At 49.6% G+C, this 141,040-nt stretch overlaps 3 protein-coding genes across 5 annotated transcripts in view; 2 read left to right on the top strand and 1 right to left on the bottom strand.

Moving 5' to 3' along the window:
- Positions 1 to 2,869, top strand: part of SFRP1 (secreted frizzled related protein 1) — a 17,857-nt gene extending 14,988 nt beyond the window's left edge. The window contains exon 3 of the mRNA XM_051640949.1: positions 1 to 2,869. This exon is cut by the window's left edge and continues 1,053 nt beyond it. The gene's annotated coding sequence lies outside the window, so the exon portion shown is untranslated.
- A 33,649-nt stretch (positions 2,870 to 36,518) lies between these two features.
- ZMAT4 (zinc finger matrin-type 4) lies at positions 36,519 to 92,300 on the top strand. Of its 3 annotated transcripts, XM_051640847.1 has the most exons (7): positions 36,519 to 36,596; positions 52,388 to 52,489; positions 65,637 to 65,726; positions 71,059 to 71,215; positions 77,759 to 77,986; positions 85,496 to 85,592; positions 91,713 to 92,300. In XM_051640847.1, exons 2-7 carry the CDS (start codon positions 52,388 to 52,390, stop codon positions 91,726 to 91,728), a joined length of 690 nt encoding a protein of 229 aa, XP_051496807.1. In that variant the 5' UTR covers positions 36,519 to 36,596; the 3' UTR covers positions 91,729 to 92,300. The 3 variants fall into 3 exon arrangements, with proteins under 3 accessions (XP_051496807.1, XP_051496808.1, XP_051496809.1); XM_051640848.1 differs by lacking the exon at positions 77,759 to 77,986; XM_051640849.1 differs by lacking the exons at positions 36,519 to 36,596; positions 52,388 to 52,489 and adding an exon at positions 64,570 to 64,634.
- Positions 92,301 to 140,303: 48,003 nt separating this feature from the next.
- The window catches only part of TCIM (transcriptional and immune response regulator), a 1,222-nt gene continuing 485 nt past the window's right edge, over positions 140,304 to 141,040 (bottom strand). The window contains exon 1 of the mRNA XM_051640852.1: positions 140,304 to 141,040. This exon is cut by the window's right edge and continues 485 nt beyond it. The gene's annotated coding sequence lies outside the window, so the exon portion shown is untranslated.

Below are 141,040 nucleotides of genomic sequence, written 5' to 3'. Positions count from 1 at the left end.
GTCCCTGCCTTCTCTGGCAGTGCAGCGGCCCCACCGCAGGGCTGGGGCAGAGGGGGCTGCCTCCCCCTGGCCCCTAAGCCTCCCCCTGGCCCCTTAGCCTCCCCTGGCCTCCCCCTGGCTCCCCAGCCTCCCCCCATCCCCCTGGCCACCATCCCTGGCTGCTGCTGCATGGGCCCAGATGCACAATTCAGTTTTATCCATGTGCAAATGTGTCCCGTTCCCTGGCCAGTCCTGTGGCCTGGGCCTCCTCCAGACGGCTCCTCCAGCACGTGGCACTCCCTCACTTTACCACTGATGTTTTTATAGTTCCTTCAGGCTGCTGGCAGAATACCAGATCGCAGAAGGCCAGGAGCTGGTCCCTGTGGAGCACCATGGGAAATGCATCGTCTCCGTCTTCCCCTCTGCAGTCGCCGTGGGACCTCTCAGTTTCTAGGTTTTTGTCTGTTTGATGTGTGACAACTTGGCTTTGTATCATTCTGGGTTGTGTTTTTTTTCCTTAATCAAAATGTCATGTTAGTGTGAGGTCAAATAGTTTATGAAAGACAAAGAATATTGCATCCAAATGATTACATTTATCGACCAAGCTGAAATTCATTATTCCATTAATTGCACAAGTTCTCTTCCACACACCCGCATTGCTCCACATTAATTTACTATCCCACTTCCATTCAGCATTCTCATCAGTCACAATTACTCTTGAGAGAATGAGTATCTTGTGATCTGAGATAATCCTGTTGTGTTGCAGTTAAGAGAAATAACAAATCCTCATTTTTGAGGCTTAAACCAACCCCACTGAAAGCTGGTAAATTAATTACTCTTGAGCTCGGGAGTGCTGTTTGTTCCCCACATGGGGACGGAGCTGCAGACCTGATTGTAGAGGAATTCCGTGAAGAGGCTGAGGGCTCTGAGGAATGATGCTTCACAGCTAACAGAGAGATGGGATTTAGGACATGAACTCTGTACTAGGTTGCCTTAGACCACCATTTGTAGTAGTGTTGTTTCTTTGATGCAAAATTAATTATTGTAGATAATGTGCTTTATCATTGAATTAAAGAAATAAATAAACCATAGGCTTTACTATCACAGATTGATGAGGTGAAACAGTGTGGGGGGGGGGGCTGACAAAGCCAGCCCTGTCAGCAGCAGGTGGTGGCCCAGAGCTGGGACATGTTGAGCTGAAAGGCTGGTTGTCTTGGAACAAGGTCAGTGCCCGGCGCAGCCCTGTGGGGGCCAGGCCAGGGCTGGGAGCCTCCAACTGCCCCCAGGTTTCCTTCCACAGCCGGCAGCAGTGGAATTGGTTTTGTGTGGGGGAGAGATGCTTTAACATTTATTTGGGCTGGGGTTTTCATGCTATCACCCACTGGGGCTGAAGAAATCCCACACCTTGGAGCTACCCATGGGAAGAACAAATTAGCACTGTAATGACCTACTTAAAGCATAACATAATTGTGTGTTACTGGTTGCTCTGTCAGTTATTTCAGACACCCCTCTGACCCTGGATGTTTGTCCTTGAAAAGCTGATTAGAGCTGCTGAGCAGATCAGCACATTTTACTTCAGACATGGCATTTTGGGTATTTCCATGTACCTGGGAAGTATTTTTCCATTCTCTCACCAAACTGCTCCATGGTCTGTCAGCTGTTCCTGCGTGAATCCAGTGGATAGGTTCACCAGTCCTCTCTCCACTTCCCTTGTACTCCCTTGGTATGTTGAGGCAACATCATGTTTTAAGCAGTTAAGGTATCTTTACATTTTGTTTTACTGTTGTTTTAGATAGTTAATTCAGAAAGTGTGGCAGATGAGAGGGGACTGTGTTTCTTTCTGGAAGTTTTGAAACAGAGGAAATGTAAAAGACCAGTGAGAATCAACACTGTAGGGAACTGCCTTCTCTGGACAGTGAACAAAAGCATGAGACTTTTCATTACTGTAGCTGGCATGATTTTTTGTTTCTATGAACATTCTTACACTTTTAAAGGCTGACAGTTACAGCAATTAGCAGTATGAAAGCTAATGCAGCCTTTACTGTAGAAAGAAATCTGGCGTGGAAGCACATGCTAAATGTCTGGAAATTGGAGCTTTTTCCCTGTCCTATCACTTCAGGGTGAGCTTGCTTGCAATTAGAAGGTTTGGTGGGTTATACTGGGAAATCACCACCTCATGGAAGGGTGAACATGGAGGTGCTGAAACACCCACATCAGCATCTGAGGAGACTCCGGGCATGCTGATGTGTTTGGGGGAGAGCAGGGTCTGGTGTGGCAAAGAGCATGGCCCAGCCCTGCTGGACCTCTGCAGAGGGATGGACCAGCGTGAGGGAGGAGGTTGGCAGAGGTGGAGGGGCAGGAGGGCAGCAAGGGATCGGGGTCTCGTGGGGAGCAGCCCTGCTTCCCCAACACCTCCAATTCCTGCAAACCCACCAGGGGATCAGGAATGAAAGGGCTGAGGGGCTGTTACATGGTTGGGGAAGCTCTGCTCTGGTTTAAGGGCTTTGCTCACCTCATTTACCATGGAGATGTGAGGAGAACAGCTCAAGCTACTTGCAGACTACTTGAAGGGCAGATAATTGAGATATAATCATGATGGAGCCTGCAGAAGCACACAGGCCTGGCGAGGAGTGCTGGTGGTGGGTAAGTGCCTCAGCACAGGCACAAGCACGTGAGAGGAGCCAGGAGATGCTGCTGTCTGTGGGAACCCCTTGCATGAGCACAACGCCTGCCACTGCTTTTCTCCAAGTGTATTTTGATGAACAAATCTTTACTTGATTGTTTGACTTTGTTTTAAACTTGTGGTTGATATAAACACATTATGGCTTCTGTTTTCTCTCTTCTATGATTGGAACAAGAAACCCCTCAATAAAATGACTTTTTTCTTTGAGAGTTGTTTTTATTATTGCCTTTTCCATATCGATTGCATTACTCATTCCATGTGGTGCTGACATCCCAGGGCCCCAGTGCATTGTCTCCTTGCGAGACAGCATCTCACCACTGCTGCCTAGCAAGGGGTGATGTAAAAGTTTAGAACTTAGATCCACAATGTTGGTGGCAGAAAAGTCTGCTGTCAAATGTCAACTGCTGGAGCACAGTATTTTATCTATATAGTTGTTCCCCACTAAATACCCCTGTTGTACACCAACTTCTGAAGCTCATTGCAGCTCACAGGGATGGGAAGGGGAGCAGTGAAGCCTCTGCAGCTGCAGCAGTCTGCAGGAATTGCCATTCCATTCCCTCCTGCACAGTTTGCCATTGCTGCAGCTGGTCACAAGGCACCTGTCCAGGAAACCTCCCCACTTGACCAGCCAGTCCCAGCCTGGGCTCTCAGGTTATTTTGATCCCAGTAATTAATCTAGGGAGGAAGGGCCCAGGGCTGTGATGCTGCAGCCCAGCTGGGTCCCAAGTGCAGGTGGGAGGCTTTATAGCTGGGGGAAGCAGGGGGCTTAGTCTCTGCAAGGCTTTTGGCCAGGGATGTTGGCTGCAGCAGGTCCACCACCATGAGAGCAGGTAAGAGCAACCCCTTGGATCTGCTGCCTGGGGTTTCTGTCTTTTCCCAGTTTGGAGCTGGTGTCTGGGGTAATTCAGAAATGGGGGTGAAGTTTCTTCGTGGTTTCCTGCTGCTGGTGTTTTACGGTGGAGTCTTCTGTCATTACTCATGAGTATTAGGGAGGTTAGAAGAGATGCAGGGTGCTGGTCAATGTGTTTACTGAGAACTTACAAACTCTGTTCCTCTACTAGCTTCTGGTAACAGTTGTCTAGAAAAGGGAACTAGCAATTTCTAAAGTTTTTTTTGGTCATGTAAAAATTGAGACTCTCAGTCAACTATTGCATGTGGGTGCATTTGCTGTCCTTCTATCTGTTGGTTTGCCCTCTGATGAGAAAAGTGTACTGAAACCTGAAATGTGGTGAGTGTAAGCTATGAGGAAAGCACCTGAAAGATGGGAGTCCTGCTTGTGCAGGACTGTGTGGAAGGGCAAACAGATAGTTCCTGAAATACAGAAGCATGAGAGGTTGCTTAGAGCAGAAATGGGTTGTCTGTGACTTAAGCATTCCCCAGGAGCAGGAAGGCTGGTGTTTGTGCAGTTCATGGGTACATTTCACATTACAAATAGTCCAAATACGATTGTTTTATTGAGTTCTAGTTTAGGTTACAAGCCTTGGTGTAAATGCTCAGTCTAAACCAAGATATGCCTTGTTTTCCTGGGAGACAGCCTCTATTTTGCTTCACTGGGAGCAGGATGTTCTGAGGGATGGAAACCCTCTGTAGGGTGTGAGACTCTGATTGTATCATCTTGGATGTGCCTGCTGCTTTATGCAGCTCTGCTATATAATAAAGGGGCTTATATTTATATTTAGTGCTTATGTTATGTACCCCCTGTCTGTGGGAATGCTTTCAGGGACACTATGGCTGTGCAAAGCATGGTGTGTGCTCAGATCCTGTGGAACTCCTGGGGTGCAAAGGAAAGCCTGAAGTTAGGAAGAGTTTCAGCTCTTTGCTGATCTGCAAGTGAAACCTGAATGAATGTGCCTTGTTTTAGGCTCCTAGGCTCTCTGGGAGCATGATCTGACTTTGAAACAAATTTCACTATTCAAGGAGGCTGAGAATGAGACTTTGTGATTCTTGGGTCTTGCTGGGCCACTTCTCAGGGTGCTGGGGCTTCCAAAAGTGCAGGTATCGTGTCTCTGGGTTGTCCTCCATGGAAAACTGCTTCTAACTTGTGTAAGGGTTGCAGCAACTAATCTGAGAAGACAAAGATGCTGAGGCTTGCTGGCAGCCTGGGCTTGTCTGAAGTACAAATCTTGCATAAAATAAAATTGTCCTTTTGTGACTCAGTTTATCCTTCCAATAGTGTTTATCTTGCTTGCTCCAGCATTCCTTCTGTTGAGTACTGCCTGTTAATTGAGTTTCTGGCCTCCAGTTTGTAGCGAAGTTATAAACAAATATGGTTTTCTTTCATGCTATACAAAAGTAACCTTCCATCCCTCAATTAATTTTTTTTACATTGCTGGCAGTCTGTGTTCTGCTTTGACCCCTGCTGGGAAATGCAAAGCTAGAGAGAGCAGTTCAGCAATTAGGGAGGCTTTCTTCTCTTGGAGCAGAGCAGATACCAGCCTGGTGTGTCTGATGTGGAGCTCCATTAATATTGTACAGGACGAGGAGGTGATGCAGTGCAGCTGCTCCAGGCAGCCCAGTGACAGTGTCTGGAATGGAAAAGGACTCCTGTGTTTACCTGCTCCCTGTGAGCAGCAGGATGGTCCAGGGTGGAGCTGCTGCCCTCTCAGTGGGGCCTAACAGCAGTTCCCACTGGAGCTGTCCTCACTTTTAAAGGTCCTCAGCCTTTGCCAGGGCACGGGCTGGGGCTGCAAAGTGCCAACACTCCCTTCTCATGCTCCTGACTGAGGATCTAATAACCTCCAGGAGTGGCAGAGGCTCTGTAGATTGTTTTCAGAAAGAGGGAAAATGTATATGGTCTAATATAGATAATATGGTGATAAACCCTTGTAAAGCAGTGTCTTTCCATGTGTGGCTGTGCAAAGTGTAGAGCAGGAGAGACATACAGAGCACAAGCAGGGAGCTTGTAATGCCCCAAGATGATGAACAGAGCAGGAAGCAGGAGAGAAATGGCTCCTTCCCTTTCAGACACTTGTGGAAAAAAGATCCATCAAGAAGAGATGGGTGCAAAGGTCCCACCTCGGGCTAAGGGAGCCCCGAGCAGCGGGGGCAGGAGGCCGTGGGAAGTGCTGCTCTGTGCCCACTCACTCCTGGCCGCTCCCTGAGCCCCGCTTGGGGACAGGGGGTGATGAGCGGCCTCTGTCCCGCGCCGCAGAGCTGTCCCCGCCAGTGCTCGGGCCATTGCTCGTCCCTCCGAGAAGCCAGGGCTGGGCAGCCGTGTGGCAGCTGCCTTGCATTGGAATAATGGAGGGTTTGTGAGGGAAACGGCAGGTAAATCCGCCTCGGCCTCTGAGCGTGCTGCCCGCTGGATTAGCTGCTCCCTTTTGATAGTCTATAGACGCCCAAGTGGTGCTTGAATCCCCTCTGGGGAGGGAAGCGGGGCGAGCGGGCTGGCTCCTCTGCTGCTGGGAGGCTCCTCGCCCGCAGACGGACCCGCGCCGGGTCCCGGGGCTCCGCAGTCCCGCAGCGCTGCCGCATCCACGCAGTGCCGAGCAACCTGCCAGGGTGGCCGGCCGCGCTGTAGGAGTCTCCCAGCCTCTGGAAAATGAGGGCTTTGTTTCAAGGCCTTCCCAGCAGAGGCTGGAATCTCCTCTGGACCGGCAGCCTGCCGCAAGAATGCTGCCTGCGTGCGGGAGCGGGCTCCGCTGCCCCTGCCGTCGGGCGCGGGCTGTGCCAGGGACCGCCAGCGCCAGGGGGGAGAGCGGCCCCGTCTCCTCTCGGCACGTCGGAGTGATGGATCTGCCGCACAGCGGGCTCCCTTGCAGCCTGCCAAGATTCCCAGAGCCGCGAGCAGTCGGCAAACAGTCCCACTATTCTGCAGGAACGCGCACAGCCTGGAAATTCACTGCTGTCTGTAACGCTTTTTCTTCAGAGAGAGCCAGGAGGTGTTTGCCAAGTCCTTGCTCTAAAAGGGAGGAGGAGACCCAGGACATAGCTGGAAGGAGCCATACCTGATAGCAGCTGCTCTTTGGGATCCAGCTCTCTGCTTCCATCCTCGAGGTGCAGGGAATTGCTCTGTTTGAGATCCATGCAGCTGCTTTGCCCATGTTAAACCAAATTTACAGGGGAAAGGTCTGTTGGGGTGATAGAAAGGAGCATTTGATGATATGGTGGGTGACATTTCCAGGGTGCTCTGCCTTGGTCCAAGGTGTTGAGTTGCTTTTCCCAGCTGCATTTGTGATATCCTTTAACTGTCTGAGGAAATAATCCCCTACAACACAGGAAAAGCAAATTGGCCATATCACCTGCTTTCTAAATGGGAACCTGTTCTGATATGTGCTGTGGTGGTGACAGGGATGTGTCCTGGTTGCAGGCATTGCCTGCTGAGATCCCTCCTGCAGGTGTGCTTGGTGCCAGGCCTGATGTGTGCCTTGAGGACTGAGCTGCTGACCTTTTATGTGGGCTCTGATCTGTACAAATCCTATTTTATAGGTTTTAATGCCTAGAATGTGCTGCCCTAGCATGCAGCCCATGTTCTGGGTAGGGCCATGTGCCACAGAGCAGATACTGGAAGGGCACTTTGTGCTTCAGTGTGGGGTGTTTCACAGGCAATAACAGGAAAGAGATGATAAAACCAGAAATTGTTTTCTGGGCACTTGTGTGTGTGTGTTTGGACCTGTTGCTGCTGGCAGGAAGCTGATTTTCTGCTGCTCCGAAGTTATAACCAGAAACCCTAAATGAGAAGGTACCTCCTATAGTAACTAAAACTGTTCTGCCTTTTCTTTTGCTTAGTTCAGCTTGGGGCACATTATGCTATCAGCAACTTTTTGCAGTCCCCTGCCTCAATCTGGCTTTCTCCAAACTCTTGAATTACTCATGTGGCTGAGAGATTAATTTACTAGAAGGTGTAGTGTTGTGTGTAAATAAATTATAGCTGTAGAAGGATGATGGAGAGTGAGTATCTCTTCTGTTACTTGAAAAGAAATTGAGATCAGGGCATTTGTCTTTGGCAGGCTAGCGAGCACATGCACAGGCTCATGTAGAGTACTAGGACCTACACTAAACCTCAAGAAAAATGAACTGGAACCCCTTTAGGCAAGAGCAAATGCCATACTTTTAAATCTGTCATCCTCAAGGGTGAGTGACCACACGCAGCCCAGAGAGTTTCCCTGGTTATTGTACAGCAAGGCTAAATAACTGATTTGGAGGAGGCTGAGTTAGTGTGTGGGAGCTCCAAGGTAATTAAATGCGTGGTTGTGTGTTTGCATGTGATGGCAATGGCCGTGCCAAGCTGGTGGGGCTGGCAGGAGATCCTCACTGGTTGTCAGGCTGTGAGCTGAGCACCCCGCTTCTCCATGAAGGAGATCCTTGTGTCCTGCAGGCAGGCCAAGATCACGTGGTTAAATGGTCTTAATAAAATGTTGTCAGGCTAAATGTTTATAAAAGTCCCTCCCCTTGAGTTAATGCTTGTTGGTTATGGATGATCCTACTTGAATTAGAAATCATGGTGCTGCCCAGCTGCATTAGTGTTGCCCCTAACTGCCTGCTCCAGAGTGTTTACTATTTCTTCAGCTTTTTGTATTTTTCCCTCTCAACCTAAAAGTTTATTTAATAATCCTGGAAGACCTTTTAAGCTTCCTGGGTTTACTGTTTGCTAAACACCCTGTCACTTCTAGTCCACTGTAACTCCCGGGCTGCCAAGGAGAGCTGGGCTCTGCCCAGCAGAGGTGCAGCCTCCAGCCCCGTGTCTCCATCCTGGAGCCACCCTAGGAATGCATCTAATGGGAAGTTGGGAGTGGCCAGATCCACCGGGGTGGGCTTGGTGGGGACTGCACCCCATGGTGACCAAGGACTCTAAGGACTCGTTGGGGCCATGCACCCATGGTCTGCAGCTTGGGGCCCGGGAGTGTCCCTGTGGAAGAGCCAAGGAGAGGGCTTGTCAGCTGGATCCTCTCGCCTGCCCTGTGTCTCAGTCTCCTGCTCTCCCTGGGCTCAGGCAGTATTAGTTTCAGCAAATTCATTTTCCTTCACAAAAGCTTTTGGTTACTTTGGGATTAGGGACTGTTTAGAGTTCATTGTTTTCCCAAGCTTCCTTGTTCTGCTGTAATGCTTAGACGCCTGGTCTGCAGGAACCTAATCTCCCTTCTCCTCCAGCAGTCCTGTTCTGTGAAAATCTGTTCTCTACTTTAGTGCAAATTGTTGATGGGAGATAGCAACGGGTCTTTCTGCTTCTATTTAACATGTCAGCAGAGAAAGACATCTGCATGCAATTATGGGCATGGCCTTGCTGGAGGATTGGCGTGGTAGATTTTATAAGATAACAGGAAATCTTTATCAATCCATAATTCCTTATGTCATACAAAGGAATATATTTAATTTAAAATATTCTTTTTTTAATTAAGAAAATTAAAGGATAAGCCATGAGATTGATATCAAGGGAAATGCCTTGTTCTCTGTACAGAGTGAGTCTTGGTTTTCCACACAAAAGCCTCCAACTGGTGAGGGCTGGTCTGGGGAGCAGGAGGGTTCCAATGCTCTTTCTGCCTTCTGCGATGTGCCTGGAGAGGCAAATCCTTTTGGGAGTGATTTGCTGCTGGCTTCACAGCAGTGCTCTAAGAATGTGAAAATAGTCCCCAGCACAGTGTTCAAAGTACCAAAATCTCATAGATGGAACAAGTGGCTGTGGACCAGCACCTCTCCTGAGCTGGTGGGGCAGCCCTTGTGACACTGACATGTCCTTTGCAGATGTGGGACCAAAATGCTCAGTTCTTGCTTTGCCCAGAGTTCTCAGTGCTGGTGGAAGGGATGGACACCCAGCTGGGCCAGCACCCTGTGGTGTCTGCAGGGTGTGTGTGCCTAGGGAGGGAGTTTGGGGGATGTGAGGTGCTGAGGCAGGCTCATGGTAACAGCAGTGGCTGCCCTGTGCCCGGCTCCTTCCATTTGTCCCGAGGGAGCAGGAGGGAGCCTTCTGCTTGGGGTGTGGGGAGGGGGCTGCTCCTCTCTGCTTGAAGGCTGCTCCTGGCAGGCTGTGCTATTGGTGCAGCTATTCTTGGCCTTCCTCAGCCCTTTCATCAGCCCTCAGGGAGTTTCCTGTAATCTCCTCTGTGATTAAGGGTCTCGGAGCATGTTCAACATCATTAAAGAAGCAAGAAAATAATAATAATGATCTGTGCTCAGGAATGCTGCCGAGTGGAGTCAGAATTGCATTCAATGCCTTTTGGCTAAGAAAGCTCTTCATGCTTCAGCAGTAGCAGATTAGGAGGGGCCACATCCCCTGGTTCTGAGAGCTTTCTGTGCTCTCTCCTCCAGGCAGCACCAACTGCTGCTCCCCACTGTACACCCCTCTGGACGTGGATCTTCATCTCTAGGAGAGGTGGCAGAGTGTGTCTGACCGCAGGGACAGTGGGTCCTTCCTGCAAATGTGGGAGAAGCACAGATACCAGTTGTCAGGAGAGGTGATGAGGTCCAGGTTCTGGCAGATGGCTTCCTTGCTGATAAGGAGATGCTCTCCTTGTTGACAATGGGATAACTGACATGGGGCTGAGAACTCCCCTGGGACAGCTGCCTGCTGTGTTGTGTTGAGGGATGCCCTGAGGAAGCTGTTGGGGATGGGGCAGGTTGGGGTTTCAGGGAACTGGGTCTGGCTGAGCTAGTGGGGTTTGAGGTGGTTCTGCCAGAGCATCTGGTCTGCTCTGGGGGTGTGAAACATGTCCTGGACTCTTCAGCTCCTGGCACTGCCCATGGACATGTGTGAGAGCACACACATGCTGCTGCTGCCTCCTGACTGTCATCCAACCCAGGAAAACCAGTGAAGCAGCATGTGGTTCAGACAGACTTGAGAACAAAACAAAGAAATGAGAAGGGTGGAAAATTCTGGGCTAATTTCTGAAATGCTATGAACTTCTGGGTGCTGTTGAAACAGCCAAATCTTCACTAAGGCTGGGAGAAAATGTATGGCAGGGGACACAGGCAGTATCCAGGGCCTTGTCCCACCACAGAGTATGGCTGCTGTTCAGCCCAGGGCCCCTGTCACTGCAGCACCCACCAGACCCAGCTGTGTGATGGGGGCTGCCAGGCTCCCTGGGCTGAGGGTGGGTTTGCTCCTTGCAGAGGAGGAACAGTCTGGTTTCAGTTTAAGCTCCCAGATGTTGGTCATGTTACCAACATTTCTTTTTACTGAAGCAAATTCAAAACATCAATTTTTCTTTAAGTTCTCAGACTTGAGACATAGGAAAGTTCACTCCTGTGCAGCTCCCAACCTGAAGCACAGACAGGCCCTGGCCTGGTGGGATGTGCTGGGGCATTGAGCTCCAGGGTTGACTGCCTCCCTTTGGCTGCTGTGCAGGGTCTGCAAGTCCAGCTGCCTCCAAGGTGGGGTGGGCAGCCTGGGATGCTCCTGAACCTCTACTAGAACAGCAAGCTCTGGAGGCTGGCTGGCTCTTGCCTCTGCATCCTGTCTGTGGAGGACAGCTGTATGCGTCCCCAGCAGTCCCCTCCAGCTGCAACTCTCTAAATCCCCCTGTGACTGTGGGCCAGGTTGAAAGCCTGGCCCTGCAGCTTGGAGCTTGGCTTGGAAGCTGGGGCCTGGCTCTATCTGGGGGTGTTCCCACACTGCAAGGTCTCCCTGTTGTCCTGGTCCTTCAGTAGTTGTCCCCCTCCTCCTGGCAGCAGCAGGTGTGGGGTGAAATGGCCTGTGTGGTAGCACTGCTGGTGTAGTGCACTGTCACCTGCAGTGCTGCCCCTGTGGGAATTCATCTCAGTCTCAGTTTTATAGAGAGGAAAAATGTGAAGAGCTTCAGGCTTTGCATCTTTTCACAGTGTCAGGGATGTTTCTGGTTGTATGGGTGTGGGAGCAGCTCTTGGAGCCCCCCTGCAGCAGGGCCAGTCCTGGGCTGGTTGGCATGGAGGACAAATGTCTTTTATCACTCCAGATTTGGGGATGTGAGAGACAGCTTCTGCATTACAGCATGAGGTGGGGCTTTGCTTAACTAAGTTCCTGAGCTGTTTGATCTTGATACCACCAGCACAGAGCTGCGTCACTGGAGTTTCTGGCTGCTGAGCTGCAAAGTCCCTGCAAAGCCAGGGAGGTTTGGTGTTCAAAGGGACCCTGAGCTCTCTCCTGTGCTGCTTAAGCCCAAGCATGCAGCTGGCAGGACTTCCTTCAAGGTGTAGAGCAGCCAGGTTTGGGCAGATTTTAATTTTTAATCATTTAAAACAGGAAGCCTGGAAGCAGCAGTGGAATTCCTTGCAGACCCCAGCCCTGGTGGCTCAGCCCCTTGCCAGCTCCTGCCCTGGTGCTCACTGGGGCTGTGTCTGGTGCAGGGCTCATTTGGCAGCTCCTGCTGCCAGACTCAATCTGTTCACCCTGGATAGGCAACAAAAAGGGGCTGTGGTCTGGGGTTCACAGCCCCAAGGCCTCCCCTTGTGTTAGAGTGGGGCTGGGGTGTCTGTCTGTCCAGCAGGGACAGACAAGAGGTCTGGATGTACCCGGGGCCCACGCAGGCTGGTGAGCTTGCTCCCTGTCTCCTGCTGATTCAGAGCAGTAGATTATGCAGGATTGAGTTTGATTTCTTCCCTCCTCCTCAGATTTTTAGTAGCTGACAGTTGTTACCAGTGTGAGGTACTAAATTTTTATTTTGAATGCATGAGTTCGGGCTCGTTAATCACTTCCAAATGCCCCTGTCTAAAGGCTATATTGTTTCACCATTCAGCCACTAATTTTTTGAAATCTCTGAAATAAGACTCTGCTCTTGAACATGTGCTGGAGAGTTGTTCCTTTCCGCTGTATTTTAAAAATATACATGTGGTTTAATTCAACAAGAGGGCTGGAGGGGACATTTTTCCACCAGATTTCCCCCCTCTTTTTCTTTAGAGCTGTATCTGCCAAACCGCCCGGCTCTGTGCCAGCAGCAGCCCCCTGGATGCTCCCAAATGCCTTTGGGGGTTAGAAAGGGTGTTTCCGGTGAAGCCCAGCATTACTGCCTTGGGATACAGGCTGTGAGGTGCCCAGGGAGCTGGTCACAGGCACCCAATGGCTGAGGACAACTGCTACCAGCTCTAGGTGTGGGTACCAAAGAGAAGGGTCTGTAGGAGGGGATGGTTGGTGTCACCTCACAGGCTGGCTGAGATGGGACCAGCCCTGGAGCCCTGTTGTTTGTCACACCCCTGGGCTGGTCCCTCTGCCACTGCCCTTGTGCGGAGACCAAGCTGAGGCAAGAACAAACTGAACTCAAGGACTTCATGATATGGATGCAGGCTGCTGGTCTTGGAAAGGCAGCGACTTCTGCAAAACTAGGGGAGGAGCAGCAGTGCCTTTCTGTGAGTGCTCACGGCCCTGACAGACACTGGGAATCCACCAATATATCAAAGCAATGGGATATTATGATTAAAAAATGTAAAATGCAGGAAGGAGTCCTGCCAGGCCCAAAACCCTCAAGGAACTTGGTTGTGTCTGGGCTCAGGGAGTCCAAGGAAACATTTGCTTCTGTGACTAAACTCACTTTTATGTGCCCTAGATTTGGTAGGACTCTTGGAAAGACCTGGGTGCTCCACAGGGTCTGGAAGATACAGGAGTTGCTTTAAACCCAGCTGTTAGCCAGAGACCTCTGGCTCCAAACAGAAAGAGACATTTTTAAATCATTACTCCAGGATTTGTAAAGAAGAGAAGTGGGGATGGAGGCAAGGAGAAGCTGTTGGTGCAGGATCCAGTGGAAACGGAGCTGGGGAGGTAGGTGGATGTGATGCTGATGCCTGGGTGAGGATGGAGCTGGGGCTGTTATCCCAGCCTGGCTCCCTCTGGTGTGGCCACTGCCCATGGACACCTGAGCCATGTCCCCATGATGGGGCTGTGGTCTCTGCAGCCCTCGTGGCACAGCTGGGGCTGCCACAGCCTCTGGGTCTCCTGTGTCCCCATCCACAGCCTGAACCACAAAACACTCTTGCCTGGGAATTGCTGCTGGTGGAAACTCTCTTCTGTCTGAAGCTTTTGGAATCTCTTGTGTGTCTGAGTCTGTTATGTCCTGTGGTTTTGTAATTATAAATAGATCTTGTAAGTGCACAAAGAATTTGTGCTGACCAAGGGTTGTTCGTATTAGAGGCAATGAATGAGGAGGGGCTAATTCCTGCCTGGCCCTTTCATCACATTGTCCTCTGCTGGCCCTTATACCCTGCAGCATCCCAAGCTCCCTGCAGATGCTGGGTTGTTCCCAGCAGATTGTCCACAGCTGTCATGGTTGGACCCTCTCCTTGCCCACCCCTGAGCTTTCCCTGGACACTGCTGGTGCTGCCTGCAGATGTGGGCTAGGGTGCAGGGGGTGGCACTGGCTGATGAAAGAGATGCCAGCATGGTCTCTGGCTGCCTGGCAGCTCTAGAAGTGCTGGTTCTTGGGAATACACACAGGAAAAATCCTGTTCCTCCTCAGCTACAGGGGCTTTCAGTTGCATAGGGCAGAATCCACTGAAGAGGACGGTGTCCTTCTTCTGCCTTCCAGCAGCAGAGTAGGAACATTAGGAGGAATGAGGAGGCATTAAATGGGCATTCGGGTTCCTACCTGCTGATATGAGTGTTGTGAGTAGCTGAAGCCCTGGCTTGGAGCTGGGCACAGGGCTCAGCACAGCCTTGTGCAGCACAGCAACCTGGAGACCCGTTACATGCCAGTGCTGAGGGAGCTGTTTGCACAGATGACTAAACTGTCCAAGGGCTGGGACCTAGATAGCATGTTATCTTCCTGCTGGAAATGCTTGATATCGTTCCAAAAGGCCTGCTTTATTTCCCTGTAAATTGCCTTCTGGGCTTAAGCATCTCAGTCGCTCTGCACAGGCAAGTTTCTTGCAGGGTCCTGCCAGCTCTCTGCCATTGGCATCATCAGGAAGGCTTCCCTGCAGGTACCACATGTCAGGTGTGTCCTCACCAGCAGCCCTTGCCCAGTCCCCCAGGGACAAGCACAGGTTTGTACAGGATGAAAGGAAACTCAGGAGGGATTCAACCCTAACCCAAAGTACAGCCCAGCCCTTCCCATTTTTGTTTTCTTGCTTTCCCAGCAGACTCTCTGGCTTGGCTTGTAGTGGATGCAAATATCATTGTCACTCTTGACTGGAGGTTAAGCACAAAGGAACTGGTTTAATGTATTTCAGTGGCTGTCTGGGCTGGTGTGTGGAGCAGACATCACCTGGTTCCCCAGGCAGGATACTGGCCTGCCCAGCACACCTTGTAAGCCTACAAGTTCACTTCAGCTGGCCAAAGGAAGAAGCTTTTCAAGCCCAAGGTTTTCCTTGGTAGATGTCTGAGTGGTTCTTGGTTTTTCTAATGCACTGGAGATGTTGAACTGATTTGCTTGCTGCTGGTGCCAGGGCAACTGGCTGAGATGCCCGAGTGCTCTCTGCTGAAGTGTCCCCCCCGGGAGGCTCCGTGTCCAGCGGCTGCGCTGGGGGCAGGATGTGCTGCAGGGGACGATGAAGGGGAGATGCCAGATGGCTGGATATGCCCTCGACTGGGTAGCTGGTGGCACTCTGGCAGCCTTTAACTGAGCACCTATGTGGCTGTCCTGTTGTCTCTCTCTCCAGTTTGGTCAGGAAACTCCCAGCTGCTGCAGGCAGCTGTAGATGAAACTTCATTTAGTCTGTTTCCTAGAGGAGGAAACTTCTCCAGTGGGGGAGTTAGGAAAGCTGAATGGAGTCATTTAAAGGTTAAGAGGCAAAATATGAATTAAAAATACAGAGGTCTCAGGGTTTAAAATCTGTTTTTTTGAGTCTGGAAGTCCTGGTCTGTGTTCTCCAAGCACCTGGATTCAACATGTGGCTAGGCAGGAGCAGCGATGCTCCCACTTTCCCAAAGGTGTTTCTTGGTTCCCAGAAATGCACTTTAATGGCTTGGGTGCCTGCTGCCAGTGGACTGTCTGAGATTGAAAGCATGTGGTGTTGGTTTTTTTTTTTTTCGTTTGAGTTACAGGAGATTCACAGGAGCCCCTTCAAAGGTAACTCGAGCAGAGCAGAGAGGAGCTTTAGAGCAGTTTTGTGCGGTTGCTCTCATCGTGTCCAGGAGCTGGGAGACACAAATTCCCACCAGCTTTAACCAGAGGAACAATAAACAAGGGGATTAAGTGGTCCTGTGTGGGGACAAAGTGTCAGGCGCTCTGCCTTTCCTGGGGTGCTGTGTAGCGGGAGGAAAGCGGATTGTGCTCTGCGGGGGGAGCGGGGCCGGCGATGCGCGGGTGCCTCCCGCCCCCCCGGCTGCCCCAGCGCGGGAGGCTGGTGCCATCTCACGGTGGCGGAGGGAAACGGGCCAGGGAGCGGGCAGGGGGGCCCCGAGCCCCCTTCTGGAGCATCACCTCTCCCGGCCCCGCAGGGAGGATGGGAGATGCACCCGGTGGTGCGTTGGGTGGTGACTGCAGGTGCCAACCCCAGTGGGTCTTGCAGTGAGGAGAGGGCTTGGCTGGACAGTGTGTTCAGCAGCTGAACAGCTCAGCAGCAGTTTTCTGATTTTTACCATGTCATTTCAAGTCAACTGAAGGGTTAATGTGAAAATCTCCATATCCATTCCTGGAAATGACCTCTGCAGGGCCCTCCCAGAGATGCAGATATCTTGTCTCCATACTGAAGGAGACACCACTTATCCTGAGTCTGACAGTTTACTGCTGTCTCGAGACACTTCCTTGGCAGCTGGTTTTCATTATCATCACTATGTGGTACCTCACCTGCTCTTGCAAACTTAGCACCATAAGCTACTGCGAGATGGGAGGAGCAAGATGTGGTGTCCCCACCAGGTTGGACAGGAGTTACTGTGCTGGGTGTCATCATGGGAGCCTCTTTCTAACACAGCTCTTCTAGACCTGGCATAAGCCAGAGCAGTGCACAGATTTGGCCCAGTGAATGGGAAACATCTGCAGGAAATGCTCTTCTTTCCCTCCTGCAGCACTAGGAGTGCACAGGGTTGTGCAGTCCATGGCTGTGGATTGTAGAGCTGGTTTCTGCACCTCAGCTGGCAGGACTCAGCTTGGTCTGAAGCAAGGAGACTGATGGATGCACAGAGCTCCTTCCCTCTGCCCTGCTCTGCTGTGTGGATTTTTGGGAGCAGGGACTCAAAATAAGCTCCAACCTGAGGAGAGTGCCAGGTGTCACAGGTCCCTGCTTGTGACTGTCCCATGGGACCTGTGGATCAGCCTTTCCTGTGATGTTGCAGCCACAGCTTGGGTTGGACTTGGCTGGGGGTTGGGGACCACAGGGCTGGGGTCAGAAGGCAAAGTTTCCTGTGGCCCATTCTTCAGGTCACTGGCTTCCCAGGTGAGCAGAGTGAGAAGTGCAGTGTAGAGCCCTGCTCCTTCCTCCTCTCCTGGATGCTGGAGCCACGAGCTGCTGCCCCGGAATGCTTTGAACCCTCCCTGTGATCTGTGCTGCCTGTGCAGAGAGGCAGTGCTGCCTGCCAGAGCCTCTCAAAATGTGTTTACACCAACCTGTCAGTTAATAACAGCCTTGAAAGAAAGCAAAAGCATCCCATGGAGAGCAAGGGAAGGACCAATTCAGTGAAGTTCACATAAGTTCCACTCCCTGGAAAAGAAACAAAGCCCCAAGCCACAGCCAGCACACCTCGAGCCTCTTGGTGACAGAATCCAGATTGCATTTGTTTGGGAGCAGAAAACACGCTGACAGGTTAAAACAGATATTACAAGAAGGAAACTACTCTTCACAGACTGACTGCTGAAGGTTTCTTCCCACTGGTGAGAGCATCTTTCTTTCCTGGAGTCCCAGGCTGGACCAAGCAGCTCTTTCCTGGAGACCTTGCCTGTGCATGCAGGGTCAGCATGGGCTGAGGGTTTCCAGGCTGTGTGGGATCTGCCCTGCTGCAAGAATGTGGCCTGAGCAGCCCCAAGTGCATCCTCTGAGCTCTGTCCCAGGGCTGCTTCTCCAGTCTTCCTCACTAGCCAGTGCTGCAAGTCTCACCACTTACCTGCAAAAGAAAGGTAACTGGTGTGTGTTGCAAGTCACAGTTGGTTTTTTAGCTGCAGAGAGCAGCAAGTGGCTTTCCCACCCCCATGCCCAGGGGCTGTGGCTGAAAAGGGCTTTGCTGTCCAAGTGAAAGCTGGATGCAAGCTGAGGGAAAACAGATGGTTTCAAGATCAAGCCCATCATATGAATGAGAAGCCAAACTGCTGATGGATGGGGCAGTGTTTAGCTCAGGCGTGGAGCCAAACGTAATGTTGTCCTTCCCAAGCTGTAGGGCTGCTGATGACTGAGAACACAAACCTTTGTTGAGGTCCAGAAGAGTCTGGCTATAAACAGAGCATGACACAGCTGAGTGTGTGCTAAAACTTTGCTGTGAAATGATGCTGCAGCAGAGCTGAAATGCATAGACCCTCGATGGATGTTTCCACTGCAGGCCATTGGCAGCAGCTGGTGCTGGCCCATCTGAGGGTGCTTTCAGCTGCCCAGTTATGGCACTGGGGCTCAGTGTAGGCTGCTATACTCTCTAGGACCCTCCAAAAATTTGGGGGTTTTGGTCCATGGTGGGCTCTCAGTAGCAGCACTGGGCAGTCTGATGGCAGCAGAGATAGCCCCTTGATTTGCCTTCCTTTAGCCAAAGTCCCAACACAGCCCTGGCCATTGGCAAAGCATCCTCCTTGGCAGCAGAGTCCAGGAGTGGATGACTGATGGTGCTGTGGTGTCCCTAAGACTCCAGCACTAGAGGCTCTGACATGGCTCCTGTGGTCAGGACCAATGCATCTCTAGAAGAAGAGCTGTCACCTCCTGGGATGGGATGTCTTCCTGCTGTTCAGCTTTGAAAGGCTAGCCAAAGCTAGCTTGAGCTCAAAGCTCCTGTTGACAATGCAAACTGACAGAAGCAGAAGGGGCAGTGTGGTTTCAGCTGTCTGCCAAGGGCCATTGCAGGCTTCTGTGGGTGAAGGAAAAGGCCAGAGATGTTGTGTCTGTTTAAAATGGCTGAGACAGGTGCTCAAAGACACAAATGCAAATAGACATTGTGACCAGCCAGACCCTTTCAGGCTGCTAAGCAGCAGCTGTACTGGTGCACCAGAGCCCTGGCTTATACTGTGGTCTGTAGGAACAGGGAAACTGGCTTTGTTTTGATCAACACAAACACTGCATTTGGGATATGCCACGAGGTGATGCATCCTTCATGCTTTACTGTGGAGAAGTTATTGTGAGGGCACAGGGAGAGGAGAGTTGCTTCGAAGGAGAGTGATGGTTTAATTCAAGGCAGGGCCTGGCTGCTCTCCCACTGCCCACACGCCAAAGCAATTAGTGGGCACAAGGCTATTTTCAGCATGTCCCTGATGGTGGCAAAGCATGTGAGAGACACATGGTGGTAACTGGGAGGGAGGTGCCTGAATGCCCTGTAACTCATTTGCAAGAGCAAAGGGAATGGCAGCAGCTTGACGTGGGTGGGGCATTCAGGTGGTGGAAGCCTTGGGCTGAAATGGAGCTGCAGGGGAGCAGAGGACAGCACACCCTGTCTGCCATGCTGCTGCCCTGGGCTCTGTTTGCCAGACCCTGCTGCATGGCCAGGAGCAGCGTGGCTGCAGAGGGACAGGGCTCCTGCCTCTGCAGTGGCCAGGGTGTGGGAGAACAGCACCTTTGCAGGGCCCTGGGTTGGTGGCAGGGCTGGGATCTGCAACAGGGGCACAAATGCCACCACTGCCTGTGGCTGTCCTGTGTGGTGACAGCCACTGGGATTATGCGGCAGGGCTGTGGCAGGGAGCCAGAAGCTGTGCTTGCTCAGCAGTGTGCTTCACCCCCTGTCTCAAAATCTTTAAGAGGAAATTGGATTTAAAATTGTTCTGCCTGACGCCTGGGAGAAGGCCCAGGAGTGAAGGAGGGCTGAGGGAGGGGTCACTCATCACCAGCTCATTATGGGCAGAAACCCAAAACCCCAGGGAGCACTGTGCTCCCAGATGGCCCTTTGCAACGGGTCATCTGCACAAACTCCTCCACAGATTTGGCAGTTGTGAATGCACACTGTGCTGTGCCCTGAAGCTGTGTCCAAATCGGGATGTTTTTATTATTTTTACCATTACTGACAAAGTATCCCCTATTTTCATCCTGCAGGAATAAATCTGAGGTGGTATTTACTTTTGGAGATGGAAACACTTTGTTTCTGCAAGGTCTCTTGATAGAGTTGTGTTGTGTTTTCATTTGCATTTCTCATGTATAACTTGGTATGAGTCATATAGAACAAATAAGTTTTGTGCTTGAGAGTGTGCATGGCCTGGGGGGAGGAATGTCCCTCACTGATATTCGTGTGGCCTGGATGGGATCAGAGTGAGACAGGAACCCTGTGGAGAAGTGACCTGGCAGAGGGGACTGGCAGGATAACTGGATGCAGCCCATGATGTCTGGTTCCCTGCTCAGGAAGAGGCAGAGGACACACCGAGCAGTGTTCCCCAGGCATCCCCTCCCCACAGTGCCAGCATCCTGCACCTGCAGGGACCCTGCCCTGGGAGTCCTTCAGCTGAGGAGTTGCCTCTGGTCAAGGGTTTTGCCTTTTCCCCAGGGAGCATCATCCCCGTGCTCTGCCCCTGGGGTGCAGCTGCTTATTCCCAAAAGAGAAGAGGGAAGGAGTCACTTGCAGCCTTGGATCCTCTGTCGTCCCTTCTCCCCGCTGTCCTGATTTGCACATCAATGTCCTCTCCCTTCTGGGGTGAATTCAGAAAATCCACATTTGCACTTGAATATCCAAATAACATATGGGCAAGCAGTTGATGTCTCAATCCATTCCCAAGGCTCACTCTTATAAGCACTTAACTTTACCCTTGCCCAGATGTGCCTGCATTTTATGTGCTGTGCGTAAAAAGGCAGGAATTGCATGGGGTGGAATGTGTTGGAATTGGCACTTTGGAAAATGCACACTCTGCTGGAATGTGCTAACATCCAGCTTGCACAGAAGGGCAATTAACTCTATTTATGTTCATGAGACTGAAGCTAAAACTGGCTTCAGAAAGCAGCTCACTTACATTAAAGGGCGTTATAATCATTATGCTAAAGTATTTCTTTTGAAAACATTTTCAGTTTCTTAAACATTTAGGATATTTATAAAATATGGCATCAATTACTACATATTTCTTTATTCACACTGATTATACAACCTATAATTATACTTAAGCCTCTTATTTGTATATCATGGCAGCATTAAGAAAAGCTCTGTGATTTGTCTGCGTGTTATTCTTTGCAAAAAGCAGAAGGCTGCAGCCTGTCCCCTCCTTTAGAGGGTTCACGTGGCTGTGTTGCCCCAGCAGCAGCAGAGGGGGTGTCTGCTCCTCCGGTCCCTCCTGGCAGAACACACAGGCTGAGGCTGACAACTGTGGCAGGTAACCTTCAGCTTTGTGCTGTTTGGACTCCAAGAACTGTGTTTGCAGCCAGCTTCTCACAGGAAAACATTTTTCTGGATCCCTTTTGCTTCTTATAAAACAGCCTCAGTTTTGGAATAAACGAACTCTCTTGGGTCCATCACCAACCAAGGTGGGTTGGGTTCCTGCTGCTGTTGTCTGTGCTGCTGTGGGGCAGGGGCTCTGGCAGGTGTAGCCTGGGGTCCAGCTGTGAGACAGGAATGGTACAAGTGTCCTAGCTGTACTAGTGTTGCTGGTGAGGGCTTTGTACCTCCTTGTTTTAAGTGGCTGAATGTCAAGGTCCTGCTTGAATCAAGAAGAGTGACCATGCCCTTGGGACTGCAGTGTTGCTTGGCATAGAGGGGCTCTGTTAACTTCTGTTAGGGTTTCACTCGCTGTTGGAGTCTTACTGCTTCTTCATAATTCCCTCCCTGAAAACTGCTTACTATAGATGAGGCAGAGCCCCCTGGGTCTACCAGAGTAGCTGATTGCACAAGTTCATCTCCAGCATTGCACTGACAACCAGGGGCTTGAGGACGTGGTGAAACCCCAGGCTGAGCCTGGGGCTGGGTCAAGGGGATGCTCTGCAGTGGAAAACCACTCTGCAGGTCTTACCCTGGTATTTCTGTGCATGGCACTCTAGGGGTTAAGAGAGCAGAGCACTGACATTTCAATGCATAAAGACACTCCCTTGCAGTGGATGAAGCTGCATACAGCTCTCCTTGTTGCGCTTGACAGATGTGCAACAATAGACAATGGGTCAATGTGGAGAGCCAGAAAAGAGCTCAGGAAAAAGCTGCTGAGAATTACTGGTGTGGCTGGGAGAGCAAAGCCCTTCTATAACAAAGTATTGTTCTCCTGGATATAAAGCTCAACTGCAATATGGACACCATGCTTCCAAGGACTTCCCAAAGCTGCGATGTGCATCACCAGTAACCAAACCCAACGTGCCCTGCACATGATCCTATTTATGACCTTTCTGCTGAGGTGTGAAAGCCCCACCTGCAAGGCTGGGATGACAGACAGACTTCCAATTTGTAGTAAAATCAGGATCAAGCCACAGGAAGGGCTGAAGAAGGAGCTAGAGTGTTTTTCCTGGTAGAAGCAATGGCTGAGGAGTGTGCCTGCATCCTACACAAAGCTGGTACAGCCATGCTGTGAGTCAGGGCTCCAGGAAGTTCACCAGATACTGAGGGGTTTGGGACAGGATTGTCTGGTGTCTGAAAGCAATGCAGCATCACCTCTAAGCCTTCAGTGGTGGCTCTGCACTTTATCTTGGATGGAAGCAAAAGGTGGGCTTCCATCCTGTCCAGCATGGAGTCAGTACCTAATCTTGCTGTGGATGCATCTTTGACATGTCTACTAGGATGCAGAGTCCCCAGGATAGGGATATTTCTGTACTTAGGACAGTGAAACCATGCCTTGTTTACTTGGATAGCAGTGTCTGCAGAGGTAGGGACAGAGGAGTACACAAGGTGCCACCCCAACACAAGGCACAGCCTCCTCATTTAGCTGAGGAGGAATTCCCATTTTGTCCCAGTACAGCTCCTGCAACCCAGAGCATATGACTGGAGATGACCAAATAACAAACCTAAGAGTGGCCATTGTCTTTGCCCCTTCCCTTCCACAGCAGGAAGCTGTGCCGTGTTCTTGTTCTCCCAGGCAGCTGGTGGAAGTTTTGGGTGGATAAACCTCACTCTGTAGCTGTTCACAGTTGGCACAGTGACTGTTCCCAGGTGGCAGTCTGGAATTTGTACTGTGCTGGCAAGTTACAAGCTATTGTTTCTCTGCTTGATGGAATGGCTGTGCAAGTCCCAGCTCAGCATGGGCTGTGGATTTTTGTTCTGTTCATGACTGTAAAGTTTTGCATTGTTTCTTCTGACCTCTGTTCTCAAAATACTTTTCCACTCTTGTGAAACTGGTGCTTGCCTTCTCAGAAAATGTGCAAGATTGTGAAGGCTGTAAATGGGAGAACTGAAACCCAGTTTCATGTTTCCACACTTTTGCTTCAGTGGTCATAGAATCATAGAGTGGGTTGCTCTGGAAGGAACCTTGAAGATCATGTAGATCCAACCCCCTGCATGGGCAGGGACACCACCCACTAGACCGGGTTGCTCAGAGCCCCATCCAGCCTGCCCTTGAACACTTCCAGGGATGAGGCTTCCACAACTTCTCTGGGCAATGTGTTCCAGTGTCTCACCACCCTCATAATGACGAATTTCCTCCTCATGTCTAAGATAAAGGAAGGGGGAAGGAGGGCTAAGGAAATGAAAAAGAGGAAAGGAAGGTCAAAGAAGGTAAATAGGGGGAAAGGAGGGGAAAGGAGAGCAAGGAAGGGTAAGGAATGATGTCTCCAGGGTGGGATTTTAAGGGAAGTAGGGACTTATTCTGTGTTTAAATACCTTAACAGGTATTTGAGCCAAAGCACCTGTACTGTGCCTGGTCCAGTAAACCTGCAGCCAAGCAGTGCAGAGGGTTTGGTGTTAACTCAGCTCTCAGTGCTCTGGGTTAGAGAGTGGCCTTGCAAGCTCTTCCATGCTGCTATGGCTGAAGTGGGGATGAAGCAGAAGGAATTGTGTTGTGACTGCATGGTTAGTGTGGCTGAGAGCTACCTGTTCTAGTGGGAGCCATTTCAGCTCAGGGATGAAATAGTAAGTCTGATAACAGATATACAGCAGGAGCAGACAGATTGGTCCAACTGAGAACTTGAGTCACTTCCAAAATCCCTATAGCACATTTCTGGAGCCACATAGGACCCTTGAAGCTCCTCATTCTCTGTGATTAATCCTTCTCTGTCTACAGTAATTCTGTCTTGCTGTGGCTTCTCCTAAGGGCCCTTGTACCACTTGTGTGGCTCCTGTTGTTCATGTTCGGTAGAGGCTGAGAGACTTCTAGAAAGCAGAAGGACATCCTCTGCTTACCCAGGCAGGCACACAAATGCCCTTCCCCATCTGAACAAGGTCCCTGCTCCTTCTGGCAGAATAGCTCAGCTCTAGCTGGGAACCCAGAGGTCCTGCTCTTTGATATACATCTCATAATACCTGAACTGCTTCCTCAAAGTAAAAGGGACTTAATGGCAGATGCTTCTATCAGTTTTGCACAAAATATCAGATTACATTCTAAAAACCAAATGGTCTGCAATTACATGACCGAATTAAAGGGAAAAGAGACAGCAGTGCGTAAAATATGAACGAGGTTCATTGTTTGCCTGCAGATATTACAATTTATTCAGTTTGGTCTCAGAAAAGCACTGTTGTGTCTTTCAGAGGGGTACAAAATTTGATCTGCTCCTGCTTTCAGCTTTGGGATGGAGTCCAAAATAAATTCCCTGCAGATCACCTTACTTTATGAAAAAGAGGAGCTCCTCCTGCAGTGCCCATGATGAGAAAAAGCAGGGGGGATGCTGGGGCTGCACACTGTGACAGAGTGATCCTGGAGCCACTTGTCCCAGCCTGGCGGGGTGCTGCTGACTGGGAGCAGATGCTGGGTTGTGAGTGAGCTGCACGCAGCTGCTGAACTGCAGCAGAATGCCCCAAACGCTCTGGTTTATGCTTGACCCTCCAAAATGCAGTTTTCCCTGTTTAAGTCACGTAGGAGGAGGAATTCTTTAACAGAAGGAAAGTATATGAGCAGTCAAATGTGGTTTGCCCTTAATTATGCTGCAGCTTTTGACGCGGGTCCGTTGTGCAGCTGCGACTTTGATGCTCACACCTCTCTGCCCGGCACCCCCGGCTCTCACAAATCCCGCCGGAGGGATCTGTTTAAGGACTTTAGCAAAGAGACTGGAAACTTGATTTGTAACTTTTATGAGTTTGCCGTATCACCTTGCAAGGCTGCCCTGGGGCACCAGGAGGGACCCGGGGCAGGTGCCGGGGGGGCTGCGGGGCCGCACGCGAAGGACGGGCCCGCTCCCCTGGGGTCGGGTCTGCATCCCCCGGGAAGCAGCACCTCCCGGTGGGAGCGGAGATTTTCCATCCATGCCGCTTCCTTTAGGTTGTGGTGCCTCCTGCTGACAGGGCTGCCCGGATTGTGGGGGCGGGGGGGGCTTCAGCCGCCCTGGGGACCCCCGCAGGGTCCGGGAAGCTCCTTCCCCCCGGGATTCAGCAGGATACATTGCTCCCAGGGGGTACCGGGTCCGGGGGCGGCTCTGCCCTCACCCACCCCCCAGCAGTGCCCGGGGGGTCCCAGCCCCGCAGCTGCTGCAAAATACTTTGCTCCGTGGAGCCGCCGCGGGAGGGCGTGTTTGGCTCGGGAACGGGCGGGATCGGGGGAGCGGAGCCGTCCTGTCCCCTCCCGTCCCCTCCTGTCCCGTCCCCTCCTGTCCCCTCCTGTCCCCTCCTGTCCGGTCCCGTCCGCCGCCGTTTCGGGTGCCCGGAGCGGCTCTGCCAGGAGCTGCAACGGGACCGGCGAGTGTCCCCGTCCTGCTCCAACAGAGCCCAGAGTCCTTCCCTCAGCTTAGGCCTCTTTCAATTGCAGTTCTTGGGAGATTCTTGGCAAGAGTCGTTTGTCTTAAATACTGCATTTTAAAAAGAGTAAGTCAAAGTGCTGGAAGCAGCTCTTTGCGTGTTCTCTGCCCAGATAATAACGTGTACAATGATCTATGTTGAGAGCATTGTGATGCTGGTGAGGAATTGCTTTTGAATTTTGCACATCTCCTTTTTGCAGTATCAGGTGCAGCAGGCAAAATCTTCCATTCCGGTCCAATTAGGAGGATGGTGCCTCTTCATGGCATAACCAATCTGGACATACAAGCTGTTTCTTTATTCATTTCACTAATTGCTTGTGGCTGTTAAAGCTTTTCATAGTTAAAAAAAAGAAAGAAAGAAAAAAAAAGATAAAAGTCAGTCCAGAAACTTATAGCAGTCTCTGCTGGAAGGAATGGAGATGAGAAGACTTTTCATTTGTAATTTGTGGTCTAATAAACTAATTAGAGAGGAACAAAAAAATAATTGAAGCTTTGCTGGTTGAATTCAACATCTAACAGAAAACCTGAGTTGGTGAGTTGAGCACCCTGCTCCCCTGGAGTCTCTTGCCTTTTCCTGGAACATGAGGGCCAGCTTCTTTGGAGTGATCTACAGCACCTCCTCAAAGCCAGTCAGGATCAGGTCATCCATCCCTGCAAAGCTTGAAGTGTAGCTGGGATACGGTGCTGGAGCATCCGTGCTCTTCCCATGTCTCTTGGGACAGCCACAAGCTCAGACAAGAATAAAAGCTTGTCATGTGGTTATAGTACATTGAATTAAAATCCTGTGAAAAAGACAGTCCAGCTCCTGAGGCGTGCTGTGATTTTGATCCTTATTTAGCTCCATGTGTTCTTTCTCCTCACTCTGTCTCCATCAGGAACATGCTCTTCATCCTCTTAGTGGAGAACAGGCTATCACACCGAAAGTCATTAAGTTATGGGGCCTGCAGCAAGGCTTAATGACAATTTAAATTAGGAACTTGGGTTGAAGCATGGTAACACTAGAGGAAATGCTGTTATTAGGAAGGCAGTGATTTCCCTGTGACCTTTTATTCCTAAAGTGTTTTAAATGGCCCCGTCTCCTCTGCAAAGCTCCTTCCCTCTGTTAGAAGTTTCTCTCTAATTTGGGTCGTGTCTCTGCTGTTTGCAGGTGGCACAGCACAGAATCTGCATTTTGGTGTGCGGTTTTTTGTTTTTTTTTTCAAAGTTAAAGTGTCTTTGAAATGTGATTTTGCATCTAACACAGAATGTAATAAAAAGACTTTAAAGAGCTGCTGACGCCTTGTGGAAAACTGAAAAACATTCTGTTGAGAAACAATTCTGCCAGGGCTATGTTATCTGCTGTTCCCTTTGCTCATTTTTGAAAGCAAGGGGCACTATAAATACACATAGTTATACATAAAAATGAGAAACCTTGGCAACCGAAGAGAAGGTTAGTTGTTTTCTTGTGTTTGTTCACTCTGGGCAGGTGGGTGAGGGGAGATGGGAGTTCATCGGTTGGCATTTCATCTCTGCAGCCTCTGGTCTGGTGCTGTGGGTGTTTGTGGAGTGTTGGACTGAGAGGGAGTCATGTGCCAGTGGATTTTTTTTTTTCCTAGAGGTGTTTGTTAACCCTCTAAAAATAGCGGCAGTGGTTTCTGGGTCACTCTGACAAGGTCGGCAGTGGAACAGGAAAGAAAGGACGCTTTGGAGCCGGAGCACAGGAGGTGCCATAGGGCGGTGGGGGCTGAGCCCCCTCGGCGTAGCATCTTCCCGGGGAAGGTGTGAGGGGGCGGTGGGATGGCCCCTGCGCTCGCCGGCCGAGCAGCCCGAGCAGCGCAGCTCCCCCCAGCTGTGCCGGCCCCCCTGGTGTCACAGCGGCTGCTCTGCCCTGCAGGTGTCACTCGCAGGGTGCTGGCAGGGCCACGCCCGCGGGAGCGTGGACCAGAGCCACCACTTCCCTGTGCCGGCATCCCGAAGCCCTAGCAGTTCCTTTAGCCTGAGCTGTAGGAGCGAGGGTGGTGCCACGTGGAACTGAGAGAATTGCTATTGCATGAGACCCACGAAGGGCAGGATCTCTGCCGCAAGAAGCGGCTCGTGTTGTTTCCAAGTGACTGGGCAAAATAACTTGTCTGGTCCCTTCCCTCCCTGCTGTTCCTGACACCTCTAGCACAGCGGGAAGAGAATCCCAGACAGCGTAGTGAAGCTGGGTTGTCTGCCCCTGCCACATCCCTGGGGACCTGCAGATGGAAACCTTCAGTCCCTGAATGGAGTGCTCTCCTTGGCTGCGAAGTTTTCCAGTAATTTTCCCAGGCAAATTATGCACCTGCCATGTTCTCAGGAGAGAACATTTTTTTGCCATATCCATCAACCATTTAGAAAATGAAGAGCTGAGTTATTTTGGCACAAAAATACTATATTCCCCTCCAAAACTGCATTTTGTTCATGCTGTCATAATTGGGAAAACTTGAAATGCAGAAGGTGAGCTGAGACTACCTGGTGTTGCAAGATGTGCTTTCCTATTATTAGCTTTTTTGAAGTACGAGCCCTTCTACAAAAGTTCTTGTGTGCACTGTTTGCAGGTCACGTGGGAAAGGACCGTTTGGACAAAGGACAAGCGGTTTTATAGCTCAGGTCTGCGAGTGCTGCCACGGGCTGGTGAAACATGAGCAGCTGTGTAGGTGCAGGGACCAGTCTTGCTGCAGCCTGGCTGGTGCAGGCATGTGAAAAACGCTCTTTTCCCTTAGGACAAAGCAAGCAGTTGCCTAGTAGATAAGGCAAGCCAATTTAAAATCAAGGCTTAGTTGGGACACTGGTATGAAACAGGTCTTCCCTATACTCAGGAGTGGTACTTGAGGTGGTACAAATCACATACAATGTTTATGTGGAAATGCAGCTGGGTGAGATGCCACCCAAACCTGACAGGATTCCTTCTAGTAACTTGGAGTAGATAAGCTTTCCAGATGTGTCTTATTGAATATTAAGATTCTAATTTTTTTTCTTTATTGCACTCATGACTTGATATTCCTTGGGATTGTGAGATGGGTTGTGGGTCTGTTCTGTATGGAGCAATCCAGCCATGCATTGGGTGAGTGGGCTCAGACGTCTGCACAGTATCGTTCCCTTGTCACCAGCTGATGGTGGTATAATTAGAAAAGTCATTCATCCTTGCTCAACAGTGCTTGAATCTATTTTTAGCAAGGCAGACAAACAGAACCCTGCAAATTGGGCTAGGGTGGGTATGGATATTACCCCTGGTGCCACATGTATCGTAGGGTCCAAAGCAGAGAAAGTACTTTGCTTCTGGGAGGGAAATCTTCTCCCTGGTCATATGCAGACAGGTGCAAACTGTCTGCTCTGACCAAAGTACCACCCTCTGGACCTGCCGTGGGGGATTGCTTTGGACATCCCCTGCAGCCTGTCACCGTCCTAGGCTTTGGGGAGTGCTGTCCTGCTTGTGTCCACTGGGACCTACCAGGAGCCAGTGCATAGCACAGGGCAGGAGCAGGTCTCAGGTAAAAAGAATGGATCGACCCAAGCACTCTTTTTCTCAGTGTCCCTGAGAACAGGCATTGAAACCAATCAAAGTGGCCCTTCTGATAAACTAGTAGTGACAAACAGTACCTGACAGCCTGTTGTTAACTTATGTCTTGGGACTGGGCTGTTTGCTGGTGTGTCCATCCCATGCCCATGGAGCTGGAGAGCCCTGGTCCACTGCTTCAAATAGTGTCAGACAGCAGCAAGCATCTTCAGCCACTGATACATGGGGACAAACTTGGTAAATGCTTGAGTCTGCCCGGGAGGGACAGAGGAGCAGGTGTCTGTGTGGCTGCTTAGGGAGCTGCAGCAGAGCAGGGAGCACAGGGCTCAGAGAACCCAGGGACAAAGGGGCCACGGAGCTGCGGTCGGGTCTGCACAGGAGGACATGAGGGCAGAGCTGTGGGATGTGACCTGCTCCCTTCCTAGCCAGGCTGCCCCACCTCCTTTCCGAGCCAGCACTGCTCAGCCACTGCAGGGGATGCTCCAGCAGCACCACAGCCGGCGTGCTGGGACCAGTGTGGGGGAACTGGGGTCCATGCAGGTGATCAGCACCCAGGCATCCCTGTCCTGCCAGGTCTGGAGCAGCCAGGATGAGCAGGTTCCCTCTGCCTGGGGAGGAGGGCTTGGTGGGTGCCTGCCCAACAGGGCTGCATGTCCCAGCACCCTGGGCTGTCCTGGGAGAGCACCCACAGCCACTGGCCTGGCTGCCCCAGCTACCAGCTGCTCCTTGTGCCACGAAAGGGGAAGCAGAGCAGGGAGTGTGAGCTGGGCACACCTCTGCCTCCGTGCTCGGGGCTGGAGCCTTTGCCCAGCTCCCACCCACTCTCTCCTCATGCCATCCTGGTCTCAGCCATCAGGAAGTTTTCAGGATACTTTGACAGGTATGGGTTTGTTACTCACCTCTCTTCCCTTCAGGGACTTCTTTGACAGCCACATCTGTTCCTCTCTGTGCATTATCACTCTAATTCTAGATTAGTGCTGGAGGTGTGGGCAGAGAGATGGTCTCCATGTCTCTAAGCCAGAGGAAATACTGGGGTGTTAGCAATACTTAATGAGCTGCAGGCCAAGCAAGGCTGTTTATTTACAAGCTTCTGAGATGCAGCTCAGCCTGGGCTGAGGTCCACATTTTCCCTGTGCAGGAGCCAAACTTTCTGCCAGTTTTCTGCTTGAGGGGGTCCATGTCTGTGCCAGAGCTCAGCTGCCCACCCCATGGCTCCTGGCATGAGGGCAGCTTTTGTGCTTGTCTGCTGTAAGAGAGGGTGGGAGAAACTCCAGGCTTTCTGAAGCAGCAAAAAGAGGGAGCAATGAAGGACTGCTGGATGTTACACAGTGCACAAGGAGCTGGCAGAACTGGCAGGGAGGTGACAATTGCTGGAGAGCGCTGCAGGCAGCGGCAGGGGTGGGTGTTGGCAGGGACTGGGGGAGCTGTGACATTGTGCTGGGGTCAGTTGAGGTGGCAGCACTCAGAGAAACGCTCCTTGTTGTCAAGTGAAACACTTCACTAGGCTTTGCCTAGTGAGGCACAAATTGCATGTCTGTGTGCTGGCAGTCGGGCATCAGGATAACCACAGGGGAGATAAGTCTCTGTCTGGGCTTGATGCATCTTCCAGGCTTTGCTGAAGGATTTCTCAGAAGAAAGCATAAAATTATTTTAGCCTCTGAGATTAGTGGTCTGAGGCCTCTCCAGTCCTTAGGGACAGGCCTGAAATGCCTTGCAGAGTCCTGGTGGGCATCTGCCCCCTTCCATCTTGTCCGAGGCTCAGCTGCCAGGACGTGTGGAGGGGAGGTGGGAGAGGACCTGTTGAAAATGTGGGGACCTGCTGATCTGCAGTTGTGGGAAGTCCCCAGCACTGGCTTTGGCTGACAAAGGCTGCTCTACAGGGCGCTTGTGGTTTGCCTGGATGATAAAAGGTGACCTCGGAAATTGCATTTCCAAACATCTTCCCCTGTCTGTGAGCGATGGCATTGTTCCCAGTGTTTCAGGCTGGGACTGCCTGGGGCTCTTTGTTTAAGCTCCCTGGGTGCTGCAGTTCTTATGCACAGAGCTAAAGATGCTGTGCCAGAGTCTGAGATCCTGGAAGGTGGCTACAGTTCAGTCTTTTGTTATCCTGAGGATTAAAAACTGCAGTTGAGGATGAGGTAAGGAAATCAAAGTAACCTCTCTAGGGACATCCCGCAGGCATGTTTAACAGTGCGAGGGAGACAGGGTCAGCCACTAGTTCAGATTGTTTCAAACAGCACGAGCTGGGAGAAGGACCCGGGATGCTCAGCGAAGCAGCACGCAGAGCTTTAAACATGCTCAGGAAACTTTGTTTTGTGAAAAACCTGCTGCTGCCTGCTCTCATTTCCCTGCTGACTGTTGGGAATGGAGAAGTCTAAAGGGCACCAATGCCTCAGAAGAGAATCTGTGTCATTGCCATGTCAAAGGAGCAGGGGCTGCCCAGGTTCAAGGAGGGCTGGGTGCATGCAGCGTGGGCTCCTTGCTGAGCCTGAGGAAACTAGGGGAGACCACAGGCTCCAGCAGAGTAGCTCTGCCAGGGAAAAGCTGGGAGTGGCTGCGGAGCAGCAGGGCAGGAAGAGCCTTTTGTGGGATGAGCATAAAGCACCTGGTCAAGACACAGCTCTTTTCATGGGAACAGCTGGGGCTTGTCTGGAGAGCTGGAGTGTGCTGGTCCTGGAGCCCCAGCCTCTCACTGCCATGACAAAGGGTGCTTTCTCCCAGGGCAGATCCTCTGCTGCTGAACGAGATGGGCAACAGGGGCAGTACAATTAGGATAACGTTTTTCCTTGTGTCTCCTTTTTACAGACACTCTGAGCAGCTGCCACTCCCTGAGCCGGTGCTGCTTTGGGTTCTCCTTCAGTCTGCAATCTCAGCTCTAATCGGAAAAGGGAATTAGATTTGGGAGAGAAGTGTTGGCAGAGCTGACAGCAGCTTCCACCTGCCTGCAGCCTCCTGCACCGGTGGCATACCAGGTGGAAGCTGCTGGCAGCTTTGTTTCTCCCACGTCTCATTGGAAACGAGGTCCCAGTTCAGGCAGAGTTTGCTGCAAAGATGTCTCATAAACAAGGTGCGGGTGACTGTGCCTTTCCTTACAGTTTCTTCTCCTCTTTGCTCCCCCATGGCTGCCAGCTCAGAAAATGGAACGTGGATAACGCAGCATTACCCAAGGGAGGGAAGGGAAATAGCAAATGCCGAGAGGAACACCAGATGTTGCTGCATTGCACAGTAGAGCATCATCTCTCCTCTCTCCAGAATTCACTCTGAACGCATAGGCTGACATCCGATTAGTGGCATTTCAGGGAAAGGTCTGGAACAATGCCCTTTGTCCCCTGGACAGTGTGGCATTCACCAAGTGTCAATTGTTTTACTGGAATGTGATAGAAAGTAGATTTTGAAAGTGCAGCTACTACCAGCACTCCCCCTCTGTCTGACAAGGTGACCTACACCCTGCTAGTCTTGGTTATGATGTGCTTGGGTGGATTTTGCAGTGTCCTTTGACATGCTCTGATGTGCAGGCACTGAGCTGTGAATGTGCACAAGAGCTGGGCCTGCCTGGGCCTTGGGAAATGCTCAAGTACTAATTTTACTTAGCTTATTCCCCTTCCACGCATGTCCTTTGCCTTGCCCTTTGACCTGTGCTGTGATTGCTAATTAAGAAAATGGCTTTGAAGACAGTGGGTTTCTTTTTTAGCTCCCTGGGGAAGAGAGGGGTAAGCTGAGGTTTTACAGCACAGGCAGATCAATAGTCCTGCAGGGCCCAGTTATCATTTATCCTCTGGCCATATTGTGCCACAAGTTGCACTTCCATGCTTGCCCCAGTGCTGATGTGTGGTCTGAGCATGAAGGAGAACCAAAGCAATGGTGCAGCAAAGCAACGTGGAGCTGTGCCTGCAGCTGTGACAAAATTCTTGTTTATTTCTGGAGATTTTTATAATTATTCACTGAGCTCTGCAGTGCCTCAGGAGCTGGATGTCACAGCAAAGCAGTGGATTAGTTGCAGACAGTCAGACCCTGGTTTCATTGGGAAAAATCTGGTTTCCATTTCTGGCAGGTGAAAGCCCAGAGCAGAGCATCCCAGTGCCCAGCCTGTCGGCGACGCCTGTGCACGTGGGTGCCAAGGGGGTCCTGCCTCCTGCTCCCAGGTCTGGGGTCACCCCTCACCCTTCTGCTTGGGGACTGTCCCTCATCCCTGGCTGTGTGAGAGTGATCAGCTCTGGGGAGGCTGGAAGAGCAAGTGGCTTGTCCTCTCTACTGAGAGAAAGGGGAAGGGTGCAGGTTTAATTCCCACACCTTGAGTCTGTACCTCTCCCTTCTCTGGAGCTCTTGCATTTGTGTTCCATCCCTGCAGCCTGTTCAGCACTGCAAAATTGTTGCAGGACTCCAGGTAACTGCACCAGTCTGGAAACATGAAATGCCAAGTGTCTGTTAAATGTGCTTTAGGCTGGACCAGCATAATGTTTGACAGCCCTGAGCAAGTGAGAATATTCAAGAGCTGAGTAATGCCTTCCTGTATCTTGAGTGGACTGATGTGGAGGGGGATCCACCTGAAAGAGGTGAATGAAGGATGCCAGCTCCACACCTCTGGGTGCTAGGGCAGGTGTCTGATCTCCCTCTCCCCAGAGGAACCAACAGGACAGCACAGCCTGGCTAGAGCCTCTCCAGGGGGGAACCAGCCCTGATTGTGCCCTGCCTTCTTCTGTGGCTGTGGTAACCTCTCTTTCATTGGAGAATAAGATGTTAAAGAGCTTTTGAAAATGATCAAACCCTTCAGCTTCACTACTGTGATTAATCAATCACAGCCGCTGCTTTACAGCTCCATGTTTTGGTGCAATTCATGTTGTTCCAGTTAGCCCAGCTCAGGTCCATTGAACACATTCCTGAGCCCTGGCAGGGTGCAGGGATGGAGCAAAAGCTGAATTTTCCAGTGCTGCACTTCGTTCAGAACCAAGGCTGCCCAAGTCTATCAGGGAGAGCCATGGGTCAGCCTGTTTTCTGGCATGAAGGAAGGCAGCAATGAATTACTCATTCTTGCCATTATTTTCTGCAAAAGAGAGTTCTGCTCAGAGACGTTTTTGTCTGTGGAGCCTTGTGTCAGCCCCCTGGAGCTGTGCTGGCACACTGAACCAGTACCGAAGGGACACTGCCAGGCTCTCAGGGACACCTTGAGTCCCTTTCTGGTGTATGGGGAACAGGCAGCGTCCCAAAATGCTCACTGGGTCAGGGAGCCAAACGTGAATGTAAAGAAAGGCAGGGAATGCTCTGTGACAGACAGGGTGAGGGTGCTAGATGGTGAAAGGTAAAAAAAAAATTAAAGGATTTACTAATTTTTTTTAGTTATTTCCAGCATGGCTTGGGCTGATGCTGCCATTAGTGGGGAGAATGGGATGCTCCTGGGAATGATATAACCCATAAAGAAATGAGAGGAAGAGATTTAGGAAATATCTCTTCCCTTGATAGCAGCTGCATCATTGTGAACATTGTCTGATCTGCCCTTTTTAGCACTGAGGTACCCGGGGCTCCAGGTGGGAGCTTGAAGGAGTTTGTGTCAGTTTTGAAGGCTTTTATGCATGGCTTAAATGCTCTTTAGCAGTTGTTTTTACCGCTAAACAGCCAAGCAGGATCATGAAACATCACAGCTCAGATAGTTTGTAAAACTACTGTCAAGCAGACTAAGTTGGAAATTGAAAAGTTTCTGGTGAAATCTTTTCTCTTCTAATGTTTTTGTGATGGAGAGTGTTGTAAAGTCCATCTCTCCTAGGTGAGACTCCAGATACCCAGTAGCACAAGTGCAGCAGTGTAGCTCAGCCAGCCACTTGTCTCTGAGACTGTCTGCAAAGTCTATTCACTAGAAACAAGTCAAACTAAATGGACTCACTTCTTGAAGATCCTCCAGACCACCCCCCTTTAGTGACCTCTGCCCACAGCTACCGTGAGACCCCCCACCCAGGGATCAGGCAGGTTTTTCTATTGCTCAGCCACGTGTACAACACACACTTGCCAGTAAGGCTTATTGCTTAAGAGACAGCGTTTCTATCAGGGTCTGGCAAAGGAGATACCTGGACAGTAGAGTTCTTCTGTGAGAGGCCTGAAATTGCTTTGATTAGCCAAGTGCTCAGAAATGAAGCCTGCTTGGCTTTACCTGACTTAGGAAGTGAAGACACAAAGAAGCCTTTCAACATCCCAGCACGCAGGATGAGTATCCCCTTGTTCCTCCAGGGTGCAGCACCTTATTGCCTTGAGCTGCAAAGAGTTTTGTGAAGTGTCCCCTAACCTGCAGGGACCCAGCACCCCGTCCCTGCTGAGAGACGTTACAGGAACTGCGGGAGGGGGAGCAGGACTGGATGAGCTGCCTCTCTCTTGCTGTTTGCATGTGCATCAGAGGCTGGAGATGTCACCTCTCAAGGCTTGGAGCACAACCTCTGCTCCATCATGTCCCCATTTCCTAGGTCCCCTGCAAGCTATAAGGCTCCTGTGCTGGCAAATGAGGTGTTGGGACAGGAACCCTCTGCGGCACCAGCCACTCTTTGCCCTCCTTATTATTCAGAAAGGAGGGCAGCGAGATGACATTGCCTCTGAAGTTCTTCTGCTTTGGGAGAGGGAAGGTGTTTGGAGTTGGGCTCATCTACACCATGTTTTTAGGGCTTTCAGTCTGAACTCTGAATTGTGCACAAAAATTAAGGGAAATCCCCTCTCTAGATGCAGCTGTGGCTGGGTTTCAGAGCAGGGAGAGCAGTTTGGTTTCAGCCTGGCTGTGTGTTACAGGCTCTGGGGCATGTGTTCGTGGTACTGCATTGGGGATTGTCTCCTCATCATGTATGGTTTGCAGGGGTCCTCTTTGCACTTTCTCCTCCTCCTGTTTATTGCCTTGCCCTCCTCTGCCCCTGCCCTCGTGCACTCATTCAAGTGGCTTCTGCATCCCTTCAGTCCTGCCCAAGGGAGGCCATGTCTGTCCTTTAGCTGAAGATGAACCTGTCCCATTCCCTTTGGTATCTGCTTTCCTCTGGCCACTGCTTTGAGGAAGCTGTTCCTGCCCTTTGTCCCTGCGAGGGGTCCTGCCTCCTGCTGTCCCTCGGTGATGTGCAGGTGGTGTCTGCAATGCAGGGTGTGCTCTCTCATAAATCCAGGGTATTAAAATAAGTGCTTCATTTGCAAAAATATTAATCTGGAAGTCAATACATTCCCCCTGGAGTCTGTGATATCCTTCACAGCCTCTGCCCTGCAAACCAGATTGGCACATCCCTCTGTTTTCCCAGTGAGGAAGAACCCTCCCGGGGGCTCCGACTTGGGCTGCACCGGGTGGCTCTTCCCGTCCCTGCCCCTCCAAGCCTGCCCCAGCCCGGGGCCTGGCTCGGCCGTGGGGATGGGTACCGGGGAGACTCTTGCCGATGGCAGGGGCTGGATGCGGCGGGAGCGGCTGGGGCCGAGCAGCCCATGCAGAGCCCGGCGGAGCCAATCGCTGCTGCCAGGGGTGGAGCTGGAGACAGCGGAGCATCCCCGGCGCCTGCCCGGCACAGTTGGCCGGGGCTGCTGAAAGAGCTACTGGGGAGGGGAGGGGAGAGGAGAGCAGAGCCGTGCGGTGGGGAGGGGGGTCCGTCCTGGCAGCTCCGGTGGGCGCCTTCCCCGGCAGCATCGCTGGAGCAGCTCGGCCGCCCCCGGCGCGTCCCCCCGGCCGGAGGCACCAAGGTACCGCCCGCCCCGCGCCCTGCTTGTTGCTTGGATCTGTTGATTAGAGTTGGAGGAAAGTTTGCGGGGAAACCGGAGCCGCTCGGGAGCAGTGCTGGGGGGAGAGCGGTGGGAGGCGATGCGATGCGTTGCGCTGGCCGGGATCGGCTTGGGGGGGCGGCAGGGCTGCGGGAGCCGTTCTGGTACCAGCGGCACTGCTGGGGCGGGGGGGAGCCCCTGCCCGGGGGTCGGGCCCCGCTCCCGGTGCGAGGAGCTGGTCCCTGCCCCGGCTGGGCCACCCCGGGCCCACTGCGGGGGTCCGAGGTGGCCGGTGTCCGCTGTGCGAGTGGTCCAGCCCCCTGCCAGGCGTTAGGACATTTTCCCGGTGGAGATTTTCCTGAGTGCTGCATCCAGCTGTGAGCTGGATGTCACAGCCCGGCGAGGGCAGCCCCTGTGCCGGGCGGCCTGTGGACACCCGAGGTGCTTTTACTGATTGGACTTGGTGTAGGCGTCCCCGCAGCCCAGGGTGGGAAAGGGAGCTCCCAGGGCTGCGGGATGCAAGCACGGATGTCTGCAGGTGCAGGAAAACAAGGCTATTCTCTCTCTTGTTCGGGAAGTTTGGAGAACTTCCCAAGTCAGCACTGCTTAGAGAGCAAAAGCACGTCTCCAGGGAGGCAGCTGAGCCCAGGGGGCTGGGGTGCTGTCCCTGGGGACAGCCCTGACCCGGACCACTGCAGCACCAGCGGGAAATCGGCTGCCCCCTGCACGGCTGCTCGTCGCCAGTGAGGGGGGGTCGGTCTGTGCATCTCCGTGGGGCTGCCTGACCCCACGTGTTGAGCTGGGTCATCCCTAGGTCTGAGAGCCTAAGCAGAAGCTGTCCCATATGCAGCACGACCGGGTGACTGATGTTCAGGGCTGCGAGAAAGATCTCCAGCAAATGACCCTTGAGCAGCCTGAATGGCTGGTGATCCGTATCCATTGATTAGTGATACCAGACCTGGGCCCCTCGGTTCCTGGTGTTAAACATGCCCCGACTGCTGCCCTTCAGGCAGCCACATGCCCCATTTGCCCTCCTCTGATGTTGGGGTGACCTTAGCTTGCAGTATTGGATGAAGAGCGAGGTTTGCAGAGCCTTGAGGAGACAGTTAAAAATCACCAATTTTGATTTTCAGCATGAGATCGTGCTCCTGGCTCTCATGAGCACATGCAGTCTGTCTGCAAAACACAACCAACCAGCTCTGGGAGGAGAGGTGAGCTCGGGGGAGCAGGGGCATGCTGCTGGAGAGGGGATGCTGAGCAGAGGAGTTTCAGCTTTGGGGCTTTTATCTTTTCACATGAGAGGGACAGTGACCTGGAGCATCTCCTGCTGCTTCTTGCACTGTGGGGTGGGGACTGGCAGAGACTTGATAAACAATATTGTAAGAGGTATTTTGATAAAGGTTGCTAGACAGTGACTCATCTACTGTAGGAAGGGACAGGAGGGAGGGGCAGCACAGGAGCTTTCTAGAGTAAAAATGGGTCTTTCCCCTGATTTTATCAGAAACAGAAAGGCAGGAATCCTTTATTACTCCCAGAGTGGTGTGGACTTGTCGATTATAAACCTCCTAATCCCAGTGCCCTGCGCCTGCTCTGGCACCTCCTTCATCCCTTTCCCTGGGAGGATTCTGCCCTCTGGCCACATGCTGGAGTAGGATTGATTTCCAGCCCCCCCACATGGCCAGTGGATTTTATCTGGTCATTTATAGTCACTTCAGGTCACCCCAAATCATTAATTGTTGTCTGTACATAGCAGTTCACAGGACATTTCTGTGAACTGGCCCACCTGGGTGTGCTTGTCTCAGAAGTCACTTCCCTTGACTCTGGGTTGCACTGTCTTCACTTTTCTCCCACATCCAGCCTTCCTGCCTCAGGCTTTTCTGCCCTGCTCTGCCCTCTCCTGTGCTGAGAAGGCCAAAGGAGGAGGAGTGCTGCTGCCTTTCCCCTTTCCCAGGTGTGCTGTGGAGCATATGCTGCACCCCTGCCAGGCCTCCCCAGCTATTTACAGCACTAACCCTTCTTGAGAAGGTGCTGTCTGGCTTTGGAGATGTTTTGCTGATATTTGCCTTGGTCTGGTTTATTTGCTGCTTCCAGTTTGCAAAGGAATTGGTGCGGCCAGTTGGCTCTTGCTGACTGAGCACCTTACTCCTGGTGAGCATCCCAGCTTTCCTTCTCTGAGGCTTTATGGCTCGAGGTATGGCTCTGCACCACATAACTCCCCCTCTTCATGCCTGGAGGTTTACCTGGGAACACTGATGGGGCTACCAGAAGCCTGTCAGAAACTGCTGCAGGGTTTGGGACAGGCTCCTGGGGCTGGTTCTGGCTCCTTGCAGTGGTAGCCCTGGTGCTGTCAGGTCTGTGTGTCTCACTTTATCTGGGTTAGGCTCCCAAGGAAAGAGGTGTGACTCGAGATCCAGAATTGGTTGGAGAGATCGGAACTGGGCCAATTTCTAGGCCAAAACAGGGGCGCTGGTGTTCCCGAGTGTGGGTTTGGGTACAGAAACAGATGAAGGTCAAGGCTCCCACCTTCCTTCGTTGCACAGGTGCCTTCCCCCCCTGAGCTCCCTGAGGGACTGCTGTGGAGGTAGCAGGACATATGGAAACTTCATTATTCCTTACAAAGTGTGAAAAAAGGCCCCTTACTGAAAAGTGCAGGACATGTGTAGTGCAGGAATAGCAGCAGCTTCAGGAATCTGGGGAGGGGGAGGCTTTCCCCCACTCCAGGCCATATGCTCATCTGCAGGGAGCTTTGACTGGCTTTGCATCCATGGAGGAAAGGTTCTCCAGGGCCAGGCTTTCCTGTGGTGCTGCTGTGACTGTCAGGCAGCTTATGGATGAGGCTGGGGAGACCCTGGGTGAAAGGAGTGATGCACTTTCGTCCCTTTGCTTCAGGTCTCCTGTAATTCCTTGGGTACTTTGCTGGCACTACATTCGATGTCTCCTGCTCTCCAGGAAAGGGCATGCTACACGTTCCTTTTCAGACCTGTTGGGGTGGCAGAGGGGACAGCCTGGGCAGAAGGTCCTGGGGCACCTGTGTCACTGTGAGCTGCCAAAGGCTCCCTCTGCCCTGGCTGGGTTGCAGCCCAGGCCAATGCCCAGTGGCATCCTGCTCCCTTCTGCAGCGTTCCTGAGTGGCTCAGTTAAGTGGGTGCTCATCTATAGGCATGTACATGGCCAAGTTTAAAAAGTTAGGAGGAATTAAATAGGTATTTTTCTTGGCTGTGGCTTTTATGAAAGCTGTGCGTAGGAAAACAAAGGGTTTTCTAGGGTCACTCATGCTCTGCTGTCTGCTGATGGATGCTCAGCCTGGCTTTTGCACAAGAGCATTTGGGTCCTTGCATTTCTGGTCACCTTGCCACAGACACAGACGGTAATTTCTGAGCTCCCTGCCTTTGCACCTCGTTCTGCTGACAGCTGCATTTCTCCTCAGCTTGGAGGTGTGAACGCTTCTACCTGCCGCTACTTTCTGCTCCTGCAGAGCAGGAGATGGCATTTTGCAGGGAATGGGGAGGGGGAGCCATGCCATCCAATTCTTCATTTATTAATTAAAAAGAAATAAAGTTGCAAAGAGATCAGATTTTGAAAAAGACCCAGAGTTCCAAAATGCTCCCAGAGGATAGATCTCTAATTGCTCTTTAATTGCATTAGAGTTTAATTTGTTGTTGTTTTTACTGTAATGTTCCCATTTTTCTCGACAGTTTGCTTTGTTCCATTAACCAGAAACGGCTAGAGATGAATATTCTTAATATTAAAACTTGCCTGTTGTGCCATGCTTGACAGCTTTTAGGGCTTTAATGTGCTGGCAGGGGACACTGGTGGCTTTGCCCACGCTGGCTGCCAGGCCCTCGGTGCAGGGGAACTCGCTCAGTGTCCACCCTGTGACGGGTCCTGCCCCCATGTGTAGGGTTCGATCTGGGGAGGTGTTGTGAGACTTTGCAAATCTGGTGACACCAAATCAGAGGTCTTTCAGGCTGTGAGCATGGCAGGGTGTGTGACCCCAGGTGGTGGTCCTGCAGGTGCTGTGCAGGTGGTCGCTGGCAGCGCAGCACCGCAGCTGCACTGGCAGGTGCAGGGTGCAGAGGAGGGGGATGTGGCAGGAGAGAGATGCTTGTGCTGGTTGCGATGCTTGTGCAGGAGGGGCTTATGCTTGAGCTGGACATCACTTTCAGAGTGAGAGGGTGGTGTAGGTGGGCAGTGAGAGCACCATGTCTCACCTGGGCTGTGCATTGGCTCCAGCCCCGTCACCTCTCAGCACCTGCGGGATGGGAGGACAGTGAAGGCAAGGGGTGGTTGCTGTGGTTGCTCTGGTCTCTGTCCTCCTTCCAGGACACAACAAAAAGCTGAGCAGAGCTCGCCCCAGAGCAGCTCACGGGCAGCAGCACTTCAAAGGGCTCGTTTAATTCCATTTCTCCAGAGCACAGAGGGGGAGCAGGTCTGGAAATGCAGCTGGGAAGCTTCAAAAGGGGCTTTCAGGAGCTTCATTTGGAAAGCCATAGGGAAGAATAAATTGCTCCTCTTAATTCCAAAGCAGAAATATATTTATTTTGCCTTGTTAAAGGGAAAAGGGAGTAGAAAATGTAGTTAAGCTTGGACCTGCTTCTTGCCAGTACCTGTTTGTTGATGAAACAGATCTTCAAGTTGGGAGAGTATAAATAAACCTTTTCAGTATATTAGTCTCTGCACTTGAAGCCCTGGAGGTATCACCTGTCTCCCCCTTTGATCTGCTTGCTTATATATCACTTACATATTACATGTGTGTGTATCACACAGAGTCCCTGAATGAGGCCCTGGCTGCCCACAAGCTGGGTGTGATGGAGCTGCATGCCTGGTGCTCAAAAAGCATCTCTCGGTGCTATGAGATGCAGGAAACTTCACTGTGAGCTTAAAACTGCTCCCAAATTTGATCCAGCTGCTTAAAAACAGTGGGTGGACTTGGTGGCAAAGTGAGACATTGGTATTTAAAGTTGTCTTGAGGGATACAGCCACAGACATGACACCCAGCAGCTAGCTGTGAATCCGAGGCATACACTGGTTTCAAAGCTACATAAAGGAAATGGGAAAAGCTCCAAGTGCTGGATCTGCAGCACCCGGACTGCCTTGTCAGAGACCCCAGGAGCACCATGGAATTGAACACCCACTGCTTATGAAGCCATAAATTAATCATTTAAAACCCTCTTGTATGAGATATTGTGCAAGCTCCTCTATTATTTGAAATATAATAAGTGCATGTGAGCTGGCAGTGTTAGTAAGAGAGGAGGAGACTGGTGTGGCCTCTGTGCCCTGCGGAGGTGGCAGAATGGGTCTGCACAGCCAGCTCAGGCCCTGGCACTCCATCTGGGTTGCAGCTGGTGCTGCTGCCTTAGGACACTCTGGCATGCCCTGCTCCAGGGTGTGTCACCTGCTCTCAGCTCTAGCCATGCACCAGGGCACACCAGAGCTTTCCACATCCACGCTCGCCTGCTCTTTGGGCATTGCAGAATCCTGGCTTCAGGGACTGCACGTGGTGCAGAGCAGCAGAATTTAGCTTGACTTAAAGTGAGAACTAGGTATTCATTTTTGTGTTTTCCACTCTACACTGTCACTGGTAAAAGTGTCAAGATAATAACTGTGGATCCAACTGCTCATTTGAAAATACTGAGTGATGACACAAGTTTAGGACAATATTATTTCCTGTCGCCAGAGATGCTTCATGATACTACTAATTGTGGCAATTATTAATTTTTCTAGTTTTGAAGCACATCACTGTAGTTCACAGGAGTCTGGTGAGGTGAGAGCCATGCAGGGTGTGGAGACCTGTTATATTCTCTCTGTGTCAGATGTTTTTACTGCCTTTTCCCCAGGCTGTGCTGATGTGAAGGCAGAGGGACGTGAGGAGCCACTTTGCAGAGCATGGCTCCAAAACCAGGCAAGAAATAATGTTGCAAGGCAGGAAAGAGCCCAGCTCTCAGTGCCAGTTTTAGTTATCTTCTCTAATTCATATTTATGAAACTCTTCTGGAGTTTCACTGTTGCTTTCTGCAGTGCAGGTTGTGTCAGGCCTGGTTTGTGCTCAAGAGGTCATTGGACTGTTGGTACCATCCTTGCCCACTGAGGCAGGTCATGGTGAGCCCCATTGCATTCAGGCTTCTCAGGAATAAGTCATGATATAATGCAGGCTTCCTTCTCATCTGGCTCTGATTATACCAGGTGATGCTTTACTTGTTGTTACCCGATGGATGCTTTCCTGTGTCTAGAAATCCTGCACCCCCAAAGAAGTCTTGACTTCTTCGCTTTGGGTTTAACTGAGGTGTCTCTTCAGTCTGCTTTTTTGGGGGAAGTCTGCAGCTTTTTAGAGGTTTTGCATCTGTGTGCACTCGATTCAGAGATGTTTTCCTGCCACTACCAAAACACACTTTTTTGTTTTGTTTTGCAGAATATACAAAAAGCATTTTTCAGCCTTTTTTCCTCTCTGACCAGATGGCCATGACTGAGGAGTAACTTAACTGATACTGTATGAAACACATTGACTTGTTTTAATCCTTTTCTCCTGCTCCTTGGTCCTACAGGGGATGTCTAATAAATACTGGAGGAATAAGAGTCCCCAGACTATGCAGAGGGAGGGAGATCTCTCCAAATCCTGGAGTCAGAGGATCTCCAGTTTCTGAAAGGAGCAGCTGCTGCCCAGCCTGGAACATGCCTGACTTCAGCCATTCTGCATCAGCAGTTTAATTTCTCCCTGACAACAACAGAATAGTTTGCATTTCTGGAGGCCCTTTCACACATGGAGCTGGAGCACTACAGTGGGCATTGATGGACCATTTCTCATTGCTCATCAGTCATTAGGGGAGAGAATAGTCCTGTAGTTTTTCTTCCAGAGGGGAAAATGAAGCATGAATTATCTGAGTAGCTTGCTGAAATGCACCCAAATAGAAGGCAAGTCTGACATAAAAGTCCAGCATGCTCTATGTGGATGAGCATGAGAGATTCTCCTTCCTTGAGGAACGCAAAAGCAATAAAAGAAGGGTTGCATTTTTTATTTTTTAAATCATGGATGGACAAAGAAAAAGGCAAGGCAGTTGGAGGGATGTAAATATTTTATGATATTATTTTATGATTATTTTATGATAAATATTTATAAGATAAAGCTCCTTGTTTGCTGTTACACACAAAGCTAATTTACAGATAATTTGATAATATGCAGAAGTTTAATGAAATCTGCTGCTACTTTTTAGAGAATGTGGAATTTGGATGTGCAATTAAGTTAGGCCAGGGTTTTAACTGTGCCATGCTAACTAGGGGACACAGACACAAACTGCTCGCATTCCTAGAGTCTTGTTTCTAAATAATTTAATTGATTATGAAGAGTTCTTCTATAGCAGGAGAGCTGTAGCTGCTTGACTACCTGGAGGCAAGCTGGACTCCTATAAATCCTCACCAGGTGGCACTCAGCGAGGCAGCTCTGCAAATACCAGAGGTGTGGACGGGAGGGGAAAGGAGCTCAGCCCACCCGCGGGAGCTCAGATGACAGCGAGGATAACCAGGAGCATCTCTGCTTCTGCTGTCGCTAACTTCATTAACCTTTGCTGGGCAGGGAGTGTTAGTGCTGTCAGCAAGTGAGCAGTGATGTGAAACTGATCGGGGGTTAGTGCTGCTGAGGCTGGTCCCGGCTAGGAGGTGCTTTAGCTTGCCCAGCTAGACGGGCCCGTGCAGACTTTTATCAGTATTAAAGTAATCCCCCTGAGTGATGGACAGAGTCGTTCTCCGAAGTTGTCTTCTAAGCTCATTGCCACCTTACATGGCTTTGCCTCTCGGGCTTCTGAGCTGAAGCTGATGGGGAATGACAAGCCCTGATTATGCAAAGCACCAGAGGGGACGAGCTGCAGGCACGGGATTCGGCTTGACTGGCTTCCTACGGTTTTGTACGTTATTAGGGAGCCACAGGAAAAAGTAGGTCCTGCTTATCCAAAAATAACTGCGGCGTCCCGATGGCGATGGCAGGGAGAGGCAGCGCGGGGGCTGCTCCTGCCCGCGGGAGCGGCACCGGGGCAGGGCAGCAGCACCCCCGGGTTCCGGGGGGCCCGCAGAGCGAACGGGGCTCCCGGCAGGCTCCGAGACTATTTATGCCTCTTCTTGCGTATCCATAGCAACCACGAGCATCACATGGTAACCCTGGCTCCGCAGTGTGGGGGCCCGCACGGCTCCGCGCTGCACCCCGCGCTCCCAGCGCCCCGAGCCTGGGGGGTGCCGAGGGGCCCCGCGGTGGTCGCGGCTGGGGCACCGTGAGAGCTGCCAAAAATGCAGCCCCGTAGGGCGGAAGTGTCAGCGGTGCGAAGATTTAAAAAGGGAGGCGAGCTGGGGCCAGGCTCTGTTGGGCCAGGATTCCTTCCCGGGCGGAACGGGCCAGGACTTGGCCGCCGGGAATCTGCTCCTGAGGGGAGGTGCCAGCAGCAAAAATGGCAGGGCCGGGGGTTCCTTGCCCGTAGCAGCTCCCTGCTCAGCCCGGTACCGGCGAGTCCCTCCCCTCTGCCATCTGACTGCATCACCCTCTCCATCTCCGACCGCAGCCTCTGCCGAAGCCCTGTAGGGGTCTGATTTAGCCCCTTCTTTTGGGAGGTATCCGAGCCGTCCCTGCTGCTAAGGGGCCGAGCTGTGCCGCCCGGCCACGCTGGAGTGACTGCCCAACCCCGTCCTTGAAGTGTGCAGGATGCAGAACTGGTGCCCTGAGGCAGGAGATGTGGTTGCTCTTCACCGATTTCCTGCAAACTTCCTGAAAGCAATCACAATGCATCCATCTCATTTTAAAAATATATTTTTAATCAATTCAGCACGTTTGCAATTAAATCCTGCCACACGATGTGGTGTGAATAATTAGAACAATTAATGTGTATAACCAGATACTTGTATTTGTAGGGAAGGGATGATGCCACTCCTAAAATTGCCATGTAGCTCCCTTTAAACTTGACAGCGTCCTTCCTCTGTCACCCCGTGAGGCAGCGTGTGGCACGGAGGGTTTGCTCTGCTGCACCAACAGGTCTTTGCTCTCCGCGTCCAGCCCTGTCTCCCCGCCGCAGACGCGCAGCAGGTCGGAAAGCACCGGCCGGACCCCGCTGCTCTGCACGCGCTGCATCCCCCCCGTTCGCTCCCGACCCCGACGGGTGCCGTGGTGCTGGCTGGGGGGTGCAGGGGGTCCCGAGCCTTGGGTCTGCGGATCTTCTGCCTGGAAGGTGTCACCCGCACCTCGTGGCTTCCCTCTGGCCCGAGGGCACTGCTTTTCCTCATGTGTTCATCAGGTTTTCCTTGCTTCGTTCTGCTGTGGATGAAGCACACCTCACTGGCACCCACGAGGAGGTGGGAACCTCTGGCAGCTCCCCCAGATCACAAGTTTCATGGGGATTCATGGAAAATCGCTGGTGAGATCCTGCTCCTGCAGGTGAGTCCGATGCTGAGCAAAGTGGCGCCGGCCCCTCTTTCCATGCGCCTGCTTTCGTGGTCCCATGGGACATTCCTCACCCCTCACATGGAGCAAGGCAGTGCTCTCCCAGCGCAGTGCAAGGGGCACCAACATGGGTGATGTCCCCCCCACGGCGTGGGAACTGAGAGGCTCCTTTCAAAACCATCACTTCCATCTGCTGAGAGGTCACCATTGGTGCCTGTGTGTCCCTTTTTTAGTCCTGGCAAACACCAAGAAGCAGGTCCCAGCAAAACAGCAATTCGGCTGGGGGAAGTTGTGTGGGTGTTGGGAGTGCTCAGGTTGAGGCTCAGCTGCACTGAGGCTCAGTCTCCTCTGTGTTGCTCTGTGTAACCTCTCCTCTGTGTTTTGACACATGCAGCAGACACGTGCAGGATTTCTCCTGCTCCCCAGCTCATGCCACACACAATCTTGTTCTGATTTTCAAGGCTCCAATAAAGCGTGTCAAAATGCATCAAAGGCTGAATGCAGAAGTGAAGAAAATTGACTCTGGAGAGGATTTCAGGAATGGAGGGAATAGGGAGATGGCAGATAAACCCCAAACCAAACAGGAATTGCAGAGAAGGTGAAGTGTGGCAGAGGCGGCAGATGTGCAGCACAGCTGGAGGGACACAGAGCATCTTTGGTTTGGCAGGAGAACAGGAAAAACTGAAAATGGCATGGATGTCCTCTGAGGATGTGGCTCATAGTGAACTCCTCAGGAGTACAGACCCCACTAGCATCACCTTCCAGGGTGCAGGATTATCCAGGCTGCACTGGTGAGAGCCCTGTCCCCCTTGGTTGGGGCTGCAGAGGGGAGCAGGCAGATTTGGGGGCCGGCAGAAACTGCTCAGGGTCTGCAGCTGGATCTCCTGTGCCCAGGGCTGCATGGGGTCCTGCCATGCCTGTGGGGTGGGCACCCCATCCTGTCTGTGCCAGAGTGTTTGCCCATGGGGGACCCTGCCCCACCCCCTGCCCCATCCCCTGCTCTTCTGCTCCCTGTGCTGGGAGGCTGCTGTGGTCATAGTGTGCTTTTGTGGTGGCAACAAGCAGAAGGAGAATGGAACCCGTGGAACAGGCTCAACCATCTGTCATGCTGATAGTGCTGGGAAATAAGGCACTTCAAAAGGCTGTATTTTGCATTTCTTCAGGTGCCTTGTCAGTGCAGTGACACAGTTGCTGAAAGCACATTAATTATTAGTAAAGAGTGTTTTTTCTTTTTATTGCAAGACAAATTAAACAACAGAAGAAAACAGGAAGTGTTACATGAGATGTTAATCCATGGGAGAGTGAGCCACAAATAATTAATAACATGAAAATCAGGACACTTAATTTTTGGCTTGTTGTTTGTGTTTGGCATTCATGCACATGCTCAGTTGTCCCTTCTCCAGTGCTCCAGTACAAAGGTTTTGGAAGCTGTTAATTCTGGGAAGGATGATTAAGGCCCTTGAGAGTAAATTGGATAAGGGACCATAATTTTTTTCTTTCCTCTTGACTGGAAGAAACCAAGTTGCTGAATTCAGTGCTTATTGTATAGTGTTCCTTGTCCTTGATTGTGCAGTAGGAAAAATGATCCTGGGCAGAAATTCCTGGTGCATCGCCATGAGCAGGCGATAGAATGAGCTCCTAGGTGGGGAGGCTCAGGCCCAGGCATGTGTGTCCCCTCACAGGGCAGTCCTAGCACAGGGTGAAGGGTGTCTGAAATGTGCCAGCATCCTGGGGGGCTGATCCAGGGGTTAATGCACCCCAAGGTCTCTGATACCCTGTGGGCAGGTGATGGTGGTAGGTTGGAGGATGCTCCCCTGGACCTGATAACAGTGTTTGGGGTGGGCTGGGGGGAAATCTAACACTGAGAAGATGTGATTTAAGTTTGGGTGGTTTGTTTTTGTTTGTTTGTTTGTTTGTTTTTAAAAAAGTCCAGTCAGAAACATAGCTGAAAACAAGCAGGGGAGGCCAGGCCAGTGGGGAGGGTAGGGAGCAGTGTCCTTCCTGCTGGCACTTTGGGCAGAGCATGGTGGCCAGTGCAGGGCAGGTGGGCTGGCTGCTCCTGCTGATGCTGGGAGGTGTGGCACCAGCCACTGACACCTGCTCCAAGTGCTGGGGTCTGCAGGGCCTGTGCTTGGTGAGGAGGAGGAGGATGGTGTGTGGGTCCCTGGGCGCAGCCGCCAAGCTGGCTCCTCCCGGGCTGTCTGCCTGTAACTTTCATCCCTGTACCTGAGGCATGTTGTAAAGTTTAGACAACAGTCACCCAGGGACTGAGCTCTGATCTCAGATTTACATCCTTCCTTTGCTGTCTCTACCTAACATGTTCCCTCCTGAGCCGCTGCTCTCAGAGCTGTGGGATCTGCCAGGGCTTGTGAGCGGCGCAGGAGAAGCATTTGGAAAAGCTGCAAACCATCCGCTTCTCACAACAGGCTGGTGAGTGAGGGATGGTGCTGCCTTCCCAAACGCCCTGCCCTGCAATGACATGGAGTCACCTGCGGCTTCCCAGGGTTTTCATGGTTTTCTGCTTATTGTTGTCAAAATACAGAAATAATTGACAGTGAAAATACCAAGGGTAGTCTGTGAAGTGATACAAAAGGCAGAATTTGAAATCAGAAAACCTTGTCTTGCTCATGTTTGCTGTGTACTCTGGAACCTTTGCTAACAGTTGTTAATTTCCTGTTATTAAAAGAACTTCTTTTCCTATTCCCTGAGCTCTTTGCTCAAAAAAAATGGGGCGATGAACTTGATAACAGGGGGCATGCAGAGATGAAAATAGAAGCGTTGTGCTGAGGAACAGTTGCTGAGAAGGAGTTTACAGCAGCATTTATCAGAAGTATTTGCTGGCAGTGACTGCAGACAGCGAGGGCTGCTGCAGCTCACCCTGTCCTGCAGGGGCTTTGGCCCTACCCAAGGTCCCTCGAAGGTTCTGTTGTCCTGGCTGGCTCTGGAGTGCAAGAGTGTTTATTGCAGGAGCACTTCCATCACTCTCCTCCGGGACAGGTACACATTCAGCACATGTTCATGTCTGGTGGGATTCAGCTGGTGCAAAGCATATCCTTAAAGAGGAATTTGGCTTTGATTGCCTCTGATGTCAATACGTGGACTGCTGTCCTCTAGAATTCAATGCAACTTAGTTAACATCTTTCTAGCAGTTGCCAAAAACTGGAGTCAGCCCCATCAAATTGATTTTCATTAAGCTGTTATAGTCACAGAAACTGCTGAGAAGAATCGGAGCCATATGGCACAAGGTATTTAAAACAAAGTCTCTTATGACACAGTTTGCCATTCCTGGGGATGCTGAGCTGCTGTGGGGGGTGGGGAAGGGGGGGCCTCAGTGCTTAAGTCTGGCACCAGGGGCAGGAACAAACCCCACTGAAAGGGGTCACAGTGTTCAGTGTTTGTGGTGGAGGCCTGACTGTTCATGTCCTCCCAGAGGAGGAGGAGACCAAGAGCTTTTGCTGATTAGACCTTGCTGTGCAGACCAAGGGCTCCTGCTCAGCTGAACGGTTTGGGTCCAGCTGGCAAGGCTGTGGATCGCACAGTAATTCTTCAACTCTCAGCAAGAAAAGCCTCTGAGAGCATGCGGGGAATGTGTCCCTCTTTGCTCAGCATCTGTGCTTCTTGAGCGCCTTGGAGGCACGTGGGGCTTTGCAGCTATGACCTGCTGATGGTTTGGGGGGTGTGGAGAAAAGCTCCCTTCCACTCTGATTTTTGATAGCCAGGCTGGGCAGTGAGGATCAGCCACAGCCCAGTCAGTTCTAGGAACTGTTAGGCACTTGTAGGCAGGGAGAATCAGAGTGGAATTAAGTGATTAGAAAGATATAAATTTTAATTGCTTGTGGACTCCCTTTATGATACTTGTAGGCAGGAGAATTTAATGAATTGCTGATAGCATCGACCCACAAAACAATAATGCAGAGTGTATCTCACACAAGGCAAAATGGGGGGAGGGGGCGGGGAAGAGTGGGCAAGAGCAACTGGCAGCACCTTGGGGACTGTGGTGGTGGGAGCCTGCCCTGGACACAGGGCACAGAGACACTCACATTCATGGATTTGTGGCCTCGCCCCCTTTGGTGCACTGCATGTGTTGTCCCAGAAGGAAAACAGAAACAGCAGAGTATGGAGCAGGGCAGAGTTCAGGTGCTGCGGCTGAAGGGGCTGAGCTGTGTCGTGGTGAGGAGTTACCAGGATCCAAACTGCTTTCCGTGGCTTTGTACAACAGGATGGGACCCGCTGGTCGTGAGTCACCAGCAGGGATGCTCCTGGCCCATGTGCTCTCTAATCATGCTCTCAGTGCATTACCTGAGGGTCTGCCATTCCAGAGAAACTTTATTAGGTGACCTGAATTGTGACTTCTGACTTGTGCAGTGCAAGACTTGTGTTGTCAGCATAACTGTCTTCACCTGTTGGGATGCATTATATCCTGGTGCAGTAACAACAGTCTGGAAAACCCAACAGGCAATATTGGGGCTAACAAATTCTGTACCTGTATCAGAAGTTACTGCTTAGAGAAAAGACATGAGATCTTGTTGCTGGCTAAGGCTGTTTAGCTCCTGCTGCTATAACGAGGGGGAAGAGGGCTCCCTTCTTGGGGACAAACGTTAGAGCCAGAATAGGCTTAGGATCTGTTATCAGAGCATGAAGGGATAAGCTAACACTGAGCAGCTTTTGATTTACTCTAATTTTTGCAAAGAGAGTTTGTACTGTGAGCATTGCAGGCAGCATGCAAATGAAGGCAATATTACCTGCCTCAGTCTTGGGTGCTGGATTGAGGTTTAATGAGTCTTCAGTTTGCCTTGTGGCAATCTTGTGTTTAAGTGATTTCTTCCCTCCACTTCATTTTGCCTTTGATGCAATTTTGTAACACTTCTTGTACTCTTAAAAGGGTCTTTTGGTGTCTTTGAAAGTTTCTCAATGCAGCATTTTTTTTCTAGATAGAGGAAATGAAGCCTAGGCAGATAGCAGAGAAAACAGACAAGTGTCTCTGCAGGCTCAGAGAGCAAGGGCACCAGTAGCAGAGCTCGGAGATTTGTGTCTTTCTCTGGTAGACCACAGGTACCCAAATAAACCTGTTCCTGGAGCTGGAGGTGCATCAGTCTCTCCAGACTGGGAGCTTCTGGTGTCAACTCAGCTGCTTGTTCGTATAAAATGTGCAGGGATCTCAATACGTGCGGGACTGAGGTAGGTTTGGGGGATCAGTGCAGCCATGTCCAGCTTGGCAGCTCCTGCTGCAGCTGGAGAACAGATATGCACAGAAAAGCTCATTCCTTGAGCCCAAGGGAGCCAGCAAGGTTGGCCCAGGGTGGTGTCCAGGGGTCTGGGATGTCCCCAGCCCTGTGTGGGGCCAGCACTGCCCTGAGCCCTGCTGTGCAGCCCACCAATGACAACCCTTCCTCCACAGCAGGGCTTTCCTGCTGATGAGATCTCATAACTTGTTCATTTCCATGTTGTTTTTCTTCCTAATCAGTGGAATAAACTCTATACAAACTGTATTAGTCTTCATTATGCCCAGGTTTGTTATGGTTGCGAATTAATAGACTTTATCTTCGTGTTAGTCAGAAAGTATTGTCCTCTATTTCCCTCTTGAATTGCACTGGCGGTTTGTTTGGTTTTGGTGTTGTTTTTTTGTTTTGTTTTTGTTTTAAATATCTTGTGTATGAAGCTACTTCAGGCATCTTCTGGCTCTGCCTGGGTTCAGTCATTTATAAAACTCAGCCCTGGTTTATGCACTGTGGTTATCAGTTCAGAGTTGGATACCTGCAATTGCTTGCATAATGAGGAAGTTGTGAACAGAGAATGAAAATATTCCTGTGAACCAGATCACTCAGCCAGCTGGTGTAAGTGCAGGTGTCCTGGTTGGAAGTTGTGGGGAACACACAAATACTTAAACAGCTGCTTGAGAACAGCACAGCCAGTAAATCACTCAAGCAATTTCCTTCCATGTCTAGATTGAGAAATAGAGCAGAGCACCCTTCCAGTTTAACACCACCTTCCTCCAGGTTGTGTTTTGTAGAAAACCTTTATCAGTTCACTCATTTTGTATAATAAGTGGCTAAGTGTACTTTGGGCCGTGAGTGATCTCTGCTGCAGCTGGTTATGTATGTGGTGTTTCTAGATATGGGAGGTAATGGAGAAGAAGAGACATTTACAACTGCAGCTCACACCTGGAATGTTATTGCAGAGCAGCACAGGGAGCTGTCTGACATTTGCACCTTGATAAAGTTGCTTTTGTTCCCTCGTGGTGACAAGAGCCCATCTACTCAAGCGTTGCTTCGCCCAGGTCTCTGTAGGGACCCTCATCAAACATGTCCTGTTCTGCTTTACCTTTTGTAACCAATTCGTTCTCTCCTCTCTGTCATGAACAGATGAAATCATCGGACATCGACCAGGAATTATTCACAGAGAGTTACTGCAAAGTGTGCAGTGCTCAGCTGATATCGGAGTCCCAGCGCGTGGCCCATTACGAGGTAAGATGCTCGTGGCAGCTCTGCTACTTGGGCCAGGACTGCTCCATCAGGCTGGGATTGCTCCATCAGGCTGGGATTGCTCCATCAGGCCAGGACTGCTCCTTTGCTGCCTCTTGGGCTGCATGTTTCACAGGGTCCATCAGCTCCTGCAGTCCAGCAAGGAGCTACCACCAGCAGTTAAAGTTCCTCTCTGGAAACTCAAGATTCAACAGACTCTTTTTACTGGTGGTATCTGATTCTGTAAATGATATATGTCCCTGCAATGTTGTCTGCTGCATGTCTGGTTTTTCTTCTGTCTAAATTTGCAAAGTCAGGTTGCAGTTTGGTTGGGACTGAAAGCTGGTTTTCAAGGAAATATAGTTAGCAAGGAGATCAATTAAGAGTTCAACAAAATGCACTCAAGTTTTTATATTAAATGTGCTGCACTGTGCTTTGCTGAGTAGGAATCAGTGATTGTGCAGAGAATAGATTAGTATTTGTGAATGTGTTTAAGCACTGAAGAGGTAGGCAAGCAATAAACAATTAGAAAGGATATATTAATAGAGACATGTTAGAACAGCAATTAACAGCACTGCCTATCTTCAAAACGAAATTAAATAAATTCCTATTAAACAAGTGAGGAAATTGCTGAGGGATATACTGATGTGCAGTCCTTCAAGAAAGGAAACCCCCTGCTTGCCTGTGGCTGGGCACCTGCTCCTTGGGGTGGGAAATGGTCCAGTCTACCCTGGAGGGCTCCAGGAGGAGAAGAGCTGAATGTGGAGACCCTGGAGGTAAGGGACTTTTCCCCTCATGGGGGCTCCTTGGCTTAGCTGTGTCTTGCCCCTGGTTTAGAATACACTAAGAGTGTCAGGAAAAACAGAACCTGTGCCAAGAGACCTGGAAGATGAAGTTTCCCTAAACTTTTGCTCTGATTTGAGTGTTTAGCAATGGGTTATGCAGGGGAGATGTTTGTCTCAAGTGGCCAGTGCGGATACACAAGAATTGTAACCAAAGTGGAGTATCCAAGGATGCTGTGCTGCATTGCTAAACCATGGGAACAGCAACGCACGTTTACTTGTGAGGCATTGATGTGTCTGTTTGGGTGAATTTCTTGAGCCACCTCCTGTAACAGCTCCTCTGGCTGCCCTCGGTGTGCAGCAGTGATCCCTGGCAGCCACTGGGAAATCCAAGGCTGCAGTTTTAGGGCCACCTTCCAGATCCTGAGAGTGGGTGATGCAGGTGCCAGGTTCTGTCCACAGGAGGCAGAAGCATTGCTGCAGAAACAGGAGCAGCGACTGGTGAGCTGTGCGTGCTCAGCCAATCCCTTGTCTTCTGTGCCTGTAATTGTAGGTATGAACTGAATCATTAATTCACAGCAGATGTTTTTGAAATGTGGAAAACAACATGGTTTTCTGTTGTATATTTCCACTGTGAGGTGTTGTGCCCATTTGGCATCCCCTGTGAAATCCCAGCAGATGCTGTAGCCATTTGGCATGATAATGTCATCCCCTACCTAGCCCTGCTGGCTGCAGGAGCAGAGCAGAGGGGTGGAATGGGATGGACAGGGACAATTCAGCCACAGCTGGTGTCTCCTCCATGGCCCAGGAGGTGAAGTTGCCTCTGCTTGCAGCATTGCAGTGTCCCCATGGCAGTCTGGACACTTGGAGCATCTGTTGTGCCACCACCCTGGAGCGTGACACAAATCCTCCTCATGCCCTGGCCCCGCAGACACAGGGAGAAGGCTGAGAACTGCCCTGAGGTTTCAGGGTGCTGGGTGCCTTTGAGCAAATAATCACAAGGTGAGTCACAAGGTGAACTTGGCCTCCTTTTCTAGCCAGGTGTTGGACAAGTAGTATGTGATTTCGCCATGTACATTCATAATGGAATATTATCTGAGAAGAATTTTGAAAATAATCCTTGCTCTGGCACAGGAGTTTGTTCTGAGCATCTGCCAGGATGAGGTGTTTTTTTCTGCCAGGCACCTGCTCATGAGGTGTTGCCCTTCCCTGGCGAGACGAGCAGATTGAGCCTGTGGTCAGAATATTCACTTTTATAACATCAGGATTCACAACGTGACTGTTCTTGTACAAAACGGTGGTGGTGGAAGTACCTGAGCTCTGTCCTGCCAGCCCTTCCTTGCTGCAAGCTGATTAGTTAATGGCAGGAGTGTAAATGTCACTGTTTCTTCCTATTTAAAATGTAGCCAGTCACAGTTTTCACACCTTTTTTCCTCCCTCCTTTCTTTTAGAAAGCACTGCAGGGTCAAAACTGATTCTTTTCCTAAGGAAAATCACAACTTCAGAAGACTAAATTTTCTTCAAATAATTTTTCATTTAATCTCTAAAGCTGCTTTGTTTCAGCTTTTTGACTGGAAAAAAAATTTGCTATGAATATCAAAGCACCTGATCAAAACACAATGTCAACGAACTCTTTGCACAGAGCAGAACTTTTCATTTTGAATTGACTTGAACTTTATGGGGGAAAGTGAAGCTTTTTTCTGGGCACTGGGGTGTGCAGAGCAAGCTGAGCACACTGAGCCTCATGCCTGGAGCTGGTGAGGACTGGAAACCAGCAATCCCAGGCTGCTCCTAGTGCTGGGAATGCCTGGGATTGGCATGTTTGCTTTGGTCAGCAGCCCCTTCCCCTCCCTGAGCCAGAGCCTCCAGATGAAGGGGATTTATCTGCTGCCTCTCTAGCGCAGCCGAGGCAGATCTGCAGCCTTTGTGCCAGGCACTGAAATCTTGGCTCCTTTGTGCATACGAAATAAGACATTTCTCTGTGAGAAAATAGAAGGAAACAGTGTATGAAAGGGGGATGTTTTTATCTTGCCAAACACGAATAGTCAGTTCCAATCACTCTCTCATCTCCTCCTCCAAATAACTTGGTTATTCACCAGTAACTCTTCTTTTCTTCTCCACTACTTTGCCAGGAATAAAAAATAATTTTATGTCAGTTGCACAATATTAAGTGATATTATTTCCAAGGGCAAGTGTAGTGGAAAAATGACAGAAGAATCTGAGTGTTTGCAGCTTATTTTTGATTCTAACATGATGTTCAGCAAAATGCTGCCCTTGTTTTATGTGCTTTGTGTATCCCTGGCTTTTTCTGATATATCTGCTGCACCTTTGGTCTCCTTTCCATCCCTGTGAAACTGCCAGGTCCTGCTCTTCTGTCCAGGAGTCATGTCAGGACAGGGCTGATCTGAGTGGCTGACCTGGAGATATTGACTCATGGTAGAGCTGCAGGTGCCCAAATGAGAAAATGCCTTAATGAGCTCCCTGCGTTCTGTGAGCTGGGGATCACAGGAGACTGCTTGAAAGGTACCAGTCAGCTTCCACACAGCAGAAAGAGATGAGATGGTTGTTCCTGGTTGTTGTCAATGCCCAAAAGATTGTGTGATTGAGTATTTTAATTCTTCAAGTTAATTTATATCTTTGTTTGTCCCCTGAAGTACCAGGAAACTCCCCTCCCATTTCAGCTGCTCGAATAAAGCATCCAAATATGGATGCCTGATAAAGTCCCTGCTAGGTGGTAGCTGGCTGTGCTGCCAGGATGTGGGGATGTGAGGAGGGTGAGGTGGGCTGCAGCCAGGGGCACCCCTGCCAGAAACTTCCTCCTGGGGCACCCTCTGTGCTGGCCATGGAGCTGGGAGGGTCTCGCAGCCTTTGACCCTTTTGCTCTGCTTCAATGGCACAGGCCGTGTGTGTCTTCCAAGCATAACTTTGAGATTAAGGGATTGAGCTTTTTTGGGGTTTTTTGAAGTGACATTTGTGAGTGGGAGGGCCCAGAGCTGGCCCCTTCCCACAGAGCCATCCGGAGGAGATGGCAGAGCCTGGTGGGAGCCTGGGGTCCAGAGCTCTGTCTTGCATCAGGCTCCTGTGACTTTTATCAGCAAAGCATCGCTATTCAAATGCCATTGACCCCTCAGAGGTCTTGCAGAGAAATAACTGAGGCTGCTGCCCTGTGATCAGAACCTCTTGCTGTCGTGTGGCTGCTTTGCCAGCTGCTTAATGTGCCTGGCAAGGGCTACTGCCCTCAGTGAGAGGAAGGCTGCGGGAGGAATCGGAGGGGGTTGGAGGGCAGCAGTGATCATGGACGTGGCCAGTGCCACAGAGCTGCCTGGGCAGGAGGAGAAGAAAATAAGATGTGCTGTACTTGCTGCAATACAATGGGAAGGCTGTGCCCAAGAGATGTTTTTTTCCTTTCCTGTATTTCTGCACCACACCTTCCTCTGGGGTGGGAAGCCTCTTTGCTGCTGGATTCTCTCTAGATCTCCCCCAATTTAACACTTCCTTCCAGCTCTGTGTTGAGAGAGGTTGTATCTATCACTCTAGTGAGCTTCTCTGGAAATTAAACAAGCTAAGCTTTCATAGTTAGCCCCCGTCCTCATCTCTGTACAGCAGTGTTCACAGCCCTTAGGAAGATGTTACCATTTATTTTCAAGTTTCTCCTTGAAAATCCTGCAGGAAAATTAGCACATATGCAAAGTTGCTCTCAGATTCCACCCCGAGCTGCATACTCATCACCACATTTTCTCCTTAAGCAGCTATAACACTTCTCTCCATTGTAATCTTTATTGCTTCAGGTGTTCAGATGGTACTTTGCTTTTTCATTTAAAATGACGAAATACTCTGGGCTTGCAGGAAGAGAAGCCCAGGAAGGTGCTGTGAGAACGTATTCTTTTTGGTTCACCTTGTGAGATGAAGGAATGATGCTCAAACGCTTGTGGTGGAGATGGAGTGCAGGGGGAGGGCAGAAACAAAGTGTATTAAAATCAAATGCAGAGGAAACTGGGAGAGCAAATAAAGTGATGTGTCCTTTGGCTCATTTCCGGAGCCAAGTGCTCGCTGGAATTTCTCACCCTGTCTCTGGAGCAAAGTGGGTGAGTTGTATCTACAGCCTCATTGATACTCTGTGTCTGTGTGGGGCTGGAGTGGTGCTCGGGTTAATCTGCTTTCAGTCGAGCTGTCTCTGGGAAACTGCATAAAATGATGGCTTGTGTGAAGGCATCATAAACACTGTTTACTATGGGCACATTAGTGCCTTAAGGATCAGGACATGTGTGCTCAGAAAGGCAATCCTGTGTCTGAAATATTAATGCAGTGGGAGAGCACATACTCTATTTAACAAAATAAATGCTGCACTGGAGCACAAGGGGCTGGACTAGTCTGTGCCTGGTGCCAGCTCCTCACCTGAGATGCCACGGGCATTTCCAGGAGGGAGGAGTAGGAAGGACATGCCTCTGCTGGAAGTAAGGGCTGTGCAGGGCTCTCATGTGTTAGGGAGCCTACTGATGGTGGGTGTCATTGGAGGGAGGGCTAATGTTTGCCAGCAGTGCCCTCTTGTCTCATTTTTACTTCTGACCTGCCTGGGTTTGGCTTGCTTCAGTGGGAGTGACATGCCAGGACTTCAGAGGATGGAGCAGGAGAGGATGTTGCTCCTATATCCATGCCCACAACTGCTGAGGAGGCTCTGCTGGGATATACACATGCTATTGGGATTTTAGTGGCTGCTCAGACATTACTGTTATTTGCAGATTGTGCTGGTGTTTGGTAGGACAACCTTGACTTGGGCAGGCTAAAGAAAGCTGTTTTGTGGTTTGGTTGCAAAGATGATGAAGCTGCAGCTCTGGTTTTGGTGCGTGCACATGCGGAGCTTCTGCAGATCATCTTGGTATCCTGTTCACGTTGTGCTAACAGCAGCAATTAAAATATTTTGAAGTAAATGTGGCCACACATCATGTATGAGAGAGATACTTGGATGTTGGTGTTTTCTAGTGTGGAGTATGTGCTGCCCTTCCCTTCCCTGGGCACAGAAAGCACAGACCCACCAGGGCAGCGCTGCTGCTGCAGCGCCGTGTGTTCAGGAAACTGATGTAGATTAAATGGAACTTTACAAGGCTCTGTGTTATACACTGTTGTCAACATTAATGGCTAAACATTATTTTTAATGCACTCCCAGTGTCAACATCTATGGCTAGTAGCAGCAGTAGCAGAGCAGATAAAGCCCTCGTGCAGCTCCCTTCCCCGGCACCTCCGTGCCCTGTCCCATCTCTGCCTAAACATAGCTGAAGTTCAAAGGTGTTTTCAGAGCAGTGGTAAAATCCAGCAGGGATGAGACCTTGAGGTCAGCAGTAGTGGAGAGGAACAAGGGAAGTCATGTTAAGCCTACGTGGAACAAAAGCCATGACGTGTTGCTCCATTCCCCAGCCGAGCCATTCCCAAGCCCCCGCATTCCTGCAGCAGCCCCATCCTGCTCCTGTGCACGGGAGGGCACCTCTGGGTGCCGGGTATTCACTCTTGCTTTTCTTTAATGTTTTAAACTGGCAGCCCACGTTTGGATTTGGGTTGCAGGTGTGTTGGGAAGCAGCATCATGTGTTGTGACAGAGGCGCCCACGCACTGTGCAGGGGCTGGCTCAGGGTGACTGGCACCACTGCACTTCAGAGTGATTTGTTTTAGACAGATAAAGATAGAATGGGAACAATGGCAGAGACATTCTGGTTGTGTTAACTCTCCTGTTTCCCACTTGATACCAGGATGACAGCTCAGTACCAGCAATGAGGCTCATCTCCTCAAGCGTCAGCCCCCAGTGGCAGAGGCCTGAGCTGAGGAGCCAGATCTGAGGCTGCTCAACATCAGCTGGCAAACTCCAAGGGTTAACCTTGCTGAGCAAAGCACATTCAGAGGTTCCTGTCCCACCCTCTCTATTCCCTTGTCCCCTTTCCCATGGTAGGGAGATGGACTGCCTGGAAAAAATTTCTATGGAAGGTGCTGAGTCCTACTGCTTGTGCCGTGCTGCTCCAGCAACAGGCTGGAAAGGGTTTATTTTCCTCTCTGCAGGGTCTGCAGAGGTGTGTAGGACAAGAGATGCTTTGGGTACAGTCAAAATCAATGTAGGAAGCAGTAAAGTTAAAGATCACATAGCTAAAGCATTGAGTCCAGAGACGGGATGCACTCTGTGCTGCTCTGCAGGGATCTGTCATGCAGGGAGCCATGGAGCTGAACCTGGATCCTGCTGGATGGGCCACTGGGAGAGGGCAGGGTGAGTGCTGGGGAGGCAGTCCAGCTGTGGGACATGCTCTCTGGGTACTGGGATGCCCACCCTGCAGGTGCCCGAGCCATCCACCATGTCTGCCTGCCTGACGAGGACTGCACCAAGAGGAAAACCCAAAGCCAGTGTTTTCTTTCCCTTGGACCAGCACAGTTCAGAAGTCCTGTTCCCCAGGGACGTGCTGGGCCAGCAGTCTGAGCCCTCTGCGGCTCTTTGCAGCTTTAATATTTCAAGCACGGCACAAGGAAGTGGAGGGAAAAGACTGAGCTCTCCTGGAGCAAATGTGTTTTCTGGGGGCACGGGAGCTCTGAGCTCACACTGCGAAGCAGGATCTAGCAGGTGAGATTTCTCTCTTAAGAAGGTGACTGAAACAATGACAATGTTGATAGCAGTTAAAGTCCCCAGGCTTGGGCTGGACACTTTGACCATCTGTGACCGCAGAGCAGTGAGCACAGCAGGTCCTTCCCCTTGCAAGTTGCTGCCTTGGGGTGCAGCAGGACACTGCCATTCGTTTTAGTTGGAGATTCTGCAGTCTTGTTTTTGTGTTTTTAAAATTGCAGTGATCGAGACTTGGGGGAATCTGCTGGGGTCCCTGAAATGCTTCCAGCCACATGCACCCATCTTGTGGGGGTGTTGGTGTCTCTGGGGAGGGGATCCAAGCTCAGGGTCAGCTAGAAACAATCACAGATTTAGAGAAAATGGAATAAGTCAAGGGTTGCTTGGCTGAATAGATTCCCAGTAATTGCCTTTATGTGTAAGCAAATCAATGTCCAAACCAGTGGTATGTCTACCTGTTGCTTTGAAGAAGGCAGTTTTCTGGGGGTGAAATTCAGCTCTGTGCGATTGGGAAGCAGGGGCACGTATCCGTGTGCCCAGAGAGTCACAAGCATGAGTAGGCGCTTTTTAAAAAATTAACTCACAGAGGAATAAGGGGAAGTGGATAGAAATGGCCATAAATTATAAATGAGGCTTTGCAAAAATTACCAAGGGAGAAAAAGGACATTGGCACCCAGCAGTGTCTGGAATAACAGACGGGAGTTTGTCTCTGCGGCAAACAACGGGGATCTCGACAATGGTGTTTGCTGGTGGTGTGGGTAGAGGAGGCAAAAAGGGAAGGCGTTTGCTGAAAATACTTCTGTCCTCTATTTTAAAAAAAACAACAGAGGATGTTGTTATATCACAGTATGAGGAATAAATTGGTTCCGTTCCAGTAGAAATTTGGAAGTTTGTTCGGCAGCGATTATGAAATCTAGAATGTTGCTTTTTTTGAGTCAGCAGGTCCAGTGTTTTGCAAACAAGTGCTTGAAAGGAGGTGGCCACATGCTCTGCAACCTCACTGCCCATCTTTCATGGGGCTTGGAAAGGAGAAGAAGTTTCCAGGAGGAAGGTGAGCAGCGCCAGGGGAGCAGAGCCCTCCCAGCTCAGCACAGCCCTGGTCAAAATGGGCCCTGGAAAGGGACATGAGTGTGTGGCTTTGGGAGGATGATGGAATTGGTATTTGCCATGATGTTTAGAGAGCTGGATCTGGCCAAAATAACTTTCTCTATTTTGATGAGATTACAAGCAGGACCCATATAGATAATAAAGTTGGGATAATCATATGACTGCATGTTTGATGGCAATTTAATTAAGAAACTGCCAGCATGCAAAAAAAATCAACACAGTACACACTAAAAGGATTAAAATCCAACCAACAGGGCTCTGAAAAATAATTTCTTACAGACTAAGGGAAGCCTCAGTCCTTGGGGCTGCTGTTACCCTTCCTTTCTTCATCTCCCACTGGTGTCTCTGCTGTGCTGGGCACAGCTGCACGTCCCCTGGGGCATGGATCTCTGGTCTTTGACTGCATAGGAGGAGAGGAAGAGCTGCTGGAAACGTGATGCTGCCAGTAGAGGAGTCAACAAGCAGATGATAAAGGGAGCTGTAGGAAACAGAGAAATTAGATCAGCTGCAAGCACAGCATGAGGAAAAAGCAGAAACGGTTGATTTGAACCAGGGGAGGTGGTTGGGGTATGGGAAGAAGTCCCTCACAAGATGCTGAAATATTCTAGACTGTCAGGTCAGCTTAAATCAGCAGAGCAAAGTGAGAGCAGGTCTGGGGCTGCTGTGGGGAGGTTGTCCTGCACCCCTGGGATGGAGGGACCTGTGTGTGTCTGTGCAGCCCAGCAAACCCCTGTTGAAGCCTCCACCAGGAGCTTCTGGCCTTGTCAGGGGAGATGTGTCTTGATCCTCCCCAGGGGCACTGCTGCTGTTGGTACAGATAGATAGAAGCTGAGGGCAGTGAGCAAACCCCCCTGAGCTGGGGCAAGCAGGGCTGCTGCATCCAAACCAGCCTGGCTGGTGGCTCCTGAGGTCCTGGCAGCTGCCTCAGTCCCACAGAGACCTGATTGTCTCCTCTTGCTGCCCTACTGCTCGCTCTCAGCAGGGGTGTGCTCTGAAACTTCATTTATGCAAAATCCAATTGCATTTCATAGCACAATTTAGCTGTTTCACCCTTCCATGTTTTAAGGTTGAATTGCCCAAACTCTGCTGCCTCTGCCACAATCCTCTGTATTAAGGTAGATTTGATATAGATAGAAGCAATCCATTTATTTACTTTATTGATGAGCCTTCTTACAATAGCACATGAGCTTGCAATGCAGAAATCTGCAGTTGCTATGTGAAAACAGGCTCCTTCTAAGCTTTCCCCCACCCCCCTGCATAGAGTGAGTTAGTTTTAAAAGATATAGTATTAGGTCAGACTTCTTGCCTTCTAGAGGAATTGTTTCCAGACACTAGAGCAGAGAATTTAAGTGAATATGCCTTTGACATTAACACTTTGTAAGGATACAAAAGGAATAGTCGCAGGCACAGAAACACACTCTTAGTGCCTCCTCAGATCAAGCTGTGGTGGCTGTTGATGAACAGGCAGATATCTCCAAAGGTAATGTTCTTCCTCCAGACCATGGGTTTACAGATGTGTCAAGGTTTTGCCTTTTCTAAGGCTTGTACATGTGGTGAGACAGATCCAAATGGGACTCGGGTGTGTCCCGGTCCCACTTCATCCTGGTTTCATAACTCCTGTGCACAATTATTCCTTCGGCCCCTTTTTCCTCATGAATCTGTAGTAACTTGGGTGGTGGTGGCTGGCAGATGCTCAGCTGCAAAGGCAGCCCCTGTGTCCAGCTGTTCTGTGTCCAGCTGTTCTGTGTCCAGCTGCCCTGGGGGAACATCCCTGGCACCAGCAGAGGGGCAGTGGTGATGCTCTGGCAGTGATGATGATGCTCTGTCCCCACTTGCTGCCCTGTCCCCGCTGGTCTCAGACATCCTCCTGGTCCTGTGTCCCTCAGAGCTCCTTCCCACATGTGGGAACTCCAAAGGGAATTGCAGAGCCCAGCTGGAGCTTGGCATGTCACCTCTGTGCCACCCCCTCCCCAGCACTTGCCCTTCTCCCGCCTCAGTGATGCAGATTTTGAGTTGCTTTGTGGAGGAGAAGAGATAACCCGCAGAGCTGTTTGTGAACAGCACGCTAAGAATAATCACTTTGCTCTTGCCTCGGTGTTGGGATGATAAATACACATGTAAATGTAGAAAATAGCAGAGATAAAACGGGTGACAAATGGGCTGTGCTACCTCCACTCCCCAAGAGGGAATGTGGTGCTCACTGCATCCTTGCAAAGACCAGGGATGATTTTATGCTCTGCTTTTATAACCGTCGGATAATAAGGCTGCATAAGGAACTATGTAGTTTTAAATTATGCCAAACATAAGTTATTTCTTTACCTTAGCTTTCATAAATCCCAACAAACACATAAATAAAGGTGTGAGGTGTTTTACAGAAGGCTGATGCTTCCTGCCTTTTAATGCTGACATTTGGACTTCATTTATGGCACAGCTGAGTGCCACAGAAAAGAACACTAAAAATGATTGCTGCTAACATCTTGCCTTTTCATCTTACAAAAACCCCAAAAAACCAACCAACCAACCAAAACCAAAAACAGAAAAACAAAAACCCTGCAAAGTTTGTAACCTGTAAATTCAGGGGGCTGTGGGCTGTGTGGGTGGGCATCGGCTGTGCTGGGTGAACTTGCCTGGGGGAAGAGCATTGTGATAGGGGAAGGATGACTGGAGGCTGGCTGCTCTCTGGGGGGTAAATATTCTGTGAAGGAATTAAGCTGAAAAGTTCTGGCCATGTCACCTGTTTGACTCCCCTCCACTCCGGGGTGCGAGGGGCCACGGTGGCTCGTCCTGCCCCGCGCCCAGGCAGGGGCTCCCAAGGGTGCAAATCCCCACGAGGTGAGACCAGCCGAGCATCACTTCAGGGAGCAAGAAGGAGCACCCCGAATTCTGAGACTGACTTCACCCACCCATTGTTTGCATTTCAAACATTTATTTTGTCATTTCTGAGTTACTCATTCTCTGTCTGGGCTGGTCATCGCTGATAGCTGAAGCTTTGGGGTTTCCTGAGCTTGGCTCTGGCTCCAGCAGGGCACATTTTCTAAATGCATGCAGGAAGACAAGTTAGGGAAAGATATTTGACATTATTTATCTTGACTGATTTGCTCCATTAACAAAAAATTATTGCATGGTCACATTTATGCATACAAATATAGCTCCCAGCAAATTCAGCTCCAAGTTCACACCACAGGAAAAAGAATGTTCCAGAACATGCTAATGATAATTTAATATTTTAAAATTGCAAATCTGTGATCTGAAATTATAATATAATGGTCCCATTGTTCTGTGAGGCAATCAGAAATGGAGATTCTGAGAAAACACTGGCATAATAATTGCTGCTGTGCAGGTCTGGGCTCTGCATGCAGGTATTTGGGACCTGCAGTGTTTCCCTGCATAGACTGGAAGACAAGAGCTGATGTGAGCTGGTGTTTTGGAGGTTTATGTCTGTGCTCCTGTAGAAGCTTTTAAATCTTCCTTTATGTTTTGCAAGTCACAGGGATTGCTTTGTCTGTTGATGCTGGCCTGACCAGGACATTTCCTGTCTTTCCTTATCCTCACTCGCTGGAGAGCTCCATCATGTCCGAGGGCAGCGTGGACCCTGCCCATGCTGCCTGCTGAGTCCCTGGTGGGAAGTCTCCTCCAGGCATCCCTCAACAACTTCAACGAAAATGCAGGTCCCCTGAAACCTTTCCTGTGGTATAAATATTGTTGGATAAGGATGTGCCCACTCGGTGCCTCTCTGGGGAGAAGCCCTGGTGGGCTTTCCCATGGGAAGCGGGGCAGCTCGCTGGGGTTCGGGAGGAAGGAGCAGGGGGGTCTTTGGGGCTGGTAACCAGTGTGGGTGCTGGGCAGGATGGTCTGCATCCCTCTTCTGCCTGTGCTGAGGGCTCCTAGGGCTGGCTCTGGCCACAGGAAACCGTGGGACAAGCCTGGGCTTCTCCCAGTGGGGCTGCTTCACCCACAGCACAAACCTTTCCAATTCTGCTGCCGTCTGGGAGGTTCTGCTGTTCAGCTGCTCTTGGAAACACTTAAGAGAGGAGAAGGGGGTCAGGATCCACGGAGTCCACATCTCTGTGTATGAGGAAAGCATTAGAGTCCTTAATGCACAATTATTTGATAATTTACCTGTGGGAGAAATTTCTTTCGAACCTTTGGCAAGTATCAGCTGGCTTATTTCCTAGAGAGTGAGGTTTTATAATGCTTATATATTTTATTCTTCTGGAAATGTGCATTTTGGTCTGTGTGTGTCTGATCCCTTGTGATGCCATCCTGTTTCCACTAGCTGAACAAACCTGATCTTTTCAATCTCTCCTGTGATGGGGATGGCCTGAAAACAGATGTTGCTCTTCTCTCACTGCCTTTATTCCCACTGTATCTTCAAGGGGTGCAGGCAGCAGGACTTGGCAGAGAGCAGCAAGGGTGGGACCCTTCTGTTGCTACAGGCAGTTCTTGTAATCATTGCACAGTTCACTGCAGCTCGGTGGGGAGCTCTGAAACCTTCACGAAATGCAAATGTTCCTCACTTGGGTCTTTCCCTCTTTTGTCCTCCCATGTTGGATACACGTATCAGGGGGATGGGAAAATCTCACTGCAGATGGGTGTTGTGTGCATAGCAATAGAGCCTCTTGCTTTTTGTAACTTACTTCTTCCTCTTCTCTTCCTTTGTTGTTTTCCAGAGTCGGAAACATGCCAGCAAAGTTCGCCTCTATTACATGCTTCACCCTATAGATGGAGGCTGCCCAGCTAAAAAGCTTCGGTCAGAAAACGTGGGTATAATTTAAGTCCCTGTTTACTCAGCTGCTTGGTGAATGATTGACTCTGTGCTGCAACATTTTTTCTGTTACAGCCACAGATGATCAGGTATCCAGTGTAACATTTAGATTAGACTGAAATACCAAGTAATTTTCAAAGAGAAAGAGTAATTGTATCTTTAGTTATTCAAATGCTGTTTCATAAGAAGAAGAACTATACTGATGGCAAATATTCAGCATTTATTCAGTTTAAGTGCGTTGGCAGAGTCACCTCAGAGGTCTCTTCTGTCCCGATTTCTTTCTGAGAGTCAATGACACTGGAGGGCTGGATCCAAAAGGCTCCTCACACAGGGTTGTGGTCAGCCTGCAGTTTTAAAAACTGGCAATTGGTTTCCTCAGTTGCATTCAAATAAATAAACGAATGTGAGGAAATTGGGCCAGCTCACAGTCATTTGTCAGGCAATAAAAGGAGACTAAATTTATAAGGGACTGATTCACAGTGAATTATTCATTCAGCTCTTTCCCCTGTTCCGGGGCTAGTGTGAGCACTGTTGCTGAGGTTCCCAGCAGATAGCATCCAAATAATTTCAGGTCTATGGGAGTGTGACTGTGGCTTAGTGCTATCAATATTTAGTGAAATATCTTCTAATTAAAGGGAGAAGCATGCAAGTTTTGCCAAAGGAATCTGAAAGATCCTTCACACAGGAATTAAAATTATAGTGGAACTTTCATGTTGCACACAGAGTAATTAAAGATGCAATCTACCCCTTAACAACAGAATCTCAGTGTCTTTTTACTGAGTTATTAATTACAGAATGTGAAAGGTACAGTGGACATGCACATAGAGATTTGAAACATGGTCCTCTAATGAGCTTCATTACATCTAACTAGAGCACATGTGGCTGCAGGTACATCCTAGTGCAGGGCACGGTGGACAGGGAACCAAACAGAGCCCAGATAAGTCAAAGCTGAACTGCTTCCTATTTATTTTATGAAAGGCAGCAGGGAGAGGTAATGTAATTCTATGTTTGCTGAAGCTTGATTCTGCCACAGGCAGCCCTTAGCAGGGGACAAATTAACAAGTCCTCATGCACTGGGTGAACGAGAGGCTATGCAAGACCTAAATTCTAAAATTATGTTATAAAAATATAGCACGGAAAATCTGCCAACATTTACAGCTCAAAGTAGGCCTGTTGCTGATCAGATATTATCCAAGGCCTTGCATTTAGAGAGAACAGCAATATTCAGCACACCCCCAGTGCTGCATGGCAACCTCTCTGCCACGTCCAGCCTGGGGCACTTGGTGCAGGGACACGTCTGTACCCAGTGCTGGGAACAGTCTGTGACAAACAATTACATTTCTGTGTAGAAACATCTGCAACTAGAAGTGGAATATTAGCTTTTTTTGTTTTTGTCAAAGCTTGCAGGGTTACATGGCTGGATGCCATTTGATTTGTATCCTTTTGACCTCAGTCCTCAACACCTTGTCTCTCCAACGGCAGAGGGAAGGAGAAACTGCTGCAGTTGTAGCTGCTCAACACAACCAGCTTAGAAACAGCATTTGGTGCCTGACCTTTCCAGGAGGCACAGGGTAGTGTTTGCTGTTATTTGAGGACTATAAAAATACTCTGCACTCCCAAAACACCCATTAGCCTTTCATAGTAAGAAGTAGGAGGCTTATACAATTAGTCTGGCACTGGATAACAAGGCAGTTGTTGGGCTGCTCGTTATTGTTTTAATTTTTTGTGGGGGAAGGGAAAAGTCTCCTGTCTTTGGTGTGCTAAGGGATTGTTGACCTTTCCTTTCAAATATCCGCTTAACATTTCAGCTGAAAGTAACCTGAGAAGGCTGCAGCCTGTGTCAGCACCCTGCTGAAATCAGGAGTCTTATCCTTAAGTCCAGGGTGTTGGTAGATTGATTTAATCAGCCTGTTCTCACTATCTATAAAAAATAGGACCCCATTGATGATGAAAAATTCTGATGTGCTACAAAACACATTTTTCCCTTCAAAATCTTTCTAGCCCTCTTTGTACTATAAGACAGTAAATTACTTTAACCAGCATCATCTTCCTTGAAAAAGAAAGGAGTCATAATAGCAAAGATAAACATTTGAGGGAAGAAAGCAGGATATGAGGCTTGTTGCTGAGGGTAACGTTGTCCTGCAAGGCAGTGCTGGAGGTGGTTGAGGCACAAGCTCTGCCTCTCTGGGGCAGAAGTGGTGCCCTGGGAGGCTTCAGTCCCCAGTGAGCAAGGAAATCAGTTTTTGTAGCTTCTGGTGCACAATTTATTGCATGCTGCAACTTAAACCTTTGGCAATTACACTGAAACAGATGAAATGTCTGGGTTTAGAGCCCGTGTTCTTACTGTGTGTTTTGTACTTGACCAGAGTTTTTCAACCAAGTGGTCAGATGTCGGTTTCAATGAAAGGAATTTGTGATGGAAGACTGGAATTTGTTCTCTGAAGGAAGGCTGGGACTGGCTGGGAGCTGCTGTGAGGGTGTAGAAAATTAACTCAGATTTGAAAGATACTTTGCAGTGCTTTGAGTACTATGTTTTGTATTGCTGTATTTCAAAGGTTTGTATAATCTTTACTTCTTAGTAAAACCTAGGAAATGAAGGCAGCAGATTGGTATCTGCAAAATAAAAATCCTTGTATTTCCTGAGGATTGCTTAAGAAACACCCAGCAAAAGATGGTAACTGCCTGGCTCTGTATGAGGATTATGCCTTTTAGCAGCTTGTTAACAGGCATCTGAATAAATGAAGTTAATTCTGTTGGATGTGCAAGGCTTGCTTTGAAGTTTATAATATTACGAAGAGAAGCCCTATAAATTAGGCTGGCGTGGCATGGCTACAGAGTTAGAGGGAAGATGAGTGATGGCAGCACTGGGAAGTGGATGTTTTATCTCTGAGACTGTGGAAGGTTCTGATGTGACTCAGTTTACATGAGACCATTCGCCCCTGTCAATGCTGCACCTCTGAAAAAGTCAGCGAGAAGGGATTGTCTGGAGGTGGCTGCAAAAACAAATGTTAGAAAATTTCCTTGCACATTGGCTGGGTTTATGCAGCATGGGGTTAGAGAGCTGCTCGTGTGGGTTTTGTGGAAACTAAATCGAGATGTTAGTGCCTATTTACTGCTGCTGCAGACGGAACTGGGTGTAGGAGCAAGGGAAGTGGTGAGGAGAGAGGGATGAGTTCACCCGTGGGTGCAGAACGTCACTGGGGGTGAGCGAGTGCACAGAGGGGTGCAAAGCATCCCTGGGGATGGATGGGTGCACAGAGGGGTGCAGAGCATCCCTGGAGAGTGGGCTGTGGGTCAGCTGAGCCCTGTGCCCTGTCTCAGGCTCCCCCCGCTGTCTCACCTGGACATCCTGATGGACACATGATGCTATTTTACCAGCTGCCTGCACAATCCTGTCACCAGGAGTCATTCACCGGGTGGCAAAATACACCCAGATCAGGTTCCTCCAGCCCATCCAGTTACAGGTAAAACAGCCACTGACAAATGAGAAGGCATAATTACCCCATAATTACCCTTCAGTGCTGGACTTGGCCTCCAGTGCCTGGGCAGCTCGCAACAGGGTGTCTGGGTGGTGGAGAGGGCAGGGGGGCGGCTCTGCTGGGGGTGCTGCAGACTTGGGTAGATGCTTCATAACACTCAAGCTTATTGTGCTGTGTGCTGGGGGTCTCGGAGGGACCAGGACTTTGGGGACACCCCTGTCCTGCAGGCAAGTGCCTGTCTGGTGGCCAGGTCCCAGCCAGGCTTTGAGGCACTTGCCTGGAGACCTGGGGAACTTGGAAAAGCTGCACAGCAAACTGTGGCTTGGTGGGAATGGGAGCTTAGGCTGTAAATGAGGGGTCTGAGGGTGGTTGCCTTTTTAAATTTGTATTTTTGAGCTGTATTCTATCCCTGAAAGTAGGTTGGAAAGGAAAAACTGTCACTGAGGAGCAGACCAGGCAGAGGAAGAGACCCTGGTGCGTAAACACTGAAGTGTAACAGCTTTTCAAACAAGCTCTGTTGGAGGCTCTTTATATGTTGCCACCGCTGATGATCAATAGAGTCTGGGAATCTTTTACTCTGCTCTTAACTTTCAAGTGATTTCCCTTTGAAGATATAAAATATCTTGAGAGACACATATTTAAAAGAAGTGCAAATTATACTCAGAACAGTACTTATCACCCCCTGAGATTTCTCCCTAAGGTTTAAGTTGATTTATAGTTAACAACAACAAGTGATGAAAATCAGTCCTTTTTCTAATTGTGCTTATTTTGGGAGCGAAAATGACCTTAAATAGTGGGTTGGGTGCTGACTGTGGTTGGTTTGCTCCCCTGGGTATCACAGAGCCCTCTTCTGCCCCTTGGGTGCTGGGGGGCTCAGAGGCATCTCCAGGGCTTGTGGTGCTGGCTCAGCCTGGGGTGTTCCTGGTGTTCAGGGGGCTTGGGAAGTGTCCTGGTTTCCAGCTGTGCTGGAGTTTGGTGAGCACAGGGACATGGTCCTGAGGGCTGGTTTTGAGCCCCCCATGCTGCCTGAAGCTTTGCACAGGGATGACCTGAGGAATGTACTTACAGCTTGTTCTGAAACTGAGGTTACAGCTTCTAGAGCAGACTGTTTTCTGTTCTGGCTGTACGCTAGAATACTTGCTTTAAGAAGGCAGAGTGCAGGGCTGTCTCCAGATGGCTTGTCCTGGAGGGAGTTCTGCCCTGGCACAGGGCGCAGCTCTGACCAGCTTGTCCAGGGAGGAGCTGGGATGCTAACCACCTGATGCTGTGGGTCATGCCCTGGCTTTAGAAAGGTCTTGCTCTGCACAGAGGAATGTTTTCAAAAGAGATCACTTATAAATGATGCTCAGTGGCCAGCACAAGATCCTGAGATGTCTGGAAAAGCAAGACCATGTGTATGTGACCCTAAGGTGATTCCCATTATTCCCATGGATTGAAAAATTAATTGTGACTAATGGTGCAAATGTGCTTCTTCCCCTGCTTGTTCATGGCTTGTACATTTACCCTTCTGTGTCTGGTGGCAAGGCCAGCACCAGATTCATACAACTCCATCAGCCAGGGAGTAGGAACGAAGGCTGAGGGAAAGCAGGGGTGAGGGATGAGTCCTGGGAATGGGAAGCGAGGGGCCAAGCTCCTGGTGCTGGTGAGAGTGGAGAACCTGGGGGGGTCGGAGCCATCTGGGCTGAGGAGGGCTTGGACCAGGCAGGAGCGGGTCTGGGGGAGACACGGAAGGAACCTGGAAACCATGGCCCTGGCATGACAACCTGGATTCCTCTCTTCCTTCTCTGTGGCTGTCCCTGCTGGGCTGACACACCTTTTTAAAAAGTCTGTGTTTTTGTCTCCACCCAGGGCAGTGACGGTGACTCGGTGGATAAGAACAAATGCTGCACACTCTGTAACATGTCCTTTACCTCAGCGGTGGTGGCCGAATCGCATTACCAAGGGAAAATCCATGCCAAAAGGTTAAAACTGTTGCTAGGGGAACAACCACCGTTAAAGGCCACAGGTAGGTGCAGAGCTGGGGCAGGACGGGGCACGGGTGCTGGGGAGCAGGGATGTCTGGGGGATGGAGGCTGGCAGAAGCAGCTCCTCCTTTGTGTTGCTGTCATAACAGCCCTTAAATTTGCTGATGCTTATTATCATCTGCTTTGTTCACGTACATCTGTGGTTGATCAGCCAGGCTGGCCTTTGCACCAGGGATCTCCATGCTACTGAAATGTTTTGCTGGGTGAAAGACAATCTCTCCTCTGGGCACTAACAGCCAAGCCTCACTTTAATTATCAGAAGTTGTTTGACAGCTCAGCTAATACATTTAATAAACCTTTCGTGTCACTGTATGGAACAAAGTATCATTTGCATTTAGCTTAGAGGGAAAGCTAGTCCTTAAAAACTGTTGGATTGTTTGTCTTTTGATTTTTTGCCCAGATGGGCACTCATGCTTTCCTCCACGGTGATTCCAATAATACAAGACTATTAACTTTCACATTTAAAAAAATTAAATGTTGGAATCGGGTAATTTAACCATCTTATTGTTTGCTTAATGATAAAGTCCCTACAAGCCACTAATATACTGCAAAACAAAACTTCCTCTGTGCTCATCGGGCCAGAGGACACTCAAACAAAATGTTCTTCATGCTGACCAGGCAGGATAACTGGGCTGTGGTCCTGCAGGCAGATGTTTCAGTAGTATTTCAGCTGTGTCCAGTGATAGAACAAGGGACAGTGGGCACAAACTGGTAAACAGGAGGTTTAACCTAAATATAAGAAAATTCTTCTTTGAGGATAACAGAGCCCTGGGACAGGCTGCCCAGGAAGGCTGTGGAGTCTCCATCCCTGGAGACATTCCAAACCCACATGAGCATGTTCCTGTGGGATCTGCTCCAGGGGATCCTGCTCTAGTAGGGGAGTTGGTCTGGATGATCTCCAGAGGTTCCTTCCAACCCCACCATTCTGTGATTCTGTGATTCTTCCCAGTAGCACTTCAGTCAGAAGAGAAGGTGATTTTTGCCATGTATTTTACATCCTGCCTGACACCATGTGCATAAATCCTAGCCATGATTAACTAAGGGGGGGTTGGCTCTCTCTGCCTGTATTTTGTTGCTTTTTTAACTTTGCAGAGTGTTGGTGCTGATGCATGGACTGCCCCTTGTCTGTTACCAGAACCACTTTAGATGGTGGCTGATCTCACTTGTTTTAAGGAGCGAGCGGCCCTGCCTGCTCCGAGGGTAGTGGGCTCTTCAGCTCTGGTAATTGCTGGGAAAGAGCAACTCCAGGACCCTGCAGCTCTCCTGGACACTCCATCTGATGAGGCTGAGTGGCAGCAACACATTAGTGAGCACCTCCTTGCTTTCCAGCAGTTCTCAGAAATGTGCCCTTTGGACACCATGTGTTTCTGGGCTTCCTGCAGAGTCACTCTGCTTTTCTGCTGGGTTTTTCCCCCAGTCCTTCACAGCTGGCACCAGGGAGATTCTTATTTGTCTGACAGAGGTTCAGGGGCTTCAGTGCTCCAGAGCCAGCTGTGCACATCCCTGAGCATCCTGGGTGCTCTGGGAGGAGCGTCATGTCCCCGGTGCTTTCCACATCATCTGCTGGTGGGACGAGTCATGGTTCCTTCTCCCTCCAATTTTCTTAGAGGATGTAAATAACATTTAATATAGGATTCATCTGCTCAGAACCAAGCTGCTAACTTGCAGCAATTAAGAGGTACTGATAATTACTGATGTGTTGCTGCCCATGGGTCCAACCCCTCCTGCTAGGCTGGGGACCTGGGAGTTCGTCCTGTGACGGAGGAGCAGGAGCTGGTGGTCTGGGAATTGGTTTGAGAGAGATCACAGTGCTGTTCTGACCATAACACCACGATCCTCCCAATAGTTACACGGGTTGAATATTTTGTTTGGTGTTTCCCTAGTCATGTGTGAGCAAAATAAGTGAGAAAGACTCTATACAAATATTGGAACCATCATAATACTTGGATTTAAAAAAAACAACACAAACTGAAAATGTTTTCAAAGTTCCCCAAGTGCTGTTATTATGGCCGAGACTAAACATACACAGTTTATCTGAAAAGGTATTTTAGTGGCAACTGGCAAGTAAAAATAGGTAATAACCTCCAGATTGCCCTGTCTTATTTTCAGCCTTGCACAAAAATTTATTCTGCCACTTTGAATTGTTGCAAAATTCTGTGTTGTGCATTTGCTTAATAAGCAGGTCCGTGTGTAGAGGGAAGAAGGAATCTGTGAAGTTGTTGCCCAGCTGTCCTTGCTGGAGTCACGTCACTCACACAGATGTGCAGTTGCCTCTGTGGAGTTCAACATGTCTTCGAATTGCACAGTAACAAAATGAGCTTAGGGGACAAAATGAAGACTAATGAATGCAGCTGAAACTGCAGGGGAAATTTAGGAGGAATTCTTGAGTTGTTTGATGAGCAGTGTTTTCCAGTTTAAAAAATAGAAAGCATAGAAAAATCTGTAATATTCTTGGAGAAGGTGAAAATTTGAAAAATGTCCATAGCTGGAATTCTGTTCCTGGTCATGGTTTCCAGAGGTCTTGGCTCTGGAACACACTGGGCTGTGAGGCTGCCATGGGACCTGGAGCTGCTGCTGGTGGCCAGACCCTTCCCGAGGGTCCCGCTGCCGAGCAGCTTCTCTCTGGACACTGTGGCTGCATCTCAGCTCCCATCCCTTTCCAGCTGGGATGTGGTAGAGGGAGGGTTTCTGCTGCCCCAGAGGTGTCTGTTGCCCAGCACCCTTCCCGCAGCAGAGCCATGCTTTGTACCACCCCCAGAGCTTCCTGGTGCCTGAGCTGGAAAGTTTGTCTCCTCTTTACGAGGTGCAGAGCTTGGGTGGCTCTGCTGGTGCTGTCAGGAGATAGGGAAGTCCCCAACAGCCACGTTCATCCCAGTGGGAAGGTGATGTCTCATCCCTACAGTGAATATTTGTGATCTCCACTGTTGATTCCACTCCGTAAGGTTGTGGCCCTCCCAGGCTTCGTGTCCACACTCACTGATGGATTTCCCTGGTCATCTCCAACATCTTCTGCCAGCCTGCACCCCATCAGCAGTGAGTTACAGCACAAAGAGTTGGAGGGAGAAGGCCTGAGTGCCATGTCAGGAGGGTGGAGGTGGCCGTTCAGCATTGGTGCTGCCAGGGGAGCACTCGAGGTGAGGGATAAGGATGTGATTTTGCTGGCAGGAAATGTTACCTTGGCTTTTTAACCTGCTGATTCTCTGGTTCCTTGTATGGGGTTTGTGTTTCACATATGCTGAAGGGCACATGGTCAGTGGTTTCGGGTTTGGGTGCCTGGATCTTTCCAGCAGCAGTTGGAGTCCACCTTAGTCTCAGATTTTTCTGAAGAAAACTGAATTTCTCCAGTGCCCCGTTGTCGTGGCTGTTACTTTCTCTTGCACAGTTCCTGGAGAGTGGCAATGAGAAGAAGTTGGGTGCCATTTAAATACAGCTATGAATAAAAAGCTTTGCATGTGAGAAATAAGTCAAACATTAGTTCATTGCCAGAGCTCCAAAGTGTTTCTAACTTTGTATTTTGCTTCTTGCAGCAAAGTAAGACTTTCTCACTTCCCTCCCACAGCAAAAGGGAACGAAAGGCAGACTGTCATGAGCTTTTAGCATTTTGAAATAGTCAAAGTAGCAGCTTTTATGTTTGTGGTTTAGATGGAGAAACATTTTTAACATTTGATGTTTTGTGAGTGTTTATTATTAATTTTCGTGTTGCTGCTCAGGGAATGATGATATTTTCCGTTCTGTTGTAGTTAGGCAGCACACATCAAAATGATAAATCCACACTCGGGGAGAAGTCAACTTTAATCTGTTTCTCTTCAGGAGGATTGGGAAGACACGGGATGTTTTTGTTATTTGCCAGGCTGGGTTCAGCACGCCCTAGGACTAGCAGCAGCTGGAAATGGAACCTGAGGAATGTGGCCGTACAGGGAAAGATTTTTATTGTAGGTGCTAAGAGAAGATCCCTGCCTCATGGCTGGTGCTGGGTCTGTGCAGGGTCTGTGCTGTGGGGCTGCAGCCCATGGACCAGGGGCAGCCCATGGGTTGTGGTGGGCCTGGAGCAGGTCTGAGGAGGGCATGGGGGGCTCTGGTGCTGGTCCCCTGGCAGCACCACTCCTGAGCTGCCTTTGGAGGAGCACAAGGCACCAGGCTCCCCAGGGGGGCTCAGCTGCAGGGTTGGTGGGTGGCTGAGCAGCAGAGGATGCTTCAGTTTCTTTAGAGAGCAGGAGAGATAACTCCTGTGGACACCACCAGCATGGGGAGCCTCAGCCTCCCTGGTTCCCCTCTGGCAGCAGCTGACATGGAGCCAAGGAGAAAGCCAACCAGAAGATCTGATAGATTTAACTTTGTAGCCTGGGGCCTGGAGAGCAGCAAGTCAAATGTACCATCGAGCTCCTGGACTGCTGTAACAACTGGTTGTTTATGCTGGTCCAGATGCCTGAACATCTCTGCAGAGCAGTCCCAGAGCCTGGCCATGCCTGGGAGCTGCTCAGCCCTGTCCAAGGAGCTGGTCCCGGTGTAATGGTCAGAGGGGGCACATCCCTGCACTGGGCAGCTCCTGGCACTGGTGCTTTGCTGCAGGGAGGCTCCTTGGGGAGCTGCAAAAGCGTGTCAGGAATAGGTGAGTGGTGTTTGGTCACCGTGAGTCAAATATCTGCACAGTCTGCATGACCTTCGTTTGGACAGGCAATATTCTTAGTTCCTAATTTTCTGTGTAATGAGCGTGTGTCAGCCCTGGCTCTGCTTGTTGGTGTCCCTGCACTTCTGTTTGTGTTCAGGGCACCTCGGGAGGACTGGGGCAGCATCTCTTGTGCTGGAACTGTAGGTGTTAGAAAAGTTGTTTTCAGGAACAAAATAGAGCTGGGTCCTGCCGGTGCCCAGTCTGCAGCCTGCCAGCTCTGCTGGGAGCAGTTTTTCAGGACTTGTATGAGTGCAAGGGACATCAGGGGCTGGGGCAAAGGAAAAGGTTTTCCTTGCTGCCATTGTGCTTGGTTTGTGAACTGTTTGTAGGATGGGTAGGTGCGGGGCAGGCAGAGATTGGGCAGAGGAATCCTCTGGTGGGGTGAAATGAATCCAAACAAGCAGGTGGTTTGTGAGACAGCAGAACAAGAAGAAATGCCTTCCACAGGAGCCAGCTGTGGCACCGCTTTGTTAACTATTCCCCAGGAGAGCCTGTTTGGCTGGTGCTGGGCAGGGCACTAGTGACAGCAGGAGTGGTGAAACACTTCTGCAGATGTTCCTCCAGCAGCCTGGCCAGGAGGGTGATGGCTCCTCAACCTGCCCAGGCCACAAAACTCAGATACCTGGGCAGCTGTCAAAAAGAACCAAAGCTTTTAAACCCTTGCAAAGGTTGTAAGTAACGTCATATGTAAGATACAATTTCCCTGAGGAAAGTTAACAGACATCCCTTCCTGAGCAGGACAGCAGAAGATTTATAGCTTTAACTTTCTTGAGCTGTGGAGTCAGTCATAGTGGGCTTCAGTCATAATTAAATGTCTGAAAATATCCGTTTGCTCACGGCTGCTGTTCCCAGTGTTGGACCCTGAGGTGGGTTCATCACCTGTCAGTCCCTGCTCTCTCTGGAGCTCAGCTGGGGCAGCACGGAGCCTCGGGATCACAGGAGCTGCTCTGCCACCCAGAGCCCTGCCTGCTCTCTCCAAGAGACAGGGTTGTTAATTATTTAGATTGCAGACATTTCATCTGGAAAAGGAAAGGAAAGGGAAAACCACATAAAAGGGAATTTTTGAATGAGGTGTGATAATGAAGTGCTAGTCGTTGTATATTTCTGTATCCCAGCCTTATCTGAACGTTATTTTACTTTAAACTGTTTTTCTGTGGCTTTGTGACTTATGCTGTATGAAGCAGGAAAACTGGCAAACAAGGTGCAGCTCCATCATGTAAAGACTAACCACCTGGGTTGTTTTTTTTTCAATTATTTGGGGATCACGTTTGTATTCTTGGTGAATCTGCAGGGAAACGGGATTAAATTAAAGTGGTGGGTTGCTGGTACTCTTCAATTCACAGTGTGAAGCTATTTGAATGACTGGACTACATTTTTTCATCAGGGATACTTTACAATTAGTACAGCTTTCCCTGTTCTTTCCAAGACCAAAGAAATTGCAAAATAAGACTTCTGAGACAATGAAAAATCTGCCTGTCTTGAGAAGGAGATGGCTTTGCATGTTTTATTTATTGTCCACTGGCATTTTTTCTTGGAAGTAGCAATGTAAGCAGCATAAGCTTAGCAGGTTTAGTCACAACCGTGATGAGACATGTAACTGCAGCCAGAGCATCCTCCTTTCCCAGCTCATGAAATTCAGAGAGTTGGGAAAGAGTCCTGCGCTATCCTTTCCTGATGCTTTTTTAAAAGGGAAATGGTAGATTTCCAAGCAGTACCATCCAAAATATCCAGCGGGACCCCGTAACTGCTGCTAATGATTCCCGGTGTCTAATGTGGGATCTGCCTCAGGGTCTGCTGCTACTCAGACAGCAACACCATCCTGGAAGAGCTGATGTCTGAACGTTTCCCGTTCCAGAAGCCCCTCTGAGCTCCCTGAAGCAGCCGCACACGGACAGTCCCCCGGCGGTGCCGTCCCCGCCGCAGCGGCGAGACTCGGACCGGTACTGCCAGCTCTGCGCAGCCTGGTTCAACAACCCCCTGATGGCGCAGCAGCACTACGACGGCAAGAAGCACAAGAAGAACGCGGCCAGGGCCGACCTCCTGGAGCAGCTGGGGAAGACCCTGGACCTGGGAGAGCTGAGAGGTGAGAGCCCAGTGGCATCCCGGGACAGCCCGTGGCATCCCGGGACAGCCCGTGGCATCCCGGGACAGCCCGTGCCTGCGGTCAAGTGGTGTAGGGGCACCCGTGGTGCTGTCCTGCTGTGGGAGGTTCCTGCTACCACAAAACCCAATCCCCTCCTCTCAGATGGTAGCCTGCAGTTCTAGCAGCACCCTTTGCAAGTCAGTTCCTAGGTGTTTCTTTTGCCTCTTCCTGAAACGGTCCTGTCCGTTGGCACACGCGCCTGTGCCCTGTGAGGTGGGAGAGGAGGCCTTGGCCCCGCGGGGACACGGGGACGCTGGCAGCAGAGCACTCCTGCATCTCCCTGGGGAGAGCAGGGCATCTGCTGCCTGGTGGTTTAATTAGTGATGTACAACACAGCAATGGCCCTTGGTCAGAAGCAGGACAGGGGAACCGAGTGGTGGCTGCTGGCATGGCCAACGTGAGTTCTGTGTTCCCACTGAAGGGAGAGCAGCTGTCTGTCTGTCTGGCCATCCCTGCCCCGACCAGTGGGTGCAGCTGCTGGAGCCTCCAAGCACCCCTGGCCCCTCTCAGTACCCCCTGGTCTCTCCTGGTACTCCCCAGTCCCTCCCAGTTGAAGGGCTGACTGAGTCACATGGTGCCTGTTGATGGAGATGTGCTAATTTATACCTGTGGAGGATGCACTGAGACTGAATTAGAATAAAGCACCTTGTTAATACAGAGGTGTAATTACAGGAGGAGAGGTACAAGCCTCCTGTTGAAAGTTTTCTCTGTGGTCTCGATGATAATCCTGTATGCACACAGTGTGCTTGGCTGAGGAAAAAGTGCAAGTTTGTTTTTCAAAACCATGCAGGAAAGAAGGCCTGGTTTGCCAGCAAGACATCACATTAACATTTTAAAATGCCTTCTTCCCCCAACTTCTCAAATGAAATAATTTTTCTTTAAATACTAATGACTATGCAGCATGTTGTACATTTCTTGATCTCAAGTAAACCTTGTAATGGTTATCCAGATCCTTTGTGTGCTACCCAGTGTGACTCAGGGTGCCATAAATGATTCATGGGGCTGAGTCACTGCCCGCTGTTGAGGATATGCAGGGAAATAAAACCTGGGACAATAACATGGAAGTGCTTAATACTTTGAACTGTGCCAAGCTCGAGAGTGGCTGAGGATGTCATTAACTGTACATAAATCAGTTGTGAAGTGATTTATTCATTTAGCTTGTGCCTAGGAGAGTTGCAGTCGGAGGGCTGCACATACTCCTCGGCCTGTCTTGATTTTCCTATTACAGTGGTTCTGTGTGTGGTTGGGATTTGCAGCTGTGGTGACCATGGTGGCTCTGTCTGGCAGTTCCCTCTTCCCACAGCCCTCCACAGAAAGGGAACTGCGTGTTTGCTCCGCCAGGTCACATTTTACCATTTTTTCCTCTTGCCTGCCATTGCCTGTTACTGAGTTCTTCTGCTCCTGCTCTGAGGCGGGTGGGCTCTGCAGGGGCAGAGGCCTCACAGCGGTGGTGACACAGCTTGTTCATGGAGAATTTAATTAATAAGGGCCTCTGCTCATTGCTGGTGCTGAGCAGAACCCCCAGCAAAATGCTCTCTCTTTGAAGGCTGGCGAGTGTTTGAAAGTCTGGCTTTGTTCAGCAGATTCACTGTGTCCCCTCCTTTTTTCCCATTTCCTTTCCTGTACGTCCACCTTTGAATGAACAAAATGAGCAGAAGACCCTCCTTCTGGTCCTCCATGTCTGTAACTGGTGCTTCAGCCTCTTTTATGTGACAACAAACCACTTTCCAAGGCCTCTCGGGCTCTCTTTGTTGCCTGTCAGTGAAACCTGGATTTTATGTAGCAATGGAGACAGATTCAGGGTCAGGCTCATGTGCCTGAAGCTGATTAGATGGGATCCTGTAAACCCCAGGAATGTGGGTCTTCTTCCTGGGGCACTTGGTCCCTGGTGAACAAAAAAAGCACCAGAGCCTGGAGCAGAAGCTGGTGCCTCCCAAGGGGATTACAATGAATGCCTAAAATAAAATGCACAGCCTCTGCAGAATCGGGACAGCTGAGCAGGGATGTTGTCACCTGAAGCCTTTGTATTTTCAGGTAAATTGTCATAGTTGCAGATGCTATATTGGAAAATCAGCAAAGAGCTGAGTTTCACTTGCCTTCTCAGCTCATAATTTCTTTGTATGCTTTATAAATACTTTTCATTCTGTGCTGTCACTTTTGGTTAGTAAAAAGTGATTTAACAAATGCTCCCCTGGAATGTGTTTTAATGCATTTTATGCAGAATGACATTAATGACTTGACTTGTTAATATTTTATTTAATGGATTTAGGAGCACGGTGAATTTTACATGAGTACATGTCATGATGCAGGGTAGGGAATGCTGGTGTGTCGTGGGGAGGCCAAGGCCGATGTGATAGAGACAGGGCATAGCATTTCCTGGCAGACTGATCCTGCTGGGACCACCTTCCCATTGGAGCAAACACCTAGCTCCAGCTGCCTTGGGCTGGGTGTGCTTTGGGACACCAGTTCCAGCCAGGTTGGCAGCTTTGGTCAGCTCCTGAGAGATCAAATACTATCATTCTGGTATTCTGAAGGGGATTGTTGCCTGTGGTTTCCCTCTGCAGTTTGTTCCCTTTCTCCATGTCCTGTTTTGGTGGGGTTCATTGTACACTCGGGACTTTCCCTGTACACATCCGTCTTGGGATGTGGGTTTCAGTGGAGAGGTCCTGCAGCCCTTCTTCTGCCCTGGGAATGATGATCCTGGGCACTGGGCTGGGCAGTGTTGGGAGCTCCTGGTCCCTTGCCAACTGGCCCATCTGGCCCTGGAGATGTTTCATCTATCTGAAATGTGCCCGTGTGTCCCAGCAGTTGTGGGGTTCTGCTGCCCTCATCAAATCGGCCCCTTCTGTGGCCACGTTTCCAGCTGCTGGGAAGGGCTGTGGTGGCAGAGCAGTGCCGAGACCCTCCGGTGTGGGATGCAGGGAGGAGGGTCAGGATTCCCCCTCGTGCATCATCACCAGCTCACTGACAGCCTGGGGGAGAAAATCCATGTCCCCAGTTAGGAGCTGTAATCGCTGGTGGCGTTTCCACCTACACAAGTAATTAAGATTCAATAAGGCTGCTGTTAATGTATGCTGTTAAATTAGCTGCTGAGCGTTAGAACCTTATTACCTTAATTTAAAGTATTACCAGCTTCTTACATCCCCAGTTCTGATCTCTGCTGAGCAGCAGCCACAGTCCGAGGGCTTGGTCTGAGCCAACATGCCACCCAGGTCAGCCCTGCCCTGCCTTTTCCATTCCCTCCCTGCCTATTCCATCCTTTCCCTGCCTTTTCCTGCCTTGTGGCACAAATGTACCTGGTTTCTGACTCCAGCTGGTTTTGTAAAGGCAGCTATGAAGAGGGGCTTTGACTGTGAAACTGTTACTGCCTTAATGGCTTTATAAATCAGCTTAGTAAGGACAGAATCTGTGAGCATTTTTGCCATTTGATTTTTGTCCTGTGCCTTGTCACAACACATAAAAATATTGATGACTATTTAAATATTTCTGCATTGTTGCTTACTTGCTGTTTTCAAGGGCTCATCTGAACAGTTCTGAAGTATTTTTAAAATATTGTGTTAACTTTGTGTTGGACCAAATTCCTAGGTGAGAGATGCCTGAGGTGTTTGAGAAAGGTGGGACTGTAATACAGCTGGTGTCTGAAGTTCAGAAAAAGGAAAAGTGAATTTTTGGCAGTCTGTAGGTACAGGAGGGAATGGTGAGTGTGTGTACAGCCTGTACAGTTAATTACGATGAACATAAACTGATCAAATTTGAGAATGCCATGCATTACTTGTTCTAAATGAATTGTTTTAACAATTTCTGCAAATAAATAATTCTATGGGAAGTCAGAAGGGACTATTACATGGTACATTAAAACTGCTCCTTGGGAGTGCAGCAGCCCATGTAAGCATTCCATGACTCTGGTGTTTATAAGCTGAGCCCTTCAATTAAGCTTGAAACGCTCTGTTCACTTTTTTACAGAAGTGAATCAGTCCAAAGCAGAAACCTGACCACAGAGACTCTGAAATGTGCAATTCCTTTTTTTCTTTTTTTTTTTTTTTCCCTAGGAGGACAGAACAGAAATTACTTTAGTTGCTGTAATGCCAAGGTAATGTCAGTGATGCTAATGCAGTCCGCGATGCCAAGGGAAGTATTAGGATGTTAAAACACAAAAGAGAGGAGGAGGGAAGAAAGCACCCTCTGACACTCTTCATGGTAAGGGAGACAACAGCATCAGGGTCTGGAAACACTTGAGGCTGTATTTATGTGCTTAATTCGTGTCAGGTTTTGCCCTGTACACCAGGAGTAGCCCTCAGTTGCTGTCCCTCTCTGGGGTGTCTAGAGGGAAACAGGCGTTTAACGTACATTCAGCTGCACTCTGTCCTTTCAGAGAAAACGTGTTAGATGAGGCAGAGAAGTGACTGTTCCTGTAAATCTGCTCTGAAACTGCTGTACTCTTTCCCCAAGGCAGAAGAATAATGGAGTTAAATTGCAGTTAGGCTGCTGCAAGAGGGAAAGAGGGCCTGGTTCTGCCCAGGACTCTGCCACACAGTCAAGGAACTGGTTTTGTTGTAGCTGTTCTAGTTCCTAAAAGAAGCTTCTCATTTCTCCCACTAAAAATTAGATTTTGAACCCAGCTAGTGGCCATGCCCTGGCCCAGGTCCTTATGGAAGGAGAAAGAAATTTAGAAAAAGAAAAAACAGAGAGAAAGAAATTAACTGAATCTGATTTTGCAGCTTTTGCAAGTATGGAGGAACTTTCCCAGCAGCATCATGTTCTTCCATGGTTGCAAAAGTCATTGAGGGGTATTTTGGGTGAAAACCCATCTAGAAGGGCCAAACAGAACATTAGTGAGTAAATAATTACTTGATCTGTCATGTGCTAGGCAGGCTGATATCCTCTCCAGGAAGAGGGAGGGTTGCACCAGGGCACTAAGAAAAAAGAAGTGGACCAAACTGTGCATCTTCTCAGGAAATCTAACCTGACACGAATCAAAACTAATATCAGCCATTTTCAGCAGCCACTGGGCAGCGTAGTCTCTTGGGAAGAGGCCTTCTCTCCTTCATCTCTACTCCTGATTGCTGCCTGTCTGATGGGCTCCTATTTTTAGATTTTCAGCTTTTCAGAGGTGGAAAAGTCTTTATTTCCTGGTGCTGCTGAGACCTGAAAACACTCTCAGCCTTAAGTCATTAAATTATAATTCTGAGATGCAAACTGTTAAATATGGAAGAAATAATTTTCCTGTTTAGCACAATAAATAGTGTTGAGGATGGTGGGGTTTGCACCTGTCTGGCCATCTCAGGTGACTGTTTTTCAGGTGACATGATGTGCTGTACAAATATTGTACCTGTAACCGTGGACCTCCTCCTTAATAATGACCTCCTTCCCCTTTCTCTCTGCCCCTCTCAGGACAATTCACTTTATTAGAAGGTCTGAAATAACAGTGGAAAGGATGTCTCAGAAGAAAAGCTGTAATAACTGTCCCAGCCTGAGTATCAGTCTGCAGTAAAAAACTGAACTTTGGTGGCAACATAAAAGCTGTTACAATTTTAAATGAGCAATTTTTATTATGTCTGTAAATCATTTCCTGTCTCTTGCTTTTTTTTACATTCTGTGACAACCAGTGGGATACACTTTGGAGCCATATCTGAAGGACACAGGGAATGGTGGCTCTTCTCTTTTCTCCTCTTCTTTTATCTTCTTCTATTCTCTTGTCTTCAATTCTCTCTTCTTCTTTTCTCCCTTCCTCTCTCTTCCCTTGTCTGTCCTTCCCTTCTCTTCCTCCCCTGTGCCAGTCAGTTCTGGCCATTCCAAGGCCCCCAGCTCCCATTGGATCTTGGTGCACCCACGTTCCTGGCCCAGGGAAGGTCTTGTCTGCAGTGGGTGGCTCAGGGCTGGGAGGTTTGATCTTCGCTGCAGCAGCGAAGTCCTTCAGCTGGGATGTTTTTCAGTGAATGTTGCCCAGAGTGTTTCTTTGCCTTTCCATATAAATTGCTTCCCAGCCCCTGGCTGAGTTGTGTGTGACTGCTTCATGCCTGGAGTTTTCCTGCCCCGCAGGCTGTGCCCAGAGACAGGAGTTGGCAGAGCTGTCTGTTTGACCCCAGACTCTCTGCACAGGGACCCCAGGCTGCTCCTCAGGGGTTTGGGGGGGGAAAGGGGGTGTCTTTCCCATGGGTCTGGTGGCCCCACTGGAGGGAGCAGCCCAGGAGGGACCATTGTCCCCATTTCGGTGGCTCCGGGTTGGTTCAGCACTGCTGTCAGCAGATCAACCTGCATGGCCACAACCCCGTGGTTCCCTGAGCCTGGCAGCTGCCCACCCTGTTCAGCCCGTGGCTCTGCTGCCTTATGGCTCTGCAGTGCTCTGCAATTTACATAGCAATGACATAAAATGCAGTATATTTACTGGGAAAATCCCTGGTAACTGTGGCAGGCAAATAGCCGATGAAATGGAAAGTAGCAGAGGCAGCTGAGAGGTTTGTTGAAGGTTAAAAACCAAACAAACAAAAGTCCCCAAGCCCCACAAAACAAAACCACCAGCAAAAGTTCCTCGTAATGTTTGTACTGAGAACCTGCTGTGATGTTACTCAGCCAGTTTTACTGAGCTGGCCAGGAGCAGGAGAACCAGTTTATAAACAGTTTTTTGTTCCTGTGTGTGCAAAGGGCTGTAAGGAGCAAAGCTCAGGCTGCCCCATGGGCAGGGGCTGCAGAAGGGGGGCAGGTGAGCTCCTGGCTTCCAGGCCACCTCCCAGCTGTGACCTTCAGAGGACAGAGTGAGGCACTGGTTCTTTTAGATCAGTGGCTGTGTCCAGCAACGTGGACCCACTGCAGTGGGTAAATCAGAGTTCATCCCTCTGGAGAGAAGAAAAAAAAAAAAAGAAAAGGCTTCCCAAGTGATCTGGTTCCTAAATGCACTAATGAGGAACTGCCCTGGATTGTGGTGGCCACCAAAACCCAGAGGAATAAATGGGGCCCCATGTACAGCCTGAGTGCAGAGATGCTCTGTGAGGAAGCCAAAGGAGAGGAATGCTGGTGCTGCAGGGACTGTGATCTCCAGGAGGGATTTGTCTTTGAACCCTGCTTGGTTCAGCTCAGTCTGTGCCTCTATAAAATATTCCTTTAGACTTCAGTAATGCTTGAATATCCTGGCCTGGAAAAGTACATAGATGGGCTACTGTAAAGAGAAGTGTCTAGGAAACTGGAAATGAAATTTGACATCTGAGGACCTTCTAATTAATAAGAAATTTGCTGGGGGAAAAGGTTAATTATTGTTTTGGGGTTTTTTTCCAATTCATCAGCCATTTTCACTCATTTGTACATCCCAGCTACCATTTTGATCCTGAACAGGCTGTAGCCCAGGCATGAAGGTGTTTTTCTTCCCTGTACTTGCCCTCAGCCTACACCAAAGTACCCAGCCAGCACTGAGGGCAGGTTAACAATTAACAATTAATGACTGTGTTTTCTCCACAGGCCTGAAGCGCAGCTACACGTGCAACATCTGCAACGTCACCCTGAACTCCATAGAGCAGTACCACGCGCACCTGAAGGGCTCCAAACACCAAACCAAGTGGGTACCTTCCTGCCTCTCCTGGCACCTCCTGTCTGTGCCTGCCTAGATGTGACCTGTATCTCTGCTCTTCTCTTCCCCCATCCCGGCCAGGTCAAGGTTTGCTGTCCCTCCCCACTGGCACGTATCAGAGGATATTGGGAGACCCAAATCCCTGCCCATCCTCTACTCGAAGGGAGCAGGGTCTGCTGGTTTGGGACAGAGGAAGGAGAAGTGGGCAGCAGTGACCAAGACATTAATGTTGTCTGGGTCCTGATGCCACAAGCATTTGTGCTTAATGATTCCAAGTTTGCAGCTTCTTCCCTGTGTCAAACCTCCAAAGAGACACTGGGAGTGTAAAGGGATTAGGTGTTTCCAAGTGAAAATGTTTATGCTGGGATTTAGAGCAGCTGGGTATCACCCAACTTTGAGACTCGGGGGGGAGTCTGCTCTGTCAATTAATACAAATTATTAAAATGAAGTGATAAAAATACATTTTACCAGAGAGCAGACTAATGAATTAATCTCTCTTAATACACTTACATGTGAGCTTTGGGAACTGTTTCAGGCTGGAGCACTCAGGACTGCCCAGATTAAAGAAAGGATATAAAAGGTGTCATTTGTTACTGAAATGCTTCAGGTAGCTTTATGGGCAGTCAGAGAGATGAGGCAGAATGATCAGAACCAGCAATAACTACTAATGTCTAATTTTGCCTAGGCTACCAAAGGATAAATGCAGACCTTCCCCAGTTGATGTTAGACCTTCAAAGGTTCCTGGTACTACTCATATTAGCTGTGTCCTATTTATCCATGTAGCACTTGAATGACTTCCAAACACAACCTAGTCTCAATTAGCAGAAGGAGCTGATGGTGTGAGACTTCCTAACGAGGTGGTGTTCTTCGTCCCCTCTTTGCAAAGGCGGGGTACAGTGGGAACCAGGGGGTGACAGGGAAGGACCAGGGTGCAGCCAAACCCTGTCCTGGGCACATGGAGCAGTCAGAGGGGCTGGGGTGTCACGGGGGGTTCTGGAGCACAGGGATGAGACAAACAGCTCTGCACTGTTTGATGAGACTCGGTGGCATTCGCAGTCGTTCCTGAGCTTCTGGATCTTGGAAGACACATTAATTATTGATATGAAGGCCCGTTTCTCTTTCATCTCAGTGAGGATCCAGCCAGGAAACACCAGAGCAGCACAGAGGCCTGCAGGACTCCCAGGGCTTTTTTTTAAGGACCTTCCTCTTTTGCAGATGAATATTCCTATTGGTCTTTCTAAATTTAGTTTCTTATTATTTATTCTTAATGGCTTAAATCTGGTCCCAAGAGATTTCCATGGGCATTTGGTACAAAGAGGAAACAAAGTAATAAATTAAAAAAGAAAGTATGTTACAAATGTAATAATGGATGCCAATTAGAGACATTCGTCTGACCAATTTCTATGGAAAATTGCTCTGATTATTCTATTTCCTTCATCCATTGTTCATTCTTATACAATTTTATTTGAGGCTGAGTATCCAAGCACAGTGCAGATCTTTCCAGTGCCAATAGGAAAGTGCAGAACCACAGGAGACAATGGATTGGCAGCTTGGCTTGGTGCACAGCAAAAGCTCTTCCCACCCTGTAATTAGTATGTAACCAGATTTTACTCTCCTTGTTCAGAGCCGTTTTTGCAGCTTCACTGTCATCTGTATGGGACTGAGGGAACGAGTTACCCATATTTTCCTGCCTACAGAAATTATCTGTAGTGTGGACAAAGATGAAGGAATCTTCATTCCTAGTGCTGTCAGTGAATACACTGTGAAAAGTTGTTCTACACCATGTCTTGGCTATTGTGTGAGTGAGTGGTGGTGTCCCAGCTCAGCCCTGCTGCCCGTGCCAGGGGATGTGCAGGACAGCAGAAACATGGCAGATTTTGACAGGGCTGCATCAATGTTCCTGTAGCTTTGTACAAGCCATTCTCCCTTCTATACAGAGGAAGTTAATTTAGAAATCCAGAGCTGGTCCTTGTGCTGAGTGTCCCCTGGCGTGGTGTCCCGGTGCGGGGTGAAGCTGGCTCGGCGTGGGGTGGCCACAGAGCCAGGTCCCTCACTGCATTAAGTCAAATAATATTGGATATTAGGAAGCACTTCCTCACAGAGAGGCTGATTAGACATTGGAATGGACTTCCCAGGGAAGTGGTGGAGGCACCATTCCCTGGATGTGTTCAAGGAAAGACTGGATGTGGCACTTAGGCTGGACTTGATGATCTTAAAGGTCTTGTCCAGCCTTGGTGATTCTGTGATTCGCAGGGCCAGGTCCCTCCTGCCCACCCTCCTGTGCGCCTGGGCTAGGGGCTTGCCCACTGTTTTTTGCTGTTCTCATTATTGGTGGTTACTGTCAAGACTGTCCTCTCCCTTATAATACAGTCTGAAGCCAGTGGATTGCAGTTGCTAAGGCAACAAAACATTTTGTGTAGCTGTCACACTTCATATGATGAAAAAACCCACCACCAAAACAAAAGAGGGAAGGGACTGTGAAGGGAAAGGGATTTTGCTCTGGGACAGGTTAGCGGGGATGGTGATTGCAGGCTGGGAGCTGGTAGCACCCAAAAGAATACTGGGCAGTTGAGTCTGGTGAAAAGCTGCTTTAGGAAAGAAGAACTTTTGTGAGGAGTAAGTCAAGTTGCTGGTATTTATTATAGTTCTTGAGAGCTCTCCAGAGAGCATCACACAACCCAGGCACTGCGAGAGCTGCTTTAAATAACCCGTGAAGCAGCCCTTGAGCTACAGCTCTGCAGGCCACGTGCCTTGGCCCTCCATCACCTCGCAGCTCCAGCCCCGCAGCCACTGCTCCTCCCTGGGGGAGTCTGGTGGGGAGAGCTCAGATCCTTCTTTACTGGAATTTCAAGGGTTTGCCTGATTGCTTCCAACTGGATTTGTCTGACCAAGAGGTGGGGAAAATGGGAGGCTGGGGGAGAGCTGAAAGTGTTTTGGATGGTATTTTAGTTTTGAATAAAAGATGAAGGAGGAGGTAGTTAATATTGAGCTAGTCCTTATCCCTCTGGCCAATGAATATGCAAAGCAAGATAAGGTCTACTACCTCCCAGGTTTTCTCCAGGGTGCAGGTACTTTGAACCATGTATTTGAAAAGAAAGGAAAAAAATGCATCCTTTTTTTATCCTATCATAAAGTCAGGAATTTGGGCTAGAGTCAGACACAGGAGGATATTTCTTTTAAAGCCTCACAAATCTGGCATCCGGGCTGCTTACATCAGGGGTCGTGCAGTGTTCATGAGGGCTCTAAGGGAAATGTGCATTCCCATGGGGCTGCTTCCAAACGGCCCTGGAAAGCAGAGCTGCAGCAGGCACGGGAGCAGGTTGTGGAATGTGGCTGGACTCTGGAACATCTGCAGCGGGGACGAGCACTAACCCTTTAATTAGGGATTTATGAACTGTGTGGAAATGGTTGAGTCATTGTTTGACTTGCTTTCCAGAAATAGAAGTGGGTTTTTTCAGTCTTCCCTCCTCCCCCAGCGCGCAGCAGGAGGAGGGAGGTGAAGGCAGGCAACGGTGCCGGTGGCTGCTCCGGCTCGACCGAGCTCGGCACCGGCCGCTCTGTTTCTATGGGGACCGGTGGCAGCAGGAACACCAGCTGGTGAGGAGCTGCAGGGAGGAGGGCACGTTATCTGTGGAATACTGGGAGAGAATCACATGCCAGCTTTGCTCCTTACTGCTTACGATAGGCTGAAAGGATCAAAACTTCCCCCTTTCCCAGTTTATGTAAACTGGAAAGATGCAGAATTGCTGCTAGGAGCGATTTGCAACCAACAACAGAGAACTGAAGTCCTGGGTAGTTGTGAAAGAAGCCAGAGCAGCTTCAGATCTGGGTCAAAGAAATGCTTGTGCAGGAATATTAACTTAGGGCTTTGCAAAAAGCACTTCCCTCCTTTAATTAGCATGTGTGGGCAGTGGGGTTGGGGACAGGGCGCTGTGACCATCCAGGAGAAAACAGCCCAGCTCGAGGAAGCTGCCCGAGGCAGCTCCTCAGGGGGTTGTGGATGAAAGGATGAAGGATGCTGTTGGCAGAGCCCCACGTTTGATGGGAGTGCCATCTCTGGGCCAGCTGCAAATCTATCAAACACTGCAATAACGTGCGGGTAGTGCGAGCTGGGAGGCGTTGCCTGCCGTGCTGGCTGTCAGCGACCAGAGGCTGGGATCAGCCCCACTAATTAAGAGTCTGACTATATGGGGATAATGATTCCCCCTTCCATAAAGAAGAATTTTATCTTCTTGCCTTTATTTTGTCTCTTTGATCAGCCAGACCTCTCTGCCATATCTAGAGCTCACAAATGTATTCCGGGGTTTTATAACCACTCATTTACACATTCATAGATGCTAATGCATGTCTAGGTTTCCCTTTCAAAGTCACACTTTCTGATTAATTTTAGGATTTTTGCAGAGAGGGGGCCCAATCCTGAAGCTATCACTGGGTAAAATTGAGTCTGTAGGAACCTAAAGGTACAGGAGGAGTGCAATACTTGCTCAAAATGAGTGCCTGGGGGCTGAGAATGGTCATGTCCAGTTTGGAAGGTGACCTCTGAGCATCCTCCTGCACAGCCCTTCACCTTCTCATGGGGTTGCACCCTGTGAAAGCCCAGATGATTAATGATAATGGCCTCTGAGGAGCAAATGGCAGCCTGTGAGGACTGATGCTTGTGAGGGGGTTTTCAGGGTTTTTTTCAGACTGAGAACACAGATGTCTAATTGGAATGGGTTCTTTATTAACATAAGCTGCTTGGCTGTTCTGAAATCGGAGCTAATCAAAGTATTGTAAATATCGTGCCTGGAGAAATGTCACCCTTCACCATGATTGCATTTCCATATTTTTTTCAATCTATTTAAGAAAGTGTAAACAAATAGTTACAGCCTGTTGTGTTTGAAACATGGTCCTGGTTGTGCTACCTGATGCAGATAGTGGCCAGGGCAGCAGCCAGGGCAGTCACATCCTCGGCCACTGTTTGTGGCTATCCCTGTGCCGGGGACTTTGGAATGTTGTGCCATGGCAAAAGGCAGGACTGCTGGACCAGAGGAAGGCTTTGGCAGTTCCTGGCTTGACTTCATTTGTGTCAGATTTTATGGAAAATATTATTTCTGTTTCCCCTGCATTGCCCCAGTGCTGGGAGGGTGAACTCCCCCCTGTGCATCCTCACCCAGAATGAGTGCAGGCTTTGATAGAAGATTTCCAATAAATTTCAGGAAATTATATTAGATACTCAGGTTGTACCAGTTTACAATAAAGCCAAATTATTTTGTTCTTACTTTGCCTCCAACTTTTATTGGTAGCAGTAACATTTTCCATGTGCTTTCTATAATGCATCATGTCTGATGCCTAAAAGATAAAGAAGCCTTTAGAGTGATAATAACTCCAGAAGATGAATAGTTATAAAAGGTAGATGCAGTTGAAAGGCATTTTAATTTGTCATTATTTCAGTTCCAGAGAGCAGCTGAATAATTACACCGCCTATGAAGAGAGAGGGTGTAATACTTTCTCTCATTATAGGATTAAATTGTCTCCCTTCCTTTTAATGTAAAGGAAAATAAAGATATCTCTGATATCTTCTGGTTTGATCATAATTTGAAAGGCCCAGAATGGCTTTGTCTCATGGTGTCAAGTGTACAGATTAATTATTTTAATATGAAGCATAAACACTGGACTGATTTCTCAAAGCTTAAACCTGACCTTACCAGTGTTGCTGAATGAGAAATTCCTCGTGGGCCAAAAATGTGTTGGGTCAAGAACCAGGCAGGTTCTGCAGGGTGTGCCAGGCTCCCAAACCAGCTGGCACTGAGGACCTAAGGAAAGTGCACTTTTTCCAAATCACTACTGCAGTTTTCTGCCATAAAATACAGCACTGTCCTTAAAATTGCAGATATGTTTTGGGTGGAAAGAGTTTGTGTCTGTTTCAGAACTGACGTTTCCCCGTTGCTCAAGGAGAACATTTCTCTGGTTATTATGACCAAAGTTGCAGGGAAGTTGCAGGGGGCTCCGGGGGCTGCCTGGGTAGGTGTGGACAGACACCTGCACAGAGCTCCAGAGTCTCCAGGACCCAGCTCTGGGCCAGGAGCGGTGGGATGGGGGGTGATTCCTGCTTCCTTTGTCTTGCAGCCTGAAGAACCAGTAGTTGCTCGTCAGCCAAGAAGGAAAAGCACTGAGGCTGCTTCTGCAGAGAGGAGCTGGCCAGCCATGAGAGGATGCTTTCTTGGACTGCAATCCCCTGTGGATTCGATAATTAACATGTAACTAACCTGCGCTTTGGACAAATACCTGGATTATTTTATTTTATTTTATTTTTTAATTTTGTGGTGAGTTAAAATATTTCAATGGATTTTTTTACCCTTTCAGGATAATATTTATTCAGCACAGAGTCTAGAGTATGATAACTATCCTGTAAATACAGCACTTAATCATCACTCATCTTCAGAGACAGTGGAAAGAAAATATTTTACTTTTTCATATTTATTCTTAGATTTCTCCCCAGAGTATAAAATTATTCTATTACGTTATCCATGACAGTGATGTAACCAGTCTTCAACCAGAAATAAACATACTTTCTTCACCTTCTCCAGCATGGTTTGTGTCAACACATAAAGAGCAGCAAAAAATGAATCACAGGGATTGTGTAATGGATGAATATTTTGCTTTTCCTCTTTGTCTTCAGAGAAACAGAAGTTCACTGAGCAAAGAAAACTAAAATGAGAGTGTTAAATCCTTTTCCTGCTGGTAGGATTCCTGCAGGTGAGATGGAAGCCCTTGGCTTTAAGTGGTGTGTGGAGGCTGGGTCAGGACACCGAGGCCGACAGTCCCTGAGCAGCTTGAGCTGTGTGGCTGTGCCAGGCTGGGAGCTGCGGGATAACAATGGAGCTTGGGATGACAGTGGAACCAGACTGGGACAGGAGCTCAGGATGACAGTGGAACCAGACTGGGACAGGACCTCGGGATGACAATGGCACCGTGCTGGGCTGGGAGCTGCGGGATGACGGTGGCACCAGGCTGGACCAGGAGCTGCAGGATCACGATGACACCAAGTTGGGCCAGGAGCCATGGGAGGACAATAGCAGCCCCTCCACTAGGTCCCAGCACCCAGGACACCCTCGCTCCACAGCCGGGGATGGAGGCTTGGGGAGTCCTTGCTCACAGGCAGGAAAAAACTAAAAGGGGGAGAAGAATTGATAGAAACACAGCCTGGACTGTCCCAGAGGAACAGCGTTTGCGCAGGGCTCAGCCAGGTTCCCATCTGCTGCACTCTGGTGCTCACCTATGGGGAAGGGGTTTATTCCTCCCTGGTTTTGGAGGGTAGTGGACGCTCACAAGGATTTTGGTTACTCTACTGCAGTCAGCACAAAGACCAGGTTTCTTACCTCTGCAATGCAAAGAGCTGCAATGAACGTGGTCCAGCTTCACGTAGGTACCATGAGCGATGCAAAACACACCTGGTGGCTACAGGGACTGGTGAGTGCAGTTTGCATGCAGAGAGCCTGTCTCGTGAATCCTGCTAGAGATTAAGCACCACCTTTTTAAAGAGCAATTTGGTTGTTTTATGTATGTGTCGTAGCACAATTCTTCTAAGACTGTGGCCATTTCCCTGCTTTTGCATCTCTGAAATAACAGGCTTTGACGTTTCCTTTCTGTGCACTCTTGGCTAGAGGCTTGCTTGTGTCTTTGGAAGTGAGCAGTGACCTGTACGGATCCACCAGGAATCCTAGCAAGGTGCAAATCCACTTCTCCAGCATCTCCAGGAAGAGCTGTGACCTGCTGCTACTGGCTCTGCATCGAGGAAAGTTTTAATTTAATCCACAGCTCACCACCATGGACTGCAGGTTTGTGAATTTTCTGCCAAGTGGACGAGTTGTTCATAGATGATTAATCTGTGTGCACCGAAATAAACCAAAGCAAAGCTCTCCATTTTGGTGTGGAGTAGTGCTGTGTGTTTCAGATGAGGGATGTTTGGGCAAGCCCCTTGGAAAATGGCAGTTATGATGCAAATGTAATGTTATATATTCATAGAATTATTACTGATTGTTTATTTGTGACATGGTAGCCCACGAGAGAGCAAGCTCAGTAGCAGAGGATGCTGTAGGCACTGCTCGGCCACCTGGGGGGAAGCAGCACCCAGAGATTTGTACAGCAGAGCTGACCTGAGTGCCCAACTTGTGTGTGCAACCATAAACCTGTGCTGAACCATATTTAAGGGAAAGGGAATTTTAAAAATCATTCAGTCACAAGGCAGCATGTGCTAAGCAGTAACTGTTCTGGAGCTGGTGCTGGTGCCTGTAGGACTTGTCACTACAAGCAGTTTGACTTGTAACTGAGCCTGAGGGATGAAGCAGGAGCAGATGTTGCATGGAGGGGACCTTGTGATGTCAGAGGAAGAAAAATAGTCTTCATCTGCTGCTGACAGGGTTCTATTTTTCATATCTTCACCTACTATGGGAAGAAGTCCATCTTCAGAGGGTTGGGTGCAGGAGCTGCAGGGTGCTCCTGCTGCAGCTCCCGACACACGCCACAGGCAGCAGAGCACAGAGCTCTTCAGCTTTGCTTCACAAAGATAATACAACGTTACTTGTTCTTAATTACTCTCTACTTTGGGACTCTTGAGATCCCCTCACTACCTCACTGCTTCGGTCACCCTTGTAATGAAAACAAACCTATTTTTGTTGGTGGAAATGAACAGATTTGTTTTTAAAAGACTCTTTCCAAATCTTCAGAAGAGAAGAGAAATAGTTCTCCTAAATAAGGAGGAAGAGCAATAATAAAGGTTGCTCCACAGAAGCCCATGTTATTTTGCCTGCCAGTAGTGAAGACTAAACAGATCCCTTCTAGTCTAAGAAGAAATGAGGCTCCTGTCATTTGGGTTTGGGTTTTAGTTTTGGATTTTTTTGCCACAACATATGAAATCTGTTGGCAAGATACCTAATATGCAAGGTTTGGTGCTTTATCTTTATTTGGCATTTAATCAAAGGGCCATGATACATCTGTACAGTAGCTGGGCTAATTGACCTGACAGAACAGAGCAGTGCTACTGCTCATCTTTGTATTTGGTAAATGAATATGAATATCATGTGCCATGACAGAAGTTACAGGCAGTGTGCGGCCAACACGTTTCAGCTGTGACAGGTAGGAGAGAGTCTCACAAATTCACATTGATTTTAAGTTTGCCTGACTGTCTTTATCTGTGCTCCAGGTCTGCCCTTTGCACTGCACCAGCCAGCAGCATCTCCTTTCCTCTTCCTCGCTAAGGGGATCTGATCAGAGAGAAGGAGCCCAGGAGGAAGAGAGACCTTTGCTCTTCCCCATCCCAGAGACTGCCCAGAGCTCGGCTCTGCAGGTGCCTCCAGCCTTGCCAGGGAGGGATCAGAGGCACTGCAGAGCCTGATTGTCTACTCTCTGGGGACAGTAAAAGATCGTGAAGAAGCTCCATGTGATTAATTTGTGCTCTTGCATCAATGCCTTTCATGTGTGGAGGAGAATGGGCTCTTCACAGATGAGTAACCATCTCCTTTGGTTTCATAGCTGTGGGGCTGTTTCATTTATTGTGTTGTGGGTAATAACATAAGATGCCAGTGTTTCTGAAGCTAAACTGCCTCTTTACAGAGAGAATAATTTACAGAAACAGGACACATCAGTCATCTGTGTGCTGCCTGAGTTTTTTGAGCCTCCTTCCCCCAAAACCCTCCCTTCCTGCATCCCTGCACCTTCCTCCAGGCGGCGCCCAGGATGCTGCAGGTGACTTGGTCAGGAGAGAAATGAAAGAATCTTATGCGTGCTCGAGGGATCACTGCAAGCTAATTGCAGCAAATTAATTACAGCACAAACACAATTTATTTCCCTAGGCAGATGTGTCAACAGCTCTGACACTGCTGCAGCGAGCCAGGCTGAGCTCAGCCCTGGTGCCCAGCCCAGTCCCCTCAGTTTGCCTTTCTTCTGCGTGTCCCCTTCACCAGGAGCTGGTGGCCCACTTCGTCCAAGAGAACGACCAAAGACAGGAAACCTGTCTCTAATAGAGAAAAATCAACACTTTATGGCCCTCTGGCAGCTTTCAGGTAGAGTGTTTGTCCTGTGATGCTGCAAAGACTCAAAGCAGAAGGATTGTGTGACTGCCACGTCCCACAGTACCCAGCCCTGGTGAGGAGATGCCGTGTGACATCCCCTGCTCTGTCCTGCATCAAACTGGAGCAACTAGAGCAGCACAATATTTGCATTTGTTGCCAATATTGTCCTGGTCCAGTCAATCAAGCTTTGGTCCCTAAATCCTTTTAATCTCTTGCTTTTCCTAAGTTCATTGGGCCTTCAAAGCAAGATGGAAAAAGACAAATCTCCTAGTGGGAAGTCAGTGATCCCTGCAGAAATACCTCCAGATTGCATGCTCTTCTCTGATGTCAAGAGTAGTACAACACCCCAGGCTTAAAGGCTGTGTGCAGATTTATTAGAGATCTTTCAAAATGGATGCAGTGCAAGCAGTGCATTCCCCAAGATTACTTTATATTGAAGGGTGAAAACATTTGCATATATTTTCTTCATTAAAAAACCCAAAATCACACTTTGCATTTTTCATGCAAAACATCTATACATCACAGTATTTAACTTTGTCTCTTCTGACCAGATGTTTTCCCAGCTTAAAATTCTGTGCAGGACATTCTGTAAAGGAAGTAAATCTCAGTAATTGTCAGTCTGGTTGTGTCTTGCCACACGCACACTTCTAAGCAGCAGTGCTAACTGGAACACCACTGGTGCTGGGAGACAGCTGAAATGTGATTATTAACACCAAAACTGTAATCTTTTAGACATGTTTCATTAGAGTTTTGTAGCACATACTAACACAGCTCTTCAGACTCCGGTGCAAATACATTAGGTGATGTTTCTGAGGCATGACACTGACTTTCTGTAGTGTTTTATGCTCAGACATAATGCAGCACAAATAATACATATTTTTTAATTGCCTTCTCATGCTAAGGCAATAGAGCTCTATGGAAACAGTGTGTAAAGTGACTCTACCCTGACAGACACTACTTAATACAAAGACATTAATCAGGGGAGAAGAATGCTCCCAGTATGTAAGTGGTACTCGCGTTATTAAGTTCCCATTGCATCAACTTAATTAGCAAGTCCTGACCTTTAAACCCACCTTCCATAAGCTTCAAATTATGTATGTGGAGGTCTGCATTCCTCCTTCTGGCTGAGCCAGCAGCTTCCTGCACTTGTCTGGATTTGTTTGAATGCCTCAAGTGTGTGACCAGTTGAAAGTTCCCCCTCACCAGCGAGTGGATACTGGGAACCTCCCGACCTGTGGCAGATCTGGCGATAGGGAGAATGAATTTGGTAGTTAAATGTTCAGCATCTCAAGAGAGAGAAAGCAAATCTCCATTAACGTAGCAAAGTGTTCTCCACCTAAATTACTCCGTTGAGCTCAGTTGCAAGACTTTAGGGTAATTTTTCTAGGCTAATTCCCATAGCCAGTTAGGGGTGATGGAGCTGGTCCTGTTGACCTGGTGAGGTTTGTCTCTGCTGAGTGTTGTGTTCTGGCAGTAGTTCAGCAGAGAGGCTGCAGGTTGGGGTTTGCTAAAGGCACGGGGCAGAACATGGGCAGCTGCTGCTGAACAGTGACCCTGGACATCTCTCCATGATGGTCTTGTCCATTTCCACGTGCTGCCATAAGAAGAAGCGTGTTTAATGGCATCACTACACCACTTTGTGAGGGCCCCAGATGCACAGAGTGGGGACCTGGGCAGGGCTGGTGGCCGTGGCATCTCCTGCCAGGCAGACTGCAGCATGGATGCAGAGCTGGGGGATTGTCCCCAGTTTCTGCAAGAAGCCTGGACAGGAGGACTCCATTTGCAGCCACCTTCCTGGAGGCTTTGCTTAGGCTGGTGCAGCAGGGATGGGAACAGCTGCTGGGGCTGGCTTGCTGTGGCAACAGCTGAAGGAGCAACCCCTGCTCCTGCCACTGCTCTCTAATTGAGCCTGGTAGCGCTCCTGGGGCTTTGACAATAGCCTTTGTCTAATATGTTTTTAATCAATGTGTGCAATTCAATTTGCATATTAATGGCAAGGAGATGTTATTATACACTGCTGTTGATGAGATGGTTGTCAAGCCAGTCTCTCCAGTCTGGGGAAAGAAAGAAACTGCATCTATTGTATAATAAATGAAACTGCAGAAGACACATGTTTTCATATCTACCATTCTCTGCCTCTTTGTTTATCTCTTTGTTTTTCTCTTAATAGCACACATGGGTGCATTCATAATATTTCTTTTCCTTACAACAGGGATCATTTAATGGGACAGTAGCACAGGATTTTGAGCCTGTTGTGACAGCTCCAAGCTATCCTAAATATCACATTTTTTGCTGGGCATTTTTGACTTGCAAAATGGCAAAAGGTTGACGCAGTTGAGGAGTCCCTTTATTGCAGCTCGCCCCAGCAGAATAATTAAAATGCCAGTAATGAACAATGCACTGCTCTCTCTCCAGGCTCTGGCTCCTGAAGGTGTTGGCTTCACCAGGTGCCAGTGACTGGGATGGAGCTGTGTCCCCATGGGGGGCAATCATGGTGTCCAGGGCACTGGGCAGGGAAGGGGTGGCACCAGCCAGGGCTCAGGAGCAGCTCCAGAGAGAGAACAGGAGTGTCTTGACCTGTGACTTAGGAGCTGAGCTCCAGGGGCTCCAACTCACATCCCCCCCATGAGTGCTTCATCCCAAACTGTCCCCATGGCTTTGCTGCAGGTCTCAGCACAAGGAGATGGTTTAGCTTGTTTTCTTCCTTCTTTTCCCATCCCCTTCCTTGACTCTTCTCTGCTGTTCCAGACGCTCAGACCAGCATAGCTGCTTCGGGAGGTGATTTTCTGTGCTCAGGTTTTGTGCTCCACCTTCTCTCTCCCGTGTTTCAGCAGAAAAATGGCCTGGAGGCAAAAAGCCAAGACTGAAAGGGGAGAGATGAAAAGAGAAACTAAAGAAATAACGGGGAAACGGGGAAAAAAATCCAGAGTCAAAAGCACATCCACACCAGCCTGACTGCACTGAGGGTTGTGGCAGCTCCTGGCAGAGAAGGGGCCCAAGGAGAAGCTGCTGGGGGGGGGCGTGGGGAGCATGTGAGCTGCTGGGAGACGGGCAGCTTCAAGCCAAGTTCAAGTTCAGCATCACTAAATTTTCAACGTGCTCTTGTAATCTGGGATCAAAGGACACAGACAGTAAAGGGCATTTGGAAGGGAGAACAGGCAGATGTATTTTTTTCCCCCCATTTCTCTCTGCCAGCAAAGCTGCCCTTGCTGATCCTGATGAGGAGCAAGGGAGGAGCACCATGCTCCTGCAGCAGGAACCAAGGTCCCCCTGCTCCCACCTCCTGTTTCTCTGGAATGAGCAGAGCAGAAAATGGGGAAAGCAACAGTCAGTTCTGCCTGGAGCATCCCCGTTTGCTGTGCAAAAAGGCAGCAGTAGGCACATGACTGGGACCAGAACAGGCACCGCTCGTGTAAACGCTGCGTAAATATTGAGTGACAATATTTTGAAAGAGGAACTTCTCAGTGAGCAGTGAGCAGGGAGGCAGCACAGAATTAGGGGTTTTCAATCACACCAGCTCCAGAAGAAAAGAAGTGTGGCTGCTGATCTGAAATCAGTCTGCAGCTTCTGCAGCCACCCACTCAGGCTGTGCGGGACAAAAGGAACAGTATGAGGGAGAAAAAAAACCCTGTGAGCATTTGCTGTAAAGAAAGTGGCTGGAGAAATGAGACCAAGCAAAGGCGTGGGATGGATGTTTCACTCCAGAGCTTCAATCCATTTATGTAATCATAGTTGTTATCATAGTAAATGTAAATAACTGAATGAGTTCAAAATTAGTATTTGACAACACTGGCTCTTTATGAGTACACACTGAATTATTGTGGAAAGCCTTTATTTCATCAGGCAATCTAACATTATTTTAAATAATCCTTTAGGCATTTAGTTGGGCCCATACTTTGTGATTTTTTTTCACTCCTGGAAATGAGGGCTAAAGTCTCCACAGCAAAAAAGCCTCCTACAAGTTCATGTGTTAAGAAATTGCTTGAATCAAAGAATGTGGCAGTTTGGCAGCTTGCCTCTTGCTGCATCGCTACAGCCTGTAACAACAGCAATGATGTTATGGTGCAAACAGAAAAAAGCTGGTTTGCACCTTGTCAGCCCAAGGCAACACATACCCAAGCTAACCTTAATTGATTTTTTATGGGATATGGCAGCTCCCAGCCTTCAGTGGCACCTGAGACAGGCACCAGAGCCAGGACCCACCTCACCGGTACCAGCCTCAGTGGTGGGCTGGGAGAAAATTGGGGCAGCTCCAGCAGCACAGGGTGGGGTCTCTTGGTGCTGGGGTAGGACAGAGCCCCCACTGCCCATCCTGGCTGTGCCCTGCAGTCCCTTTGCTGCAGGAAAAGGCCCATCCCACCATGGCCCCTCTGTACAGGTGGGCTGTGGAGGATAAATGCTGCTCTGTGAGGTGAGATGAACACTGTGGGGCTAAAAGGGGTTTTCAAAGGCCTGGAGCAGTCAGAAATAGATCAGAACAAGCCTTTCCATCCAGAAAGGAAGACATAGTGAAAAGCCAGTTCGGAACAGCATATTCTGTAAAGTGCCACTCACTACACTTTTTAATGAGACTAGTGTTGGTCTTAGCAGACAAATGACCTCAATTCACTTCACACCTCTGTGCTATTGATTCAATAGCTTCTCCTAACGAGGAAATTATTATCTTTGTTAGGGAATGTGGAATCTAGCAGGTGCATTGTATTTAATAATGAAAAAGCCACTTTGCTAGTGCCAGGATAGTGTGGTGCCAGGGATGAGAGGTGCCTTCAGATGGAGTCTGCAAGGGTGAGTCCTTTATGTTTGGCCTTGCAGAGCACAAAGACATAGATACTTGTGCCACTGGGCAATTTGGTTTAGGAGGGGGCTCTTGTTTTAATGGGTAATACTGTGGATTCTTCCTTCAGTGTGCCCTTGAAAGCTGTGTGAGGCACAGGCTGCTCAAGTCTGCGCCTTCCACTGTTGCTGCAGGTTTAAGCAGGCTGTACATTCAGAGAGGTCTGGCCTGAGTCCAGCTTAGATTGTGCATCCTAAAATGACCAGGAGCTCTGTCTCAATTGCCCTCTCCATATGAGTCACTTCCTAATGCAGAATTTTAGTTCATTAATGCAGTGATGCATTAAAATGAATCCCAGCTAAAAGGCAGTGCTAATTTAAAATAAAACCATCAGCAGTTCCCACCCTCCACCCACTCTAAATTCTCAGGTTCATTTTTCCCTTGACTCGGGCAGAGTGATATGCCAGTGCCTGGGTTCTGGCTGGTGCCTGGTGCAGCCAGACAGATTTGGTACCCCAAGCCCAGGGGTCCTTGCCCAGACTGGTCCCAGCTGGTCTTGGGAGGGGTTCCTGGGAGGGGTTGCCCCTGTAGAGGTTCCTTGCTCTGGGCTGTGATTGCCAAGCCATGCACAGCCAGCTGGTGTTGCCGTGCAGTCCTGTATCCAGCCCTGAGGGCTGTGTGTGTGTTGGTGCTGCACCAGCCTCAGGAGCCATGTTCTGGAATAAGACCAAAAGGTGCTGGAAAGACCATCATGTTTTGCTTTAGCACTGATGGAGTTAGGTTGTGATTTCTGTCTGTTACTCTCCTGACAAACAGGAAAAACAAAGAAACAGGGAGGATGAGGATGCTTCCTGGGCCGGCAAGAGCTAAAGCAAAGCAACTTTTAGAGGAAACCAAACTCACCACTGAGCTAAAAACTGTACAGAATAGAGGTAAAAAGCAAGGAGGCATGCTCTTTTCTAGTGCTCTTACTCCGTGGGCAGTGAAGCACAGATGATAAGCAGGGCAGTGTAAATCAGTGAAGTCTCTGATAGAGCCCAGCAGGCTCTGATGTGGCCTGGAAAGCTCCTTAAGCCGAGCTATTAAATCATCCGCATGAGCAGAGCAGACAAGCCCTGCCTTACCAGTGGGCACCAGCACTTTGGTAAAACCCATCTTTACTTTGAACATTGTTCTGAGCACCATGTCCGTGGCCACTTAACGGGAAGTGCCAACATGCTCTGAAAACAGGGAGGCAAAAAAAAAAAAAAAAATCACAGATTTTCTGCTTCTGTGACCAAAGGCTGTTTCTTTCCTTCCCCAAATACTCTGACAGCAATAACACACCTGCAGGGTGCGGGTGAGTGTGGGCATCCCAGCCTAGTCTTGGGGAGCAGCCATCACTGCCACCACAAAACCAGACTCAGCAGTAACAACAGGTTGCCTGGGGAGGTGGTGGAGGCTCCATCCTTGGAGATGTTCAGGAGCCCTCTGGGCAGATGGCTTGAGTGGACAACGTGTCTCCAGAGACACCAACCTCAGGCCCCCTGGCTTCTGCACTGGGGTGGGGGTTTCTTGTGGTTTGTTTAGGCTGCCGGCACACTAATAAAACACAAACACTGCCTGACACCAGGATGTTACCCACAGGATCTCTGTTATTTCCCACTTGCCTGTGACTGCGGGAACTGCCTCAGTTGTTCTTGGTGCCACTCTCGGAGAAGGGCAACTACACAACCGACCGCAAGCGGTGCCGGCAGGAGCAGTTACCCACCTCCGATGGTGAGTGCTTCCTTCTGCCGCTCCTGTGAACCCTTCAGAGCCGGGACAGTGGGACACACAAGGGCTGGTTATCAGCGGGCTGGAGGGAGGGGTCCCTGCAGGCATCGGGGCTGGGGGGGGTGGCAGCCCCGGCTGGAGCTGCCGGGGACAAGGAGGCACGATGCGGGCGCGGCCGCGGTGGCTCCGCGCTCGGCGCTGGGCACAGGGCGCTCTGCAGAAAAGCTGCTCCTCCCGCTGGTCACAGACACCGCCCGCGCTCCTGCGGCAGGGCTGCCTCCAGACACACAGCTGCTTCCTGCAGCCCCGGGCACATCTGCCCGTGCTCGCACACTGGTTCAACTGGTAACACCCTGGAAATGCCCGAGACCGGGCAGAGCAAAGGGTCTCTCGAGCTGAGCACAGAAATTACCCCTGTCCAGGTGTGAGCAGGCACTGCCTGTCCCTGGGACAGCCAGGAGGGTCGGGGCTGGGCAGACAAGCTGCCTTTAGGACACTGCTTACTACTTAACAGACTTTGTTTTTGTTGTTGTTGGTTTTTTTTCTGGCTAAAATAACAGAAAACGTGATGCCTGTTAAGAGTTCCTGTGGATTTTAATCCTCAGAATCAATTTTCTGTAATTATTAGTTGTAATAGTGATGCACTAAGGGTACAGACTAATGAAAGTTTAGTGTGAAATGTAGTGCTTTGTCACTGCTGTATTTAATGTAGTCAGAAAACGGACAGGCTTTAGGTCATAGAGATTCCTCTTTGGGTCTGAAATAGAAACAAGCTTCAAGCTAGATGCAGTCTGGAAAAAAATTAAATTTAGGGTATGACCAGTGCTAACTGGGGCTGCTGTCTCCCCAGCCAGTTTCATCCACCAGCTCCATGTCTGTTCACCAGCTCAAGCCCCTTCCCTGGCACCCCCCCCCTTCCCTCAGATCGGTTTTGCATTCACACTCACCTTGTGGATGCTCCTTGGCTCCTGCCAGAACAGCAAAGCCACCCTTGTCCTTCCCTCTGAACAGTTAGATGCTAGCACAGGCCAAAAGAAAAGCAATTTGGAAAAGCACATTAATCTTTCAGCCCCAGTTCACCCACTAATAGGGGACATCCAGCCCAGGCTCCAGCACAGCCCGTTCCTGCCAACAGCAGCTTCATGTGGACCTGCTCGTGCTGCTGGGGTTTAATACTCAGGTCTTATCACAGTGGCCTGTCACTGTTTAATTAACCCAGCAGTCGTGTGGAGGGCTAGAAGATGAGAGCAGCAAATAAATGACTCCCAGCAGCTGCCTGGCCCTGCGTGGGGCTGGGCAGGGCCGTGGCACAGGGCAGGGGCAGCTGGCAGCTCTGCCAGGCCTTGTCTGGGGAGGGCAGAGCCTGTGGCAGCTTCTCACTGGCAGCAGAGACAGGAAAGCAGTGCTGGGAATAACAAGTGGCTCTTGGGAAGTCATCCATCACCCTCCCACGGCTGAGGGCACCGTGTCTGCCCAGCCCTGCCTCCCCTCTTTGCCAGCACCTCCGAGTCCCCAGGGTGAGCAGTGCAGGAAGGGGTTGAAGTCGCACGCGGCAGCTCCAGCCCGTTTCTCTTTGCACAGCACCAGGCTGCCAGTCCCAGGAGGCTCCTTTGGAAAAGCCTCAGAGAAATGTAGCAGCATTTTCTTTTGGAGGTTGATCTCCAGAACAGCTCCAGAGCCCCTCCCCTGTTGGCAGGCTCCAATATATGTGCTTTTAAATAGTCAGCTGCTGTGTGATTTTAATATAAAGTACCAGTATTCTGTTTAATTAAATATACAGTTAAAGAATATATATGACTTGCAGCGGGATGCTCTGCAGCTCCTCTGCCACTTAACAGGCTGTTGCTCTCCTGGCTGAGCAGTAATCCAGTGGCCTGGGCAGTGCCCAGTCAATGTGAGCTCCTGGGCAGAGCAGAGAGCACTGGCAGCACCCTCAGGATTGGCACTAGACCCTGGCACAGCCCCAGTGGGCAGCCCAGGCACCGGGACCCCCCCTGCTCAGTGGCTGATGGCCCAGTAGCTTCAGGTGACCTGGGCACTGGGATGTGGGGCAGCTCCCTGGATCCAGCATGGTCAGGAAACAGGGAGCTGATGATTTATGATAGAAATAAAGGGGACCTGTCTCCAAAACCTTGTCACCTACTGTGCACCACTTCAGTAACTCTGCTTTATTACCCACTGTAATTAGTGATGTAATATTAATGGTCTATGGAGAACCAAAATGTCAAGGGCATTTCAGCAGGAGGGCACTGTGGCCCCACAGAGGGGAGGGGCATGGCTGGGGAGAGCAAGACCCCATGTACAGTCAGCTGTGCAAGGGAGGAAAAGCAAAGAGGAGAGAGTCACTGTCAGGAGAGTAAATTTGAAAGAGCCATGGAGCAAAAGGGCAAGGTTTTAGAGCAAAAAAAGGAGTCTGTGGGGTGGGAAGGGCTCTGTATGGTTCCAGCTTCCAGAGCTGCCATAACAGCACAGGACAGCAGCAGCCACAGGGAAAAGTGCATGTGGGATGTATGGGTCCTCTAACACCTTCCCCAGGAAGGGCAGGCTCTGAGCCCTGGGCTTTGCTGAGAGCTTGAGGCGACCCTGCAGCTGGGGCACGCCTGGGGCAGCCAGGATTTCAGGCTTTTTCATGTCAAAAATCACTTGGCTGAAATGTTTGCAAGGGTAGAAGGAGGTGGCTGCACTTCCCAGGGCCTCGCCGTGCACCTTGCCCTGTCTCAGACACAGTGGCTCCTATTGCTTTTAATTAGATGTTTTTTGATCACCTGCAGTGTCTACAGCTGGACCGTGCAGTGGGAAGACAGTGTTCCAAGGTGTTTTGTCACCTCTCTGCACTGTCTGCACTGGGGCAAGGCAAGGTGTAATGGATCTCGGCTCCCCCATACACCACCTGCTTTCACAAAAGGCTTCTACAGCAGCCAGAGAGCTGGTATGGAGAAGGACCCAGAGCTTATTAAGTCATTTAGCCCTTCTGGAAAGATTTATTCCTGTGTCAGAGTGCAGATGATGCACCTCTGTCTGTGTCACTAACAAGCCCTGTACCCCAGCACAGCATTTCTGTGGGCTGCTTGTGCCATTATTTCTGATGCTGTATCAGACAGTCAGTCTGGACCATTAAATATCTCCTGGCTCTTCTTCCCTCTAACTTTACCTCATTTTTCTTGGCCAGGTAATTTCCCTGCAGTTCCAGTTGGACAGTGCATGGTTTTTCACTTGCTGTCTTTCCTTTCTCATTTCTCCATAGAGCAGCAGTGGCCACACATCAGGACCTTCTACAAATCCCAGCAAAGTGGGTGGATTTGTATGGACAGACACTGGAAATGCAGTGTATTGTTGCCAGTGCTTCCACATAATCAACATGGACACTGGAGGTCACAGTTCCTGAAGCTTCAGCACAGAACAGCACCAGGCAGAGTGACAAGGACCAGCTTTTTGCCTGTCCTGCTGCAGAACTCTTCAGCACAATTCTTCTGTCCTGCAGTCTTGCAGATTTGCTGCTCTTGCTGGGCCTCTGCAGCACCTACCCAGTACATCCTTGGCCATTGCAAAACCATTTGCTAATCAGTAAAGCAGAAATGGTGCTTTTATGCTTCCTACATATTAGCTTGAGTGACTTCTGTAGAGAAACTATTGGCCACAGAATGAAGCTACCAGGAGTGCTGGTGTTTGCTTGTCCGTGCTCGTGTGTATCCGTTAATCAACCAAAAATAGCAGAATTTGTAGGTATTTAGTATTTTCAGCTCGTAACTTTGTTGTTCCTGGGTGTCTGGAAGAGCCTGTTGACCTGCAGAGCAGTTCCTCCCACCGGTGGCAGCTGTGCTGTGTTTCTTTTTGCATGGTGCTGGGTGCTGTCCAGAAGCAAAGCCAGGTTCCAATTGAGGAGGAATTGCCCACACCTGTGGGCTCAGCTGGCCTGGAGGAGCCTGGCTCGTTGCCACCAGTGCTGACTTGCCCATAAAGCCCCTGGGTGGGGCCATGGCCCCACTAGCTGGGTGGGCTCTGGCTGCTGGGGAGGCTGTGTGGGGCAGGGACCTGGCAGTGCTGAGGTAGGTGACAGCTTGGGACCATGCAGGGACAGTGGTTGATGTGCTGTGGGGATGGTCTTGGTCCCAGTTGAGCCACCTGTTCCCAGGCATCAGGAGCTGTGGCCTGAGCTCCTCTGCTGGGGGGTGGTCCCAGCTCTAGGGCTGCAGGAAGCAACTGCTGCCTCCCTGGGAGTAGGGAGAGGGTTGTGCATGGCTAGAGAGGGTGGGCAAGGTCCTGCAGGGCATCAGAGCCTGTGATGGAAGTGGGTGAAGGGCTCTACTTGGAGCAGCCCAGCATGGAGAGTCCTAAAGCTGTGGCTCTGGCAACACCTTCCCACCTGTAGCTCTGGGGAGTAGAGCCTTGGAAGAGTGAGTGACCATCAGGTTGTGTCCCTGGAGTTTGCTGAGCCTGAGCAGAGCATTTTCTGGGAGGAGGCAGTGCTGGAGACCCCTACAAGAGATGGGGACCCCCACACTCTGTCTCACAGTTTGCCTGAAGCTCAGCTCTCGGAGGTGGCAGAGGAGCCACCTCATCCAGCCTCTGGCTGCTCACCCTCCTGGGCACCAACCATGCTGCAGGGGGATCTGGCTGCCCCCAGGACAGAGGGGACAGCAGGCAAGAGGGCCCAGGTAGAGTTTGACCTGCTGGTGCTGGGGGGACTGCTGGGCAGGAGAGGACCCAGCCTCTCTCAGAAACATGTTTGCTGTCACTGCTGCGGGTGCAGATGGTGCTGTGGGCAGTGGCCTTGGTCCAGCTCATGGTGCTGTATCTCCTGGGATGAATGCTCCTTCTCTGCCACCATGGGCTGTTGAGCTGCCAGTTGTGGTCCTGGCTCTCAGCTGCACAGGCTGGAGTTGCCCTTTCAGGGGTTATTAATGAGCCAGCAGTACAGAACTTCATTATGAGACCTGCAGACGTTCCTTGCTCAGTGCAAGTCAAGCTGGAAATGGTTCTTCAGGTGGTGACTCCCAGGTCTGTGTGTTAAATTCCAGGGCCTGCAGCCAAAGGCTCTCGGGGCTGTGGGCACCGTCTGACCTGGACCTGAGCAACTGGAGCTGTGTGGTGCTGCTGCTCGTGTGTACCTGTCTGGAATGTGCTGGTGGAGCTGGGGATGGGATCAGATTGGCAGCGAGAGGCACCAGGGATGAGCCAGGAGAGCAGGGGGACAGAGCCTGGAGGTCCTGGGCAGCTGGGGACACGGGGGCTGCAGCTGCACTTGAGCACATGAGGCCTGGTGAGTAACTAGAATTACTTTTTCTTTTTGGTATTTCTTTTTTAAAATTACTGTGTTAATGTCCACAACCACACTTGTGCTTGAGCTGCCTTACTCACAGTCTGGGGTTCCTCAGCAATGTCCATGGCTCAGTGTACTCAGGGCTCACTCACAGAGGCTGCAAGCACTGGCTCTGTGCTCAGGCAGGACTGTGGGCAGAGGGACAGAATCTCTGTATCCTGCAGGACAGGATAATTGCTCAGTGTCAGGTGAGCTTTGTGGTAACCTTCTTCTTTGGTAGCTTTGGGGTACTGGGACTGAAATGAAAATCATGTGTGAGGAGAGCTGGTCCTGGTTTCAGCCAGGACATGGCAAGAGCGGTGGCCTGGGCTCTGTAGGGTACATGGGACATAGGGATGTGAAGAGAAATGCCTGAAGCCCCAGTTTGTCTGTTGGTGCTTTGGTTTGCTGTGCGGAGGTGCTGAGGATGCTTGCCCAGGTGCCTGGGCAGCCTTTGGCTGTGTGTTAGTCCTTGGGATAGACAGAAAGGCAGAACAAAGGTCCCCTCTGTCCCTCCAGAGGGGCTTGTCTTGGTCTGTGCTAGCTGCACCTTGTGAGTGTGCACCCATGTCTGTGACCACTGTCGAGTGCCCAAGATTCCCCCAGTGCCACTGCACAGAACAGCCACAGGCGTTCCACACTGCAAGGCACCTCAGAAGCTTCTGCTTTAAAGCTGTGGAAATTATTTTGCATGTTCAACGTTGCTGTAACAGTTGCAATGGTGTTTACAATCCCAATCAGCCAAAATCTCTGCCAGAAATGTAGTGAGTGGTAGTTTCATAAAGTCAGTTTCTGCTTTCATTGCAGGAGAGAGAAACGTAGGGTTCACAGGGGACTGCTGCAGTGGTCAGAGCTGTGAGAAGAAATGCTCATTAACTTGCTTATCTCCCTGGAGCATGCAGAGCAGATTGTCTGCCTGGCACTTGGCTCTGGTTGGCACAGGCAATTCTGCTGGGCTTGTGCTGGAAAGAATAAGCCCTTTGGAAACTCCTGTATGGAGCATTTATTAATTTGTCTGTCTTCACCATCAGTGAACGTGCTGCAGAACCTCAGGCACTGGTGTGGTCAGGAGGGTGCAGTTGAATGCACCATGACTTAATTAAGGAAGAATTACAGAATGGCAAGGGAGATCCTCTTGTAGTAAGAGGCAGAATACCTGATTACTTCTGGTCTTGCTTAGCTCCTGCAGGTTAGTCTGTGCTGTGAGTGACTCCTGCTGCAACCCAAGGAGTGAGCTGGGCTCCTGTGCTGGACTTGGAGCAGTTGTTACCACAACCTGTCTAACCTGAGCTATCTTTGCTGCAAATTGAGTTTGTACTCCCTCCAAGATGCACATGCAGGGTGGATGGGGTTTTTTCCTTCATCCTTTTATGTATCTGAGGATTTAGCATGTCTTCTCTGTTGTTCCTTCCCCAGGCTGGAGTTCCCATTTGATCCAGGACAATCAAGTGTGATGGGTTGGGTGCAGATCTCAGGTGTGTGACTCTGCTAGGTTTCACGTCTTGCTCTGCTCCCTGGGGTGCCAGGCAGGTGACAAGATGAACTGAAAAGGTCCAATTCTGCACCCCTCTGTAAGGTGTCTGTGCTTGGATTTGGCAGGAAAAGTGTCTTAAATGGCAAACCTGCACTTGCTTCCAGTCTCCTCCTTGCAGCTAGCTGTCTGGGTCTCCTTCTGGCCTCTCCTCTCCAATTAGAAATGCTTTATTGGGTTGTCTTTAGTGTTTACTAAATTACCTCATTCGTTTTCCTTCTGAAATGGATCTGTTTGCCAACATACACTGTTGGTTGCTACACAGTAGCAGGGACTCTTGCTTTTGACATGTTTCTTTCACTGATGTTAGCTTGCTTAGGGAAGTTGCCTCTAGCAGTGTTCCTGCACAGGGGCAGTGCCCCCAGTGCTGTATGAACTCACCACCTGTACTTAATTAGATGCACCAACTGAAAGTTGCTGGTTGCTTTTTTTTGACTTGAGCTGAGCTGGGGTGTGAGAGTGACATTAATGGTTTTGAGGCATCAAATTTTGCAAAGCTACTGCCTAAAACTCGTCCATGCAGCAAAATGAGTTTCTGCAGCCTGGTTTGGTCTGTGCCCCTGCAATCCATTAAAACTAACGCCCTTGTTTCCCCCCTGAACTCCCAAATGTGTGTATCATGCTGTGCAGGAAGCTGCTGCCTATTGTTTTATGCTTCTCAAGCCTGGTGCCTCCTTTACAGGCAAGAGGGCTGAACCTGAGCCCGTGTGGGTGCTGGTGGTGCATCTGCCCTGCTGGGCAGGGTGTTGGGAGGAAAGGAGCAATGCTTCTGTGTCTCGGGCAGGAACTCGGTTGGTTTGTCTTTAGAAGCTCCCTGTGGCTTAAGCACATATTAATGGTAGCATAATAAAACCCTGAATCCAACCCACAGCTGTTGCTGGAGTTCAAACCTTAGTGATGCTTCCCAGGTGCAGTGCCCACCGTGCCCCACATTCCATGGAGCCACCAGCTCCAGTGCCCTGCCCGGACCCTGCCCATCCTGGCAGGGAGCAGCTGCTGAGTGCAGAGAGCTATGTTTGGAGAGGGAGCAAAGAACAAGCACAAAGGCTGAGGGAAAAGAGAGGGAGGTGTTTGTGTCAGGGAGATGTGATGAAATGGGGGAAGCAGGGAGTGAAGAGGAGAGGCAGTGTGGAAAGCCAAGGGCAATAAACCACTTCTGGGGAAGTGCAATAATAACACACTGCAGTTATCTGCTGTGTTTTACCTCAGGCTCTCAGAGCTCCTTAGAAATATTAGCTAATTAAACCTCCTGTGTTAATTAAGTGTGCTTTGCTAGATGAGAATGCAGTTTGGAGCAGCTGTCTCTTCTCCAGGCACTGCCGGTGTCCTCATGCCATTGTTTCTTGTGGGGAGGGAGATTTGGGGGGGTGGATACAGTGGTGCTGGGGCTGGATGGCCTGATCAGCCCGTTTGGATAAAAAGCAGATCCCAAACTGCCCATCTGTGTTTTCTGAGTTCCTCCTGTTTGGCCCCTTAGTGGCTCTGTTAGTGCAGGAAAAACATTAAAAATAGGCAAAGGACACATTCAGTATGAGCGTGTTGACAGCAGCGTTAACTGAATGTGGGACAGATCTCTGCCCTTTTGGGCTCCCTGCAGTGCTTATTTTGGGAGGTTTGGGGCCTCTGAGCCTCCTCTTTGCTGTTGAGACCTTCTCCTGGAGGAGCTGCAGGATCCCCATAAGACTCAGCCCAGCTGGAACGTGGGAAGAGCCTTGTGGCTGCATGGGAGCATCGCCCCGGGTGGTCGCTCTGTCAGGGGAGAGGAGCCCCAGGGTGTTGCTTTCAGAGATATTTAGTGAGAGCAAAATCTGATACAGAGCAAGGACTGGAGAGGGTGATCAAGAGGTCATTTGTCTGAGGCTATTCTGAGTCTGTTCACAGTGAGTTCTCTCTGCAAGGTCTGGGTTTGGGATTACATATATTATTCATGTAGTGAGAATGGGCGCCTTCTCTCCTGGTTTTCTTATAAAAATATCTTCTGTTTGTAGCTCTGCAGAAAACATGATATAATTTAGTTGAAGGTACAATCAGAATTTTTAAAAGTGTTCCAGAGCCATAGCAAGCAGGGGCTGCAGTGGTTAATATTCAGGGCTACAAACCTCCGAGATTTTGGGTCACAATGATTTCCCAAGTCTGAAGCAAAACCCATAGTCCTAAGCCAGCAGGCACAGCTCAGGACTGTCACTCGGGGCACCCCAGCTAGGCTGGGATGTGGCCTCCAGCTGGGAGTGAGCGGGCAGGTTTTAATGAGTGGCCTGTTAAGGCTCTGTCAGGTGCTCCTGGCTTGCAAAGGCTTCCAGGATGGGAGCAGAGCTCCTGGGTGCCAGCTGGGGAGTCCCTGGGTGCTGGTTGGTAGCCAGGGATAGAAGCTGGAGGGGATGGAAAAGGTTTGTTTACATGGGAGATCACCCAGCAGCAGCAGTGATGCATAGGGAAAGCAAACACTAATCAGAAATCAATCTCTTGGCAAGAGAGACGGTGGGAAGTAACTAGAGACAACCTGGAGTCAGAAGCGTTTGGTATTTTACACTGCGCGCTCTGTAGGTTTATTTTTCTACTCTAGGAATTTGAGGAAAGGATAAGAACCAAAGATCTCTGGGGAGATAGCAGTAGGTTGTTTATTCACAGTTGGTATTTGTTAATTGTCTGTCATGAAGGTGTTCATTTCTGTAGCCTGGAAATCCAGTCCCTGCTCAGGAGCCCTAACGAGCTCTGGTGCAGCAGCCAGGGCTGCAATGAGCTGCAGAGCCTCTGGGCAGGTGTGACTCCCTCCTCCTCCTCTGAGCAGAGCCTTCCTCACCTCCTCTTTGTGGAGTAAGAGTCTTCTTGCTGCCCTGAGCCCCTGTGGAGCCCTACAGTGCCCAGCTCTCCCTTGGGGGCCAGGGCTGAGCAGCAGCCGGGCACCGCGATGCCCAGTTCAGTGCCAGTGAAGTGACGGAGCAGAATTCCAGGGAAAAGACACCAAAGTCATTAATTTGAATTCTCCCCATGAATTAAAGTAATTAATTTGAATTCTTGCAGTTAATTTTAGTTTATTTCACCATTGCATCTCAGAATCTCAAGTAAACCAATGTGATCCATGAGCTCTGCAATAATCTGCATTTTTCTTTTCTGCCTCCAGTTATGGTGTGACCTCATTTTGAAAGGTCTGAATAACTCATGTTTGGCCCCTGGATATAACACAAAGTGATACTCCTTCCCTCTTATTATATCTTTGGCAATAATTTTTCTTCCTCTCCAAACATAGCATTTTCCTCTTTATGAGAATTTGTTCTCATTCTCATTTCCATTCTAAAAGTGTTGGTTTCTGTTTTATTTTTAATTAAAAGACTGGAGGGCATATGCAATTAAACTGTGGTGCATGAACTGTAACTTGTAAAATGTTTGCAGGACAAAAAATAACCCTGCCATTCAGGAATTCCTTGTTTTCTAATCAGGACTCCTTCCTAAGTCCAAGATTCAGTCCTTGTAATCAGAACAAACAAAATCAAATCACAGATAACTTGGGGGTCAGGAGGGGGAAGAGAGTGGAGGTACTTGTTTCTCATGGAAGAGAAGTGAAGGTCTGTGTGCAGCACAGCTCTGGTCTCTGGTGCGTGGCAGAGGGATGATGTGCCAGGTCAGACTGTTCAGCAGTGTCTGTGCCCTCCTGCAGTGGGAGCAGAACCACAGCTTCCCACAGGGACTCTGGGTCCACCTGATGTGTCCATGCTGGATGTGGGCAAGTGCATCCTGGAATGAAGCTCTCCAGGGCTGCCTGCCCTCCCTGGTGCAGGGGAAGAGGGAGGGACCTGCTGTTGCTGCTAATAGGTAGGATCAATAAGGTGAAGCACATCATCCTTCTTCATTTTCTCATCATGTTGAAATCAATACCCTGCTTTGCACTGAAGGCCGAGCTCATTTCTTACTGCACATCTCCCTTGGGATTTACAGCAATGTCACATTTCTCTCTTGTAAAAAATGGGCCACGTGTCAGTGCTGCTGATAGCATTTGGGCTCAGTAACCTCAGAGCAACTGCACCAAAATTATTCTGCAAGTGTCTGTATGCAGTAGGGATTTATCCAACACGCCTTGTGCTTTCCTATGGTCTGGCCACTGTGTTGGGTGAGGAGGGGCTGGACTTGGGAAGCAAGTGTGAAAGGGGGAGACGTTTATAGTGTAGTTACTGAGGAATAAAAGCTCCATAAGTGCTGGGAAAAGCAGGTCCATTTAAGCCATTGTGTCAAACTCTTGCTCAGCAGAATGTACAGGATATAGTGGGGAGGTTTCTTGTGGGAGTCAGGACTAAGGGGAACTCTCTGGGATTAAACCAAGGCTCTGGCTTGCTCAGGACTGGATGGGGCTCAGGGAGGCTGTGCAGCAGGATGTGAGCCTGGAACCTTGGCCACATCTGGGCACGTATGGAGTGGGAAATACACATAAGCTGGGCCATTTCCATAGTGCACTCTAGCCCTGTGTGACCACCCTCCTGGTGTCCTTGCCGCTCCCAGAGCGAGCCCTTATCACCTTCTCTTTAACGGGATTTAGCCCCTTTATAGGTTGCTAATGGAAAAAGTGTATTTGTTAAAGTGGATATAATTTAAAACAAATTTGTCCCTGGTCCTTTTAAATGAAGGAGATGAAAGCTGCTGATCAGTTGGCTAGTTTGTGATGGGGTTTTGGCACTGGAACCTTCATCTCTTTTTATTAGCAGCGAGTTTTTCACAACTTTAATTATTCTTCAGATGCAATGCTTCTGTGGGAGCAGAATCCTGCATTCCTTTCTGTCTGCCTGTCACACTCTCATCTACTTGCAAATGAGTTTATTCCTTGTAGAGATGTCTCTGGGCATGGACAAGGCACAAAACAGGGAGACAGAGAAGCATCTTGTCCATCACTTGTTTCTCTTGCCTTGTGCACTGTGTAAGGGGAGGCCAGGACCTGCATTTTCAAAGAGCAGTTCTCAGACCTGATCTTGGGAGCGTTTGCTCCTGAGGGCTTCCAGAGCTGCCTGCATGCAGGGGAGCAGTGCTGGCTAGTCACATTCTGACAGCTTTAAAGACAGTTAATTACCAGTTCTGTAAGTTGTCCACATCAAAGTTTTAAGAATTGTTCTTATTTGATAAGGAGTCACTTGTAATACCTTGTTACTTTCCCAGTTCTAATTATGCTTGTTGGTCGGTGCTGATAATTAGCATGGCGTGCAAGGTGAGTGCTTACCTGGTGCCCAGGGAGCAGATGGAAATCTCTCACTGTTTAGGCTGGAGACAGGCCAGGGACAGCATGGTGACAGCCAGATAACAGGACAGCCACATGCCATGGATGCTTTCCAGGCTGTGCCCAGCAAGGTCCTGGGGGACACTTTCTGGGGAGGGGGACACTGGATCCCTGCTGCATCGTGGAGGAGTAGGATCACCAGTGTGCTCTGGGGCTGGGGTCCTGGGTGGCAGACCCTGGGGCTGGTGTCTGGTGGCACCTGGCCACTGCTCCAGACTGGATGTCAGCCTCTTGCATTAACACAGTCTCTTTCTAATGCCATTAAGTAATGAAAAGGTTTAAGGGCAACTTTCAAGAGCTTTTATAGCCATAAGATCTTGAGACCATTTAAGCCGCCATCTGGCTTTTATGGAGGTCAAGGGAGTTCCCTCATCTGTCCCCCTGTCTGCTGGAGAAATGCTTGTACAGGTACAGAAGAGCTCTGTACAGTAGATGTGCTGCTTTGCTGCAGTCTGCAGAAGGGTGGTGCAGGTGAAAGGCAGGATTGCAGGAAGCTAATAAACTGCATCATTTACCAACCTATTAAACACATTTTTAAAGCATGACTTGGCTGCCCAGCCAGCAGAAAACAAGGTACAAGGAAATACAGCCTGAAACTGCTGTTCTATTGCCATTCAAGGTGCATCTATTATAAAGCTGCTGTGCTATTAATCTCCAGGATATGATTTTCTCTTCCTGGAATATGAATAATCTTGCAACTTTTTCTAATGTTTATTAGATGTCCTTTTGTGCTTGAAGTTCACAGCACTTAAAAAGTAGGTTTGAGTAGATTAAAAATAACACTTCCAAAATGCCACCTGTCTCCAGGCTGTGGGAAAGACTTCAGTTAACAGGAGCCTTCACCTGTCCATCCTGCTGGTACCAGACTCTCCTGCTGCTGTAGCTCATGCCATTTCATTTTCTTAATTAATGGCTTATTGAAATTGAAACGCTGTGTTCTCATGTGCTGTCACTATTGGTTAAGTGGCTCACTTTCAGAATTCTAGTTCTCCATGGGACAAACACAGAAGTAAATTCCAAATAATAGGTGTATGGAAAATATGCCCTTTTAACCATGTACTGAAATCCTTCCAAGAAAACTACTTTAGAGCTAAAAGCTTTAAAAAGCCATCTAGGAAATCCAGAGTAGCTTTTCAGGGCAGTTCATACTTTTGTATAGTAAACAAAATGATCATTTCAAGAAATGCCTGTAAAGTTGGAAGCTGACTTCCTCCTGTCGTGCTGTTTCTTGAAGATCTGAAATAAAACCTTTAAAATCTACACCAAGACCTACAGTTTAGCCTGCAAGGTAGTGATAGAAAAAATATACATATATTCATTTAACAGGCAACATAGTTCCTCCTGTCATTCTTAATAAATAACTTCCCCCTGTGGGCTACCAGGCTGCTGTTCACCATCAGGAAAATATGTATATATTCATGGCATTTATTCTGCTGTCCTCCTAAGCACACAAAAAGGGTTATTAAAAGTAAATGCTTCCAGCATTGTGCTCTGCAGCGTCGGTACGTTACCTACAAGGCGTGTGGCTTTACCAGCAGGGTTTGCTTCTGTTTTAAGTAGGTATTACAAAAAAGTCTGAAACAAAGAAGCCAGTCAGAGGCAAAGAAATCTTTGGAGTATTACCCTGTTATGTCTGACACCAGAAAGATCAAAATTTCCCAGCCAGGAGTACAAGGATTGGTTGTAACTGTGTTTTCCCTTGCAAGGAGGGTGCTGTACAAGCTTTAGCAGAAACCCAGAGTGTTGTGCTGGGCAGGTCTAAGCACAGCTCCCCAGTGCCAGTGTCCCCCCAGCACAGCAGCTGGGGATTAGCCATTTCTAACTGTGAATAACTATTTTGTTATTTATGTGCAATTGATGAGGTTTAATGCTGCAAAATAACTCCAAGCCAGCCAGCACCTGTGCTTTGTTCCCTGTGAAATACTGCCTTGCACTTCTGGATGGCACCTACTTATTCAAGTTTGTATTCAGTAAATGCCTGACATAGATGTGAAGGGAAACAAAACATTAATAACACTCCTTGTTTTGTTGGTACATAAATTAATTGTGAATAGTTACTGTTAACAAACTACAGGAAAACGATAGGTATGTGAGCCAGAGAGGAGGCAGTTGTGCAGGCAGGGCTGTGTTCCCTTGCATTCATTAAATGTCTCCAGTATCGTCACAGGGCTTGCCCAGAATATAAATGGATGAATGAGCCACTCCTCTAAATTCAGTTTTAAAACATGTTATGTACCAGACCTTTGGGATTGATTGTGGATGGGTGTTTGCCCCAGCTGCCCAGGTGCTCTTGCCCTTGCACACACACTCAATTATTCATAGCAGGAACCTAAAAATAAATATCTGCCAGTGGCTGAAAAGATGAAGAACTTCTATCAGGTCTTCAGAGTTTGGCTGGAAGCTGCAGAAACCCCCTGCCCACCCCGGGTGGCTCTGCAGGCACCACACAGAGCAGCCTCTGGAGGCCTAGGCTGTGCTCTTGGAATACCCTGAGGACCACAGGGTTTGTGCTAATTGCAGCACTAATGAGAGCAGCCCTGGAGATGGACCACCCACCCCACTGCTGATGGCTCCTGAGAATATGCTAATCTGTCTGTCATTCCATATCTGTGAATGCTAATGCACCCTAATCAGCCCTGCTGCTGTCCTAGCAGTGAGTTCAGCACAGAGGCAAAGATAGAGCCTTGGTCTATGAGCTGTGTCCAAAGAGCTATTGAAGTCACCTCAGTTACATTTACTTGTCCAGATTAAATGCAAATAACCTTCCTAGTGCTGCAGATGGTAATTATGAACTTCTTTTGCAACACCTTATGACTGAACTATGTTTTACTGTCCCATGCCTTGAGTGAGCAGCTGGGGACTAAATTTATTCCTGAATAAAGTCCATTTCTGATGCAGCAAAATGTATAAGGAGGGAAGTACTGAGCTAGTGTGTGGGGCTGATTTTTGAGCCAGTTCAGTCACCTTGATATATTTCTTCCCTTATTTGCAGCTCAGGGCAGCTTTTCTGGATCCAGTCTGGCAGTGGGGTCTGCCTGGCACCAGGAGCTGCAGCCACAGGGTTACCCGGAGCTGCAACCCTTGGGGCTTGAAGGGAAGGATGTGCTGGGGAGCAGCTCACTGTCACGTTTGGAGTCAAACAGAATAAAACTGATAGCTGTTAAAAATTCATGGCACTCAGTCAAGTGTAATTAATGTAGAGACACTCAACACTTTCACATAAATCCTTTGTAGAAGCCTGTCAATCTTCCAGGAAAATGAACACCCCCAAACAAATGAACAAAGCTTTAAAATCTTTGGCATTGACTTTTCCAAGACCCAGAGATAAAGGCTGAGAAGAAGCATCTGAGGGTCTGTTCTGTTTGGGACAGGTGGCTGGGGACAACTCTTCCCTGTTTCTGTTGGACCTGGAGCTGCAGCAAGGGTGGGCTGTGAGGAGCAGAGGAGCCTTGGGAGTGTGTCCAGGGCTCCAACAGGGCACTTCTGGGTGTTTCTCCACATTTCCTCTTATGAACTGTTTTGTGGTTGGCAGAAAAATTAGGGAAATAATCTAAAGGAGAACACAAAAGGGAGGATCAGGCAGTACCTGTATCTGACAGAGGTGGGTATTTTTTCCCCATTTGTTGTGTTTCCTTCTCTTTCCTTCGCTCAATTGAATTCTAACCTCATAATAGTTGTTGAGTCTCACTGTAAACTGAATTTATTCCTTTGTGAAGTTAAAGTAAGTATGACTGAGAAAAATACATGCTGTACTTGATGTAAGACTAATGACAGGTCCCCCTATTACCTTCAGCAGTGATAGAGCTATAATCCAATTTTGAGAGCCCCTGTGCTGCTCAGAGCAGTTGTTGGGGGTGCAGTGAGGTATGACTTGCACCATTCCCATTCCTGGAGCACTGGGATGAGCCTACCAAGCCTCTCTATGAGGCTTGTTGAGGAGCATTAGGCACAAGGCTCATTAGCCAGGCATTTCCAGAGCTGCTCTGCCCCTCGCCTTGGCACTGCCCAGTTGCTAATCCCTTGTCCCTGGTGCTGCTGCTCCTGGCTTGTCCTGCAAGTCCCTGGAAGTGGGTGGGAAGGTGGCAGACCTTCCAGGCACATTCTCCCTGCAGTGCCCCCTGAGCCATCACATTACACCCGTGGCTGAGATGCCCCTTCCTGGCAGCTCTGGGAGGCAGAGATGTTCTTACATTGAGCTTCAAAGCTAGTGAAGCACCTGAGGTTTTTTTATTTTTTAACTGTAGCACAGATGGGTGTCTCCACTCTCCTGTTGTCCTGACTTCAGCAGTACCCAGACTGATGTGACACATGACAGTGGGGGGGGTGTTATCTGGGAACAGTAAAGGAACCTGGTATTTCAATGTTGCTGGTATCTTATGTGATGCTATTGGGTTTTCACAGTCAATCTAATAGCAGTGTTCAAAATAATTGCTAGAGAGGAAAAATGTACTTTATCACAGAGAGCAATGCTTTGACAATGAAAGCATTTAAGAGCATATTTTTAGGGCAGAAAAAAAATCAATCTAAATCTTAAGCTTTTTTCATCCTGTACCTTGAGCAGTGAAAGGTGGGGAAGAGGGATCAGCATTTTTGTGGTGCTTCTCCATCACCAGCCAGTCTGTAGCAAGGAAAAATAAACTCAGCAGTCAGCCACATTCAGTGAGCCCCAGTAGCACATGCACTTGCAGGAGAAGGAGAGCAAAACCTTTCATCCAGACAGGGGAACAAAGAACAAACGTCCCTTTGGCTGATTAAGAGGACTAACAGAACAAAAACCCAGCAAACCCCCTTTGATATCAACTGCTTTACATTTTGCAGTGATTGCAGTGCCAGCTAGCCTCAGAAGCATTAACAAAATGAAGCAGTTCCTGCATGGAGAAATAGCTGCAGGCACCTCCAGCCACGTCCTGCTGGTGAGGGGAGCAGCAGTGACCGTGCAGGGTAAACTGGGAGACACGAATGTGCAGCAAAAGCCCTGGGCATGGTTATGTTAATTCCCAGCAGAAAGTGGTGATTCTTTCCTGAATGACCTGCCCACCCCTTCTGTCCCTGTGTAGCTCAAGAGTGGGGTTGTTGGTACTTGGGGAACAGGGACAGCAGTGGGGGCCGGGTGGTCCTGGTGGGTGTCCTGCCACAGCGCAGCAGAGTTCCACCTCTCCTTGGTGCCTGGCTGGGAAAGTCAAATGTTTATGTGTAACCTGAAAGAAAAGCCATTCTGGTAGTGTGGGTGACTTGGTAATAAAACGTGGAAAGGCACTGCAGCCAATAAAAGTGAATTAATAACTAGAGATGACAAGCCGCGGCGTCACTGACTTGCCCAAAGCAATCCTGTGCTGCAGGGGGGAAACGCGGCTGTTTGTGAGGCAGGTCAAGTCTCTGAGGAACCGGCCACAGCGTTCTGTGGGATATTTGTGACCAAAATCTTTCTTCCTTGAACCTGTGTGGTTTATTCCCTCTGTGCTGCCATCAGAGCTGTAGAGCAGGATCCTGCTGAAACAGGGCATGCCAGGACTAGGAAAAGTGGATGTGGAGATTGCCAGCCCATGGTTAGGGAGGCAAACCCCAGCTCTGCAGCCCAGCGGGTTCTGTGTGACCCCCCGAGTGTTTGTGTCTCATGCACCCCAAGACACTGACCTGGGGCTGCTGGGGCAATGCTCCCAGTGCCACGGTCCCACTGCCTGCAGTGGTGCCAGCATTGGGAGCTTGGGCAGTGCCAGAAGCTGCCCTTTTCCCAGCAAAATCCTCAGTACACGTGGAGCATCTGCCCCATGAGGTGGAGGGGGAGCCCCTGGAAGCAGAGCCAAAGCTGTGCCCAGAAAGAGCACCCATGGGGCAATCCGGGACAGGGACAACTCACACCTGCCCTTTCAGTTGTGCTGCTCATGTGGCACAAATTAGGAGGCTTAATTAGTTCAATAGAGGTTAATTATATTAGCCACTACAGCCAATCTCCAGTTCATGCCATGCTTTCTGCTTCATTTAATTCATTACCCCCTGTGAAATTCAGTAGATTTCTGCATAGAATCTCTCATTTTTATCACATTTGTCCCTTCCAACAGCAATCCACCTCATCTGCTCCCCAGGCACTGGATGTACCTTGTGCTGTAGCTGAGCAGCCAGTAGTTCTGGGTTTCATAAATCATCCCCTTCCCTTTATCCTGGACTTCCAGACACACATCCTGTGAAGTGGGCTGGCCATGCAGATCTTTGCTCATGATTCCTCTCCTTCCTGACTCTCAGGAACAAACAGACAGGCCACTGTGGGAAAAATTAGCTGGTTGTGCACCCCTTGCAATGATTCTTAAAGAGGAGTTCCTCACAGTTTTATGTGTTTCTGTAATAGTAATAGATGGGAGTGCTAAGGCTCTTGGATGTTATTTAATTAGTTTTACTGTGCCTTTCCATACTCAGCAGAGATCTGTCTTAATGGCTGAAGGATGAATACCAAGGCATGCTTTAAACAGAAATTCAAACTCAAAATAATAGAGAACAATAAAGATCTGGAAATAAACACAGATTTTAAGAATTGTCCAGATGAAATTGCAATGCACGGTGCTCCTGCTAAACATGGGCTGGCAAATGGCTCTTACTGGCCAGAAGCCCCAGCTTTGCCCCAGCTGACGCTGGAGTCCCTGTGTAATCCCATGGGACACAGCAGCACTGCAAGGGCATTTGTCAGGCTGCACCAAGGGCTCAAAGGGACCATGCACTGCTTATCCCTGAATTGTTATTACATTGGTGCACGGTATCATTCGTTCAAGCACATTCATCATCTCCTGTGCTGAGCACAGAGTTGAATACTTGACCACTCTCAAAGTGAGGTCCCTGCCCCAGGAATGCCCAGGGTGGGCAAGGCAGCCCCATCCCTGGTACCTGGCGTGAGACCGAGTCCCTGCCCAGCAGGGCTCTGGGCAGACCTGCCTGCGCTTCAGCCCAGCCCACCAGTGCCGCGTCCCTCCTTCAGCGTCCATCTGCCTGACTGGTTTGTCTCTTCGATCGTTAGCACGGGTGATTGTTTGCGCAGTTATGCAAAACGAGCTCCTGTTCGTTCCAGGAGCCGTAGGCTGCGGCTGCCTGCCCTGCCCCCCCGGGCTCTGCCTCCTGCCGGGGGAGGCGTCAGCCTGGATGCTGGAGCGGTGGGTGGGCAAGATTCTTCAGCCATCCCTCTCGGAAGGCCTGGAGGTGTGGGACAGGGTCTGTCCTGCAATGCTTTGTGCTTCACCCGCTCGTGCAGAGCCCTGCTGTCCAGCAGAGTGGGAGAACGCTGCCCAGCTGGGACAATGTCCCAGCAGCAGGGACCCCCCACGGGCCCTGATTCTTCCTTTTCTGCGGGTGCAGGTGTGAGCTACAACCAGGCATGGGAATGAACCTCCAGGCTCCAGAGCAGCTTCTGGAGACTGTAATTATCCCTCTGATCCCCCGTGGCCTCTCTCTATTCCAGTCTGATGCACTGAATGGTTGGAAAAGATGATAAATTAATGTTGTCATTGCTAATTATTGATGGGGGGGGAGGTTTATGCAGTCATGTAGACCAAATGTCCAGATCATGTCTGCTGACACGTGCAAGGGGGAAGTGAGACATTTTCCACCTGTTCAGCTATTTTGCATCTTGGTGGGATATTGCCTATTTTTAACTGCAGCTGCTGTTGAAGCAATAAACCTGTACATTCAAACATAAGGTAACAAGCAGAGGAAGTGATTTTTTAGTTGAGATTTGTCTGGCTTTGATTTCATACACGGTGAAGATTTTCTTTTGCATAATGATACTTCTTAGGGTGCATTACCTGCAGTAATGGACACTGTGCTCGGTTACCAGTCTGTCATTAGCATTTTGCTGTCATTAACCTTCACAAGATAAATTGCCTGCATATTAAAAAAGATATTTCTTTGTTGGGCATTAGCAGGTCAGGTTCTGGATAGGGATGTGGAAATCAGTCGACAGGTTTGTGAACATGAATGTGAACTATTTGTGATTCAGAGATTAGAGGTTAAGCTACTGTATGTCAGGGAAATTATTCCTGATTTTGAGCTGAATCGAGGCTTAGGGATTTAAAGATAGTGATGGGTGTTGCCTTTGGGAAACAACCAACCTCACTGTGTATGTGGAGGGACTGTCCCTCTCCATGGGCCTGCCCCCTGCTGCTGCCAGGCTGGGAGCAGCTCATGCTGTTTGCTCCTTTGCTCCTATCTCTGCTCTTTTCTCACATTTTTGCCCTGTTCCCGGGGCAGGGTTTGAGGTGCAGCTGTGCACACATCCTCTGGTGCCTCACTGCTGCAGGAACACAGAGCCAGGAACACAGCCAGGGCTCTTGATGCCAGCCTTGGCTGAGAGTGCTGGGGGCACACGAGCCACTTCACCTGCCAGAAAATTAGATATGCATTTATTTGGGATTCTGTAGTACAGAAAGCACTTTAATAACCATATTAATCTAAAGGCTATACCAATAGAAATAGTACTGCCTGATCCCTGTTGAATGCCAGCAAGTGGGGAATGCTGTTATTAACATTTAGCAGGAGCTCCAGGTCACCTTGATATAATTGAGCTAACACACATTTTAATGGCTGTTTAATTAGATTTACCATAGGGAAGATACCATGTAGAAAAGCTGCATTTCTGCTTCCAGCGCTGGAGATGGTGGCTGGATTAAATAAAAATGCAGATAAAAGACCACAAGTAATAGACAAAAGTTTCCCTGCTCAATAAAATTTTTCCAGCTGGTTTGAGTGGAGGTGTCCAGGGTTCTCTTGCCAAGCACAGCTGCTCCTCACCGGGCTGGGAGCTGCTCCCACAAGCCCAGGATGATGCTGGTTTCAAGCTGCAACAAAATCCAGGGTCCCCCTCAGTCTGCTTTTAGGCGACCCAATCTTTTTTAGCAGCTTGCTGTGAAGTTCTTACTAAATCACTGATCAGGAGGAGCTTCCTCTCTGTGCTGTAACCAGGATTGAAGCAGAAGGGAAGGAATCCATCTGGTTTCCAGGGGAAATTTCCAAACGTTGTGGCAAACTGGTCCCTACAATAGAGAGCAAATAGCTCATGTCCATCTCCCATCAATTTTCATACCTTCATGAGGCTATGGGAGACTTCAAGGAGCATTTTGTAAAACTGCCACTTGTTCCTTCATATAAAATAAAACACTGAAACATATTGCTATAAAAGATATGACACATCTCTCAGTGGATTTATTAAGAAGACTCCTAGAGTAAAGGGTTATAAAATCCCATCAAGTCAGGCGTTCCAGCTGTGCAATTGATATCCATGATTTCCTATTGACTGCTGTGCAGGACTTCATTTTCTGTAGCACCAACAAATTCCTCTTCTGCCTAAAACAGAGTGACCAGGGGGTGCAGAGAAAGCCAGGCAGAGCAGCAAACGCAGAGCCAAGGTGGTTTTCCTCAACTGCTTCCCATAAATACACACCTTTATCCTTATCTATACTGTTTCTCACATTATTCCATTTGCACAAGGCAGTTTTACAAAAACGCTCTGGCTTGGCTGGACAGCTGAGACTGGGCAACAGTTTAGTTTCCCAGATGATAGATTTTCTCCTCATCTGCCTCATTTTATGGCAATATTATTTGTTTTACCGAAGTAACATTATTATAGTAAAAATCGTACTGAAACAGAACAGAGAAAAGCTTTCCACACAAAGTAGAAGGCAGTGCTCAGGTTTGTTTTCCTAGGAAGTCTCCAGCCAGAAATGGAGAGACAGGAGCAGGGGGGCTGCTGTGCTGTGGGTCTGATGGGGAGCTGGCACTAACCCTGCTCAGCATTGGGTTCATCCCGTCAGACCAGCCCAGGCTGTTACAGGACCAGCATGTAGCTCAGTGTCTGTCTGTCCTGAGCAGGAGATGGTGATTTAGGTATGGGAATTATTTTTGGTGGGTGTTAGAGCAATGGAATGTAACTGAGAGACTGGTAGTAACTGCCCTAACATTGTCAAAATTTGGAGTAAGTAGCTGCATATTCCAGGTCTAAAACCGTATTCGTCTTCTTTCCTCTGCCAAGCAGATATTTGTTGCTTACAATCACTTGTCTCATGGGAGTGAGTGATATAGAATAGCACAGAAAAGGAAGGAGCTGCCTTGTCCGTGTGGTCCAGAGCCACACAGCCCTGAGTGTAGCTGCTGGGCAGGAGGTTGGAGATCAGAGCTGTCCAGGGGGCAGGGTCCTGGGGGTCCCGGGGGCTGCACCCCCACCCCAGGAGGGGTTTGCAATCTGTACTCCCAGACTGCAAACCAGGCTGTTGGGATGGGTGGGTCTTTGGGCCATTTGTCTCTCAGTCCATGAATGTCAGGTCCCTTGGAATCCCCAAGTGCTCCTTGTTCCTATTTTTTCCAGTCCTGTTCCTCAGCAGGAAGGAGACTGGCAGCACCGGGCAGAAATCCTGCTGGGGGACAGCAGGGAGGCTGGTTCTGCACCGTGGGGCTCAGGGACCCAGACGTGGGTCCCCTCTGGTCCCTGCACCAGCATCTGGCTGGGCCAGCAACGTGTCCACCCCGGCCTTCACAGGACAGTGGGAGGCAAACCTGTCATTTCTCCCTCTTAATATTTCAAGTTTTTCAGTGCTATTGACCTCCTGCCCTTCCCTCCTGCAAGTCATTTGCTCTCCCAGATGCTTCAGTATCCACTCATGCCATTTTATTTCCTTTTTTTTTCTTTTCTTTTTTTTTCCTTTTGCTCCTTATCTCACCTCGAGAGGGAGAGGGATTACCTCATTCCCACTGCCAAGGAAATAAATCCTCATTATGGATTTGTACCTGGGGAGGAAGAAACTGTTTTCCACTCCCAGCCAGTTCTGGACAGATATTTGAAGGTAATTGTTCAGTCCAGGGATATTTCACTTGTCTAATAACCATAAAGAGTGCTTTTATTAGCTATGTCTTCGGTTGGGACTATTTAGAGGATATTTATGGAGAAGATATTAGTGCAGAAAACTGGAACATGAACATCAGATTTATGTTTTTATTTCGAGGTGGAGCAAAGGGGAAGGACCAAAACCCGTTAAGTGTGTGAGTCCTGGGGGGGCTCATCCCTGGTTCAGGCAAAGCACAGGTGAGTTGGGGGCTGCTCTGGGGGGCACCCACTGCTGCTGCTGCTGCCGTGACCTTGGCAGGGTGTGCTGGGACTCATCTCCTGCAGCCAGGGAGGGGTATGTTATGTGGGAGCAGGAGACAGCACAGGACAGAACTCCCTGGAGTTGGGGAATTCGTTTCCTCTTGCCTGTCCTGTGGGATGCAGGCTAAAACCAGGAACAGAAGCAGGTGCTGGTTCTACAGCACGGTCAGTGGTGTGCAGGGCTCTCTCACTGCCAGGATGGTCTGATCCTTGTACAAACCCTCCTGCATATCGTTGCCCTCTCAGAGCACACACGTTTTCAAGATTGCCTCAGATTTGTCCAAAGTCATCTCCTGAGATAGCTAAAACCCAGCAGGGATGAGTAGCTGTTATCTCATGCTGTAGCTGTGAAAACACTGATAGGTGCTCTCAGACGTTTATAGCATTTTTATTCAGGATCCACACTGGAATATATGATGCTGAAATGACAGTGATGAGGACCTTTTTTTTCCTGGCTAATTGCTGCAGAATTAAATAAGGGCCAGAATAAAATGTGGTCATCTGCTAAATGGCTGCTGTGCCCGACTGTCAGGCTGTTTACTGCAGCCAACAATATACTGGCTGTTGTGGCTTTTGAATGCTCCAGCTCGGGTGAAAACCATGTGGTGACTTCTCTGGGCTTTAACAGCCCTGGTTCAAAGCTGCTGTCACAGAGCCAGCGGGGGTTGACTACATTACAATAAATTAGGAATGACCAATGAGAACTTTCTAGAAGAGGCGATTATTTGGTCCAGTTTTGCAAATTTGCCCTGAAACATATCCAGGTGATTTCACTCCTGCAGGATAGCAGAGATGCTTGACAGAAGTCAACAGCACTGAGGCTCTGGGCTGGTGATCTGTGCCATTTGATTGGTGTTGGTGCCACGTTCTGCTCTGCTGCCAGTCTGGGAGGCTGCAACCACCTCTCGCCCACCTGCTTAGTATCCAGCTGATGATGAAATTTTTATGAAAGGTCCTTAATTATTCATAAAGGATGACATCTCCATTACACAGCTCATCCCACGGGTGGAGCACAGTCGTTTAGCACTCAGTGCTGCAGGGTACGATGTTCTCCTTGAGCTGTGAGCCTTCTTCCCAACCTGGGATCTCACCCAAGCAGATGAGGGCAGGTTTGGGTTGTGCAGGTTGTGCAGCCAGAGGCAGAGGATGCAAGGCAGTGCTGGAAGCTGCAGAGCCTGTCCAGCCTCTGGGCTGGAACCCCTGGAAAACCCTTTCTATGTCTGTCTCTAGGGCCTTGGGAGCCTGTACTAAGGAGTGTGTCGAGTGCTTGTGCAGCAATTAGCAGCTCTCTCTCACGTGGATTGATTTCAGGAGCTGGTGTCTCATGCAGCAAGTCTTGTTGAACATTTTCTGTTGCTGCCTGATACTGCTCATGGTGCAAGCCCTGAGCAGGGAGGGTAACTAAATAACTGATGTGGCTGTCAGTGAGATATAGATGGCTGCTGCTCTCAGGGGTGGGTCTCCAGGCACTGCATGTGTCCTGGGGCACATGGGGCTCTGCTGAAACTGGATGGAGGAGCAGGAGCTGGTGAGAGTGTTTCCCAAACAGGGTCCTTGCTCTCGAGCTCCTCATCTCCATCCACACGTCTCTGGGGCACGTGGTCGGTGCAGGGCTCGGCCATCCTCTGTCAGTGTTCACTCTCAGGCTTGGAACAACTTACTGTAAACTTTCTGAGTCTTTGCATCTGTGTTGCCTTGCTCATTCTTTCCAGTAATCACATACAAGGCCACCGAAAGAGATCAAATTCTGCCATCTCCTTGGAATCCTGGAAACTGCCTCTTGTGGCACCCTTGAGGCTCTTTAAAGGAAACAAATTAAAACGCTGCAGCCCCGATGATTGCAGGTGAAGCCCTACACCTGGCAGTTTCCAGATAACCCTCTCTTTGGCCAGTGAAACATTTCCAGGAGATTGATTTTGTATCAGGTCCAGGGAAATTCCGCAGCTCCACGGATAATCTGTTACTGCCTGCCCAGAGAGGAGTGATAAATTCTTCATCTTCTTCTTGAGCATCCATCCTGATTGCAGGAGGAGCAGCAGTGCAAACTGTTTTCCCTGCACATGAAAAAAGGCTGGACTGAGGTCAAAGGAGCAGCTCTCAGCCTCTCCTGCCCCTCCTGTCATGATTCATTCCAGTCAGGCTGCTCCTCCTGCAGCTGCTTTCCCATGGTGCAGTTACAGCTGGGAAGGCTGGCAGGAGTTACTGCCTGCTTGCTTTCCAGCCTTTGCTTTAGATCCGTTATTATGACGGGTTGATACTGCTCAGGAACAGCAGTGGGGGTCCAGTTGGGTGGTATTTGTGTGTCCTTGCTGACACGTGCAGCTTGACCTGATGAACATCAGAAAGTCCTCAGAGGCCAAGTGTCTTTGGGTACGAGACTTGGGCACCATCCCATGGCACTGCTCCTGGGGGGACCATTCTCCTATTCCCAGCAGGACAGGCTGGCAGCCAGGCACCCAGGAGGGGCAGGGACCCTGACATGTGCCAGGTGGCATTTTGGATGAGCAGGGAGGGGACACTAGGTGACAGCATTGGTTTGCAGGTGTGAGCAGAGGGGTAAGTCCTCTGCCACGGCCTGGGGAGGTGCAGACTGCAAATCCAGCCTTTGGATCTGGCTAAAGTGGTTTAATGACCCCTCAACGCCAAGGGGAGGGTTTGGATAAATGGTGTAAGAGAATGTATTGTCTTACATTAAATCCCCACTCTGGTTGCCAGTGGCAGCCTGAGGAATATTTTGTGTAGATGCTAAAACACATTGCAAATTAGGAAAACAAACCAGGAAGCAAACCCAAACACCATATTGTGCTAAGATAATTTCTCTTGATACCACAAAACCTTCTCAGAAGGAACCACCTCCCTCACGTTTACCCTTGTTGTCTGGGTTTTTTATGTGAAGAAATTATGTCCTTTCTGCTTTTCTATTAAAATCACTTTTGACATTAGGGACACCTTTGCAGCCTCTCCTTGCTGCCTGCAGAGGTCAGCAGTCTAGCAGAGCCCTGGCAGGATGCTCCTGAAGAAGATGGGGATCCCATGCTGGGAAGAGCAGAAAGGTGGGTGAGTGGCACAGAGCAGGGGGCACTGGTCACAGAGGTCTCACCGGGCAGGGATTCCTCAGCATCCCATCGGGAAGAGCTGCTTAATCCTGATGGATATTGATCCTTTTGCCAAGTTTCACAGCAGCTTTTCGCAGTCTCAATTACTGCAGGTGTTCCAGTATGGGGGATAACTGGCAAAGAAAAGGATCAACACTTTATGATCCTTAAAATCTGCAATTTGAAAAGACTCACACAGAGACCCCAGCAAACCCAGGTGAGATTTCTTCAGCCAACTTTGTTACATCTCTACAGAGAAAGTCACCTTCAGGAGGGATGAATTCAGTCCGTAATTCATTCCAGTGCATAGCTATAAAGTAAACTGCAGAAGTTATCTGGAAAGAGCGTTCTGGGCTGCACTAGAAGGAGAAAATTGCAGCTATTTGTACTTTTTGATCTGTTATGTGCATATATGCAAAAATGGCCTGAGAAAGAGGTGAGGGTTCACTGCTTTGTCACCCCAGGAGGTGCGGAGGCGCCTGCCCAAGGGACGGCGGCGATGAGGGACTGAGTGACACGGCAGGGTCCCGAGGGGCTGTGGGAGCTGTGTGCCCTGAGGGACGGGCTGCTTCAGTGGCTGCTGGTGGCACCACACTGACTTCCAAGACCAAAGCTGCAGGATAAGGAGCCCTGGGCCCACCAGCTGCAGAGGAGGCTCCGCACACCCCGAGGTTCCCGCAGGACCGGCAGGTACGGGTGTGTCCCTGCGGGGATGTGCCAGTGCGGTGTCACTTCGCATCTTCAGCTGCTTTGCTTGTGGTGGTCTCCAGCCCCGGTGGGTGGGTGAAGAAACACACCAGCATGGTGACCTGCAAATAAAAGCCACCTCCTGCTGATGGCTTCGTAACGGGGAACGGTCGAGGCAACTTACAAAACCAACAGGGTGAGGATACAATTGAAAGTGGTGTCTGAACTGGAACCTCTTTGCCATGAATTGAACATGCCTAAACCTAGTCATGGTTGAGAGCAGCTATTCCACTAGGCATTGGATTAACTCATCAGCAGAGAGCCCAGAATCTGATTTAATTTGAAAGACTAAAAAATTGTATTTCTCTGCTGATTTTCCAGGTGGCAGGATTAGACGTGGAGCTTTTAGTTTTCCACTACTTCCTTTTAACTTAATTTGACAGAAATGGTTTTCAGTACAAGACAGTATTTGATGGGTATTGCATTGGGGATAATGAAAACATTAGACAAATGGCAAAGCATAATTGGGATGGCTTGTTTTCCTCTATCTGGAAATGCACTGGCCACAAAGAATGAATTTCCTGAGGAGCACAGACCAGGGGAATTTGCAACTCTCATAGGATGTTCAGTGCTCTTTCTGGGGGAAAAAAAGGAAGACCAGGAGGTGCAGCAGCATCTGGCAGATTTGGTATGTGCCAATGGGGACACGGGGGGACATTTTGGAGACACAGGGAGTTTTTTGCAGGGTTGGCAGGAGTGGGGAAGGAAGGGAGAGGCCAAGGAGAGGGGTGGCCAGAGGGACGCCCAGCCACTGTGCACAGGAACAGGAGCTGACCTTCCTTCTGGCTTTGCTGATTAAGAAGCTCCTTTTTTTTTTTGATGGTTTGAGCTGGAATTAAAATATTGCTGGGAGGGAGACCTGGGAGCAGGCAAATAGCTTGTTCCCAGCTGGCTCAGCACTTCCTAGTTTGCAATTCCCCACCTACCAGAGCTCAAAAAAGGCCCTGCTGCAGGCAGCCCTGTGCTGTGACAGTCCCTGACACCCAGCAGCCCTTGATTCCCAGCAGCCCGTGGCTGGAATGTGGTGTGGGAAGCTCTGCTCATCCCTCCAGGAAGGGAGTGGGGCTCTTGGTGCACATCCCACTGGAGCAGTGTTTGGAGGCAGTTGTCTGAGTGTTAGAGCAAATGGACGTTTTTTGTGAATTATTTTCCCTGTGTTTGGTTCTCAGTGGTAGTTTAAGCATCCCCAGGTATGGAGGGCAATGTCAGTGCCAGACCAGCTCTCTGCAGGTGCTGACCTTCTGGGAGGGATGGCAACACCCACCTGCTGCCCCTTGCTCCTCTCCTGGTGCTGCCAGGCCTGGGCAGAACGGTTTTCCTGGGAAATGGTCTGTAAATTTGTGAGCAGTATGCTTCTGAGAGGCAGGTTTCTAATGACTCCCCAAAGCGAGATTTTCTCCCTGTAAATGCAACTAGGTCTCAGTGTCCCTGATTAGCTTCTTGTGATGAATTCCATCTGCCTGCCTGGGATCAACAAAGACCTAAAAAACTGAGCACCAGACATGCAGCTTACTGTTTTCATGCTGAGCTTTGTTCATTATGGGAAAACACTTACCAAACAGGAAGCTCTTCCTTGTTCCACTCGATTTCTTGGGCTTATTTGCCATGAAATGTCACCTTCAGATGAAAGAATAGGATTTATCACAATTAAGGAAGGCTTTGACGTGTCCCTTTAAGTGAATCAAGGGTACTTGTAATTCTGAATCTGTGCAGGGTTTTGTTGATGCAACACAAGTCCTTTGCACTTTATGATACTCATAAAAGATGCACATTCTTGGGGAGTGGCTGCATAATTTCTGTTGCTTCCGGCAGCACTGGCTGCAGAGATCAGGGTAGCCCTTGTCCTGGGGATGCCAGAGCCTGGATCTGTAGGCTGCTGAGACACGACTTCATGGCATGCCCAGGCTCTGCAGCAATTGGAGTTGCTTCAGCAAAGGGTCATTGTATGAAACACTCTACAAAAATGTGTTGCATTGGCTGTTGCCATAGCACAAGTAGGAAACCTGGGATGTGTTGTGGAAGTTGGTGAGTCACTGGGGTGCAGCATTTCTCCCAGATCCCCCTGTCCTGCAAACCTCTTGGTGTGGATGAACTTTAAAGAGCAAGTAGCCCTCGATGGGAGTGGGTGGGACCAGTAGAGTGTCCAGGCTAGTCCTGTCCACCTTACTCTGGTGTTACTGAGCCCAGTCAGTGCTCCTAGTGATGTGTTAAGGTCACAGCCTGGGGTTAGTGGTGGACCCGTTGCTCACTGGCTGCAGAGCCTGGCAGGGTTTGCCACCTCCACAGCATCAGGTTTTAATGGACTGAAAAGAACTGCTTCCACTCACCTTGGAAGGCAAACTGTTGTTCCAGCACTGAGTACAGATACACTGAGCTTTCCTCCTGAGGACATGGCTGTGCTTTTCAAACATCAGCTGCAACTGCAGCTGCTGCCTTTGCCAGGCAGGCACGGAGCAGGGAGCTGAGGAATTCCCCTCATCCCTCCATCCTGCCCACACCTCTGGTCAGAGCAGGGTTTGTTGGGAGATGCCTCCGGGCTGTGCATTTTGTTCCTAGTTGAGCATAAATTCCACGGTGGCAAAACACCAGCAGAGCAGTGAGCAAAGCCCCCGGGATGGCGAGCGGCAGCGCCGTGCGGGTCCCCCCGTCCTGCCCTCCCTCCCATCCCTGCCTCCACCCTCTGCCGCAGCATCACGCTGCTGAGCTGAAAGATCCTAACAACCACGGAGGGTAAAACCCCTTCCACATCACTGCTGAGCTGCTGCGGGTGCCAGGCTGAAGCGCTGGGCAGCGCCAGCACAAAGGCACGGCACGGACTGAAGGGCTGTGACTTGGTTATGCTACATCAGATCTTTAAGCTGTTTTTCTTCCCAACACGAGCAGTTTTGCAGCCACAGGAGGGCGGCGCCGCCCAGAGCTGGAAAAAGGCTGTTTCCAGCTTCTCCAAAAGCCTGGTTTTGTTAGAAAAGAAAACTGCTTAACAGAAGGAGAGGAGAGGGAATCCTCAGGCACCACCCACAGGACTCAGGACACATCCGTGGGCTGCCTGACACAGGCTGTGCTTCCAAAAAGCATCACCCACCCCCTGCTCCCCATCTCTGCGTAGGAGTACGAAGATGTTAGTTCATTTTCAAACCAAGATTTATCCCACTAAATCAGTTTTTTAGTTTCACAGGAAGGTCAAACCCCCCGTGAAGTGATCTAGCAGAAGGGAGCTGCTTCTGCTGGAAGCTGAAGGAACTGGAAAGCTGGGGGGGGACTTAGGGGCAGCTATTTCTGTGACCTTGCCAAGATCAAAGTTCACTGCAGGGGACTTGGGAGGCTCTGGCTCAGTGCACTATTCGTGTGCAAAACGTATTTTCAGTTTTAAATATCTCTGTGGAGGTTTACATTGCTGGCTGGTTTGGTTGGTTGTTTACAACAGATTGAAAAAGAATTGAAAGAGAAAACGTGCAGTGTGTGTGGAGATGGTGGGGGTCTGGGAGCTGGGGCTTGTCTGCGGGTTGCGTGGTGGTGGTGGCAGGGCCAGGGACGCCCCCACAGCAGCAGAGGAGCCAGGAATGGGCCAGGAGGCATTTGTGTGCAGTGCTCCCGCATTACGTAAATGATATAAAGGATAAAAGCTATAAATGATATGAAAATGTGCCTTCACTGGGCAGGTGCTGCTGTGCTCTGCAGCTCTCTGCACTCTGCTGATGTTTAACCCAAATTCCCGCTCAGGTGAAGGGGACTTTGCCTGTGTCAGGGGTGTGGAAGGGTAAGTCCAGGCCAGTACAGGTTCAGTGGTGTTTTCCTTAGCTAAAGATAACTTTGATTTGCTTAATCAAAGCTCAGTCAGCAACAGAGCAAGGACATTACCTTCCAAGGCAGCTTGTTTGGTTGGTTTGAATGTGCCATTCCTGAGAATGATCTCTGCACAGCTGGGTCACTGGGTGATAATGGCCTGTGCCCATGCGACCTCCCGTGGGAGGCTGCAGTGGAGCCCCAGCTGCCCAGTCCTGCCTCTGCTGGGGCTGGGAGCTTGCTCCAGAGCAGCAGGAGAGTGGGAGGTTTCTGCAGGGCTCGGGGGCTCCAGCCTGTCCCCCTCTGTCCTCCAGAGCAAGAACTAAAAGTTGGCATAAAGTGACAAGGGCAGCACTTAGAACCCAATGAACTCAGCTAGCCAGACCCTGAAAAAACTGGTACAAACTCAGAATGATTTTATTAGCTTTCCCCTGACATTGTTATCTGTGGATTTTTATCTGAAGCTGCGTGGGAGGAGATCATGCTGCAGATATAATTCCCTTAGGATGGGACTTTGAGTAATCATTTTAAAGGCCTGAGTTTGAACCGTTTCTGAGGAAGGACCCAAACAGGCCGATTACACAATGGATTGCAGAGAATATGTTGCAACAGAGATTAGATTAGGGAGCTGAGAGGAGCACTTGGCCTAAAATAGTGCACAAAAATGATTACTTTTTTAGTTTTGTAGTAAACAAAGCCTGCTATGCATAGCTGAAAGCAGAAGGGAGGTTAAACCCAGCCCCTAAACCTGCCTTTGCAGGTATGCAGTGTGATTCAGCACTGGGAAGGTAGTAAAATATGTTAGGATGCTGTTTGAAGTTCAAGTACTTGACTTTATTTTTTATAAGGTATTGAAGCTGTTTGCATCAGTCGAAATGACAGAGTCTCAAAAGTAACAGCAAAGCAAGATTGTGGTCTGTGGCAGCTGACCTCAGATCACCTCTGGGGTTTGTGCCAAAATAACTGGGGTTGCTGTCAGGCGACTCTGGACTCTGCTCTGCCCTGTGGAGGAACAATGCCCGTGGTCTGTGTACTTATCACAGGCAAATAGCAATAATTCCCTCCTAAAATTGAATAAGAAGAGATGTAGGCATCAGGCAGAGGTGGGGGAAGGTTCCAAAGGCAGTGCTGCCGCTGCAGCCGGCACCCAGAGCCACTCCTTGCTGCTGGAATTAATGGGGCTCTTCATTTAGCTCAATTACTGGGCATCCACCTGAGAAGCTGTAAAGAACAGAACAGTAAATCTTACAATGAAATATTAAATGATACCTAATTTATTTACTTATGGCGCACTGTGAGCTCTGCAATCGAGCGTGTAAAGGTTCCTAACAGGAGCATTCCTGGGAGCGAGGGGACGTGCCCGCATATGCCGGGAAGGTTTGCTGGGGTTGGTCTCAGGGGGCATAGCCAGGGATTAACAGCTGTAATCTGAGGGTCTCCCAGCTGCAGAGGCCAAAACAGGGCAGCCCCTCCAGGCAGCTTGCCCTCTGCTCCTGTGTGCCAGGGAGTTTTGCTCCCTTAGGGTCACACACTCCCACCCATGGTGCAGGAGGAAGGAGGTTGTTGAGCCTCCCTTTGGTCTCTAAGCCCATCCCCACATTCCTTCCTGGCTGCTAATGGCCTGCCTAAAAATCAGGAGCACTGGGTATCCCTGGTCAGTGAGCGGCAGCCAGTGAAAAGGGGTTCAGTCCTGTGTGGGCTCCAAGACCCCTGTCCAGGGCTGTGTGTGCCTGGCTGCTGGCACAGGCCCTCTGGAACACGATGAGCACCTGCACCCCATCACCTTGCTGAGGCTCCCCCATCTGCAGCCTGCTCTGGGGCCTGGCTCCATTGCACGCTCGCTCGTCTTCATCATGTACATGGTTTTGCAGAGCATGTCATTTGGCTGAGTGTATGATTGATAGGAATTGCTGCAAGGAAAATATAGGGGGAAAAAATGTATAAGCTTTAGCTTCAATGGGCAGGAAATAAATGTGCATCAGTTCATGCAGGCAGATGGAAACAGGCTGTTAAAATGTCTCTCTCTGAGTAGAAAGTGCTGAGATGGGGGGTGTTCAGTTAGGGCACCCTTTTCAGCAGGGATTGGCTCTGGGGACTGCTGTGAGTGCCTGGGATTGGGACTGGCAGTCCCTGGGGATACCCAGGGAAAAGTGGAACAGGGAAAGGGCCTGCAGTGCTGCAGCACACAGAGATAGATCCCTGTCTGAAAGGGTCTTGGGGGGCTGCTGCAAGGTAACACGCATAATTCTTTCATTGTTTTTTCTACCTAGCCTGCAGATAATTAATTTCAGAAGGCAGATAATGTTTTATGCACTTATTTTTAAAAGCTTTTTTTTTTTTTTTTTTTTTTTTTTGCCAGTTAGCCAAGAAAAACCTGGTCCTTGACTTTGATAAATGTCTCTCTGCCTTCATAATGCATTTTTACATACTTTTTATTGCAGCTAAACCACTCAGTATTTAGGAAGAGGCTTATTGTTTGAATCAGGATAAAGCCAGCATATTGTTTGGCAGTGCTTTTTGCAGAATATATTCAAGGTTTTTACTCCTGTACAAATGCCTTCAAGTTGTCTGGATTTGTTCCATGGACTTCACTCAGGTCAAGATTTCTGTATGCCTTTGAATTGTAGGTTTGTTCCTGAACTCCCTGCAGCCCTGTACAGTCATTCTGCAAACAGGCTCACAAAATGACAGTTGGGTGAGGGTAGTTGGGATGTAAATCAGAGCTTCCCGAAATTTTGGCAGAGGCAAAGGATCTGCTGGCTCACTAGCACATTTGTGAAATGATAAATTGTGTCTGGTACTTCACAGTTCAAAGACAGAAAGAGGGGAAAAATGCATCTGGATTAGAATTTTTTATTTTTTTACCATTCAGGAATGCAGGTGAATTTAAAATAGAAACCCAGTTGGAGAATGCATCCAATCTGGGAAGCAGAGCTGGACAATTTTCTCTTTCCTTGTGACTATGCAGTATTAAAGCAGAAGCAGCAGTAGGTGGGGAAGGCACCTTACACTGTGTCAGGGTGTTGTGAGGTGTTTATATGCCAGTTCTTACCTACTTTGTTGAGGATCAAAAGCACCTTTGCAGTGGAAATCCACTTTTTCTTCTGTGCAGGAGTAGAAAAAAACGAACTGGGGAATTGTGAGGGAGGCAGGATCAGGCAGGACCAGCACAGCTGCCTGCTCTGCCTGTTCCCACCCGGGTGTTTTGCAAACCAGTCTCTTCAGCGTGAGTCAGTTCCCCATCACCCAGAGGAAGTGGGTTTTCCATGGGGGAGGACGCAGTGCTGAGTCCTGGTGCTGATACCCAGTGCTGCTGCTGGGTTACTGGAGCCTCCACACAATGATGCTCCCAGTGCGTGGGTGCCCGGAGCAGCCGGATGCCGGGAGGTGACAGCTCCCTGAGTCACTGCCCAGCCCCTGCCCACTGAGGCATGCTCCGTGAAAACCCCTTGGCATGCGAGGCAGCCCACAGCTGCGTCCTTGCCAGCCCTCCTGCTCCCAACCCCTCCATGCCCTCCTGGAGAGCCATTATGAGCCCCCTGAGCAGAGCCAAGGAGCAGAGAAACACCATGAGCTGCTGATCCTGTAAGATACGGTGTTCAGGTTTCAGTGCTTTAGAAATGTCTCTATACCTTGACACCCCATGTTAGCGGTGGCTCCTGAGGTGCCACTGATGGAGAGGGTGACCTCACTGCTGACCACTGCTGGGAGCGTGGCCGTGCCATGTGCACCACCTCGGTGCTCAGCTCGGTGGAAATAAGGTCTGCTTTATTGTCAGGTCTGTGTGTTAAGATTCTGGTCATAACCCAGCTTTTATTTTTTTAGCGAAGATATATAGCAACTGTGCCATCTCCTGTTGGCTGCAGCATTTTGGAGGCTTTTTTTCTCATAAATAGCTTGTCTATCACTTCGAAGTGACACTGCAGCATCATTTCGCTGCATGTGAGGCAATTTGTGCTTTGAAATCCCAGACCAGCTCTTTTCCATGAAAACCATGCTAACCCAACCATAAATCTCGCCGCTTTGTAGCTCTTCGCTCACATTTAACATGTTTTATAGTTAAGGTTTTCCTTTTGCTGCCACAGATGAAATATACTTCATCTGTGCCTTTTCCGAGGAGCAGGTGGTCCTGCCCAGAGCCAGGGGTACTGCTGGGTACCCCCCTTGTCTGGGGGGGCTGGATGGGTCCCTCTGCCCACTCGCCTGGCAGGTCCTGTTGCTGCCTGTTGCCGTGCTCAGGGGCTCGCTCCGAGTGCCAGGTCCCCCCTGCACCCAGGGACAGGAACCACCCGTTGGCACGGGAGGGTCTGCACCTGCTGGTGAAGCAGATCTGCTGTCCAGCTGGACAGTCAATTTTTAACTTGCTCCGTTGCTCCATGGCGAGGAAGGGAAGCTTGCCCAGGAGGTGTTGCTGTTGGCCAGAGCACCCTGTCCCTCCGCACACAAACACTGTTGTGAGCTCTGGCCCAGCTCTGCTTTGGACTCTGCTCGTGTTGTGTGTATCTGATTTCACCAGGAATTAGAAGGTCACAGTACTGGGTGTCCAGGCCCTGAGGAACATCTCCACCTCCTCCTGACTGCAGCGGACAGGCTGAACTGCACTGGTGACTTGTTCCAATTCCATCTTCCCATCACTAGGACAGGTGCCAGAGTGTTTTTTTGGGCAGGGTGGAGGTCACATCGTGGGACACCTGTGCTGTCTGCTGTATCTGACCCCCCCTTTGCTCTGAGCTGTTTGTTTCTGCCACCCAGCGCGTTGCTCCTCACCTTCCCCAGTCTGTCAAACCGGAGCCTGTGCCACAAAGGCTTCTGCTTCTCTCCTGTCCCAGCTTCCCATTGCTCCTGCCCTCCAGCCTGCAGCAGGGAGCCCCCCGGCACTCCTGGCACGGCTGCTGGCGCCGGGGGGCACGGCCACCCCCTCCTCTGCTCTCCTGTCTGTGACGGGGCGTAGGAAAGCCAGATAAAATTAGCTGTTTGGACGCATGTTCTTCAGGATGCCGAGACAGAGGGACACCCAGTACAGTCAGCTTGACTCAGGGAGAAGAATTAATGGAAACGCCCGGCTCCTGGAGGGAGGAAATACCTTGAACAGCCTTTTCCTCCGTTTGTTGCCTGGGGAGGCTGACAATGGGCCGCGTGTCTGGCCGGAGCACAGCCGGGCCTGCTCCCGACAGACGCCGAGTCTGCGGCTCCGGGTGCTCAGGAAGGGCCGGCACCATGTGGGTGTCCTGCAGGGATCAGACTGGGATTGGGGAGCGCAGGGTGGGCGCTGGGCTTGGCGGGGCTGGGCCCGGGTGCCCTGAGCCCTCTGCTCTGCCGTCCTGGTCTCAGGGAAAGTGGCAGCCCAGCTTGTGATGGTTGTACCTTTGCACCTCACGCCCTCAGGGACAAAGGGTTCATCACAATGAATTGCAATTTATTGCCCTGCTGCTTGGGAAGCACAAACTGCCAAAACGGCGACCAAGGAAAACTGCCTCTTTCCACTGTAAAATCCAGTAAGCACATAACTTTTTTGTAAGCGGCCTTTATATATCAGGGATGCCACTTGGACCAGTAATTTAAATGTAATGAGGCAAGAGGGACTATAAAGTCCCTCAGTCACAGTATCTTATCAATCATGTTATGCAAATGTTTATGAACAGGAATGTCTGGGCAATCACAGGACGTGCCAGCAGCAACTGCTCCAGCTGCTGTTGCTTTCAGGCTGCCACAGTCGTGGCTTCCTTCAGATTCACTTTCTACAAGGAAGGAAAGTCAGTGGTTGATGCCTTGAGCTCCCCTGGTTGCTGCTGGCATTGGGCTCGATGTGGGTGCCAGGAGCCAGAGGGACCATAGCTCTTGCTGGTGCTGCTGGATGCGGGCGTGTGCTGGAGGCCAGGCTTGGGATTGTCTCTGTGCTGGGGAAACGCTTGGTGTCAGGGGCCGGGAGGGTGGTGGGGACTGTGACAAACCCACCACTGGCCCTGGTGCTGGAGGTGTGGTGTGGAAAGCCCGATGGTCTTGGAGCGAGCAAAGCCCCCGCAGTGCGGGTGGGGCGCTGGAATGAGGCAGGAGGCAGTAAAGCTGGTGTGGTCCCGGGGGGTCTGAGGCCATCCCCTGGAGCAGCATGTCAGGCTTTAACACACCCCAGGTGGCTGCGTCACCCCACAGGTTCCTGCTGTGTTTGTCACACAAGAAATGGCTCTGACAGGAGGAAGAAGCTCTATCCCAAATGCCTGGAGCAGCTGGGGGGGCGGGACGGCAGAGTCCTGGGCTGCGTTTGGCCTTTTTTGGGAATAGCTGCTTTTTGAGGCAGTTTGTGTCACCATGGAGGGTCTGTGGGGATGCCTCAGGAACTGGGTGAAGTAGCTGTGTGGGACACTGCAGTGGAACAGGGCGAATGCTGGAAAACTGGCAACTGCCTCTGGAGCAATTCCCAGACTGAGGCAGACTTCTCTGAGTGAGGGCAGTTTGGAAAAGCCTTCAGAGACCCTTTCAACCTCGGGGAATGCTTGGATGTGCTTCAGCATGCTATAAATAATTACAATTATCCATTCTATTAAGTGATTTAAAAGATTCTTTCTAGTCTCCCTGACTTATAGGCAATTTGGAGTTCTTACTGTAGGCAAAAAAACTGTAGCTGGTCTATCATTCTTCTGAATTGTTTTATCTTTGTTGCTCTAAGCAGAGTCATGGGAATGTTTTTTTATTTTTTCTAAGCCAGTGGGTTATTAGAGGACATACTTATAAATAACTGGTCTTAGCTATTTTTAAGTATTTTCAACATAGTAATGATAGTGTGGCATAATCTGCAGAAAACCTGAGTCAATTCTGCTGCCAAAGCATTCATAACTCACTTCTGTTTCTTTGGAGGACAGGGAGCCAGGTCCAAGCTCTCGATCTGCCTTGCAGGAATGCTGAGAGCCCGAGGAACCACGCTGTTTGCTGTGGCTCCAAACTGGTCATTTTCTAAACCAATTTTTCCGTTACACTGTTGGAAAATATGTAATTCCCCTCTATTACGTTGGGGAAACTAACAGTTGAGTCTGATTTACAGTTAAATATGGTGCAGTCTTTCTGGGGATGCCAGAGTGGTCACAGCAACCGTGGGTCAAGCCCTGGAGCTGCTGGGCAGGGTGGTGGGGCCATAGGGCACCCCAGGGCTGCTGCAGACAAAAACAGGCTGCTGGATCCACCCTTGGGAATTACAGAGGGTGCAGGTAGGCTGCCCTTAAAACAGAACCTGTGTAAAATGACCAGAAAGGTACAACCCCACTCCTCCAGGAGAATTGAGCATTTCAGACGAGATCATTTATATTTACTTCATAATTTATTAAAGTTCAGATTGCTATATGCCATAAATTATACTTGGTATAATAACAACATTGTCATAGAATATTACCATCAAGTGCTTGTCTAATAGCTGTTGTAATCTATACAAATAAGAACTTCAGTTAGATTTTTAGGGTTAATGGGAAGTGAACAAAATATTAAGGAACTTCACAGTAAATTCAGGGAAATAGGTCATTATTATTGCTTCTGTGCAAACAATTTATACTGCACATGTAAAGCTTGAGAAAGAGAAGGTACAGTTGTGTTTTCTGTCTCTAGAGCAAATGCATTCCCTGAAGGCTGAAATTACTGCACCCCTGCGGTGCACTCTGGTGCATTTTAACCAATGCGAAGTGATCCCTGATCAGTAGCTGATCAGTCCCTAGAACCTCCCTCCTGGCCCACAGCAGCAAGGCTCAGCAAGGGCTCGAGCTGTAAGGAAACAGGTTTGAAAAGGCAAAGGCGAGGTCAGTAAACACTGAGTCCAGCAGAAGGTCCCGAGTCGTGCCCAGGCGCGGGTACCCCCGTGCCCGACGGAGGAGCCTGGAGCTGCCCTCCCTCTGGGAGCCTCTGGCTGTCATCTGCACTGATGCCGTCCATGTGTGTCCACACTAATCATGTGTCCACATGGATGCTGCGTGTGTCCACACCAACCCTGTGTCCACACCACTGCTGCCATCGGCTGCCGTCAGTGCTGTGGTCAGCTAGGTGCACGG

The sequence above is a fragment of the Apus apus genome, chromosome 26 (assembly GCF_020740795.1).
Source record: "Apus apus isolate bApuApu2 chromosome 26, bApuApu2.pri.cur, whole genome shotgun sequence".
Lineage (NCBI taxonomy): Eukaryota > Metazoa > Chordata > Aves > Apodiformes > Apodidae > Apus > Apus apus.
This window is presented reverse-complemented; position numbering and strand designations above follow the sequence as displayed.

Bases quoted from the DNA above. Each gene is read 5' to 3' on its own strand.
- ZMAT4 (XM_051640847.1), top strand. From the start codon at position 52,388: ATGAAATCATCGGACATCGACCAGGAATTATTCACAGAGAGTTACTGC. The intron at 65,727-71,058 runs GTGGGTATAATT...GTCTCCACCCAG, and splicing joins AAAAGCTTCGGTCAGAAAAC to GGCAGTGACGGTGACTCGGT. The intron at 77,987-85,495 runs GTGAGAGCCCAG...TTTTCTCCACAG, and splicing joins GGACCTGGGAGAGCTGAGAG to GCCTGAAGCGCAGCTACACG.